The following is a 132,573-nucleotide window of genomic DNA, read 5'->3' on the forward strand; positions in this document are numbered from 1 at the left end:
AAACAACAGTCGGCAACATTAAAGAATGGCGTGTTTATTGCTAAGGCCATATGGACAAAATTAAATGATTTAATAATAATAATGTAATAACTATAACAATAACTTATTTCGCTAGTAAATTGCTGTTGAATTAGAAAAACAACCACCAGATGGGAAAAGGGCCTTTAACAATAACTTTGAATGCACCACAAGGGTGTAAATTACCAGTTTAATTGAACGCACCGTCTGTGTTTTTCCGACAAATGGCAGCTGCAGATTGTTACATCCCGGTGTTGAATCCTCTACAGTGAAATACAGACAAACTTTACACTGTTTAGCTTTAGCTGTCAGCATTGTAACCGTGTTTAATCCAGCTACTAGCTAGCGGTAGGAGAACGTTAGCTGCCGTCGAGTGTAGTGTTAACTAGCTAGCATCACATGCAGCGATGTTTCTGTTGCCTGTAACGTCTGTTTCAGAGCACCAGAGAGCAAAGCAGACATATCAGTAGCACCGAAATGAGGCGCCGAAATCCGCGTTGCTATTCGGTCCGGTAGATACAGGTCGTGAAGGCACCTGTGCCATATTAGCACCGGGTACCCAACCCTGTTCAGGAAGAAGATTTTTATAAGTAAATGTGTTACGTGGAGGCAGGAAATAAAGGACCCAATTGCAGAGAGCAGGCAGGTAGGCAGGAGAAGGTTTGAGGAAGGGGATTTATTAACAAAAACATGGCAGCACTAAGGCTGGTAAAAACCCAGGGAAAAATACAAAAAAGGACAGGATAGGAGCTAACTCAATAGACAGGCCCAGGACACAAACTAGCAGGGCGAGGAACGCAAACTCACGCAGGTAGGACAACGGACACAAAAAAATCTGACAAGACACAAAGGGAAACACAGAGGCTAAATAAACTAGGTAACGCGCAAACACAGGACAGGTGACACCAGGGCAGGGGAACAGGTGGAGCACATTAGACAATCACACAGGCGGGAAAACACAGGAAGCAGAACTAGACATGACAAGACAGAAAACGGATCACAATAAAACAGGAAACAGAACATAATACAAAACAAGCCCGAAAATCACTCAATGATAAGGAGACAAAAGCCACAGTACAAAAACAATCCATAGGGACATACATTAAACGTACAAGTACACAAATAGGGAAACAGAACCTAATACAAAGAACAGGAAAACAGGATTAAACATAACAGGGAACAGAAATACAAAGCAAAACACCAAAACCATGACAAAATGTTCCAATTAATGATCCAGACAGCACATTCCCATCTCCCTCCTTCATTTGACAGTCGAATGGTGGCTAGAATGGCTCTTGGTCAAAGTTCAATATGGAATGGATTAATCTGCGTTATTTTCTTCTTTTTTTTAACGCGTTATTTTTTTCTCAAATGAATTGATCGAAATTAACGCGCTATTTTGACAGCCCTAATATAAAGACAAACTGTTACATGTAAAAATATAGTGCCCTTTTTGGTCTTGATTGCAATATATTTTTTTATATGTAGGCTATCAATATATAAACATATATGGTATATGCATATATGGCAATATATTGGAAAATATAAATATTAAATCACATATATGGGAATATATTGCCTAATATATCACATAATATACACAATATATTTTCCAATGTACTGCAATATATTTTGGTTTCGTAATGGACAACAACACACTTCAACAACCACTGCGTTGCCTAGCAACATTGTGTGCAGTCTCTTCTTTGCCATAGTCTAATAAGTGTGTTTGTGGCTGTAGCCGCTGTTAAGTTTATATTAAGACAGCGTCGTGTTGTCTGCCTTGGCGATTATTTTGTTCTGCTGTTGGTAATATACAAATTGCCAGGTAATTTAATATATGTTGCTTTGTCAAAGAGGGGGATTTCATTTTTGAGTTTGAGTGCTATCATATGGGCTTTGGTTTGAATGCATGAGCCAGAAAACATCCATTTATTTACACTCAAAATGATGGTGCAAATGATAAAGAGTACAACAAAACACGCATGGGCTGGTGAAGCTAAAAGAAAACAAAAACAAATTAGAACTTCAGAAAAGTATTCTCACAAGTTAATCTTCAAGAAACATGCATAAAATAAACATGGGCATGTGATTAAAGCGCTACCATATCTCCTCTTACAGCTGCCGCCCCATGCGAAGGCGAGAGAGTGACTGAGAGGGAGTGCAGTCCTTAAAATAAGGATGGACCAGGTGAAATCTATCAGGTAATTAGGGGTGACAAGGTGGAAGCAAGAACCAATCAGTGATGAAGAATGGAGGGGAACGGAAGTGAGGTAGGTGATGGAAGTGAATGCCAAAATAAGCGAAAATTGGGAATCTTTATTACAAGCTTAAAATTGCTTTTTGCACCCGCTGCGGTGTCATTATTATTAACATCTAGGCTATTTGTTTGCACTGTTTCACCAGCTGATTTGGTGTCATATTCTTCTTCTTGTCATATCGACACTGATTATCTGTTATACACTCAGGTCGCTTTCAAACCTTTAGTTTGTTAGAATTGATTTGGGGGTGAAGTTGCAACATTGTTGCATTTTTCATTTGGTTTGGTTAGCGTTCACTCTGCACTTTGTCAAGTGCAGCAAACATCGTAAACAAAAATGTCACACGGTGGAAACAGTCGAGTGAAACTCGCCGACTGTTCCTGGTTTCAGACATAATGGAGCAATGCCAAATGTATGGGTTTTCTGGTTTTGCTTTTGTGTTTCTAATATTTGAGAAGAAGGCAAATAATATGATCAGATGACAAGACAGCGAGTGAAGGAAAGGGTGGGACCTGAGATGACGTGTTGTCACACAGACGACGAGCCATGTATGTTCATAATAGGTTATATTAGATTTGAAAGTTATCATCCGTTAAGTCATATATGTTTGTCAATTGTGTGCAAGGTTGAATTCATTTAAATAGCAGGCTTGTAAATGCACAGTTTTTTAGTGCATTTCCTGTATTTGGGTCGGATTGTATTCTTACCTAAAGTGAACCGAACTATAGTGCACTTGTAAGTGAACCGAGACCCCAGTTTTCAAGCAGACCAGAATTCAAAGAGCTTTCACATCACCCAAACGAACTGGACTAGCCGACAAAGTGCTCCAGAGTTTGGTTAAAACTGATCAAACTGATCAGGTGGGAAAGCACCCTCAAATACCAGTTTTAGAGTCTACAGTGTGTCTTGTACAATGGTAGACTGGGTAAACCTGATCTGCCGGCAATTTGATTTCGCCCTGCAGCTCAGACTGGAAACCTGTACTTTCTCGATCCTGCTTCCGTTTGAAATTTGACACTTATTGGCAGTTTTAACACGATGACGATAGAGAAGCGACCAAGCAGCTTTTTGTTTACACTCAGCTGGCCACCGAAGCGGCACACTCCATGGCAGCAACCCGTACAGAGTCATTTGAACTATGCCCGTTGATCACGGCTCTTGTGCAGAGAAAATACAGAGCAGACTCCCCAGACTAATGTTCAATCTTAAAAGATTGAGCTTGGTCTGGTGATAGCCAGACTTATGGTGGCCGACAGGGGCAAACGCCCTGCAACTTAAGAAAACACACACAAATAGACAAAACACAAGCAAATTAAGAAAACAACTTCATTAATTTGACAACACGTGCAGCATTCAGCAAACGCGCTGCAAATACACACAACACAACCACATACATAAACGCACTGCAAATAAAAAATTATGCAAAAAGAAAAGCACGCAAACCCCGAAAAAAGAAGCGATGCAAAAAGAAAAACAACTTCATTAATTTGACAACACGCGCAGCATTCAGCAAACGCGCTGCAAATACACATACATAAACGCAGAGAGAGAGAGAGAGAGACTGAATAGACTGTAAATATTAAGTCTATGTTTGAGATATGAAGTCTATGTTTGAGATATGTTTTCTCTCGTTTGGTGGGTGTGTCTCGGCTCAGGTCACAGGTGATACTCAATCAGCAGAGACGTCTGTAATGTCGTGGTGATAAAACATTTAAAACTGCATCAGCGTTTAAAGGTGACGTTTGTTTAAGCCATATTACATGAGAGGGTTTAATTTCGAGGTCCGAAAGGCGCATCACTGAAGTATAGGCCTCCTCAAGTGTAATATTGTGATTATACAACAACGGTTACCAACAAAATAAGTGATCAATCTGTATTCATATTGTGAAGCAATTCGCTCTTGAAATATAAAAAACAGACAGGATTTATAGTCCCTCCCTGTTTAGTAAACCAGCCAATTTATCGTGGGATTTATCTAACTAAATAAATCCCGTTTGCACATATAAACACAAAACTGCTTTGCTAACTCCAACGTGTTGTAAGTAAAACATCTGCTGAAAAAGTTATTCAGTATTCATTAGCATGATTACCGTACTGTTTAGTTCACAAACATCCAACACACCAAAGTACAAACACACAGCGGACCAGACGCAAGCTTTTATTTTGAAAAGCCGAAGCTCTGGGACGGCACCAGCCGGGAGGGCATGAGACAGGAGCATAGACTGTATATTATTAATATATTATGTTAATAATAATAATAATAATAATAATAGCAATATTAATTTAATATACAGTCTATGGAGTTCTCCAGGCTGCAGCCATACCCGACTCTAATAAAAAGGCAGAGCCCTCTCTCCCCGTGGGGTTGAAAATCAAGCTTTTCCACTTAGCTGCTCCCTCTAGAGGTCTGGAGAACTTCCGTTGTGTAATCTGGATGCTGCGTTTTTTTGTTGCATTTGTTTTCTGGGTTTGTGTGCTTTTCTTTTTGCATCGTTTCATATTTGCAGCGCGTTTATGTATTTGGTTGTGTTGTGTGTATTTGCAGCGTGCTGAATGCTGTGCATGTGTTGTCAAATTAATGAAGTTGTTTTTCTTTTTGCTTGTGTTTTGTCTATTTGCGTGTGTTATCTTAAGTTGCAGGGCGTTTGCCCCTGTCGGCAACCGTACAGACTAGTATAATATAAACAATTAATTATGTTCTTGTTTCCTGTGATTTCAAGGCAAGCCATCTACTAGTTGTTGATATATTTTTGCCTGAGTTTTCTCTATTTTCTTGCAAATTCTAGTAAGGCTACACTGAGGAAGGCGGTTGTATAGGCTGCAAAGTGCCGTTAATAGAAATTGAATTTACTGTTGGTTTGGACATGAGGGGTCATGCTGCTGATGTTGTTCCACTAGTGTGTACTGTACGATGACATTTAATGCAATGTATTTTGTAGCCTAAAGATGTCCCCCCCCCCTTTTCCCTGTTATGAATGCAACGCAGTAACATTTATTAAGAGTACATTTTAACTGACCTACTTTTTAATTTTATTTAGGTACATTTCACACCCATGCTTTTACTTTTAGTTGAGCACAATATTCTAGTACTCTTTCCACCATATATATATATATATATATATATATTATATATTCAATACAGCTGATTAATACCATTCAGTAAAATGTAGCTACAATATATTTCTCTTAAATGCAGTGGAATATAAGAATAAGTAGCAGTAAATAAAAATACTCAAATGAAGTGCACTTTTTGTATTTGATTACATTTACCTAGTTAACTTCCACCACTGGTTATTAATTATAATAATAAATATTAAATAAAATCAGTTTGTCTTGCTCTCTGAAACAACTAAAACAACTGCGTGACATCAACAGCAAACACAAACGTTCATCAACAGTGGCAGTAAAAGCTTTTTTTTAAAGAGTAAATGTTGTTTTCCACCAGCAGATGTCACCAAAGAGCAAACATTAACCATGATTCTCTGTTGCCGTGTCAGTCTGGCTGAGTTGTATTTGTTGTGCTCTCATCATCACAGATGGCACTTAAAGACAGCCATCTTTGAAATAAAAGATTACAAAATACATAATAATCCATAAAAGCCAAGATCAGATTGTTATATATATATATATATATATATATATATATATATATATATATATATATTTATATATATATACATGGGGGAAACCAAGGAAGCCTTAATTTCTGCAATTTCTGTTGTGCCCCTTTTTAGTATGTGTCCAGTCACCTCCAAATTCCCATCTAGTTCAGAGCACACAGTAGACTTTCAATGGTGGCTTCATTATTTGCCCAGAGAGTACCAGTACTCCTATGCTGGAATACTAGGGTTTCTGTGTGTTAGGTTGTGGTAATTTGACTAAAAACAAATTTATCTATGAATGTGTCCACTGTGAGCACAAAAACTTGATTTTGAAAAAGGGCCCCGTTACAAGAATCTATTTGACATTGTACTGTAATTTGCATCAAATTATCAATAAGACTCTACAGTCAGCGGCTCTGTGAAACTACTTTGGTAAAACCAGCATGCTAACATGCTCACAATGACAATCCTAACAAGCTGATGTTTAGCAGGTATTATGTTTCCAGGGAGATCTGCGGCTCTAAAAGCACCCTTTGTCAACCTTTTTTTTTTTTTTTTTTACTTTTATGTGTTTGCGCTGTTCATCCATTTTCTGTTATACACTGAGTTTCCAGTTTTGTGCAATCCAATTAAACAGCCCTACAATAAATAATTCTTTGTGATGTTCATATTGTTCAGTTTTGGTTTTGTCATTTTTTAATCTGCAGTTATGTGCTCTGTAGTATTTCTGGCAATTTTGGGGGGTATAATGACCTAAAAAGGAGTTCCCTTTCTAGAATCAGGAAAATTGTGGTATTTAGGACTAATACCTTTTTTTAAATTGGCACAAAACCACATTAAAAGGGATGTAGTATTCTTCACACAACTTTGCTTTGGGCTAAATGCTAACATGAGCACGCTAACATTCTCACAACGGCAATGCTAACTTGCTGAGCTGGTATAGGCTGCTTCTCATGTCTCTTATTTGGTAGCTCCTCGGTCCTCGGCTGAACCGAATATTGTTCCGTCCCTCTTCGGCGAAGGCCGTCTCAAAGCGCTTATTTCTACCCTGAAGAGCAAGCATCGAGGAGGGATCACAGAAGAGCTATAAGCGAGGAAACACGAGAGCAGCCTTCCGAGAAGCCTTGCAGCTGAAAGGGTTGCTAACTCCGCCCATACAGCTGACGAATTCATGTGACAGAGAAAAAGGACGTCTCATCCCTCTAAAACACATTTGCTCGTTTCTCTCTCCTCGCATGATTTCCTCGCGTCTCTCCATTTCCTCCTCGGTGGGAGCGACTAAGACACGAGGAGGGGAGGCAAGTGGAGGAGTCGGGATGCAATTTAAGTGACATGAGAAGCAACCGTTATGTCTATTATGTTCACCATCTTAGTTTAGCATGTTAGCATGCTAACATTTGCTAAATGCCACTAAAAACAAAGTACAGGTTAGGCTGGTGTAAATGTCATTAGTTTTGTAGGTATTCAGCGTATCCCCAAAGTTATTACTTTTCCTCTGGGGTCCTTTTTAATGTGTACCAAACTTAATGGCGTATCCATCTAATAGTAGTTAAGGCGTTTAAATGATTCTCATGGTGGTGCTAGAGGAAGGGTACTCAAAGTCATTAGGATTCATCCTCTGGGAACCATGAATGCACCTTTCTTAATGTGTACGAAATGTGTTGAGATGTTACAGTCTGGGCCACAGTAGTGGACGTACTGACCGATACGGTAAACCTGGGACTCTTTCAGGCCCTAAGTGTCTTTGCCGGGTTGGTAATCCAGCCTTGGACGCAACAACAACACAAGTTTTCTGAATGTATTTCCATTTTTTAATATACCTAACGTTGCTATCATTATTTATTTTACATAAACAGTAGCTACAAACAAAGAACGAATGGGCTTTTTTTTTAATGGTATCTCTAGAATCCCCATAGGAGCAGAAGCGGATCTCAGTAGCAAGCTCATTTCACTGGTATCGTTACACTTCTAAGCGATTCAGCACTTTTGGAAACGCAAAGCTAAACAGCTTCCACACACAGGCCCCTGCTCACCCCCCAAACAAACCTCATACTGCAGATCTTCAAAAGCCTGGCCTAGCCTACAGAGACCACAAAGTCTCCCATCCTCCCCACTGTTGAAGTGCCTCACCCATATATGTAAATCAGAAAGTTGATTTCAGGGCTGGGGTTGAATCGACAATCTAGATTAAAGTTCAAGAGCCATTTGATTTCTTTTAATGAGGGGTTCTTAACCTAGAACCCAAACTGACTCAAAAATGTGGTTGATTTTTTTTTTTTAGGAGGCAGTGGTGTAGTCTGTGTGATACGTAGGTATACGCAGTATACCCACTAAGAAAGCTCCAGGATTTCCATATACCCACTTAAAAAAATGTGCAATGGCGCGTAACAACATACTTTGTGTCATCTGTGTTTTTTTTCTGTACTTCGAATAGGCTGAATAAAGGTATTTTCACCGTAAAATGGTGCATTAAAATGTGTATCAGAATGCAGGAAATGAAGTCTTTGACGCTCAAAATTTCTCTGGGCGAGGACACCCAGACCCCCCACTATGATATGCCCCCCCCCCATCCAAAAAGGCCCATTTTGGCTCATATATATAGGCCCATACATATACAGTACAGTATACCCACTACAATACATTAGACTACACCACTGGGAGGAGGGGAAGTGATTATTGAAGACAGACATTTTTCTCTCATGCTTATCATTTTATTTTTTAGCTTTTCAATCACACATCCTAGACTGCATTCAATTGTTTCTCAGTTATCAGATTTTCTCTTCTCATTGAACTTTTGTCTTCTTTCGCTGTGATCTGTATGCACATAATTGACAAGAGCAGACCAGAAAGAGCATAAATAATTTCACTAATGAATGAGCCTGTGTCAGTCATTAACACTCAACCGCAGGCAAAATAACTGTGAGGAGAGAAATAAAGTTGTATTTTAGTTGTCATATTCCATTTTGTTTGATTTCAATATCAAGTTAAACTGACTTCAAGCCACCAGAGGAGCCTCAATGATTCACCAGGGGACACATGCAGAAATGATTCATTAGGAGTTTAAAGGAACAAAACAGCCTTTCACATGTCTTAAGTAGTATATCTGCATGTTATTAAAGTCAATTGCAGTATAAAAGCAGATAATCTCCAGCCTTTTGTGGCAACTAAACATCACTTTGCCCTGTGCAAAAAAGTTGACCAATGTCTCCACCTGCTGTAAGGTTGGACAAAATGTAGCACATTGTGTGACTCAAGATCTAAAATCATTATGAAAATGTGAACTTTTGCTAAACTTTCATCTGCCATTTTTACAGTTTTAACTCTTTCAGAAAAGCTTCTAAATCTACACCTTATACTACCTTCCATGGTTTTCCCACTTGGTGGCTCTGAGGATGTTCATAGCAGTAGGTTAAGGTGCATTCTTTTTTAATGTAATTAAAGGTGAGATTTATCCAGCTATTACGTGTCCCATCTATTTCTGCCTGATGTATCCTGCCAAAAAAAGAACAGCGAGAACGTGCAAATCCCCATTAATGTTTTTTTAATGTATCACTGAATTCATCCTCCCTACACAAACAATACTTACTTAGGGCACACACTGGTTCATTTTTGTTACACTGATATCTAAAAACTGTACATTAACAAAAACATTACACATTATTGCTTAAATATTTACTCTAGCGGCCATTAATGGCTTCTGTTTTGGCTGGTAATAGAAAGCTCCACAGAAACAACAAAACAGAATCCTGGGCACAGTTCTTTTAAGGAGACCATACATAGAGAGCTTAATCAGGAAAGATGCCACAAGTGATTAAAGACGTTGTCCTTGCCCTTGTCAATTATATTAATTTACAGGGATGCAGCCCTATAAATAGCAGCCAGTCGGAGATTATCCCAAGGGAGCCTTAGCCACACTGGTGGTGAATGTGCTCGAGAGATGAAGGAAAATAGAACAAAACTGTTTTATTAATGCTTAATAGATCACTTCTAAGCTATTTATAAGAACAACATTTAGGTTGCCAAGATGAAGGGTGTGTGTGTGTGTGTGTGTGCGCGTGCGCGTGTCTCTCAATAACAAACTTTTATAGCATATGGAGCTATATTAATCAAGTGCAATCCAAGAGTTCCCCATAGTAGCATGCCATGCAAAGTAACCGACCATTAAGGCAATTAGAAGCTCATTTAAGTTATCATAGTTCCTGTATGAATATTATAGGTTAAGTAATGGTTTTAATATACTCTTTTTTGCAACTTGCTCTCTTCATGGCAACCAAACAACACTCAATGGAAACACACTAACAACCAGCATCTACTCACTGGATTTCCAGTCTTCAGCATCTTTATTGCTCCTGGAGGCCAGGGTGGTATATCATAAAGGGACAGTTTCTCTCGCTAAGGGTGGTTGTAGTAGTGATAAAACGGAGTCGAAACACAACAAAGACTGTAGTCATACGGAGTTGGATGTTATTTGTTCTTTCTCCATTCTCCAGTCTTTTCTTTATATAATAATAAAGAACTAAATATAAGTCGTATTATCTTTTTTTTCTCAAGTTTTATTTCTCAAGTTTCATTTGATTGTATCGCATTGACATAAAGAGGTGCATGTCTGAAAGGGGCGTATGCAGTCTGGCTGCATTGTATTTGTTGCAACAGATAGGACTTCAATCTAGCTATTTTCAGTTGGACAAATTATAGTTAAACATTGGCGTTTTCTTGTAAAAGATAAATAAAATAAACAAGTTATGTTTACATTCAGTGTTTCTGACCAAAATGCTAATTGTACCCTTGAGATCTAACAAAATGTGTTGAGTCCATTTCCATCCACATTTGAAATGTCAGTTTGTTGAATATCTTAAATCGTGCAGCGTTTACATCCATGTTTGCTAGCTTGTGGTTCGCTTCTACACTGGCTTTGTGAGTGAATTGCAACACTTCTTTGTGCAACACCGCCACCAACTGTCATTCAGCAGAACAGCATGTACTGTAACCTGAGGCAAGCCTGTTTATTGCGTTGGATCTGCTGCTCTGTAATGTCTTCTCCCAGTCGATACTCACTGTGTCGTGTTTGTATTGCAGAGTACACTGAACTTGACATTGATTCATGCTGACAAGCATATTTAGCACAATATCTTTAATGTATTTAGGACGTTGAAGGACAAAACGTCTCTCTCTAGTCATTCTAGTCCGTCAGATACCATCCAGTGAATTTGTTTTACACACACACACACACACACACACACACACACACACACACACACACACAGTTGTCCTGCTATCTTTATCTCACACACACACACACACACACACACACACACACACACACACACACACACACACACACACACACACAGTTGTCCTGCTATCTTTATCACGGCTGAACACTAAGCATCCCCCATATTTTCTACAATGTTCTCACACCTTTTTCATGGAGGAATACCAAAGTCTGATCATTGGTTTTCATGGGAGCACTGCCTTCCGACCATCTTGGTGTTGTTTTGAGCTGTAGACCACAAAGACAGAGCTATGTGTGATGCAAGGAGGCTTTAGAGAAGCTACTTTGCATTTGATCGACCTCTTACTCTTTCATCAGCAGCGATGAGAACTTCTCCTCAGCCACGATTAGAGGGGCATGTAGAGAGATGTAAATTTAGACAAGATCATAGAGAAAGCTGCAAGGCTTAGCCAGCCAGAAGTTAGACAGATAAATCGGGTCAAACAGAACAGGGGACAGAAGCCGCAGGAAGCATGTGTACAGAGTTTCAATTCAAAATAAAAATAACTACTCTCTTGAAAGAAGTGGTACACACCCCTTATTAACCTTTATTTGCATATTCAGGGTGAGCTTCACTGATCATGCACAATGTTTTGCAGTTGCATCCAGAAAACGGAAACGTATGAAAAGCAAAATCATCAAAATTGGCCAACAATGTTGCCTGATTAGTTATGTTCCTCACCTGTGTCCTGTGCTGATTTTCAAGATGAATCCATTTTGTAAGAGTTGCAAAATGTATGAGAAGAAACGTATACTAATATGATTGATATGATATCCCCAGACCTCACTATTACACTGGTTAAAAAGTAGTTCCAACAAAAACTGTAAGATACTGAATCAATACAAACCGGAAAGACATGAAGTTGTTGCTGTTGTTTTTTAAGGTAAATTATTATTATTTATATATATATATACACACAAAATCTAAATATTTTATAGATTCCTGACAATTTCCGAGGAAGTTTCTTGGAAAGAATCATGCAATTTGGCAGTATTAATAGGCAGAATAGAGATGGCGTTCAGATTAATCATGGCCAACTTAACATGCAAAAATTTGAAGTTTGTCTACAGGCAATCTTTCAAAAAGCTAATTATCAATTGTTAAATATTTACTTGGGTTGAAACAGAGCACTTTTTCTCAGGGAAATTCCTCTGGAAATGAGCAACTGCTTATAAACCCAACACAAGTAACTACTGTAAACACAAATATCTGTCTCAGACCTGTCTTTATTTTCCCATAATTAGTACCAATGTGCATATTTCTTTCCAGAAAACTTTCAAGACATTATTAAGATATTGTTAGAAAATAATGGACCTGTAAAATAAAGTACCATCATTTTTTTTTTTTATTGCATTGAGAAGCACAAACAAAAATTACATTTATCTCTCTTCTATTTTAGCGTGGAGGCACCCAATTCAGAAGCAGATATCTCTGAATAAAACTCTCTGCATGGCTAGATCCAACAAGGGGTAGAGAGACTTGTGATTAAGGTTAACTGACCCTTTTAACTAAAGTGCCTTTAAACGAACAGATCTTCAGTTATAGTGAGTATTGCTCGCAGCACCGTGATGGACAGCAGTTGGGATTTGCACAAGTTCAATTTAGTTTCTGTTATATTGCTGCTTTTACAAACATTCACACCTGGGAGTAGAACCCCTGCCTGCTACTGGGGACTGCTGAGCGGCTCCACTGGAGCATGTGTGTGCTAACAGCCTTTCTCGTTCATTTTTCCAGAGCACACTTTCCATGAGCCGACATGGGGAGCTGACTTGGATTTTTCAGTCTCAAGCTTTTAACTTTAAGCTGTCACAGCACTGAAAATATTTCTGGAATTGGTGACGTTCTGTGCTAAGTCAAATCAAGATCACAATTTCCTTTTGGATGGATGTAGAGATAAGATAAAGAGACAATTCATTATACAATTCATATCTGGATCTTTAACACGTTCATGTGTGAGGTACAGTAAAGTGGTCGCCCACTTTCCCTGGGAAATTGACAGATTTGGGTTTCAACTCCAGAGCTTGTTGTGAATGTAGCGAGTAAAAAAAATCTGACTTTACAAAACAACAACCAAACAAACCGGATTATCTGCAGCCACAGTTAAATCCATTTTATTATATACTTCTGTATGTGATCCGTGTGTGTATTATGTGAGCATTTGCACACGTGAGCTTTTTCTACATGTCGATGTGAATGCTGCTTGGGTGTGTTCATGCATCGTGTTGTGAGGTTTGAAGGCGTTGTGTTGATGGAGGGATTCAGCAGCTACCTTCTTTTTTTAGATTGAATAAATTATTGCGTTGGCAAACGTGTGTGTGTGTGTGTGTGTGTGTGTGTGTGTGTGTGTGTGTGTGTGTGTCACTCTGCACTGTAAATCAGCTCCCCAAGGTATTGCCACCTCTCAGCTCTCTTCACGTTGTGTAGCCTCATTTTTTAGCTGGCATGCACGGATGTTTGCATGTAAGTGAAGAGACACATCATAAGTGGGTGGGTGCATGCATGTTAGTACCACATGTAGGTGTATGCACACACCAGCAGCCAGTGTTTGGAATAACGCCGTTTAAAAGAACGGCGTTAGGTAACGACGTTATTTTTTCAGTAACGGGGTAATCTCACTAATTACTTTTCCCGTCGTTACAACGCCGTTAACGCTACTGGACGTTAAATGCGGTGCGTTACTATGCATTGATTGAATAAACTATGTAATCCGAACGCACCCCAGGCTCACAGCTAATGAGGAGGTGGGTTAATAACGAGGTAAGCGATTATGATTGGCTAAGGCATGTTTCATGGTGGCCAATCAGAGCCAGTGTTTTTACACACATGCCAGCACACGCGACACACACACACACACACACACACACACACACACACACACACACACACACACACACACACACACAACAGCTAAACAGAGATTCGATGAAGCAGCAGAGATGGCGAGTCAGGAGCAATCCGATGAAAAGTTGGCATTTTCAAGGTGGAGCTATAAGCACTACTTCAAATTCATTGTGGTCAAAGGCAAGAACGTACATGTAATGTGTACATTATGTCCAGGAGCGAAGACTTTGTCGACATCCGTTGTAAGCAACTCTAATTTAATGAAGTATCTCACAACGACACACGCATCTACAAAGCTAGTGGCCAAAAACACCGATACCTCCACCACAGATGATAGCTCGCCATCCACTAGCAAAGAAGGACTCGGAGCAAAGTCCTCCAAGCATCAAAAGCTAGATCTTTCTGCCTCACAACAAAAAAAATCAAAATTCTTTGACATATAGCAACTTTTTTAACCCACAGTGAGTTGAATGTGTTTGATGAGGGGAAATGTGTAAGTGAATGACTATATCGTTGCCTGTTATATTTGCTAATTGACTTAATGTTTCTGAGCCATTAGACTGTGTATTATTTCCATTGTCCATGGGGAAATTAGCTTATCAGGCAAAAGCACACACACACACACACACACACTCACAGAGATACTTGACAGTTTGATCAATGGATGTCTTACTGACCATAATGACTTGGTACGGCCCCCTTTCAATGCAGCACAGCTTGTGTCCGAATACAATAACCCTTTATCACACACACACACACACACACACACACACACACACACACACACACACACACACACACACACACACACACACACACACACACAAGTAAAAGTCACATCAATCATAATCATAGGCACCTTTTAAAGACAATGCAGCTGTGAAAAAAAGGGAAATGGCATATCCCTAATTACTGTCTCTCTGTTGTTTACGCCAATTATCACACACACATATGTTGTATAAGTGCATGCTCACATACACATGCAGACACACACACAGTGGGACCAAGGGAAGATGATGAAGTCTCTTTAAAAATAATGGGTCTCACAGACCCAGAAGAGCTCTTAGTGCCACAAATGTTTTTCTCTTTTTTTCTCTCACATCTACACACTCTACATACAATCTGTTTTTTTCCACACACACACACACACACACACACACACACACACACACACACACACACACACACACACACACAACTGAACAGATTCATGGTTTGCTCATGCTTCTCTCTTTCCCCTCTATGGGTAAGTGATCTATCGATCCGGTAGATCTCTCCGAGTAAACCCCCACTGAATTGGGAGAGCCAGCTGACCCCGGAGACTGGAGCAGCTAGACCGTCTCCCATTGATAAAAATGAGTCATCAATGCAATTTAAGATTGCATTTATTTGTCTGTGTAGCGTGTCAGTGTTGGCAGTGCGTATGTGTTTAGTCTGAGTAGTTTGAGCTATACGTGTGAGGGCCCAATTTAAATAACCCACTGTTCTTGTGAGGAAATCTTGGCTTTGAAAACGAACATTTTAGGATTGGTTTGACATTTGGGAATATAAGCCTATTTGCTTTTTTTTCCCCCCAGAGTTAGATGAGAAGATCAATGCCACTCTGTAGGTTAAGTTTATATGTGTACATGTCTTTGGCTTAGATGTTCCACTTTCTTCACCATCTAGTTGCTAACTTTGTCTATTTGTTGTTTTGTCCTGGGCAGGTAGTGCACAGTGCATATTTAGCTGAGCAGGCTGTTGGTGACAGTGGAATGCCAGCCATGAACAATATTGCCTCACAGGAAGAAGGTCCTGGTTTTGAACCCAACTTGGGACGTTTTGTGTGTAGTTTTTCCATGTTCTCCTTATGAGTTTCCTCCAGATGCTCCGGGTGCTTCCTTCCACATCAAAAGACATGCATGTAAGCTATTACGAATATCAGTGCCACTGCTCTTGACCAAGGAAATGGTATTGAAACTGGAGGTGGCCCTCAGACACAATGATGTGACTTTACACAGCTCCTACAGTAAATAGTTAAAATGGGTCAAATACAGGTCTGGGGTCTCATTTATAAACGTGGTGTATGCACAAAAGGGGCTGAAAATGTGCGTACGCCACTTCCCACGCAAAGGTTGTGATTTATAACAAACTAACTTGACGGGAGAATGTGCGGTCCTCCAGGCAAACTCTGACCCATGCTTAAGCACATTTTGGAGACAATGGGAATTGACTGAATTGGTGAGGTGGTGACCTGAAGTCAGACTGCAGAAAGTAAATGGGAATAACGATTACACTTAATATTTTCAAGTATTGATGCCTCACGCACATTTCTTCACTCCATATCATCCGCGTTACCATGAAGATTAAATCCAGCAGTGTTATTTGCACTTGTACTGAGTGATAATTGTTCCATAAACACCTCCAACTCAAATCTTAAATAAAAAATTGTTCTTAATGTTTAATCGGCGCTGTCTCGCCATCACATTGTCTGCTACAGAGCGCAGGAGGAGGAGATGGCCCGACTCCATGGATTACAGGATAGCATCAAATACCCTACCATTAGATAACTGTAGAACACAGTGTAAATAAGTAAATATGTCTTTAAAACTGTGCATATATCATCAAATTTCAAAGTCTGAAAATACAGCCATTAAGCTCTCATGCAATCGTTAATCTTAATGTCCTCGTTATCAGTCCGAAATGTAATACTGTTTGTGACAAAACCTGCATGAAGAAAAGTGTTTGCCTATTAGACTTTCTTTCGTCTTCAAATTGTATCTCCGGGAGTGATACCTCCCTGGGTTCTCGTTTATAAAACTGTGCGTAGGATCCTTACTAAAAGTGTGCGTACGTCCAAAAGCCAAAAATGGCGTACGCCAAAAAAAATTCTGATTTATAAAACCATGCGTATGCACATCTACAAGCAATGTTCCCTTTATAAATCACAGATTACCCACAAGTGTGCGTACATGAATCAGCCTCTTATCCCGCCCTCTACACGCCCATTTTAAACCATAAATAGTCAAAGCAAAGCACCTCATGAATACTGATCAGTATGTTATGTTGTATGTATGTTGCTATATGATAAGATTTAACAGAACTATATATTATAGGCTATCCAAACAAGCCTTAGTGATAAAGTTGAAGATTATATAAATTATAATATTTATATAAAACACTTAGCTGTCTGACATTTCCCTCTGGAAACAGCTGTTTGCCCCCAGAGTGGCGAGGACCTGTATTTGGACCGGGATGTCACGGTTCCGGCGCGATGCCCTCTCTACTGGACACAATTCAGTACATAGATCCAAGAGCACAGCTTTAGGGAATTTTAATCGGCATATTATTGCCCCTGAAGTCTCTTTCTCTCCTGATTCTTCTATTGCCGTAGTCTTCCTGCAGTACCAGCAGTGCCATCATGCAGCATTACGCACGGGGGTCACCGCAGTATTTATGTGTGTACAACATATTGTGATTGTTAACACCTTGCCAAAATCCCAGCATCAGCTAGTGGTATCCCCAACCCGGAGATACAATTTAAAGAAGAAAGTCTAATAGGCAAACACACTTTTCTTCATGCACGTTTTGTCACGACCAGTATTAAAGTTCGGACTGATAACGAGGACATTAAGTGTAACAATTGCGCGACAACTTAACGGCTGTATTTCCAGACTTTGACATTTGATGATATATGCGCAGTATTAAAGACAGATATTTAGTTATTTACACTGTATTCTGCAGTTATCTAATGGTAGGGTATTTTATGCTATCCTGTATTCCATGCAGTCAGGCCATCTCCTCCTCCTGCGCTCCGTAGCGGACAATGTGACGGTGAAAAAGCGCAGATTAAACATTAATAACAAATTTTTATTGAAGATTTGAGTTGGATTTTACAAGGTGTTTATGGAACAAGTATCACTCAGTACAAGTGCAAATAACACTGCTGGCTTTAATCTTCATGGTAACATGGATGATATGGAGTGAAAAAATGATGCGTGAGGCATCAATAATTGAAAGTATTACAAGTAATCGTTATTCCCACATTTACTTTCTGCAGTCTGACTTCAGTTCACCACCTCACCATCTGCGTCACCAATTCCCATTGTCAACCTTCGCGTGGGAAGTGGCGTACACACATTTTCAGCCCCTTTTTGTGCGTACGCCACGTTTATAAATGAGACCCAAGAGCAGTTTAGGAGGATGGTTCAGGTTAGGAAAACATCCTTTTTTACATTGCATTTTGGAGTTACTGCATGGTAAAAGAGAAATGTTTAAATCATAACCTAAATCCAGCAGACCTGATTGCTGGACTCATGCCCTAGACTCCTGATAAATGACACACCAGAAGTTTTTGGGACAGCCAGGTGTTGAGTATTTTCTTCCCATGTCGTACACAACATCAAGTAACAGTAGTCAGTTTTTAATATGATGGCAGAATCATCTGTTCCTGTTGGTTCATGTTCTAAAAGTGTGATTTTATACCCTCTTTCACTATGCAAGAGTGAATGGACAGAAACACACTTTTTTTTTATAAATTCCCATTCTAACACATCCTCATACCTAAACGACAGAATAGGTCGATTGTCAATGACTCCCAAAACAACATATATGACCATTCTATTTACTGCATGTGACCGTTTAACGTTACGGCCGCTGTTTGAAACATTCGTTTCAACAGTCGTTAACGTCGTAAAACAGAACCAGTTAAGTTTAGGCAACAAAAATACTTAGGGTAAAACATTAATGATTGGCTTAAAATGAGTCACGTAAAACGACTTAAATGAGGACGTGGTGTCATTGCGTTTTGTTTTCACACCAGGCACCAACCCCGGTCTCCTGAGTGAACGTCCTGTATTTGTTTGACCCATTTCACCACCTCAACCTTCCTTTTCCTTACGCATAATTTGGCACTTGGTTATGAGTTGCTTGCACAATGGACCTATACGGTCGTTCTTCTGGGTGAGGATAGTCTGTCACATTCACACAACACACAGCCAAGGAGCTACATAACATCCTGTAGGATTAGGTTGAAGTTAAATTCAGGTTATGTTAGGGTAAGACATGAGACATTTAGGTTTAATGGTTTGGTAGGCCTCCAGCAAATGAGTGGTGAGTCAATAGTGTCCTTATAGGTGTAGCAAAACCAACATATGTGATAAGTGTGAAAACGCTCATGCAGAGTGGATCTTTTTTCTTTGGCCTTTGGGGATTCTGGCTACAGTCGGCATCGATTTTCTGAGAGGAAGTCAGCTGCTGTAAGTGGAAGGTTTCTATTGGATTTATTTAGCTTTCTTTTCCTTCTTCCTTCACATCTCTTTGTTATTTTTTCTCATGTTTCTTCTCTCTTCCATTTAAAGCATCTTTCTCTTTTCCCCTGTTGTCCTTGTCCTTGTCTCTCTTTCCCTCTCTCCCTTTTATCGGCTCACTCATTTTCTTTCTTTCTGTCTAATTTCCATTCTCTCTCTCTCTCTCTCTCTCTCTCTCTCTCTCTCTCTCTCTCTCTCACACTGTCTCTCTCTCTCTCTCTCTCTCTCTATCTCTCTCACACTGTCTCTCTCTCTCTCTCTCTCTCTCTCTCTCTCTCTCTCTATCTCTCTCACACTGTCTCTCTCTCTCTCTCTCTCTCTCTATCTCTCTCTCTGCTTCCTGTGCTTTGTGTTTTGTCCTCTGCAGCCGGCGCCACTAGACAAACAGGACAGTAAATTTGCATACGGCACTGCAAGTAGATACAGCTGAAACAGGGGCGACCTGTTCCCTCTCTCACAGACATTTCCTTCACCTCCCCTTCTTCGCTTCTTCACCCCCCTCTTTATCTCGAGAGCTGCCGTCGACAGGCAGCAGTGGGATCATTGCGTTCTATAGATCGCACAGGGAACATTGATTCCCTCCAATGCTCCATTCTCTTCTTACTTTCAACTACGCCTCCCCCTCATATGTTTTTGCTTCTCTCTCTCTCTCTCTCTCTCTCTCTCTCTCTCTCCCTCCCTCCCTCCCTCCCTCCCTCCCTCCCTCCGCCTGTCACTCTCGTTCTGTCTCCCTGCCTCGTTCCTTCTGTGATCACAAGTTGTAACTGCTGTGATTCGCTGCATAGATAATTCAACCACCTCCTGGTCTGGTAATTTGTCTGTATCTCTCTGTCTGTCTGTCTGTCTGTCTGTCTGTCTGTCTGTATCTCTCTGTGTATCTCTATGTCTGTCTCTCTGTCTGTCTGTATCTCTTTCTCTGTCTGTATCTCTCTGTGTATCTCTGTCTGTCTGTCTTTGTATCTCTCTGTCTGTCTCCCTTTTGCACATAACAGCTGTCTTTAGGATTTAAAATCTTCTTTAAACTGCCCCCTTGCATTATTTTCATCAGCTTGTCAAAATGTGAAATTGGTGAGGGATTGTTGCTTTTTCCTGGATTCATCTGGTTAATTTAAAGAGCATGGCGCCCCATTCAAGTAATAATCTAATCCCCATCCAGCTATCCATCCAGTCACGATAACCTTTTGGTGCACATAAATGTCAGTTTTTCTCCCTTTTTGCAATTAGAACAGCACAATAGTAAATTTAAGCTGATGAAAGCCTTTTATATGTGTGGTTCTCAACACTCCGCAGCAGCAGTTTGATTGGAGTAAATAGAGGAACTGGGTAGATTGCACGAGCAACCAAAGCTAAAAAGACAACCAAGAGAGCTAAATTTACAGCAACATAAACTTGAAGACATAAACAATATACAGACTTTTCTCCTTGTTTCAATTTTGACTGCTCTCCACAGAATAAAGTGCATAAACACCAGAGCAAGGACGCACTACAGAGATACAGTCAGGTCCATAAATATTGGGACATTGACACAATTCTAATCTTTTTGGCTCTATACACCACCACAATGGAGTTGAAATGAAACGAACAAGATGTGCTTTAACTGCAGACTTTCAGCTTTAATTTGAGGGTATTTACATCCAAATCAGGTGAACGGTGTAGGAATTACAACAGTTTGTATATGTGCCTCCCACTTTTTAAGGGACCAAAAGTAATGGGACAGATTAACAATCATAAATCAAACTTTCACTTTTTAATACTTGGTTGCAAATCCTTTGCAATCAATTACAGCCTGAAGTCTGGAACGCATAGACATCACCAGACGCTGGGTTTTATCCCTGGTGATGCTCTGCCAGGCCTCTACTGCAACTGTCTTCAGTTCCTGCTTGTTCTTGGGGCATTTTCCCTTCAGTTTTGTCTTCAGCAAGTGAAATGCATGCTCAATCGATTCAGGTCAGGTGATTGACTTGGCCATTGCATAACATTCCACTTCTTTCCCTTTAAAAACTCTTTGGTTGCTTTCGCAGTATGCTTCGGGTCATTGTCCATCTGCACTGTGAAGCACCGTCCAATGAGTTCTGAAGCATTTGGCTGAATATGAGCAGATAATATTGCCCGAAACACTTCAGAATTCATCCTGCTGCTTTTGTCAGCAGTCACATCATCAATAAATACAAGAGAACCAGTTCCATTGGCAGCCATACATGCCCACGCCATTACACTACCACCACCATACTTCACTGATGAGGTGGTATGCTTTGGATCATGAGCAGTTCCTTTCCTTCTCCATACTCTTCTCTTCCCATCACTCTGGTACAAGTTGATCTTTGTGTTCTGTCCATAGGATGTTGTTCCAGAAATGTGAAGGCTTTTTTAGATGTTTGGCAAACTCTGGCCTTCCTGTTTTTGAGGCTCACCAATGGTTTACATCTTGTAGTGAACCCTCTGTATTCACTCTGGTGAAGTCTTCTCTTGATTGTTGACTTTGACACACATACACCTACCTCCTGGAGAGTGTTCTTGATCTGGCCAACTGTTGTGAAGGGTGTTTTCTTCACCAGGGAAAGTATTCTTCGGTCATCCACCACAGTTGTTTTCCGTGGTCTTCCGGGTCTTTTGGTGTTGCTGAGCTCACCGGTGCGTTCTTTCTTTTTAAGAATGTTCCAAACACTTGATTTGGCCACACCTAATGTTTTTGCTATCTCTCTGATGGGTTTGCTTAGATTTTTCAGCCTAATGATGGCTTGCTTCACTGATAGTGACAGCTCTTTGGATCTCATATTGAGAGTTGACAGCAACAGATTCCAAATGCAAATAGCACACTTGAAATGAACTCTGGACCTTTTATCTGCTCCTTGTAAATGGGATAATGAGGGAATAACACACACCTGGCCATGGAACAGCTGAGCAGCCAATTGTCCCATTATTTTTGGTCCCTTAAAAAGTGGGAGGCACATATACAAACTTTTGTAATTCCTACACCGTTCACCTGATTTGGATGTAAATACCTTCAAATTAAAGCTGAAAGTCTGCAGTTAAAGCACATCTTATTCGTTTCATTTCAACTCCATTGTGGTGGTGTATAGAGCCAAAAAGATTAGAATTGTGTCGATGTCCCAATATTTATGGACCTGACTGTACATTGTAACATGTTCTCACAGTTTACCACTTAAACATTTTAAGGGCCAAACTTATAAAAACTAAACATTTCAAAGAGAGAACACATATTTTTCAGCCCCTGACCACTGAGATAAGAGAGCAGAATTAAAAAACAAAACTCTTCTGTCCTCTTCTAGCCAGAGCAGACAATTGTTTTCTTCGCTGTTGCAAAGCTGAGTTGTTTGCCCATTGATCTGCCTTTCACAACTCTGCTTCTCTCCTGATATGGATTCTTTGGCTCGGCCTTGACTAGCTTGCTTACACTCAGTCACCTTGATCTGCTGCCGACGCCGAGCCGCAAACATAAACAGCCGATCCTTAGCTTGTTTCTCCCTCTATTTGGCTTCTGAACGTTGCACTTGCTCATTGTTTCACCTTCAAGCAATTACGCCGTTGAATTGTAAACACAGCCATCAATGGAGTTGTGTTATATGAATGTCCACTTCAGTTACAGTATGTGATATAAAATGTCGTCATATATTTCTTATGTGAAAAGCCCAATTTTGGTGACTTACGCTGTAGGTTATATATACTGTATTTTCCTGTCTCTTTGGCTCATAAGACCTTCTCAGAAACCCACTGGATGATGTCAAAAATGCATTGTCACCCAGCCAAAAGTAAAATAGTTTTTCTAAGTCTGTGAAAAGTTGACACTGTGGAGATAAAGGGTTTTCACCCAGACCTGGACAGGGGCCCTAGAACATGTCAAGGATTATAGATATTGTGTCAGAGCTGCTGTTGAGTTGTTGTCACGGGGCCCACAGTTTCGAGCCTATAACAGTGCCAACATGTCTCTCATTTGTACATCCAGTCTGTATAATTTGGAGCCCACAAAGTGTTCAATATTAAATAAATAAATAAATCAGACATACATTTTTAAAACTTCTCCCATTCCTATGAGATGTTATTTCATCATTTTTTATTTCGAAATACCCTTCTTCAAAACTCTAACTACTGTAATGTAACTTTTCATGACCGTGGAGTTGTCACCAGTTTCATGAAGCCCACCCTAATCACAACGGCCACAGCCTCTCCTAGCTGACTCAGCAACTGCCAGCCAGAACTGTGCTGCCAGCTAGCTAACTAGCTCCTTTTGTTAGGGAGGAGAGAAACACTCTTTTTACTCCTTTAAAAGAATTTAGTGTATTTCTCTAAGGAACATCTTTAGAATCACAAAACTGCTGAGGTAGCTCTGAATGAACCAGCTAGCTAGCTAGCTGCTGCTGTGAACACAGGCTCTTCAGTTGGATGCCACAACCCAGCCTAGCTACTTAGCCAAGTAGGCAGCATATGCAGCCTTGTTAAACCTGCAATAATGTTGTTGTTTTTTGGCCACTGGGGCAGTGGAAACAAGTTGTGAACACTGACAAATTATCACCTTTTCAATTGATATTGCAATTCATTTGGAGTTGTTTTTCTGACCACCTGGTGAATGTTAGTCCAATATTGGCTCTCTTTTAGCTCTGCTGTTGGTCTCTGCCAACTCCTGGGGGAAATAGCTGGCTCTTTAGCTGTTAAATGCTCCACTATGCTCACTCGTTGTCCTGTTTTCAGTTGTGGCCTAATGTGACTAACATGACATATCACCAACATTACAATGTGACTAACAACTAATAACAAATGGGTTGACCTTTAATAAATTCTCATTTTTTTTCTAAATGTACTGGCTAATGTTTATACATAAATCTTTTTATTATGTTTTTATGTTTTACATTTTTATTCAAGGATCCCCTCCAGACATGTTTAAAGACAAATCAAATACATTAAATAAACATTAGGCTACACAATATAAAAAATAAATAAAAATAATATAAAAAATAAAACTAATCAAAATTCCTCTTCTTGTCCCTCATTTAAAAAGAAAATTAACACAGAATCTATAAAAATGTAAATATTTTTCACTTCAAAAGTAGGACTGTCAGCATTAACGTGTTAATCGCGATGCGATTAAGGGCCGAGCATAATGCGTCATATTTTTTTTATCGCATTAATTGCATGCTGCCATTTATTAATTTATTTTCAATTCACTCAGCTTTGCGTCGTGCCTAACAGGCTACTATTTTGACCCTTTGCCGCACTTTGCCATACTTCCTCGTAACAACACATCCTGCTGCTGCAGGCTGCAGGCATGATGGAGAAAGACAGCAGCAACGAAATTCTGAATGGGGCTTTTTATTTTCCAAAACTCCCGGACGGGTCGAAAGCCATATGCACATTGTGTAAAGCCGAATTAAAATATCACTGAAGCACGTCAAACTTGAGCTACCACCTACGAGCTAAGCATAGTAGTACAGTTAACGTGACTCATGTTGATGCTAGCAGGTTCAGGCAAAGCACTATTTTGGAGAGTGCTACTTGCTGACCTGTTGATGAAACCAAATCCAAAAAAATGACTTCCGCTCTTGCAAAATGGATGGCAACTAACTGCAGACCTGTCAGCATCGTAGAAGCCTCGGGTCTTAAAGACTACGGTTGGCATGTTCTGACCTGTCTTATACATTGCCGTCGAGGGGGACAGTCGTTTCACGCATGCATACACAGCCTGTACGACAGGGAGAAAGCAGCCCAACTGGAACTGCTGCAAAGTGATGCAAGGTGATCACTGGACGTCAGTGAGTAATCAAAATTATTTAGGAGTTACTGCACACTATATTGACTCCAGATTCAAATGTGTGACTAGATTCACACATTTTTCTTTTGTTTACAGTAAATAAATAAATAATAAATAAATAGAAATCTTAAAATCAAGTTCATAAAGTCACTTTCTTTGTATTCATTTATTCCCAATCAAGATACACTGGTAAAAATTGATTTCCATTGTTAATATGTACTTAAAAACAGTTCTGAAATGCAAAATAATAGAATTTTAATCATGTGATAAAACATGCGATTAATCGTGATTAAAAAAAATAATCGTTTGACAGCCCTATTCAAAAGTTTAACTACTGGACAAAAAATGTCTCTATCACTTATCTAAGTTACATACTGGACCATGATGGCTAATAAATGAATTGTGATGTCACAAAATCCCACGCGTATGTGCATGTCTTAAAGTCAGATTTAAGGCCTTCAGCATATGAATGTGAAACAGCTCTCTAGTGTTAAAGTCTGCACATACTGTACATCATACTGCACGGTGAAGGCCAAACCTCTGAGTCAAGTAAGAAGCAAAACACGTATTTGAGTGGAGGGGGACTTAAATGTTACACACAGTAGTCCCATTGTAACAGCATTGCCAATTTGGTGTTTTTTTTTTTTTTTTTACAGTAGAGGGTATCCCATTTTTAAAGGAGCCTGGCATTCCTAAAATATATTCCTGACTTCTTTGTCTTTTCATGACAGCAGTAGGCACATTCCTTTAGTGTATTTTAAAATAATTTTCACTTATTTCCTTTCAAGGTGCTGTTTATCGTTTGCTCCACGCTGTTACAAGTCATTCGTACTTATCTTAGCTTTGTAGTCGTACAGTCTGACCTGTTGCAGGAGCACCACCGCGGTCTAACCATCAGTTTCAACTTGAAACGAGCTGCAGCTGAAGGAAGGGCTAGTTTAGCCCTTTTTCACTCTACAGTTGGAATAAAGAACAAAGTTTCTCTTTGAAATCGGTCAGAATTGTAACTCTCTCTGTCTTCACAGGGTATGTGCTGACAAAGGTAATTTACAGAATTGAACAATGGCTATTAACAAAAGGCAGTAAGGAAGTGGAGCATGCTGAGGAGGGAATGTCTAAGGAGAGATGAGAGACCCTTTACTCCCACAGTAAATCCTTGCTGATGGGCACGGAGGGTTCTCTCTCCCAAGTGCTTTTTTCTGTTTTAATGAGCACACACACACACACACACACACACACACACACACACACACACACACACACACACATATATATATATATCTATATATCTTGATCCTGTTCCCTGTGTTGGTGCCTTTATTCTCTACTGCCACACACACAACCTAAAGAGCAGAGATTGCCTCATTCTATCATCATTGGCCTTATTTTGAGCAGAGTGTGTACGAGCATACACTGCAGAAAAGCCTAAGTCAGGAGGAGAGTACCGTCTGTTTTCTATCAACAAAGCATTACATTACATTCAAAACCACCTCCTCTGTTTAGTGTTAATCTAATGGCCCATTACCCCACCTGTCATCATGAGAAAATATGGAGGGAAACAATTCTACCTGACGCCCGTCTCCCACGCCTGAATGGGGATTCCTGTCATTGATGTGCATTTGCACGGGCGTTTGTATGTTTATGCATGCATATGTGGAGGAGTGTGCATGCATGTGTGTGTGCCTGTATTTGTGTGTTGCTGTTTGTGCGTACAGAAGGGGATTGTTGAGTCCCTGGCAAGCAGAACTATCTAAACAGTCTAAACAATGGCACTTTAAAAATCCCCCAGATACACACACACACACACACACACACACACACACACACACACACAGGGAGACACTCGCACTCGCACGCACCCTGTTTGTGATCTGGCATGTGATCTGTGAGAACAAACCCCAGAGTGGACACTGTGACAGGGGTGATAGCTCTTGTTTATCTGCTACTAGAGCTGCATGTTTACCACAGTAACACACAGGTGTGTGTGTGTGTGTGCATGCCGTGTGTGTGTGTGTGTGTGTGTGTGTGTGTGTGTGTGTGTGTGTGTGTGTGTGTGCGCATCTGGATGCACGCACATGCCTTTTGTGGATTAACTCAAGGCTTTTGGTTGCCTAGGCAACCAGATAGAGAAACTTGTACCTACAGTAAAAGGAATTCACTTTCTCGTTGGCAACACCCAAAATAACCAAACCTGAGCAAACACCCACCTCCATGCAACACACACACACACACACACACACACACACACACACACACACACACACACACACACACACACACACACACACACACACTTAGCACTGCTATGAAAACCAGGATTAAATACATTGTGACCTTTTGTTTTGATCATCTGTATAATGTGCGTGTTAGCATCCTCAGCGAGATCCAAAATAACCAAAGCTGTGCAAACACACACACACACACACACACACACACACACACACACACACACACACCACACAAATGTAAATAAAGACACCTTGGTTAAGTATGCAAAGTGTGAGTTATGTTTTCTTTCATGGATTCTGTGGTTGTGCAAAGGAGAAGTGTTTCTTTTTTGTGCATCTGAATCCTTGTAAGTGAGTTAGTGTTTTCAGTGCCTTACACCCCCTGGTATGCTGCTTAGCTGCTTTGAGACCCATTAAAAAAAACATCAACAAAATATGAAGGCTCATTTCTGCAGCCCTCCTTGCAATCTCCTCTCGCTCCGTCTGTCGCTTCGCCCCGCCACCTCTTGATCCCCCGACTTCCATCGAGAAAATAAATGCAATCCATTATCATTATAGACAAGAAGAGATACAAGGACAAAGATGCCTTGCATCGCTTCTTCTGACACATTCATCACAGTTGTGATGAGCAGGATAGGCAGGCAGTGCGCCTCACTTCAGCGGCTGAAACAAGACCGGGTAAGACTTCGAGAACAGAAAGGCTTGAAGTGACTCCCACGCTAATGTTCTAATCTTATTCCCGGGCCTATATTTGGATCCCGCCCATGTAAATTTAGCTTCACGGATGCCTCGACACACCCAAGGCGCTCTGGTTTCTATCTCACATTTGAATAAGTCTGTTTTTCATGAGCAAATCTATTCCGCGATTACACAGCGAATAATTACCTACAGCTGAATATGGAGGATGAAATCATTATTCACCGTCAGATTATTAATCACTACTTCAGACCTGATCTGGCTCTTCAGCTGTGAAATTATAGTTCTACTTTAGCAAACAACAATAATGGACTGAACTGAGTTGAACAAGGTGAAAAAGATGGAGCAAAAAAGGGAGGGACTGAAAGAGAAGCTGAGACAAACTGAAGAGGGGAGGACGAGGAGGCTGACAGAAATACCAACCTGAGAGGAAGAGAAACAGGTGAAAAATGACACAGAGTGAGATGAAGATAGAGAAAGAGGAAGAACACAGGGAAAATGAGTTTGCTGAGCAGTGCGCTAGAATCCAGAGTAATAATTACAGCACTAGGTCCTTCCATTGTGTGTCTTGGGAAGCCGAATCCAGCCACAGCCTATTTCAATTCATCTTTATTGAAGCTATTGTCAGCATCCTGGTTGGCAGAAAGCAAAGGGAGAGAGACAGAGGTGGGAAATGGGACAGAGGGAAGTACTCAGGGAGAGGAGACAGAAAAGAACAGAAAGACATGATGCATCAAAGGATGAGAAAGGACCAGTGCTGCTTGTGGTTTCTTGCCACCAAATGACTGTTTGCTTAACTGACCGCGTCTCACTGTTGCTAAGATAGAATTGGACAATAAGTGCGTTTTCATCTACCCGTTAATCCGCATTTTTAATTTGTGCTTAAAAAAACCTGAGTGGGAATGCCGGAAATTCGTAAAAAGGTCAAAATAATGCAAAAAAAGTTACTCTTGACAAAATAATGCAAAGAAAGAGACTCTTGACTGAGGTGGAAAGGTCGATAAAAGTGCAATGTGACCAAATGTAATGAAAACAAAAAAAGTTAATAAATCATGAAAATCATGTGATTTAAACGTTGGTTGTCGACACAAAAAAAAGAAAAAACAGATCTATGTAAAGCGATGACAAGACTGTGACATTCCTCCAATTACAGCCCTGTCTCCTAAAAATGACGCTCCCATACAACTAAACTGAATTCTCACTTAAGTTTCGAGGGAAACGTATTTCTCTCAAATTTGTTTTCGATCTATCACAAATAATGAAAGTCTGCATATAGGGAAGAGGTCGGCTTGGATGGATCAAGGGTCAAACATCTACTGGACCAGGAGACTGCTGTTTGTGTCCCATTTGAATCCAAAAGTCAACATTCACTTATTGTAACTTGCCTACTTAAGGTTAACTTACGTAACATACAGAATTAAGTATGTAACAGGCGAAATTTAGGAGAAAATATGTTCCCCACGAAACATACTTGAGAATGCAGTTTAGTTATACAGGAACGTAATTTTTAGGAGACAGGGTTGCCAATTAATAATTACATGAAACAAACTGCCACATCACATTTTCCATATCATTTGACTGGCATTATTATAAATATGTCATCTTGTTGTGCCCTCTTCTTCTGCAATTGTTTAATAGAACCTGACTGGAGAATTAACAGCTGTTTATCTCGATGAACCAACTCCTAATATTTGCATAATGGACGTTATGGAACACACATTAATTTGCATTTCCTATTGTAGTTTTTCTGGTTGAAGACATTTTTGGAAGGATAGCCCCTTGACATGAACCATCTCGTTTTCAAGGGGGTTAAACTTTGCGCTACGTTTGGATGGAAACCTAATTGCTAGTCAGGGCGGGAGTTAGCCAGCAGTCAATTGGTGCATGGCAGTTTATGAGTCATTCATAAACTGCCATGTGTATGTGTATGTGAGTGTGCATGCTTCTTGTCTTCATGTTTATTTGGTCTTGCATGTTTCTGCCCATGTGTATTATACATGTATCCATCTGCATCTGTGTCCCTGTGTGTGTTTGAATTGTTGTTCCTTCTGCTGCAGGGAGACAAGCCTTTAATTCCGGGAGGCTTTCTGGGAGCTATGACGAGTGATGCGTCCCATAGCAATAATATTCAGGGGGTAGTATTTTACAACATCCCCTTGCTGTTGGTAATGAAGCTCTTGGAACATTGCTCTGCTCATTTTCATACATATTGCCTCTTCTGTCTTCTTTGGATGCACCTCTACCAAGATCCATCACAGAAAGAAAGTGTTTTCTTTAAGACCTATCTTACTGTAGTCTGAAATGCCCCTTTTGAAGTGATTTTTCACAGCGGCAGAATGTTTTCAGTGCTTTTTTAAACACACACACCTCCAGAGGAACTCAGGAGCAGTCAACCTACAACACTGGCAGCCTTGGGAATCGGCTGTAACCACCAGCGTTCAAGCTTTTTTTTTTTCTCTTCCCTGCACTCAATATAGATTGAGTGCAGGGAACAAACACAGGAATAAAAACATGGCTCTTTGTTAGAAATTACCCTAAAGAATACAATGCTATAACTTGAGACTTAATGTCTGTTTTTTTTTAATATATATTATAGGTATGAATAACATTACTTCAATGTACAAGCAAATGAGCGGTGCTAATACCGTTAGTAGGACGTTCATGACCTCCTGTAGAAATGAATGTGCTAAAATGTGCAAATGGAAACAATTGGCCTCTACTCACACTAAAATAATTGCTGCCAGCGGAGCAAATTCTATTATCAGAATTAAAAGTCACACTTGAGACCTTAAATAAAATAAATAAATGTTAAGAGGATGGGGTTCTGGCGTTAACTAAAAAACATTACAGGTCACAAAGAGCTTTTCTAAATGGATGTGCAGCGTTTTGGAAAAAAGCTCATCCTCCAAAAGCAAAAATGTCCCTTTTAAAGCTCATACTGTAAAGATTAAGAGCTGAAAGGTTACCAACTCTATTTCTTAGTGTAATCCACTGTAAAGCCTCAAAGTTAGGCATTGTATAAGACACCATATAGGGGCACTTGTGTGAAGGATTATGAAGTGTCATCAGATAACAAACCCACACAAACCATGAGCTAAACCACAGGAGAAGACAACATCCCAGGCGTCAACTCTCAACCCCTCAGGACAAATCTGCAGCTGCAGATAACAGCGTTGCCTCCTCAGTCTGCAGAGGGTAAAGGGGGACTTTCCTTATGTGAATTTGACCACTAAAGGTGACCAGAGAGAGAGAGAGAGAGAGAGAGAGAGAGAGAGAGAGATCCTTATCCTTGAATGCTCACTTCACTGTTAATTGACATTCATCTGCTGGCACAGAGCCCGGCGCTTCAGTCGTTGGCGTGTGGAGTGGACATCACCAGCCTGACCTGTCATGACACTGCAATAATACTGTTTCAACGGGAAATAACATAAGGTGGGTGGAAGTCCTTGTCCAGCTAAACACCACCTTGCAGTCTGCTTGACACGTTGGCAGTTTCAAGTGCATTTTATTTAGACGCAGCAGTTTGTGCGGTACAGCTAAAACGGAGGAAAAAATATCACACTGTAGGGAGTGCACTAAAATTAGACTGAAACAAAAAGCAGAAAAGTAGGGACTTCTATAAGAAGTAGAGACAGGAGGAAATGAACAACAACTATTTTGTTACTGGAAGTTAGTACACCACAAAAAACGTTTTGTCTTCAGAATAGGTTGTTATATCAATAAAGAAAGGTTGGATGTTTAGGTCCTCTATTCATGGCATAAATAATACTGACAGTGCTGCTGTTGTCAATTTTGTCCACAATGAATCTCTTTAACACACCTCTCTTTAAAACAGACACAGTTAGTGACTATACATAGTGGACCTATAGCAGGTAAAGAGCCAACACAAATCTAGCAAAGCCATCTTCGCTGCACATGTTGTGCCCACCGTGATCACTGCTGCTGTATCAAAGCAGGAAAGAAAGAATGTAACCATGGTTCCCATTCAGTTTGAAAAATAAAAGTTACCTGGATGTACATTTCAGTGTGCTTGCGTAGCTCGCTGTACCGCAGACCGGTACCGGTCCGTGGGTCAATCGGTACCGGGCCGCACAGAAAAAAATAAATAAAATATTTCCGTTTAATTGATTACCAAAGTCTGAAAAATGTTTTATTTTGAAAAATGACCGGATTCTTTCCCGTCTCTCGCGCGTCTCTTCCTCTTGACACGCGTCACGTGATATTTACCGCTCAATGAAGCCCACAAACTTGCTAAAAAATGAGTAAACAAACGTCTTTGCAGAGCTTTTTTGCTCTGGGGAAAAGGCCTGCGGAGGAGGAGACAGAAGAGGAGCCTACAATTTCAGAGAAAAATAAATGTAACAGACAATACCAGGAGTCTTACTTAAAATACATATTTATCGCAACAGGTGATTCTCATGTGCCAAGCCCACTCTGTATAATATGTGATGACAAATGAGGCAGTGAAGCCTTCAAAACTAATTCGGCAAAGGGAGACCAAGCGAGAGAACGATGTTCTGCCGTGACAGCAATCAAAACAAAATCACAGAATAAACTGGACATAATGAACGCCCTTCGGGTGTCACTCAGTCGCGGTTCGTGGCAAATTTTACAGAGGAAGCCAGTGAGAAAGTCAAATGTAATTTGAAGAATATCACATAACAATAGATACTAATCAAATGCTGAAATTACTATTCAAATGTGTATTTTTCATAAATGTGTTAGCCAGCATTAGCAAATCTTGCCCTTCTCACACCTAACCTCATGTCAAAAACGAAATGCTTTTGTCACGTCACTTCTGATGAACAATAAAGTTAGCGGGAGTGAGTAACACCAGATTCAAGATTCCTTTATTTGTCATTTTTATGCACCAGCACTACATAAAAACGAAACTGTGTTTCACACATCCACTAGTCAATTAAGAAGTCAACACTAGGCATTGTCATATCTTGGAGCACGGAGCTAACTTTACGGTAGAAAGATTAACGTGAGTAGTACTGCTTTAACATGAATTTAAAATTGACATCCACCAAGTCAAAATGCTTCTGTTGTCATTAATTAGCTCGTTCTTGTTTCCTAACTGCGTCGTGGCTTAACGTTAACGTTATAGGACCTCAGCTGGGAGCTTCATGAAGAAAATGATAATGGAATGTTTTAATAAGGGAAATGGTCAAATTAGTAAAACACACAACCATGGGAATTGTAAATTTAGTTTTTATATTTTAAATTATGTTTTATATTTTTATGGGGAGGCCAGGCTTCCTGGTGTCACTGTCTCCCGTTGGTTGCACAGAAACAAGCGCAGTGCTCCCACTCATTTCTTCATTCTTCAAATGATGAGCAGCTTTTGATAAGTTCAATGGATTTTTCTGCATTTTAGTCAAATGATTTTACTAGCGGTTACTGCTTGCTTTAGATTGTTGCTGCTGGCGTTAAGCCTGTTGATTCCTAATTGTGTTATTTGAGGGTTTTTTGTGTGTTTGTGGTTGTCGTATGAGTAATTGTGACTGGTCGTTGTGGGTTTGTTTTTGTTTCTTTGGTAATTAGATTAATTTGGACTATATGTGATGCAGCACCCTGCCATACTGTGTAAAAGTGATGGCTTCAGTCACCGTATATTCATGTCTCTGCAATAGTGTCTAGGTGTTGAGCCTTGTGTTAAATCACTTCATTCCACATGATATACAATGACATACAATTGCATCATTCACTTATACTGTAGCTTTAAAGCCCAAGACAAGACATAATTTTAGCTACATTACTTATATAACCAAAATCACACACAGGTCTCAGGGATTTTGCTGTCAATATTATATTGATACAGTATATCTTCCAGCTCCCGTATGAAGAAGAAAAGGAAGAAGAATTACAAACTGTGCGGCTGAGATAAAAATGGGACTTCTAAAAACAGTTTACGCTCTGTTAGTTTTGACTCCTGACTCCCTGCTTCCTACACTCTCCAAAATACATCTTCCTTCCAATCACATCACTTAAAATTGACATATGGACAAAAGTATATTTTTGGGAACCTGAGACATTGAAAATAGTAGAGACCGGAAAGAAGAAGAAGCCTTGACAAATCGTTCTAGACGAAAACATAAAACTCTTTATAATCATAGGTGTGTAATTCTAACTAGTGCGAGTTAAGGCTGAAATAAAGGCGGAAATATAATATATATATATATATATATATATATATATATATATATATATATATATATATATATATATATATATATATATATATATATATAATATGGCCTTTCTGTATCATAACATGTGGTGTGCAGGCAGTATAAGGGTAGAGGTAGAGAGAGGATAACGTGCAGCAACGTTCAGGAAATAGATTCAAACCCACAACATTATAGGGGCACTAGATGTGCTCCTGTTGAGCCCTTTTGATACACCAAATTGACCTTCCATCAGTTTTGTACTACAGGGAGCTATTTGTAAATTGGCAGCCATCGAGGTTGAAAAATGTCCTGCCGTTCTCCGACAATCAGCCCCGCAGAGCTCTGACCAGAAGCTGGGCAGCATGATGGGCTCGTCCGGCTGTGCTGCCACCACCAGGGCTGTCAGGCTGTTGGTAGTCAGTGAACTGTTGCAAACATTAGGATGCTTTGTCAACTGGCTTGTGAACACGGGGAATGAAGATGCTTTATAACACATGAGAAAAGCGCTGTCACTAATCCTGCGAAATCAGGAAACACAATGACGACTGTTAGCAGAACACTAAAAGTACAGAATGAGATCCTAATCGTACTGAAAAGACTCATTAAAACACACAAAAAAAAAACATTCAGCCTAATAAAAGAGAGACTTATTAGAACCTTTTTAACTTCTGGTCCTTAATCTTGAGGAAAATGAACGGGAACATTTAAATAGCTTTTATGAACATGTCTGAAATGTAGTCTAAGTACCTGTAGTTGTAGACTGTGAAGCATGTAGAATTTCTTCAGCCCCTTGGAAGTAATTTAAACATGCAAAAATAAAACAAAAGCCAATTAATCACCAACTGATCAGAAAGGTTATAAAAAAACAGAGAATTGAAACAAAATATGAATCTTACCAAGCAGCCTAATTCTCCAGCCGCATTCCTTTTATGTGTTGTCAAAACTGTGATTATATATTTTTTTGTAAACCTGACAGCAAATTAAAATGATTTTATTCTCAAGGTGTCAAAATGCTCCATTATGCTGTCTTTATGTTGACAAATTTGGTTGACGAGTGAATACTTACAAAAAAGAAAAAAATATTTTACAATAGAAAAAAAAATAACAATTACTTTTGTGGTATGGAAAGTGAAATTGGAATGATGCATTCTTTACCAGCCTTTGACTTCTATTGTATTTTGTTACTCTCAGACATTCATAGGTAGCTCTGAAAACATCAAGCTCAATCTGTGTTTTGTCATGTGAGAGACGGAGACCAGCTTTTTCCTAAGACAGGAGCATCCTGTCTGGAAGAGAGGACATTAAAGATAGAAATTAATATCTATATCCTCTAGCCAGTCAGGCAAAGGAACATAAATCTTTATCTACTGTACTAAAATGTGATATCTTCATGTTTTTTTACTTTAAGTTATCCAAAATGATCCCCATCATTAGTTTCAGGGGCTGCATATTCTCCATTTATTAGCTGTTTGCAGACGAAGCAATCGGCTTAAAGTCAACTCTATTTCTAATGATGTCCACGTTACTTTGATAGAAAGGAAAACATGAATTTTAAACAGGCACGACAGGAGGCATCCTCAGCTATATATTCAGCCACATGACATTACATTTACATATTATAAAGAAAAAGATACACACAGACAGAAACACTGGAGGACAGACATGTTTTGCTGCAGTGCAGAGCAAGACTCGAGGTAATTTAATGTGATGGGGGCCATGGACCCAAACCCACCACATTATACTAAAACGTCCCTACAGTATGTAATATGATAAAAAAACAAGGAAAGATTCCACAGCCATACAAGCAGCTCTGAGAGGCTGCACTTACAGTACGTGTACAGTACTGGAAACCATCATTTCCACGCTTCCCATTCATTTTCTATGTAAGCAGCTGGGCAATGCATTCTGGTAATGTCGTGGCAACTTCTGAGAAGCAGGACATCGAGTTGCCCGCTCCTCATTTGCATAAAGTTGAGGTCCAGGCTACTTTATGCAAATCAGCTGTGTCCAGCTCTCCTCGCCACCTCTCCAAAACTCACAAAAATCTTTTAAACTTACCGTTGATCTAAAATGAAGACAGATCCAGCAATTATTTAGCCTATTTCTCACATAAAATGCTTTCCGAATCACATTTTGGTGAACAATTTTTCGTAAAATAAGAGAGAGTTTCCAAACGAGCCGCCATGTTGGTCTGTTTTGAAATCGGTAGCAGACTGCCCACGGGTGAAGCATTTGTCCAATCAGGTGCAGCCATCGCGGTTGTAGGAGGGTGCAGCCAGTTTTCTTTGCTTTTCATTGGTCATTGAAGAGAAATTGATAACTGCTAGTGGCAAGCCCACCGAGTGTCCAATGCTGGGCAGCGGGGCGATCCCTGCTGCCAAAAAACGTCTATGTAGACCACATGTGTCAAACTCAAGGCCTGTGGGCCAAATCCGGCCCCTTGCGCATTTTGATCCGGCCCACATATCAATTTAGGTTCACAATACATTTTGGCCCACCTAGTTGCGCGCCAAATCAAAAACATGGGAAACTGTTTTTCAACTTGCAATTACGCGACACTCGCAGAAATTCCCCATCATTGTTTTGCTCGATTTGCTAAATTCTAGGATGGCTTTGGAACTTTTTTGCTCACTTTTTCAGGGTTTTATGTGGACCAAACTGTAGTGAGAAGACTATATGAGACATGCAATAATTGAGTCAAAGATAGTTTACTTTTTCGATGAAATAAAAGCATGTCAGTAAACTATACTTGTCTGGCCCTTGATGTGATTCTCTTTTTCCAGTGTGGCCCTTAGTGATATTGAGTTTGACACCCCTGATGTAGACCATAGACTGGAAATATGAATAATAATATTTACAGTCTATGATGTGGACACGTACCGTTAGGCAGGTGCTTTGAGCTAAACGCTAACATGCTGATGTTGAGCAGGTGTAATGTTTACTGTGTTCACTGTCTTAGTTTAGTGTATTAAATCAAAGTATTTTGACCTGAGAGTGGGGCAAGAGGTAAAATCTGGGGATCGCCTGGGGACCATAAACATCTGTACAAAAAGGTGATCATGGTTCATTGTGATCCATCCAACAGTTTTTGAGATATTTTAGTACAAATTGATGGACTGACTGTCTGACAGAGCAACATTCCCATCCCTAGAGTCACCCCGCTAGCTTAAATAAAAACTTTACTCTACGTGTTCCTATTGTGGAAAGTGCCTCCATTACATGCAATGCCAGTTTTACTAAATTAAAATTGAGTGCAGCTAACACAGTTAATCAATACGCTGCCTAAATGAAGAGGCTCAATACTACAAGCTGATACAATACATCCACAACTGACTGAAAGTCACACAGTCGGTTCACTCGGCTCAGCAGAGGAAACCGACTGCTGATACTGGGAAGGTTTTGCAACATTTATTGTTGTTCACTCCACATGAAGTCTCAGTGTTTGTCAAGTGAATTATCAGCATGCTTAGGCCTCTCTGTTTGCCTAAATTGATCTAAAACCTAGGCGTAAAGAGTGAATTACTTATATGGTTAAAGTCATTATGAATGACTAGTGATTAATTAGTCAATATCAATTTATATCACAATATGGTAAATGTATTCAGAAGCCACGCTAGCGGTGTGGCTCTGGCGATAGCAATGCCGGTTGGTCCACCAATTTGATCCACACGTAAATACCTTGTCTATCAGATAGATTACAATGAAATTGTGTACAGGCATTCATGATCCCCAGAGGATGAACCTTTCCAATTTTGGTGATTCTCTGACTTTGCCTCTCGCGCCACCATGAGGTTGAAATATGCGGTTTTGAGTGAAATGTCTCAAGACCTATTGGATGGATTGCCATGCAACTTGGTTTAGGCAGTCATGTTCCCCACTGAGTGAATTGTAATAACTTTTCATCTACCTTTTAATCAGGTCCAATTTTTCACATGTCAAATACTTTGTTACCAAATATAGGCCAATTAGCAAATGTCAGCATGCTGACATGCTAAAACTAAGACTAAGCCTCAGCGTACATGCTCATGTCTTAATTATTACTGACAAAGAGACTTCCTGGATAAGTAAACGTTAAATGAAATTGAGTCCACAATGGAATATGTGCTTGATTTTCTTGTGTCATGACATTTTTGGAGTTGTGTGTAATTTAATGTCCTCCTCAAAATGTCAGCTAAACTTCCATAAAAACGTTTGTTCCACTATTAGGCATTACATTTAATCAAAAGTCAATAACTAATTTTGTTTTTAAGTACAGCTTGCTCAGAATTATTATTTGTAGAATGATAACTTGATGCCATCATGTCATCACAATACAATAATCATTAATCATTAGGTGAAATGGCAGACTACAAATCATGAAAAACTGAAGAGCTATATGCTATATTTATTGCTATTAATATTTGGGAATGTAAAAATTGCAAACCGTGTCAAATCTGCCCTCAGGCTCAGAAGAGAAAAATGATTTTAACGAAAAGATGTTATTTACACAGTTTCCCTTTGCCTTGAGTTATCAAACTCATTGGAAACACAGTGGAGAACGCTCCCTGTCTAAAAATAAGTGGAGAGATATGTCTCTGTTATCTAGCCTCTGTTATCTTCTAGCAGGTGAAATCACTGCCCAGCTTCGGGCTCCACTTTTAGCAGCCCTGAGCAAGTAGTAAAGCAACTACCAACTTCTCTTCACTGTTTTGCTCCAGCGACAGTCCACCAAGACGCCTCCTGGCACTCCAGCTGGCTACACAGCTATTGTGCAGGAGTAATGGCGACAAGGTTTCTGACTCCCTGCGCCGCCACTGAGCTGTTTTAAATCATAGCCTGTGATACCGGAGAGATATCAGGGAATATAGTAACAGATTGACGCTGAGGCAGGCAGACAGGGAGAGGCAGATGGACACACAGAAACATACATGCAGACACACACACACACACACACACACACACACACACACACTCAGTGCTATGAGTGAAAGCGTGACTGTGACAGTTCAGCTGTGGGGTTATCGGTGGCCAACAGAGCATGCCTAAATACACACACACACACACACACACACACACACACACACACACACACACACACACACACACACACACACACTCCTGAGGGCTCTCTAGTCACTGTTATATACAGTCAGTCTGATGGGAGCAGACTTTGCCTTTTCCTTGCCTGCCATCATCCCTCCTCAGCCTCTTTTATTCACTGTCTTGTACCTCTTTGCCCCCTCCTTTCTCCCCTCATCCACATATCTACGTCTTATCTCACACCTTCCACTCCACCCACCCTCCCTTCACCTCCCCCTCCCCCTCTACCTCTTCTTCCTTCCCCCTCTGATCCATATTATCCTCTTAAGTAAAACACCCCAATCATTTTTCCCCCGTCATCGGCAAACCCATTGCTGAGGTCACACAGACAGACTGACGAGCCCCGTGAGTGCATGCATGAGCGTAGGTGCCCCCATGGATTTTGGCGAGGCAAATATGGGTGTCATCATCTGAGAGATCATACCACGTGAGCAGGAGTGTCTGTCTGGCTGCCTCCCTTAGATTTTTCTCTCACTCTCTCTCTGCAATAACAGTTTCACACTCACTTCCCCTCTCCACTGGGAGACAAACATTAAAGAGCTTTCTCATAATGAGGGAAAACTACAGAGAAAAGACCTAAACTACACACACATACACACACACACACATGCACGTACAATCGTGTACACATGTCCCATAGTTACGTAAAGGTTACGTAAAAGGCATGAATATTAAAAGGAATGCAAGCGCTTGGCTGTCATTAAGTGTGTGTGTGTGTGTGTGTGTGTGTGTGTGTGTGTGTGTGTGTGTACACGTGTGCATACAGTTATGTGTCTGACCATCATTAAAATGCCTAATATTTTATGAAGGAGCTGGATGGAGGAGATCCTAGTGCTGTTAAATTACAGCTGGTAAAGCAGGGGTGGTAACTCCTTTGAGGATGTTAAGTTACAGACAAGCTCATTCTGAACCATCCTGCAGTCAGTGATGCACTTAAACTGAGTATGCAATAGTAATAATAACTATACATTTTATTTAGATGGCATTGAAATGCCATGAAGGCACGAGGACAAGATATATTTTTAATTATTTAACCGTTAATGTGGGGAAATGACTATGCCATCTGTCACTAGATTGTCACTGTGTCATATTTGGCGATCACAGGCCCCATTTACACCTATAGCTCTTGGATACTATACTAGATACTTTATCCAGATAATTGCATTAACACCTGATATTAATAAACATTTAGATTATCTCAGTTCTTTCCCGCATTGTGATCGGATCTTAATATGCAAATTACTTGGCCGGGCGTGCACATCCTCATACATAAACGACTCGCAACGATTACGACTACCAAAACAACACATACGACCGTTCTATTTACTGTCGCACAGTGGCGGTTTAATCATGTGACCGTAATCATGTGACGGGTCTATTTATGAGGCGTATGAGGCGCAGTTTTAAACACTTAGGATCTAAGTAAAACTAATAAAATAAGAACGTAACGTGATGTCATTGAGTCGCAGACTAAGGTCCGTAAAACTTGGTTAATTTCAAAAAGTGACAGTTGACTTTTGATTTCGCATGAGACATAAACCCTGGTCTCCTGAGTGAAAGTCCTGTTTTTGTTCGGTGCTCTTATACTTTGTCCCCTTCCTTTTCTCGTTTCCTCTACACCCGTGAGAGGTTGTGTTCTGGGTGAGGATGGGCTGCATAGAATGTCCTATAGATGTTGGTTGGTTTTCACTATGACATGCTGCAAGAGATTAAACGAGCAACTATCCCGCCTGGCGCTCATTTTTGTCCCAGATGACCCCTCGCTTGCCTTGTAAAATAAATTATTCTTTTAGTTTTATTAAAGGTGCCGTAGGTAGGATTGCGAAAATCCAGGACTTAGCCAAAAAAATTGAACATCGACAACTTTTCAGTCCCTCCCCCCTTTCCGTTATACTGCCCTACAAAGGCAAATGACCTTAACTCGCCAGAGTGTGAAACTGAGAAAAATGACTTTAAAGTTATTCTAATGTCCTGACAATTGAGTTATAGGTATAATATTGTAATTTTCACATTTTGTAGTGTATACCTGTATTAATCTATCGACAAAAACATTTTGAACTCAAATTTGATCTTTGACCCTTTTTAGGAAGTTACTGTATTCTGCCTTAGCATTGCCCACAAAATGACAATCGGTCATACCAAGGCAAAAGATCTTAACTTCTATTTTATAGCACAATGTTATGATAACAATGATAACTTTTACTTACAATGTAAGCAATATTAATCCTATTGGACTCACTATGATAAAAATGGCTTCACATTTATCAACATCATATGAAAATGATATATCAATAAATTTTTTCTGTATTTCATACTCACATACCACACAGGCAGTCCCATGATTGATTCACGCACTCTCTGACAGACGTCAGAATTAAGCAAGAGTGTTTTGACGTTTTAATGTATATAAAGCATGTTCTTCTGTTTGGATATGAGGCACTAATTTAGACTCATTGCAAGAATGAAGACGTGAACATAAAGATGCCGTCATTCACGTGCATATTAAGTAGCCACGTTGGTTTGTTTTGGTCTTATAATACATCCATAGATGCTCTGCAGAGAGGATGGTTAGTGTAGCCAGCAGTTAAGTTCACAACAATTTGTCCAAATTTCAAGATTTGTGGCAAACTAAGATAAACAGTTAGACTACAAACCGACAGCTTTTGCTTTAGCTTGTTTGTCAAAATTCGCTATTTAGAGAAGAGAAGATCTGTGTTTGTGTAAACAGCGCGGTGGACGAGAGTGGACTGCGCCCAGACAGAGATTGAAATATATCGCTTCCTACATGTGTACGCCTGCAGACAGGTGAGTGGGTATTAATACGTATTTATTTTTAGGTTTTATTGTAGCCTAATTACAGCAACGAGTGTAGCGGTATCTTTCCCAGTCAGGTACATGTGCTGCGTGTGTGTGTGTGTGTGTGTGCAGTGCGGGCATCGCATTTACAGAGTACCTTAACTCAATTTGAGCATTCTGAAGCGCCATGAAACAAAGACAAAGAACTGTAACTGATGTTACGGTATTCTGCCTTGGCTTCTCTACGTCTTTTCGCTTTGCACGGCAGTAAAGCCCAAAACGGTCTCCTAAGCCCCTCCCCCCACAAGGGAGAATGAATGCGTGTGCATGAGCAGTGATTGACACATATACTCTATGTTCATTTTCTGTATGCTCTGTGTCTTCTGTGTCTTTGTGTTGCTGCATACTGTAGTCTCCTTTAGTTGGGGGGCCCATTACTTAGTGCTTTCTGTGACAGGACAGTGCATTCCACCACAAGTGACACCATATAGCCTATATGCATACGGCGGGAAGAAACTGTTTTGTCATAGGATAAAGTGGAGGTCAGTTTATCTCCATAACGGTCTGGTGTGGCCAATATCGAACCAATGTTGTGTACTCTGTGTTTGGCATTAACAAGCAGCTGCCTGCTGCTGAGATATACCTACAATGTGCTGTGTAGCCAAATATTGCTCAAACCCTCCATGGAATTTTATTTTGAAATCTGGAGGGGGATCCCAAAGTTTCGAAAGAAACCAAACATGTCGGTCTGCAGTCTGGGGTAAAGTGTATAACATGATTGACTAAATAACTAAAAAACAAAAAAAACAACTCTACTACAGAATACGGATAATATGTGATATTGTGAGTGAAATAAGATATGAACAAAATTGAAACTAATGAAGGAGAAAAAATGAGGGGAAAACTTGATGTTTAAGGGATAAAACATCCTCTTAGAAGGGAATATAAAAAAACAAACATTTTCATGGTATAAATTCATGCTACACCGTCGTAAAAAGTTTTTATAATGAGGTAAGTTACATAAAAATGAAATGATATTCTCTAAATTTCCTTTATTTGGTTTCAAATTTGAATTTTAACCACACACTGTAATGAGGATGAGCCGAATGTAAGCTGCAAGCAACTCACGCCTTCAATAAAACATGAACTCATAGTATTCTGAAAGGTATGATAACATAATATTTACAGTTATTACAATGGTGCTTGTTCTCTTTAGCAATGCAGAGTGCAGTCAAGGGACAGACTTCTCTTTGCCTTTTGGGAGCCACGCCGACTTGTAAGATATAATACAAACAGACACTTTGGCTGTAATATAAAGAGACACTTTTTTTTCTCCAGTAGATGTTGTTCCCACAGCTCATAATGTTTGCTCTTACCAGACTCCTCTAACTGCTGACACTGACCGAGGGAATATATAAAAAACAGAGGGTTAATGAGGTCCAGGTGCCGCTCCTCATCTCTTTCCACCTCCCAGCCACAGCTCCAACCCGCCCCAGCCTGCTGCATCCACCTCGACGCCAACTAGAGTTCAAAATGCCCTGTGACCCCCGAGAGCAGGGAGTGTGTGCAGCGAAACAAAAAAACAGACAATATTTATCACCTGCCTCAAACCAAAGTATCGCTGCTACACAGAAGAAGTTAGTGTCACATTTGAAAGAAATGTGGCCTCTAAAATTACTGCGTTTAGCCTTTAAGCCTTTGGCCATGTTTTTGTCGAATTTATTTCAGTGCAGTCACAGTTTGGCACGAGATGATTTCATGCCGAAGATGCAGCAGAAGGGCTGCACGACATGAGGAAAATATCTAATTTTGACTGATGTTGCGATTGCGATATAATTCACGATATTGGAGGGAACGATCATTTTTGTATCATTATTCTTATTTTCATTAAAAAATATCTAAATGAAAATGATTATAGTGTAATTTTTGCGAGAATCTGTACCAAAGAAAGATTTTTTTCTCCGCAGCACCACAATACTTCATTTAGAACGGTTTGACACATGTTTTGTCCTAAACTAATATTGCACCCCCCCTGCGATTTGGAAATTGCACTAGTCCGTATTGCGATTTCGATAAGATTGTGATTTAATTGTGCAGCCCTACTCTAGTGGCTCGGTTAGGCTGTACTTTTGCACTAAATGCTAGCATTAGCTTATCGTGCCATAGGTCAGTAGCCTTCCTGCTCTGGGGACCATGAATACCAAAGTGGTGGACAGATAATAAAAAATATAAGATCATTTTTTGGGCATTTTAGCCTTTAATAGACAGGACAGCTGTAGACAGGAAAGGGGGGAGAGAGGGGGAAGACATGCAGCAAATGGCTACAGGTCGGACTTGAACCCTGAGCCGCTGCTTTGAGGACTGAGCCTCTGCATATGGGCCCCTGTGTAGCTCACCTGGTAGAGCAGGCGCCCACATGCAGAGGCTCAGTCCTCGACTGCAGTACACAGCTAATTTTGAGTATTAGAAAACTCGTTAGGCACAGTGTATATGTTCAATTAACCCTCTTGTTGTCTTTGATTCAAATTTGACCCATTTTCAAAAAGTTTCCATATCAGAAATTTGTGTTTCTTTCAACCAAAACTGTGAAAAAAGTAACGTGAATGGTTCCATACCATGCTCTTCACAAGTAAAATAAATGACCAGTCCACTACTTTCATTGAATTTGGGTGTTTTATTCAATTTTATAGCATTTGAAAAAAATAAATTGATAAAAGAACGTTGAAAAAAAGTGACAAAAATGTCAAAAGGTTTAAAAAAAAAAGTCAACAAAAAAAAAGCTCGACAAAAAAGGTTGGGAAAAACGACCAAAATGTTGAAAACATTTTTATTATAAATTTTGACCCAGAATAACATCAAGGTGCATGGTCGACAGGAAGACAACACAACAAAAATGGGGGCAAACACAGCAGACTCCAAAAAGCATTCTCAAACAGAGCTTTCAAGTGTTAAATTGTCTAATTATCATACAACCCTCACCTTAGCATTGAAGTCTCATCTCCAATGGTCTTAGTTTAAAAAAATAAAATAAATAAATAATCATTTTATTGTGGAAATACTACATTTCATCCAATCAGTTTCTTTACCCAAGGCTGTCCTCAAAACTTAATTTAAAACCGTTTCATGTTTTTAAAAGATATTCAGCCTTGGTGCAGGCAACAATTAGATTATTCTATAAAAAAAACTAGCAAAGGTCTTCAGATGATCCATAACTTCATAGTAGCCTAACTCATGATTCATTTTACTACAATGATAATTTTCCTTTGGATTCAGGGACTTCAAAGACTTAAAGATGCAGTAGGTAAGACTTATAAAACTAACTTTCTGTCATATTTGCTGAAACTGACCTTCTGTTTGAGTAGAACTACATTAGGCAGGTATTTTTTTTTAAATAACTCCCTGTTCAGATGCACCAATCAGAGCCAGGGGGGGTGTCTAACTGCGTGTCAATCACTGCTCATACACACGCATTCATTCGTCAACGTTTTGGCGTGGACGATAGGGGTTTGAAGGTAGGGGGCATGAGAGCATGATTTAGGCTACATTTAAAATGCATACTGAAGAGTTAGCGGCCCTCTGCCTGAACCTGCCGCAACAGCACCCTGGCTCGGCACACTCACGGCCAGAGTTCAACCTAGTCAAACTTTTGCACTGCACACTGTGACGAATGCCCCGAGCGGCCAATAGGAATGAGGTAGGCAGCCAGGCACGGAAATAAAAACGGAGGAAGAGTTCATTTTGGTAGTTTCAGGATTCCCCGTATTATATGATATTGCATATAAAGTGACATTAGGAGGAAAGGCCTTGGAAAATGGTACCGCTAGCGTTAGCTGGTAACTTAGGGGAAAGTACTTCCAGCAGTACCTGGAGGTCTGCGCTTACCCGCCGGTAGTCTCGCATTGCCAGATCTTCCTCCACCGCGGCGTTGTGAAGGAGAGTCTGGCGAGTCCACACAGCATTCTGGGATGAGAGAAAAACATGCTCTGGTTTATTGGCATTTCTTTAAACCAATCACAATCGTCATGGGCGGTGCCACGGCAAAATAGCCGCGGGAAGGAACTTGTTTTGGTGGAACGTGTATACGTTCAAAAGTTGTTTTAGTAGAAAACTCTGATTGGACAGATAGTCTAGCTAGCTGTCTGGATTTACCCTGCAGAGATCTGAGGAGCAGTTAACCGTAGTCCTCATAAATCCACCAGAGTTTAAAATTCCAACACAAAGAAAGCCCAAGGCAACGGACATCCGGCCTAAATGAGTAAAATCTGGCAGAATTTCCGTCGGCAACGGAGCAATCCCGGAAGTGGAACGTCGACGTTCCCTCTTTAGTGTTTAGCTTAGCACAGCACTATTACAGCCATACACAACACTGGCTTGGCTGCGTAATCCTCCCCACCTCCACCCTCTCATCAAGTCTGGTTTCAAAAAACCAAGATGACCCTGAAAAAGGAGTGGCATGGAGGAAAAGTCAGAAGATTTTCATCGAAAAAACACATCAGAATGCAAAAAAACTCAAAATAATATAAAATAACTACAACTTTTTCCAATACAAGTGTTCCCTGTTTTAGTTCAAGTTTTGTTTTCACTGCCTATTTATTTCTTTTCAATGCCAAAATGCACTGCCCTGTTCTAGCTCCATGCTAGAGTCTTGCCAAAAACAGGGTACACTGTAAGAGGAAATTGTCGCTGAAAGTGATGAAATGAAATGTCACATCATTCTTATTCCTATTCAGGGCTTCAAAAGTGCATATTGGCTGCACTTCTGTGCATTAGATATACAGACAGTGAAGAGAGAGATATTTAATGCTAAGATGCTTTCTGGAAACGCAGCCAAGGACACTGAAGGAAACCAGAAGTTGTGTTGCTAAGTGGATTATCACGGTCAGATAAAGAAAATGAAAGTCTAGTCCGGTGCAGGTGGACAGGGGCTCGCCCTACAAAATCAAGTGTAAACAGGTGCTCTGTGTCCAATTCGTCTTTTTTCTGATACACTGTTTGATCTTGAGCGAAAGAGAATGACTTCAAGTGCGTGCCTTTAATAGAGAGTGAGGCAGATGGAAGGATGGAGAAAGAGAGTGCACGGTTCAGTGTTTCCATGAGGCTGGAATGAAAGATGGAGAAAGAGAGCTGGAAGGCAGTCAGGTGTAATGCAGCAATAATCGACTGAAGAGAAATAGAGGTTGAACGGGGGAAACTGGGAGATCTTGGAAGCAAGAGCAAAAGAAGCTCCTGAAAGTAGCAACTCTCACATGACAGCTGTGTGTATGCGTGTGTTGTTTTATAACCAGCCCATTATTTGAATAAATGCAGTCAAAGACTCGGCAGAGCTGTGACTGTGCGAATGCTGCATTTACATTGCAACATTTAAAAAGCCCTTCTGGGTTGGAATGAGTTGAACAGGGCAGCACATTGTGCTCTGCTGAGTCGGCTCAGCTGTGCCGTTTTTGGGTAGTTTGCTGCGTATTTATTAGATTCAACAGTTGGGTGTTTGCAGCTGTCTAACCTCTTGCGAAGTTGCAGGGTAATCCTACTTATAATTGGAAATTCACTGTCATAAGAAGTTTTGTCGAGCTTGAAAAATGCAAAATAAATACCTGTGCAGCATTTGGTTTAGATGTGGGTGGCTTAATATATTTTGAAATGATTTACTGCAGCATCTTCAAGTGCTGCAGTCAACATCGACAGTGCCCCGATCTCCCATCGTCTCTCATCATCGTAGGAATGAGTGAAATTCATTTTGCCATCAACTGTCCACATGTGGCTGAAGTATATGAGAGCAGTTTCTATAGAGGCAGAAACAGTGGGGGAGAGGCAGAAGAAGAATGTCCTGTGGAGTGACGGAATGAAAGAAGAAAATAAAAATGGGGGCAAACACAGCAGACTCCAAAAAGCATTCTCAAACAGAGCTTTCAAACCTTCCAAAAAACACCTATGGTGTCAATCTAATTCCTCTTTTCTTATCAAAACACTGTAATCAAGTCTTATATCATTTTACATATATAATTACATTTTTAAGTGCTTGGTAGTGCGGAAATAAGTTGATTAAATAATTAGTTAATCAACAGAACATTCATAGCTAACAAATTTGACAATCAATTAATCATTTAAGTCATTTATTATGCAAAAAGGGGCCAAATGTTAGTTGGTTCCAGCCTCTCAGATGTGAGTATTTTCTTATTTTCTCTGTTATGTATGTGATCGAATGAAATATCTTTTATTTTGAATCTGTTCTGTCATGTCAATAAACAAACCCGAGTGCATTTTGCAGTATTCAGGGTAGTAAGTGTCATTCAGACAAAACAAAAGTGTAATGTAAAGTACATGATGGACCGATTTTTAACTGGGAGGAGAAGAAAAACAGGTGAGGCTCTTCATGTAGAGACGTCGGACGATTGTAATCAGTCAAGCCGGAAGTCAAGAAAATAGCACAAAGAAGCCAATGTGGCTGAAACAGGAGAGACCTTTGAGGCAGCACACATTATGAAACAACAGATCTTTTTAGCTTCCAAAGAGGGGCATGACAGACAGGCCCACTGGACAAAATAAGAAGGTAGAAGGTCTCTACATAAGAGTGACACATGACACATGAACCCTAACTCTAACACTAACCCTAACCCTAACTTGTCCTGACAAAAACCGAATGACACTTTATGTTGTTGACACTTTTACGTTACGTCATAAACGTTTATGACTTGTTTATAATGTTTATGACACGTTCATGACACTCTTATGTAGATACCTTCAAGTAAAATGTAACCGAATGATTAACAGATTAATCAGTATGGAACATTTAGTCAGAAAATAGTTTGTTGCAGCACTACGCTTGATCATTAAAGACAACATTCAATATCAAGTTTTCAATATTCAGATTCAGGATCCAATCAAGTCATCAAATCCATCAATCGCATAAAGTATTTGCAAGTGAAATGGCAGGAAAGAGTTGCCTGAGGAAGAAATCTGCCCAAGCAGCAGCGGCGCAGTGATAGCAGCAGTGGGTCTCGTAACACTCAGCTCATGAACTGCGAACACTTCCAGACTCTGGGTTGTGTTTGCTATTGTGGCCCCCGATCCCTTTGTCCCACCATTGTTAATGATAATGTCAGCGGTGACGGGTGTTGTGAGGTGTGTGTGTATGTGTGCACTTTACAGTGTGCTTGCAGAGTGTAAAAGCCTTTTGTGTACACTGTGTGTGTGTGTGTGTGTGTGTGTGTGTGTGTGTGTGTGTGTGTGTGTGTGTGTGTGTGTGTGTGTGTGTGTGTGTGTGTGAAAGACCAGAGGTGACCCAGTGGTGTCCCTGCTGGTCCAGAGCAGGGATAACACCCTCTGGAGGCGACGCTCATTAATCATCCCATTCAAACACCGAGAACGCAATCCTGCATCCCATCCTCTCCTCCTCCTGCTCCTCCTTCCCTCTCCTCCTCTTCTTCCTCCGCTCCTCCGCACCAACGCTCCGTAATGGGGTCACTGCTCCCATTTAACAGAGACAGACAGAGGAGAGAGAAAGAAAAAGGGGAAGGAATGGAGGGATGAGGGGGACATAGTAAAAACAAAGTGAGATTAAATTAGAAGTAACGAAGGGGGAAGGATGGCGAGGGAGGCAGAAATAATAAAAAAGGGGGGAGGGAGATGGGGGCGATAGGAAGGAAATAATTACACAGGGAGGTGTTTGAAAGTAGGAGCGATTAAGAGGAGAGTGAGGGGTAATAGAGTTACGGAGAATAAGTAAAGTGGGAGGAAGGGGGTTAAAATAAATGTGCTGAAAAACAGTAAAAGTCTTTCCCCTTGATTAATGTTGCGACAGAGAGAAGCATAACATTGTGTTCTTTGGAAATGTGGAAAAAAATCTTTGGAATATGCCGCTGTGGGGACCCAGCACTAATTATGTGACTGTGCGTGTGTGTGTAATTCATTCTTGTGCACACACAGAGATGCACAAAAGCTGGGACAGGCACCATAGACAAACACACACACACACACACACACACACACACACACACACACACACACACACACACACACACTCTCACTCTCTCTAGCTAGCTAGCTAGCGAGCAATGCCAGGGGACCTCGGTAGAACTAGGTTCCTCCTCCTGCTGCATTATTCTCTTTGGAATGTTGTTTTTATTTCCTGGTTCAAAACTGTGGTGCATCGCCCCTGGTTATCTGGCAACGCACACAGACACACACACACACACACACACACACACACACACACACACACACACACACACACACACACACACTGCAACGCTTCACTCATCCTTGTCCTAGAACCACTTTCGAGAGAACACCCTCTGACAGATGCCCCAAACAAAAAAGAAACTGGAGGCCAAAAAAACATCTAAGCCTGACAAAACGAAACAAACAAAAAAACGTTGTTTCTCTCCCTCACTGGGCGTCCCCTTAAAATAACAAGTTCATTTTGTTTCCTGGTGGGCTGTGAGATGTCGTCGTCCCTGTGCTGTTAAAGCAATAAGTTAGACATTTTGGGAAAGTTGCTTTCTGGCAGAGAGTTAGATGACAAGATTGATACCACTTTTAATACTTGTGCAGTAAATGTGAAGCTATAGCCAGAAGGCACTTAGCTTAGCTTAGCGCAAAGACTGGAAACAATGGCAAACAACTAGCCCGGCTCTGTCCTACAGCTAAATAATGAACTTGTAATATTTTGGTTTGTTTCCCAAACCTCTCCTAGAGTTCCCCTTGTCCTACATGTTTTACATCTCTCCGTGCTCCAACACAGCTGAATTCATAACGAGTTTATCATTTGAATTAGCTGTGTTGGATACATGCGATATATCTAAAACATGCAGACAAGCGGTACTCCAAGAGAGGTTTGGAAAATCCAAAGGTTTTCAAACTGTGAGGAATGCCTCCACAGGGGGTCGTGGGAGAGTGCATAGGGAGCGGTGGAAATCTCTAATCGTGAACGTGAGGCAAAGACAGATGCATGCTGGTATTCTAAGAACAACGGACGTTGTTGTAGTTTGGCCTGCATCAAAGCTCATGGAGGCAATTAAGATACTTTAAACCCCTAGCACCTGATTGCTGCAATTTGTTTCAAAAATAGCACCCACAACTCAATAAAATATGACCACAGACATGACGCACATTTTTTTCAGATTCAGTGTGACTTACACTTTCAGAGGATATCCTTATCTCAGATGTGCGAATGAATGTCCATAAATCCGCTTAAAGATAATAGAAAAATGTTTCTTATAACTCCAGAACTTGCCTGAGAATCATCACACTTTGAAGTTTCTCTTCAGTATCAAAGTAACCCAGTGCTAGTTTTCTGTACATCTAATGGTAGATTGTAAACAATAACTGCTCATAGCTAATTCGGCATACTTTTAATGGTGCCAGTTTGCCAAAATGTAATCTTTAGAGATATTGGTGCAAAGCCATGCTAGCTGTTTCCCCGTTTACAGTCAATGTAAGCTGAGTTAAGATCACCTTATATTTAATGAGTGGTATCAATCTTCTCATCTAACCCTCCACCAGAAAGCGAGTAAGCCAATTTCCCAAAATGTCGAACCATTCCTTTAAAGTGCTGCGGCCGAAGACAAGATCCTTGTAGTCGCAGTGATTTTACCCAACTCAGAGCAGAGAGGTCTGGGCATTTGGTGTCGACTCAGAAAGCTCTGTCTGCCAGAGACGAGGAAGCTAATTTATATAAGAATGGGATGGAGATTAAGACCTCTGAGGGTATTATGGATTTGGGGAATTAAGCATAATGGATTTCATGTAGGGCTTTCTTTTACGAGTCCCCAGTTGGAGAGAGGTATGCAGTCGTGAGAGCAGATCTGATTCATTCCACGGCTGGAAAACTGGCATGTGCACGTACAGTACCAACCATCTCTCATTCAGCAAACACACACATGCACATCTTTTCTTATACCCACATTCATTTAAACAGCAGCTCACCGGGATGAGCCATGGCTTCTAAACCGTCTGAACTAAAATGCCTTTTGTCATTCCCAAGTGTATATTTATGAAGATTTTACACTTCTATTTCACACTGCTCTGGGTTTTTGAAACATGAATTGGTGGAAATCATCAAAATGACAAACATATAAAACACACAATATGCCAAAAGACTGCACAACAGTTTGTAATACTCACAGACAGGATTTTAAAACTCTGGAAAGTTGTCAGGGCCGTAACTATTTAATCTTTTGCCACGCTGATCACGAGGCTAACCGTAGATACTTTATGGCATTCGTGTGACAAAGTGAGCCAACAGGAATACAAATATAAATTAGAATACATTGGAATAAAATCAGGAAAGAATAGTCTCCCCTAGACAGATTTTGAAGACTAATCGTTAAAAGTGCAAGGGGTGAACACAAAGCTATGAATACCTGCAGGCTACAATTTAATGCAATTCAGTGCACCAACATCCCAACCCATGGCTTCAGAAAATAATTAACTACAGGTTTAGGTCAAGTAAGGGCATAATATATAAATATACTGCTATTAAACGTTAAATGTCACTATTAAATTTTACTTCAAATTGTAATAAAGTTGCAATGTTACAGTGCGTACCATGCATACTGATGATTTAGTTTCGGTCTTGCTTCATCAGACACACACACACACACACACACACACACACACACACACACACACACACACACACACACACTACACTACTACACTAGAGTAACATAGATATGCCTTTAACCTTATATTACAGGCACATCTACTTTCCCATTACATGAAGTAATTTGACCAGTTGTTAGTAAACATATTGCTTGGTGCAGCTGTAAAGATTTTGTTTGTTAGTGTGATGTTTTGCTAACTAGTGTCTCTTGAGCACTACTGTACATAACTCCAGTTGATCAATATTTTCAGTCGATTCACTTGTTACTATATGATGATGGATAGGTTGACAAAACAGCAGCAGACGAGGCAATGTTTTGTGTGTCACGATTGTGTGTGTGTGTGTGTGTGTGTGTGTGTGTGTGTGTGTGTGTGTGTGTGTGTGTGAGAGAAAGAGAGCGAGACAGTTATTAAAAATACTGACTCTGGGGCATCACAGTGGCTTGGATGTTGCTATGAATCTGTCTGCATTGGGACCCTTGCTGCATGATATCTGCCTGTCTCTCTCCCTACATTTCCTTTCTGCCTCTCTACTGTGCGCCATAAAAATAAAGGCAAAATTCCCCCCAAAGAAAAAATTGACTTTAGGGCTTAGGGCAAAAATGTTACATTATAAGCTTCACAAGGTGTATATTACTCCTCATTGCAGGGTTATACTGATGTTATTGTCTTCCTGCCGTTCCTGTATAGTCTTGACAGATAAGTGTCATCAGGGTAGCACCTAAAAACCTAAGGTCTTTTGAGAACTGATCAGTAAATCAAAATGTGTGAACTTTGTGTTACGGCTGGGTGGATTTAGATGTTTGATTCCATCGCTCTGGTGATGAAAAAGTAAAAAGAGGTCCCAGAGTTCCCCTCTATGCACAGGGCCCATAAATCACTGTTACAGTACGCTCCTGCACCCAGACACATAAACACAATCGCACTGCCAGTTTCAGAGCGGCAGATATTCTGGGTTATCTCTGTGAACGGGTGCCCTCCCCCGGCTCCCACTCCAGTCGCCGTTCCGCGCCAGATGAACATGTTCCAAACACTGGTTCAACACACAGTAACAGGCAGAGATTAAGACCGACTTAAGTTTATCATAACTGAAGTGCAAAGTCGACAGTTGTGTGGCCCACTGCCTCTCAATCCCAAAATCACCAGCTGGGGTATTTAGGAGGTGATGGGAGCTGTGCTATAGCAGCCACCAGGCACTCCAGTGCTGAGGTAGGCTCGCTGGCTCGCTCCTGACAGGGGAGGAAACGGGAAACATGTCGAAACGGTGGGGAAACACATGCGCAAATCAGAATGTATGGTGCGATCAACACTCTTGTAGTTGTTTCAGAGAGACACTGATCCTTGTAGTTTTTGTTGTAGCTCTCAATCCAGCGAATGATTCGTATATAGTGAATATTTTAAAAGCGGAAAATTGGATTAAAAAAAAAGAATCAATAATAGCAATAGCCGAGTGAAAATCTGATTTTGAAAATACATTTGTAGCAAAAATACATCTGTAGTTTAACCTTTCTCATTATTACTTTCTGGGATGCATGATCAGCAGGTCATCTACATTCCCCCTATTTTTCTTTTCGTCTCAGTGTTTCTTATTGTAGCAGGAAACTCAACACTTTTTTGGATGTGTGGGGACTTAAAATCCGAGTGAAAATCTTTTCAAATCAATATACTTCTTTCAAAGAGTATATTTCTGAAAAAACAATAACTCCCTGGTTCTTCCATCCTCTCTTCCATATTCTCCTTATTCTGTTCCTGATCTTTCACACACAAACCTTAAAACTCATATAAATGTGCACCAAGATATAAAACCACACGCACACATGCACACACGCGCACACACACACACACACACACACACACACACACACACACACACACACACACACACACACACACACACACACACACACACACACACACACACACACACACACTGCAGCACAACGCCTGTAAAGCTCATGCGATGCTTTCAACGTCAACCGGGCCCGGTCCCTGCCATCTTAGTGTCTCCGCACCAGCTTACTGCAACTGCAGAATGACACAGTAACAGACACATATCAGCTTACTATAATAACACCTAGCCAACACGCCGAATAATCCGCCATTTTGCTTCACAACATAACATAACTGTAAATAAGTATTGTCATGTTACACTGAGAGGCCTGGAAATCTTCCTCTTCTGACCATAACTGTTTGGCAGACACGTAATTGAGCTCAGAGTCTTTACAGAGATCATGTGGGTGGCGTCGCGTGCCGGAGAGCAGACACAAAGCAAAGGCGGCCAGAAAATGTGTGGCTTCACAAAGGCAAACACAGTATCTGTGTCTGCTTTACACATATACTGTAGGTACTTTCTTCTTCTCTGCGTCTCACTACCTACTGTAACCCTCCTCTCGCACACAAATTAACAAGTCCTCCAGCAGCCTTAAGCCTGGAAACACCCGCTCGCTGATCTTTCTCCCCTTCTTTTCATCTCCTCCCATCCTCCCTCAAATCTCCCTCTGTCCTTTTTAGTCCCTCTTTCCCTCCCTACCTTCTCATCATCCTCTCCCTTCCAGCATCCTCCTTACCCTCCCCTCTCCGTCTCACTCTCTCTCACTCTCTCTCTCTCTCTCTCTCTCTATGGCTCTCACTCTCTTTGTAGGTATTTCCCTTGCTGATGTTGTCCATTGAGAGCCAGTGATTGTCTGTGGGTGAGAGCAGAGGAGAAGAGTGGAGCCGATTACTGCAATGCAGAGCAACCAAACAACATCCCGGCGCTGCAGCAGACGCAGATGTGTGTCTGCATGTGTGCTTGTATGTGCAGTTTGTGTACATATTCAAATGGACTTTGTTCACTTGGGCATCTGTATTTGTATGGAGAAAGTGTGTGCACACTGATACAAGTGTGTGTGTGTGTGTGTGTGTGTGTGTGTGTGTGTGTGTGTGTGTGTGTGTGTGTGTGTGTGATGACCAGCTCTACCACAACTATTTGTCATGCCCAAACACCAAAGCTTCTGCAGCTATGCACTATGACTTTTAAATAGATCGCTTTTCACTGACATCAAACTATGCCCAACTGTGCATTTTTTTATACCCCACATGTTTATGCAGAGAAGAATATGATTTCATGCCTTCACGCTCACACACACGCTAACAAACATGCACACACAAGCTCACTCAGAAAGGATCCGCCTATCACAGCTCAGGCTAAATCTATTATGCGAAATGACAGTGTTTTAATCAGGCTAATTGTCCACCTCCTTGCCATGTCTCTGCCATCTCTACTTAACCGATGTCACAGTCGCACTGTTTTTTTTTTGTTTTTTTTTTAAAGGAATAAATGACACAGCATGGAAGGAAGAGCGAGAGGCAATCTAAGCCACAGAGGCCCACAGGCGTTTGAAGTCTAAAGACGCTTTCATCCTCGACTCTTGAAATGAATGATTTTTTTCACACAGTGACAGGACAGCTCTGACAGGACCCAAACACATGAACCATAGCAAAGCTGTCAGAAAGTCAAACACACATACACATACACATACACGGAACGAGTCCAGAACAGAAAGTGTTGCAGAAATCAGGCGTTCACGGGCTGAGGATGTGAGAATGAAGCGTTAAAAAGTGAGGAAAAGAGAGAGAATAGAACGGAGAGAATGATGCTATAATTAGTCGTTTGTTGCTTTAACTGGCATTTAGTTTTAACTGGGCTTCTTTGTCTGTAGACACAATGGGGCTGATGTGGCATGAGTGAACTACACAGTTTAGAGGATTAAGGCTGGACTGAGGCTGTGGTGCCGCACTCCCTCTCTCCGTCACGCACACACAGACTCTCAACTAGCTCCACAAACACCCTGCTTCACACACTTTCTTAAACACACACCTACAAACAAAGGCACACCCTACACACACACACACACACACACACACACACACACACACACACACACACACACACACACACACACACACCAACGCGCCCACAGGGGGATTATCTGTGCAACAGAGTTCTGAACACTGAGAGTGAGGAGGCGTCTGAAGAACTGCACTCATCACCGAAGGATGGAAAGAGCCCAGCAGAAACAAAAAGAACACACACACACACACACACACACACACACACACACACACACTTCAGTGCGAGCTACCTGTGTGTTGAGCAGCATATAGAACAGCATCTCTCTGTGTGTGTCATGTGAGGCTGCGCTGAAAGCCAGAGCACAAAGAGAAAAAGAGAGGGAAGGGGAAGTAGTGGAGAGAGGAAAGAACAAAATGGAAAGGTGAGAAGGAGAAGAAAAAAGGAAGTAAAAAAAGAAGAGAGCAAATCAAACGGAGAGATGAAAGTAGAAGAAAGGAAGGAAGATGAAGAAAATCATTAAGAAAGAAACAGGGCTGGCGAAAGATTGAGCAATTCCCAACCTTGGCCCCGGGGCCACCAGCCTTAAATGGCCTTATTTCACATAGATAATAGATTGTATTGATTTTATACAATTAATGTGGTAGATTTCACACTATTAACTTCTATTTCCATCCTTTAGTGTGTTAGGAACCCTGCAGGCTCAACTCTCATCTGATCTCTAACACGCTGCGTGGACAAGCTCACAGGCTTAGCATACCTCGAGCTGTTTCTTTCATGCACTATTAAAGCAATAGAGTAAGTGAGTGTGCATTTATGGGGGTCAGGGTGTGTGTGTGTGTGTGTGTGTGTGTGTGTGTGTGTGTGTGTGTGTGTATCACACAGTAGCTACCATTGCAAGGTTGTTACGTAGCACCCTTTATTGTATTTCGTGGGTCGGCGGTAAGAAGGCTGAACCAGATGCAGAATCATCCTATACATTAATATAACATGATCCTTTACAGGAGAGCTTCAACACGCAAAAACTAAGAATAAATATATTCACAACTGCCTCTACTATTGGTAGGAGATGAAAGCATAAAAAGGTACCTCCGTAAAAGATAATAATCGATAGTTGATAGAAGTGTCTGTCCCATTTTTTGACAGAAAAAAAATGCCGTCACGTCCTGTGTTTTTTTTTGTTCATTGTCTTTTTTTGCCATTCAATTTTCCGTTGAGAAATACTTAAAAATCAATACAATAACCTCTGTGCCTTTGTCCCATGAAAGAAAACGGAGAGCAGAGGTCCTCGTGGCCTCATTAAGTCTGGCTGATTAAGAAATCCAAAATGCATCCATTGCCACAATGTCCTTCCACATGTCGGCCTTTCTTTGTTTTGTCTTGCATTAAAAAAAATAATTTCTGTATCCTTTCATCCATAAAACCAGAATTGTTTCATCATTTCACACAGCAACCAACTATTCCTGGATATGTCCCTCATCTAGCCCTGTAAAAATTCAACTGGATAAGCAAATTAAGTCAACTGGATGAGATGAAAATGAACTGAACTGCATACAAAGACTCCAATATTGACTGGGTATATTATTATTTTTGGCTCATCCAGGGAATGCAATTATTCGGCGGCTTTGATTGGTTTCAGTCTCAGTCGTCCATCAGCGTCCCATCCATTGGTAGTCAAACCTTTGTTTAGATAAATAGATCTGTATTCATAGAAAAATAAGCATTGACCACACTGCTGGCTGTTCATTGCTAAGGCACTTGGCTGTTTTCAGTCATTTCTCTCCCTCTCGCTTTGTCTCTGTCGTTTCTTCATCTTACACGTCCACCCAGTTTGCTCCACACCTTCTGGCTCTCACAGTTTATGACTCGGTGGTTGATGTTGCAAAGAGCCAGTGGTCTTTTCAGATTGATAATATAAACACTGACGCCCACCACCACCCCCACACTGTCTCCTGCTCATTGTGGTGCTGAGTAGAAAAACGGAGCCTCAGTACTTTACGATTGTGAGGCGAAATAGAGGAGAAAATTATGTAGTAGCTGCAGCTGAAGTTTCGCCTCCAGGCAGAGATCTGGGATCAGCTAATCTTTGCCAAATACCAACCTATACGCCAGTTGTGGGGGAAAATACAAAAACTGACCTCAGCTCGTTATCCAGGAATAAACGTGTGTGTAGTGTAGTCCCGCTCCCCTACAGGCTCCTCTCAAAGCCACACCAGCCTCTGTACAGCAGTCATTGCTACTGGATGATTCAACACCAGAGAGGGAGATGATGAGGAGACAAGAGCAGAGGGGTAGCAGGAAGAGGAAGAGGAGGAGGAGGAGAATAAGGGGGAGCGTTAAAACTGATAAGACCGGTCCAGCACCTCCATGTAGTCTGGTGTGGTCCTCAGTCTGGCTCTCTGCTCTCCTGCTCCCTGCTCACTCTGGCTGCTGTTACCACCGCCAGATGTGGAGCTGGCGGTGGTGACCACGAGCGTTTGGTCAGGTCTGGCGTCCTGTTTGGAGTCTTGGGGGTGAGGGTAGCGGGGCGGCGGCCTCGCGTACCTGTCTGGCAGGTCTCTGAACTCAGGGGCAGGGAGTCTGAAGAGGCAGTCCACCAGTTCGACCTTAGGGGTGGGGCCCTGGCTGTCGATCACTGTGGGGCAGAGGATGCCGTTCCCGTGGAGGCCGGGCAGCGGTCCCATTGCTCCTGTGACGGTGTTGATGGGTGAGGAGGACACTTCCAGAGTCCAGTCCCTCTCCTTCTCTGCTGCAGAGCAGTATCCTGCCTCGCTCTCTTCGGAAGCTGCAAATGTCTGCTGCTGCTGCTGTGGCGGTCGCTGTTTCACCGATGCATCCTGCTCCTCTTTGTAGATGGGGTTGCTACACATGTGTGGGGCTGAAGCAGGGTTGGGACCTTTCGACGCAGCCTCCGGGGGCAAGATGGTGTCGTAGACGTGGTTGTGTTCGGCCGGAGGTAGGGGCGGCGTCTCGGGGAGGTCGTGGTGGTGATGGTGGTGGTGGTGGTGGTGCGTCTGCTCGGTGAAGATTCCACACTCCATCTGGATGCCCGCCAAGTCTACCTCTCCTTGGCGACGGAACGGCAGCTTGTCCCTCCTCCTCAGGGCGTAGGCGATTAGTGCCGCTGCCGCAAAGAATGCAGACACAAACAACACCAGCAGGCTGAGCACTAACACCGACAGAGGAATTGAATCCTTCCCCGGAGGGATCATGGGGCCCAACCCTGAGCTGGGGTAGCCAAGCGAAACGCCGCTGTCTACGGCTGTGGAGGTGGCTGTCTGCTGCTCGTGCTCCTGGTCCTGGTCCTCCTGGGGCTCCAGCTCAGGGCAGAGCAACTCCATGGAGAGGGAGCGAAGGTCTACTCCTTTGGTCTTTTCTGGGGAATGACAGACCACCTCTCCCACCACCACCACCGCGCTGAGCCCCTCCAGCCAACGCTTGAGTGGAGCTGCTTCACAATTGCACTCCCAGGGGTTCTGCTGCAGGTCCACCTGGAGAAACACATAACACCACAGTGTTTTGTCATTGTGTAATAGTACACTAATTACTGGTCTGCCGTGCAATGCAAATTCATGAATCACTTTGTGGAATGTAAACAATAAAATGGATAATTCTGCTGACATCCTTGTGATATATATTCGTAGCTTCGTAACCGTCTCTTGTGTTGAAGAATAAGGCAGTAGCTGGCACTCTAATAAGATGACAACAAGAAAAATGATGTTTTCTCTGCTACCTTTGCCTTTCACCAGCTAGAATATATGGAAAATGAGTTTTTCTGCATTTGCATAATAGAATACAGCTCTCCACGATGGCCAGCGTTTTTAAATGATTTTTTTAAATATGCAGGTGACGCAGAGTACTGATTAATGTAAATAATGTCATTAAAGGGTCATCAACACTGAAGTGCTTACATTTCCTAAATGGCTGTGCACAGGCACGTAATACTCTCAATAAAGGAGAACAACTGAGCAGTGACCAATTCAACTTGTACCGCCCACAAGTGCTCTCTTTACAACTTGTTCACACACGTACTGTACTACAGCAGGTTATAGGAATATTTCAGTTTACAATAAAGAGATTACATAAGTGGTAATTGACAAAACTCACTGGCAGGTTTTGTGTGACGAGCATGTGAGAGTATCACAGCACTTTGTTTTTTAACAATAGACAGGATGTGATGCAATTCTCCCCTGTGCTATAATCCAATAGGTATGTGCGTAAATCCATTTTCTCACTGCCAGCTATTGATTGTGTGTCCTAAAAACAAACTCAAATATTCACTTTGCCACATTTTGAAAAGGGTAAAGCAGATTATGCACAATGGGAATCACTCACATCGCGTTGTATTGTCTGCAGAACTGATCTGTTCCATATCTTTAGCAATGACATTGGCAATGCAAGCTGATATTCTCTCTGTCACACTTCCAAGCAGCTTGCACAAATGTTGTCATGCTAATTTGGTTAGGCCAACTCCCTGGCTTGCAGAAATAGATGGATGCCTTTTGAGATGATTCAGCATTGCTGTTGTGGGAGCCATGGTACAACTATACTTCCCCATGCCTCACACTGAACAACAGGATGCTCCTTCACTTTATTGGAGTTAGCCCACTGTGGGCTTTTGTGTGGCTTTGATAATGACATAATTGCAAATAGAGTGTGAGTGGAAAAAGCACTCTGCCGCAGTTTTACCTCAGTTTAAACACTTCCACTATATTAAAGGTCCACTAGAAAGTGCAGTTTTCCGTGTTTCAGCATCATTGTGACACAGCTAGGTTGTAATTCAGCATGAATGCACATAAGAAAAACAAGGTGACATTTTAAATAAACACAGTATGATCAAAATGTCAGCTTGTTTATGCAGTTTTATAACTTTCATAACTACAATCCTCCATCTGGTTGAAATTCTTGAAGCATTTCATTTCAGGTAGCTGTTTGCTTTCACATAGATCCCAGGGGCTCTATCCCCTTCTCTTTTGCAAGCATCTGTCTAACATGTCCAACACCGTTTACAATTTATACGCCTGGTCACCTAGTGTGTGATTTTCTGTCAACTTGTCAATCAAAGCTCTGTTTTGGAGGGAAATTAGACCCTTGGTTAGCCCGACAGGTTCTAGTGGAAGAGAAAATGCGAGTGCATAAAACCATTTTTTTGTGTGAACACGAAGCCTTTTAGTAAATTAATTTTGAATTATTCTTTAATAATTTTTAAAATTGTATCATTATCATACCGTGTACTCAGTATACAAACTTAGCTGCCAGAGTCTTGTTTCAATGTTACAGTTTTGAGTGCAAAATTCTCTGTTTTGATGCGTATAGTTATCATATTCAGGAAGAAATTCATGAAAAACACAAATAACCTCTTTTGTCAGAAAATATATTCAGTCTGACTTAAATAATGCCATCACTTTTAACTGCCACGCTTTAGCCGCAGAGGTGTACATTTTGCTCTTGTGGGTTTTTATCATTATTACGTAGATCAAAGATCAAGCAATATTGTTCAAAATTTACTTGAGAGCCATATAAAAAATCACATCAGGGGAGGAATTCACGATGTTCTCAGTGATCCGTGTCTTATTATTGATCACTTTGCCCAAACAGCGATATCCTGTCAGTCATCAGAATTGCTCCAGCTAGTTCACAGAAATACAGTCAATATACAGTAAGCAGGTTTTGGAAGTTCTGGTGCAGGGATTTTTGCTCTAGTTTCTGGCAACAGGCACCCTGAGCTTCAGCTTGCCAAGCCTTCTCCACACTGATGAGATGAATGTGTTTCATTGTCTTTTAAATACACAGAGCGAAATGAAAAGAGTGCATTAGAAGAAGAATCTGCAGTATTGCAAAAATGTGTGTGTATATTGGAAACCTGTCTTCATGGCTACAGTACAGTATATGTGAGATGTTATACATACAAAGCCAGAGAAATGTATCAAAGCAATTCACTCATGGACACTGTAACGCCGTTAGATCAGTCAGTGATGTTGAGTGCATTCCAGAAGTATTTCTTTTTTTAAGTGTTGTAATTTTCTTTCATAGTGTACTCACGCTTTCTTTGCCTGCCTTGTCGACTTCTACCTCAGACAGTGATTTCCCATATTTCCCAGAGCGACTTCAACAACCCCTTGAGTAGGGGCATGAACTTGTTCTATCCAGCAGTTCATGTAGGTGGAGAGAGAGCGGTAGTAATAGCAAAGAGCAAAGAGCGTTTCTGGTCCATTGAGGCTACTGTCAGTAGAGAAATTGGCATATCTGCTTTTGTGTGATTGCAGAACATCAGTTGGTGAGTCTAGAAAGAGGCCCTTGATCTTTTATTCTGAGGGAAAACAAACTAACTTTTAATGCTGCTGTATTAAATATCTGGATTTTCTGTGTTTGAGGTGTGCTGAAAAGTGCTATGGAAGTATGTAGACAGTTTGTTACCTGCAGAAAAATACAATACTAAACGACAAAATGAGCCCAGGAATGCAGGTTTTTGTATCGTCTTTTTTTGTAATCCACACACAAAGGAAAGAGTTTTTAAAAATAATAATGTTTCACGACTGTGAGATACAGTACATAGGGCTGACCTATAATCCAATATTATAGTTCATTACCTCGCCATATATAGAATAGAATAGAATACATATTTATTGTCGTTGTTTTCAACAACGAAACAGTTTAGCAGCTCTCAGTTGACAGTGAAAAAGAAACAAACAATAAACAAAATCTGAAATAACAAAATTTAAATAGCAAAAATATAAAATCAAGATAAGTAACAGTGAAGTGACTCTATATACTGTACATATGGAGTTATTGCACTATATATGATATGTGACCGTATAATGATTATATTCTAATATTCTCAATTTTGTGGTTTTACAATTAATTGATCAAAAGTGGATATTAATAATGAATTACTAAGAAAGTCCTGCCTTTTATCTTAGTGCAGTGAAACAATTCGTTGTACAGTAAACTGGCTTTATTGGCATAGGATGTTCCATCCTGAAATAGAAAATACATTAGTATACCTTGCCAGATAATATCCCACAACTGCTAAAAGCTTGGTATTTTCAGGGGCTTTTATTGAGCTAATGTACTGTATTTATGTCTAAAGCACCAGTGTTGTTGCTGTGCTGTGCAGTTTCAAGTGAAATATTGGCTATTACAAAAAATATGTATAACTTGTTTTCAGTGCATAAACATATCCACTGGTTTGTTCTGCATTTAGGAGGATGTAAACCAACCAACTGAAAATAATGGCCAGACTAAGAGAAGCAAGAGTTTTACAGACAGGTAACCTTTTAATAGATTTACTACATATGATCTGGTAAGCAAATGTCTGATTATAGTTAACTCTATAACCTGACTATCAGTGGAGTTTCAGACTCAAATCAACTATTAAGACCATGCTCAACCCAAAGTCATTTCACTGTCCTAGCTAGTGGCTAGCTGCTAACCACTTTACCAGCATTGCTAACCCTAAATGTTAGCTTCAACAGTAAAACTCCTCTGCAAATCTGATAATATAAAGTTGAATTATAATAGTCAGTAATAAGTATTAGAGGTGGAAATTATGAATCAGTTTTTCTAAGTGACCACACTACTGTTGATGGTAAGTTCAGTTGTTTGCTGATCTGAAAAACTAGCACTTCAAGCACTTTTAATAAGGTCAATAGCTCAGCAGTCACCTATTTTCAACCAACATATAATGGTATTATTGTTTCTGTAGCTTTCACTGTCTTTTAATAGGATTTTAACCAGGAAATAACCTACTTAGCAACTTTGCTGCTAAGCGCTAATGACTCGTCAGTGATAATTCAGTATAGTTAATTCAGTATACTGTAGCTCAAAGAATAGGGAGCAGTGCAGTGCCGGCACATAACCCCCGTTTAACACTGCCATGTGTTGTTTTTACATTTAATACAAATGTGATATAATGCAAAGACATATTGTGTTACCTTTGGACAGAGCGGTTAGCTGTTTCCAGTCTTTATGCTACAGTAATAAGCTAACCGACTGCTGGCTGCAGCCTCATATTGAACAGACAGATAAGAGCGTGGTATCAATCTTCTCATCTAACTCAACAAGAAAGCAAATAAGTGTGTATTTCCCAAAATGTCAAGCTGTTCCCCTTGAAGATTAATTTGTGCAAGTATCAACACAGACTCAATTAAAACTGCTAATCCGGTGAATATTAGTTGGGCATTAAATGGTTTCCTGTCAAACCTGTCCCTGGTGAATACTGTGTTGTTTTCATCAATCGTTCAGGAGTGTGCTTTGTTTTTCTATCTGACATCATACAAGGTGAGATGTGGCTGTGGGCAAATTTCTTCAATGCAGCGGGCAATGATGAGAGTGAGCTGCTCTACTACACAATGTTCTTTGCATTGACTGAGAGGGACATATGTTTTCCTGTACTGTACATATTTCTGGCATAGTCTCAGATTCCGATTCACCTAATTTGATTTTACAATATTCTTTTCAGTGGTTGTCAAAGGGAAAACTCATTTGCTCTTGTGTTACTATTAATTCACTTGTTTAAAGAAAACCATAGATACCATAGCAATTACATTTTTCTCTGTAAGTCTCACTAATATTTTTTTTAATAACAGCGACATCAGGGAGGTATTTAAAAAATATCAGTGCATGTAAGTGGGTGTAACTGTTTAATCCTGTTCTTGATGGCAACAATGACTCTAAGCTATACATGCTGCTGCTTTATGATTATCAAAATGGACTGTTTATTTTTTTTACAGCAGCTGCGAGCTTCACCCTGCTTCCATCTGTGTTACCCTTTGATTTAACTGTGCAAACTCTGGCTCCAAAAATGCACGTCAGCGCCCAGAAATCCCGCTTCCCGAGCTTCAAACAGGCCAGCAGTAAGTCAACAGGTGATATCATTGTCACATTATTTTCTGCAGTCCATGGGCAGCGCTAATGTGGCTTTGTTGGAGTAATAACAACCCTGGTAAATGAATGAATTCAATTACCGTGCTACAGATTTTGAACACCACAATGGATACTGCTGGGCTTCATGAATATAGCATACAGTGTACTTCCATTTGGTGAATACTTTAATGCTCCTGGACATCAGCAGTATATACCAGCACACATACATAATACACTTCCACATGGTTGCTCCAGCTCCATAAACCACCGGCGTCCTTCCCCTGAGCAAACATTTAGAAACAGCCTCTGAACTGCCAGCCTCACCCACACTACCTTTTTTTTTTACCGAGCAAAGTAAAACGAAATTCACAATGACATTCAGGCTAATCCACACCCACTTCACCTCATTCTACTCTGGCTGTTTAAGAAAAGCCTGGTACACTAAATTTGCTGAAGTGAGAATAGGCAGGATAAAAAAATTTAATACCTCGGGTTCGGTCCTTATCGGTGCATTGTGTACAGCAACCAGTCACATAATGCTGCAGTTGATTGTGTGAGGTAAGGTCTAACAAAACAGTGAATTTAACACATACTGTAGCATATACAGTCTATTTACAAAGGGGTGCGTTAATTACTGTACAACCATGCTCAAAAACTTGAGGGGTTCAGCTTTCTCCAGTTTAGCTGCTGATTTATTAAGACCACTTATGCAAATCGAGTCAATTGCAATTTTCCAATTAGAATACCTGAGGCGCAACCATAGTCCCACACGCCACAGCAGAGCTCTCAAAACAACAGACGATGCAGATGACAAAAAGAACTGCAGCTGTGCCAGAGGCCAGGACATCAGGGGCTGCCACAAGTTTTAGAAGCGGGTATGGCTCGATCCAAGATTTGAGCTTGTTTAGTTTAGTTCATCAAGCTGTGATAATGTAATGTGTGTCTTGGCAATCTATTAGTTCTTTTAATTTCATCATCTGACATTTGAAATAAACATACTCTGTGTAATTATGCACATTCTCGTTTAGTAAATCAACAGCGGTGATGCAATTCAATAATCTCCATTTTTCAGCCTGCAACTATCACTCATCAAAATGCATGTTATTTGGCCTAAATCTGCTAAAAGCTTCGTGCCAGCTATCTGACTCATTTACAAACCAGCAGGTCAGCAGATCAGAATAATTTTTTCAAGCACCTGCACGGAAACCCCCTCAATCATTCATTCAGTGAATACAGTCATAGGTTTGCACCAACCTGTACCAGTCCGGTGAGGTGCTCCAGCACGCCCTCCATCGGAAGCTGCAGAAGGTGGTTGTTTCGTAGATTGAGTCGAGCCAGATTAACTCCAGAAAAAACACCAAGAGGGAGGCTCCGCAACAGGTTGGCGTTGAGGAACAACAGCTGGAGAGACGGCATGGAGTTGAAGGTCCCGGGATCTACCTCATGGATCTCGTTGTACTCAAAATAAAGGTACCTAAAGAGAGGAGAGGACAGCTTTGCAGTATCTCTGTTAACATTAAATATTCTTTGCCTTAACTTTGTATAAATAAGTAGTTCTTGATTAGAGCACAGTATGAATTTTCACGTTTAAATTGATTTATTTTGAAGTAAAATGTACCGCTCCTGCACCCCAGCATGATAAAAACATGAAAGAATATTTTTATTAAAGAAGTCATAACAGAAATATGATTTCATCTGCACTTTATTACAGCTGATTAATTGGTCAGTGTGGAATGATATTGTCTAATTTTGCACTGATGATTTTTTTACACTTGCCTTGGCATGCCCAATCATCATGTCAAATTTAAGAAACAGAATTTTTAAGGTTTCTAAATGAACTTAGGGACGAATTAAGTGTGACTGGAGACTTTTCCTTGCATGCCATTGATCCAATATACTTCCATTGCTGTAATAAGTAATAGATCTGGTTTAAATTACTTACTGCTCACTTGCCCTAGAGTCACTAACAAAGGCTAACGAGAGGTTAAGAGGAAGAATTTTTTAACATCCCTAGAGAATCTTTATCATTGATTAATAGTCAAATGAGTGGGTCTGTAGATTTTCTCAAACGTATCTTGAAATATAGTGACAGTAGAGCTGAAAGGCTAAACAACCTTCTGAATACAAGGTATTATGGCACAACCAGTCTCATTCTTTTAATAGCAGAGGACAAAAGTTGTCTTAATCAAACACTGCAAAGTGTAACTCGCTGAATTTAAATACAATGACTGAGTGTAGATATTTGCTGTATACATTATTCGCAGAGGAATTATCTTTGTAAGCTGTAATCTGACAATGATACATATGCATCATTCTGACAACTTGTTTTTGTAATAGGCCTTTTTCCAAAAAGTTAATTCCTGGCACCATTGAGACTGCCTTATTAACACCTCTGTATGTGAATACAAAAAAAACCATTCATTTTCACGCTGTCACTCATACCAGGCTCACTGAAGACTGAAGACTCAACTGAAGCATGCCATCCGGCAGCGTGACTAACAAATGACACTCCTGGAAGAGAATGGGCACCTTTTCATTTCAATCAAATTCCGACATAATGGCAATCAAAATGTTCTGCTATTTGCTATGCCAGTATTACAGTGAAATCAATTTCCACATACTTATAAACAAACGTCTAAATACTTAAGCTGACATGTGGTTTCAGTTTAGGAATTTGTTTAAAGTGCAGTGACGGCAAGAGGCTTAAAATGCTGCAATTGATCCAAAGAAACAAAAACTCCTACCGCAGGTTCTGCAGCCCCAGGAACATGTGGGGACTGAGCATCTCTAGGTTGTTCCCATTCAGGTAGAGGCTCCTCAGGCTTGTGAGGCTGGAGAAAGCCCCGTCCTGAAGGTACGAGATCCGGTTGTTCCCCAAGTGAAGCAGGTCAAGGCTGGAGAAATTCCAGAAGTCTGTGCGGTAGATCCTCTGGATTAAGTTTCCACTCAGGTACAGCTTGCGGCCGTTGAGAGGCCGAGGTGTGAGCTGGGACACATTGAGGAAGCCGTTCTCCTTGCAGTTGACGGTCAGGCCGAGGTCTATGATGTGCAGGTTGCAAGTGCAACCCAGGGGACAAATGATGGGAATCGGGGGTCGTGTTTGGTAGCCAGCCACGGGGGGATTCTGGTTGGGCATCAGACTGCGAGGTGTGGGGGATGTTCTGGACGGTCGAGGCCTTTTAGTCGGCTTTGGTTGCCTCTCCCTGTCTTTCCGCTCCGCTGAGGAAGAGGACGACGAAGTGGAGGAGGGATGAGTGTTCTGGCGGGAGCCGTGAACCATGGAGGAGGGTTTAGTCGGCCTGACACGCCCAGGATGGGAGTTGGGTTTAGAGTTTGGGGGCAAATGTTGGGGCTGTGATCCTGCTGATGGACCACCCCCCTCTGCTTGTAGCTCTTTGTCCGGGAGGTCAGCACACAGCTCCTTGCGTGGAATTTCCCTCAGGTCCTTGCCGTGAAGATGGAAGGGATATTCGCAGGTAACGTCTCCGACTACAGCCGTGTAGGGGATCTGACCCAGCCACTGCTGTAGCTGCACTGCCTCACAGCCACAGTTCCAGGGATTCTCCTCCAGCTGTAGCTCCATTAGGGAACGACCAACATACTCCAGGGTCCCAGCATATGCCAGGCTCTTCAGACGGTTTCCCCGCAGGTCCAGATGAGTCAGAGACACAGATCTAGAGCAGCAGGAGGAGGAGGGGGAAAGTTGAAAGGACAATGTGATAGCAAGTAAAAAAAAAAAAGAAAAAAAGGTTTACACATTCCATTGCTGAGAAATATGCTTTTTATCTGATGATTAATCCGTCTTTTATGATATGAAATAGTGTGCCACAGAAACATGAATTCGACAACAGTACAGACTGGCTAATTGTGTCTGACACTGATATTTCTGCAGATCCATCCAGACATAATTTATAAGCTTTGCAGTAAAATAATCAGAATCCAACCTGAACAGATTAGCAGGCAGGACAGGGATCAGGTTGTCGTTGAGGATAAGAACCCGGAGCTTGTAGAGGAACCTCAGAGCACCGCTGTCGATTCGTTTGATCACGTTGTAGTCGGCCTGCAGGTAAAAAGACAAAATGTGATAAATATATAATTACTGCAATTGGAGAAATATAATGAAGGCAGCAGGAAAGCTGAGGCACTCTCCTTTTGAGATTCTTTCACTGAGTCCCATCAGCTAGCCATTGACTGTTTCAGTCACATCTATCTATTGTAATCTTTGGCAAATTTGTCAATACTCCTGTCAATCATGGATACTCAACATGGGTTATCTTCTCAAGCCTACCTGGAGGTATTCCAGAGCCTCTAAGCCAGCGAAGGTATCATTTCTGAAGACCTCCAGCTTGTTCTCGTGGAGGTACAGGCGTCTTAGTTTGGCCAACCCGTGGAAAGCTCCCACTTTGATGTCCTGGAGTGCATTGTTGCCAAGGTTTATCGACACTGCATTGCCAAGGTGCTGAAACCCGTTGCTATAGAGACGCCTCAGAGAGTTCCTCTGGAGGTTGAGTTTGAAAGGGCGGACCCACGACTGTGACACCTGAATGATTAATTAGAGGTCTGATTAGTTATCCAATTAATTACATGAATTTAACACTTAGAAACACCCATAAGCCACATTAGAGCCCGGATAGACTTGGAGATCTGGTATGTTAATGAGATAAATGGCAATATAGTGCAGTGCAGTGCAGTGCAGTTCCATGTGCATGGCCAGATAAAGGAACAGGGATGATACCTGGCTGACATTAGTGAAGCTCCGCCCATCGCAGTGCACGTGCAGCACGCCTTCTTTGACCTCGCACGTGCACGGCTCGAAGCACGGCTCATCCACTTCCTCCTCAGAGTTGTCCACTAGAGGGGTGTGTGTGGAGGTGGGGGTAGGGGTGGGGGTGTGTGACGCCCTGGACAGACACACACACCCCAGGGCCACTGTCAGAGTGACCCACTGCATCCTCCTGCTTCTCCCTCTCAGCTCAGCAGCCTGGGGCTACAGCCCGGCATTGGCCCTTCACCGCACTGCATGGAGAGGAACGGCACATAGAGTACACGCATACATTTACACGCACACACGCACACACACACACACACACACACACACACACACACACACACACACACACGATTAAAAGAGGGCAAACAGCCATGGAAGCAACAGCAAAAAAAAGTCAGTTCAGGATGAATCAGATTGATGATGCATCACAAGCATACTAAAGCAGTCAAAAAATAAAAGTTAAATCACACAGACTGGAGCGCTATGGGGAAAGAATTACATTACATTGGAATAATGATGAACAGGCCAACTGGAGGCCATAGTAGGCCATGATATGAGCAGAACCATGGTAAACATATGTAAGATGCATTTAGCACAGGAAAACAAGGCTTTGGATTTGCAGGGTTCACAAAAGCAGGAAATATTGATTTAAAAACTACCTGCTGAACAATCTCTCAGCTTCTACAACATTGCTTTTGAATTAAAAATTCAAACACTGTCATTGAACATGCAAAACAAAGGCAAACATGTGGGCTAGTTCACCTGTGAATCACATTTTATCATTTTCAGAGTGGCTTTTTGGACAAGTAGGGGGGGGGAGAAAAAAGTGCTTGTGATGAATATATTCATCTGTGCTCTCAAATGCCCGGTGAAGCTGAAATGTCACCCATGTGTTGTTTTAATGTATGCAATATGAATATGGGCAAATGCAAATCAGATTCATAATGCTTCTGTCTAATGAACTGCTCCATTTAATAAGATGAATGGCAATCAGAGAACAGAAGGATGAGGACCAAAAAACCCCATATTATCAATCAGCAGAATATGTTAGGTTATCAACAGCCATCGAGTCCTGTCATAATCATTATTGTGGCAATGACAGTGGAGTGAAAGCATCGCTGCGAATCCAAACTCTTCAAAATCTTCAAAAAGGGCTGATTCGCCTTCATCAGCCCTTTTTGAAGATTTTGAAGAGTTTGGATGACGGACAGCAACGTGAACGGATGGTGATAGTGATGGTGGAGGTGATGATGATGCCACTGCTATAGCAACTGAAGAAGAACAGAGTTGCATTAGCCCTTGAAACAAAAACAAAAAAACAGCTGAGATACAGTATGAGTGGGGATATTTCCTCTCAAGTCTTAATGAGATCTAAATTGGATAAAGCATCTCAATCTGTTCATACAGTGTTGAACACTGCCATGCAAAATGCAATAATGATCATCATGGTATGGTGGCTGTAATCATACAGCAATAATCTAGCATCAGCGAGTTAGACAAGGAGGCAGCAGTTAAAACATCACCGCCCGGGAGAGGAAGAGCAATCACAGAGATGATTATGACAGGGAAAAGATGAAGGGAGAGGTGGAAATGAGAAGAGTAGGGGGACGAAAATGGGAAAAAGGTGAAGGAATGGAGTAAAGCGGAGACATACAGATAAAGGAAGAGTAATGGGCAGAGAATAGGTGCAATGGAAGAGGAAACGGGTGAGGTGGGAGAGAGGAGTGGGATTGCATAAGCAGTAAGAAGTCAGTCAAGGCTGCCACTCAGGATGAGAGCTCACAGTGAAACAGCTGAAATCTGATATTGATTACATCAAAGTCCTCCTCTCGCCCTGCACACAATGTACGCCTGCCTCACAGAGAAACAGCGCTGGAGCCAAGTTACGTGTGTGTGTGTTGAAAACAATGTGAGAAAGGTCAAACCATACCCAAAAAAAAAGTGTGCTTTCTTGGCCTGCCAAGTACAGAAACAGGTAGCTAGACACGTGTACATGAGTGTGTGCTTTCATAACAATCCAGTGTAATGCTGCAATACTTGTTGGCTGATCTAACAACAAAACACATATTCCCTTGCAAGATGAGGACAATCCACCCATTTCTCAAAGTGTTTGGAGCATGTAGGCTTCACACAAGAAACACAGGACAATCTAGGCCAGCGTGCTCGATAGTGTTTGACAAATTGAAATACGATACAAAATACAACCCATTCACAGTCCCAGTAGGTCTTTGTATTCGTCGAAGATTTTTTTTATTGCTGGGCCTGAAGCCCCCTTTATCGAGGAGATCAATATTGAGTCCTGATAGACCACTGGGATCCTGCTTTGGTGGATGGCCATCTCTACTTTATAAGAAGAATCACAGTCAACACTCAAGCCTCTTTCTTCAATCAGCCGAATGGACTAGTCAGCAGTCGGCATTGCTCTGCATCATTATGGTAACAAGAGAGGAAAGGACTTAAGGATGATTTAAAACTGTCTATCTATCTGTCTGTCTATCATGTCCATCTGAAAACAGGCCTGACACAGGTGTGGCTTCCCTCTCTGTCTTTCTTGAGTCTCTCTGACTCTGAGTTTTTTTTCTCTTTCTCCTCTAGACCTGCACACTGACGCAAGCGAACTAGAGATGACGGTCACTGCTTATTCCTCACCATATTATTCATGTCACATAATTCCAGTGTCTACCTCTCTGTCCTCTCTGTCCGTCAGAATACACAGAGCCTCACCAAGCATCACACACTGGCTTTTACATGGGCCCCTGCTCCCAGCACAGAGATGCACTATCAGGCAAGCAGCAGCATCACATATCAAATGTATGGGGCTATCAGCCTGGATAGCCCTCAGCCCTCCAAGAAAATCAATTAGCCCCCAACATTACAGCACACAAATTGTAATAGTTAGTAGAATTAAAGCATGACCAATTAAACAGCCTAGTCATTAACAGGACCTATTAAGACATTTACCAGGCTATGTATGAAAATCCTTGGCAGAGTAACGCAATCCAATTGCATTCCCCATTGTCTGTCTCTCCCCACCAGCCTCTCTGATCCACACAGCGACGCTTAGCAGAGCAGGGATGCGGGTAATACTCACTCAGTCCGCCGCCAAAGAATTAGGGAACGACCGAGAAAACACTTTAGAGGCTGACTGTCGACATGTCGTTCACATTCAGCCGCACTCTTCTCCCTCTCTCTCTTCTCTCCTGTAGCGGCTCAGGCGGATGGGGAGGGAGGGTGGCAGAGCAAGGGGGGGGACGTGATAAGACTGCAATGAGGTGGAGGATAAAAACCGGGAGAGAGAGAGAGAGAGAGAGAGAGAGAGAGAGAGAGAGAGGAAAAAAAACCGATTGGCTTTAGGATGCAGGTCCGCTTCTCCACTGTGCAGCCCGTGGGAGCTGCGGCACTGGTCCGCTGGACAGGCGTGCAGTGCGCGGAGTTGTAGCCTGCGTAGTGATGGAGAATCCTCTCTTCATCTTAAACACAAGTGGGTAATTCATAGAGGAAAAAGGGGGGTACGGAGGTGCCGGAATTAATCATGCAATAAGGCGGTGCGAAACTGTTAGTTTGTATAAGGTATAAAGCGCGCTGGGTAGGTTCCTCCTCACCAGAGGAGCCAGTTCAGTTCCTCATAATAAACAGATTACAGAAGACACAACAGTCACAGACAATGGGCCCAATAAACTTTCTCCTCACGTTGCCCGCGTGTGCAGTCTGGTAAAAATACCCCGACTGTTCAGCTATACCGACAATAATTTATAATCTCATTAGTTTATTCATCTCTCCTCTTGCCCTTAAGCACCGACGGATTTCGTGAAACCTGTGTGTGTTACCATGGCGACTCGTGCCAGCTGGCTTCGTCGCGCACATATACACGCGTGCGCGCGCGCGAGCACGCCCTCAGCATCAGTCGGGAAAACTGTGGTGACTTTTATGAGCGCCACAGCGGAGATTACAGGGAGGCCCGGGCGTCTGCGCGGGCTACATCAAAACACCTGTCTGGCCAAATGGAGGCGGTGGGCGCAACAGATGGCGGAGATTGAGAGCAATGAAGCCCCCCCACCAACACTGAATTTAGCTTCCTACACCGGCTAACCATAGCCTAGGTGACTGCTGCTCAATCAATACAGCCTCTAAGTGGCAGGTATAGGCCCTTTGTGACGCCTGAGGACCCCAAGTGGACCAATGGCAGGGTCTCCATCAAGGACACCTGGTGCCACAGAGTTGAAAACAAGCATTCAAAAGCGTTCAAATATCAGTCAGACGGTTTCATGGCTATAGGAAAAGATTTAATAACAACATGTCTTCCACATTACTGAGCTGAAAGTTCAATTTTCAGTTCAATTTCACATTGATTTCAGCGTGCATTAAGGTGAATCACCCTGAGGAAATGGAGAGGTGCATCTCTGCCTCACACACATGCTCTCCTTCCTCTCTTTCTCCCCATACCTCTCCCTGCAGCAGTGGAGGGGAAAGCTCTCCCTGGAGATTCCTATCTGAAACAGTAACAGAGACGGTTCCAGTAATATCAGGAAGATGTAGATGATGGTTATAGATTTTGGGCCTCTCAGGTGCATTAGGCTGTATTACAGCTTCCCCACAACGCTGCTTAATGCTCACTTGCAATGGAAACAAGCTGGAAGATGCTGGGCATGTATGCACAGTCACAATAAACACATGCATTTGTGGAGATTGCTTACAGATACTTGCACATATTTAAGTCCCTGTTAACATGCATGGTTGCAGCTGATGTATATAAATAAGGTTTTTGTACTGAGATATTATTTCCAGCTCTGTGATTGGTGATGCCAGATCTGTGGCAGGGGTAATATGATCTCAGACCTGAGGCTATATTGTCTACCTCAGAGTGTAACCATGCCCACTCACTTTCGTCACCTTAGTGTTGTCGTTGAACCGTGGAGGCTCCCTAAATTAAGAAAACAAACAGAGAGGAACTGAGAGAAGATGGTTATCAGGCACCATCAGATACCTGTGTGTCTGTTCTCCAGGGGCAGGAGCCGCTCTAAGCACATAAAGCACTTTTTTGGAGCGTTGACGGCGCCTCCAAAGTAGGAGATCTATTTATACTGGCCTAGTGCTGCTGCGGAGCTGTCCAGTGCTGAAATGGATGGGGATTCATGCTGTTTCACTTCAGCCACTTCTCCTTTCTTCCTCCTCCGCTTTCTCCTTCTCCAAAGCCTTTTTCTTTCTCTCATCTGAATTATTTCTGTCAGGTCATACTTAGATTCCTTCTATTTAACTCCCTTTTCTTCCTTTCCCCACTCCCTTCTCTCTCTCTCTCTCTCTCTCTCTCTCTCTCTCTCTCTCTCTCTCTCTCTCTCATCTCTCTTTACTTTCTTACTTTGATTCTCCTGTGGGCTCTTGTCAATTCAGACTGGTTTACACACCATTCTCTCTTTGATTTCTTCCCTTTTGTTCCCCCTGCTCACTCCTTCTTCTCTTCCACTGTGGGCATATTACAGGAAGTGGTCATGCCATTTTTGCAGCTCTCTGCAATTATGCTTTTGTTTCCAAGACATCCATCAGGACTGACTTGCATGCACGATTGCACACACACTCAAGACCCGAGGACAAGCAGACACACTGACAAGAGTAAGAACGTGGTTTATTCCTCTACTCTGCCAATCCATGGGTCAGAAAATCTCCTTAAAGCTACACGTTGTTCTCATACTGTTGCGCTGCCCCTTAACACGTGTTTTGGTTTCTTTGTGGCCCACAGTGCCCCAGTCTATAGTTACTCAGTTGGATGAGGCAATCAGAGAGGCAGGCAAGGGCATCCTGCACTCTGTGGGAAAGAGTAGAAAGCAAGTGGAAGAGAGCCCGGAAGAGAGGGAGGGAAGGATGAGAAGAAAAATAAGAGGCCAGTTGTGGGAGAGAGTGAAAGGAAGACAATGAGCAGTGGGAATTTGGGGGTTTGTGAGGGCTGGCTAAGATGTGTGGTGAAGGGAAAGGGGGAGAGAGGCCAACAGATAGAGGGGCTACATATGGGGGAGGAGAGAGGGATAGCCAGGAGGGCAGGTGGTTCTGTCATTAGCTCTAGATGAAAGCAGAGGGCAACTCTAGAGGACTCACCTCTGATTCACACAGTAGTACTGCAGGCAAGGACTAGCCTCTTGGGAGACATGAAACACACACACGCACACATACTAGAAACACAGTAGTGATTCACAGGATTACCCACAGGCTCATGAGTACACACATAAACACACACACTAGGCACATAACACCCCCTCCCCATTTAGCATAACTACACACAAGATACACCATGACTCACAAGAACATGCCGACTCCTACACACACATGCCACATACAGAGAGCACACACACACACATTGTTGAACTAATTAATCAAATCTCCTGTTTTAATTAGTATTCAAATCAGTTGCTGTGGGAACTTTGCCCCCTTGGAATCTTAAGGTAACGGCTTGCTGCTGCGACTCCTATGCTTCTCCAGGAAGCTGACGGAGGGGGACAAATTCAAAAACCTACAATGATTCAGCTGGCTGCATTCAACATTGCGTTTTCACAAAGACACATTTTTCTGGGGAGGCCCGAGGTGCCCAATCTGGACTTCCATTTGGGTTCCGTCATAGCGAGGGGCACAAAAGTGGAAAAAATGTGGAATTGTGACGGCTCACATCCCAGCCACGCTAATGCAATGCACCTTACCATGAAAAGGCCATGTGTGTTGGCATTAAAGGGGAGGTTCAAAGTTTGCAGGGGCCTGTCCAATCGATCAGTAACACAGGCCTGCCATTCTGCTCTGAAAGTTTTCACGTGGTGAAGCATGTAAAGGCACTTTCACACAGATCTAATAGGCTGCTTATCTTTGCTATTACCGTAGCCTTGCCATTTCATCCAAGCAATGGCTCTGTACTTACACCAGGGCTGCTACAGTACGCCTGGTGCAAGAACTTTCCTTTGGAAACACCATTCATACGCTGCATCTCATGTTGCTTAAATTGCCTCCTCGAGTCCTCCACTTGCCTGCTTTCCTCACGTCTTAGTCCCTCCCATCGAGGAGGAACGGGAGAGACGCGAGGAAATCATGCGAGGAGTGAGGCAACGAGCAAATGTGTTTTAGAGGGAGGAGACGACCTTTCCTCTGAAGCATCACATGAATTTGTCAGCTGTATGGGCGGAGTTAGCAACTCCTTCAGCTGCACAGCTTCCAGGAAGGCTGCTCTCGTGTATCCTCGCCTATAGCTCTTTGATGATCCCTCCTCCATGCTCGCTCCTTGGTCCTCGGGGCAGAAAAAAGAGCTTTGAGACGGCCTTCTCCGGGGAGGGACAGAACAACTTCTGGTTAATTTTTTTATGCTGCACTTTCATATGGCTCTTTGTAGTATTACCTATTTAAAGCTAATGTACTTGCACTTGTTGTCTGGAGTTTGCACCTTCAAGGTTGAACGCACTTAATTGTAAGTCGCTTTGGATAAACAGCTAAATGACATGTAATGTAATGTCTGACTGCTTTAGAGTAAGCCAGAGGAATGAATAAGCTAACATTTCTGTTAATTTTAATCAGACTGAGGAAAAATGTATATGACTAATAAAGTTCTATTTAAAGCAATGTGGAGGTTTTAGTGTTTTAGTGTTAGCAGTGTTTCCTCTCACATGTTGATAGATCTACCATCAGCTTATGTTGAAAGATGAGGATGAGAAAGCTCAGACTGTAGTGGAAGCACGCTGCCTTCATCTGTCTTGAGTGTCTTATCATTGGCTCAGGTGAAGACTGGACTTGATGAATTAAAGGAGGAGAGGATGCCAAGTAAAGCCATTAGGATACAGGAACTCAGGCGTGTGTCTGGCTCGCCGGTTGTCATGGTTGCGGTGTTTATCACCTCTTTCTGCCAACAGAAGCCCAGGGGCAAATCAGATTGGCCTCAGACAGAGAGACACAGAGAGAGAGCAAGTTGGTGAGTGAGGGGGAGGACATATTGGCACAGTGGAGGGGTGAAATGCCAACATGCTGCAGAGGGGAGGCTGAAGAAGAGCTTTGGACAAATGTCCATGCTTATTCATGATAAGATTTTGTTTCACCATTTGACTGTGATCATGTTTGAGGTACAGTAGCCTACTAAGAGATGGTCTAATTCAGCAAATCCTTACTATAAATCCTTTTTTTGTTTACTCACCCCAGGTTTATCCACTGTTTGCGCTGCTTTTACTCAATTGTTTTCTGTTTTAAAAGAAATTACATCCTTGTTTTACACCTATCTTATTTTGATGTCTCAGTGGACCACTTATACATAACCTATAATAACGACATTAATTAAATGGAAAGCCCTTGAAATCCTGTGGAAAAAAAACAGATGGGTAGCCCTTTAATAGGACCCTGTGAAACATCTAAATCTCAGACCATTTAAAAAATCAGGTGTTAAATGTGCCCAACATCCCTCGTGGCCTATGCCTGCCACCTAGCGGCCCCTAAACCAATCATCCCTGCTTGGAGCCTTGTACAGGTGCATTAGGAGATGTGGGGGGTAGAACTTTCATGGAGTACTGTGGCCGTCATGTGGCTAGCTGACAAGACAATTCACATCCAATTCACTTCTGACCGGCTGCCTTGGCTAAGGAAATGACAAAATGATATTTACAGGCTATGACAAATGATCGGTTAAACATTCTCAATCTAACAGTCATAATCATAAACAGATGGCTAACAGCTGCTGCTTCCATCCAGGTGGCTACTGTCACTGCCGCTGTCCCTTTTCCTGCAGCTATTACAAATTGTAACCACTGCACGGTGCACACGTGTTAGCGCTCAAACCACGCCTCTTTGGTCTTAGAACCAACCAGAGGGCGGCATAGTGAAGCCCGAATCTTCTCAGCAAATCAGAGCGCTTCTTGTTGGAGGGACACTCGTATTCACGTATGCAGAGGCCCTTCTGCTGTCAACAGGGAGGAAGGTATGGATACAAATTGTTGTCGCACTGGCTACATTAAGTATTTGTTAAAGTTCCGGTTCGGCTTTTCTTTGAAACAAACTATAAGCTGTATAACCGTTAAAGCTTATTCTAAAGAAAATTTGTAATTTGTTGAAATTAAGTTATTTGGTTAGCCGGTAGTAGGCTACAAATGTATGTTTATCTTTCTCTGTATGTAAAGGATAGGCAACTTCTTGGCAGTTTTCATTGTGGTTGTTGGTTGTCTGTGTTCAGTCTTGCTGTGTAGGCCTAGGCTATATATGAGGTTAAGGTTGGGGTGGTCTGGCTGGCTCGTATTTTAGCTGACACCCAGCTGAATAGGGCGAAACCACTAGACAGACTGTGTGAATAGCTGTATTGTGTGTGTGTGTGTGTGTGTGTGTGTGTGTGTGTGTGTGTGCGCGCGTGCGCGCGTCAGTCAGTTCAGGTTCAAACCTATAGGCCTATTCCACAGAGCCGGGCATTGGTTAATGTGTGTTGTTTCGGTCCCATTGGTTTGTGAGCTTTCATTTTGCGATACTCATCCGCCAGGGAGGGTATTCATCATAGCTCTGTTCAGGCTGACACGGTGTGTTGCCGTGCTGAGGAGTAAATTGCCGGTGACAGCGACCTGTCCTGTAGTTTATGGTCGCGCCTTGCTGTCAGCCCGCAGTGCCAAAGTCTCATCATCTCTACCGAAGATGCCGCAGACAAACAAATCCAGAAACGCCCCAGCGTCTGACTCTTCAGGCTCGGTCCAAGGTGGAGGCTCAGCAGAAGGTGAAGAACCAGTGTCCCGGGAGGAGTGCCATGCTGCAGGGGACGCAGGAGGAGGAGAAGGAGGGGGGGACAATGTTGGAGACAGCGAGATCATCAAGTCCCCCAGTGACCCCAAACAGTACAGGTAAATTAAGTGAAATCCACATTACAGCTTTCATATGTGGCCATTCTCCTGAGTATTTCAATAATGCATTGTGGCCCTGTTACATGACTTATCTCTTCTGTTTTGCAATTTGTTCTCAGTCCCTGTTATTAATTTGATTTTGATGCACATGTGAGGATACTATTTTCTCGTATTCATAACTGTGAAATTGATGAGAAAATGACCCAGATCCACTAACCCAGATCCAAAAATGATATGGCGCCTCTCTTCCAGCTGGATCAGTACAGTATTATTGTAGTTTGATGGGACGATTTCATGCTATGAGCACACGCCAGTGCCTCAGGCCTCTGTGGGGCATACACAGCGAAATTTGCTGTGAAAAAGCATAAAAGAAGAGAGTCTCAAAAGGGTATGAGATGCAGTCTGCAAAGAGACATTTGATTTTACAGCCTGTTCAAAATAGCAAAGAAAATAATGGATGGTGTAAAATTAACTGAAACGGCACTTTTTCCTCAAAGCTCTCTGTGCGGTTTCACCTTTGACCTTACTCCCTCCAGATATATTGTGCTGGACAACGGGCTGCGAGCTCTGCTCATCTCAGACTACAGCGGTCCAGCAGCTTCCAAAGACGAGGACTCAGATGGAGAAGATGAAGGCGAGGAGGAGGAGGAGGAGGAGGAGGATGACGATGAATCTGAAGATGAAATGGAGGACGAGTCCGAGGAGGAGGAAGATGATTACGATGAGATGGGCAGTGATGATGAAGATGATGACAAGGGGAAAAAGAAGAAAGGAAATGCAGAGAAACAGGTACCACTGCTTTAAACTATGTAGAGTACTGTTGAATACTGTTACCACAGCTGTGCCTAAAGCTTCCATGCATACAGGGCTTGAGCTACTGTACTTAATACTGAGCATACTGTAATTAATAAATTTTCTCATTGTCAACAAAGACCACGAAAAGAACAAAACAATTCATTTGTTAGTTTTTCTCTAAATACTTTCTCACCTCCCTGCCCTGTCTGCAGCCCTCAGCTCTATTCCCAATTGTCCCTACAGAAGACGTAAATCGTTAAAAACCAGTCATACATGTATAGTTTCATTGTTGAATACAATAAGGTTAACAATTCTCTAAAAATGATGGGCACTTTAGAGTAGTTTTTAACGAATGTATCTTAAACTGGAGTAAAAAGTGCATTTTTTTATGGATTATTTTCAGCTGCAGATTTGGTGTATTTACATAATGTATATAATATAATAATTTACAGCAGCAGGACAGTGTATGTAGGAATGACTCAAAATTGATTGATTTTATTTGACCACTTAAATGTAAAAATATGAAACAGTACTCTGTGTCATACATTAAAATACATAATTAATCAGGGATGACACAATAAAGCCCAAAGACTTATTTCCATTGTGGTCCCTATAAGGGCAGGGGAAGAGGACAAGTGGCTGCAGATCACACATCAATCATTCATCATACATTAAACAAATTCTTCCATATTATACAGAACAATTAACAGTAAAAATAGGTATTGACTATGATTGTCACCTAAGCCATACTTTCAAACCCTGTTTTAAAACTGCCTATACTTCTTACTGTCTTGAGTGTACCAGGTAAAATAAACTACAGTCCCCCTGTTCATGGTTAAGAAGGAACATATCACCGTGTGTGTGTGTGTGTGTGTGTGTGTGTGTGTGTGTGTGTGTGTGTGTGTGTGTGTGTGTGTGTGTGTGTGTGTGTGTGTGTGTGTCAGTCTGCAGCAGCACTGTGTGTTGGAGTGGGCAGCTTCAGCGACCCCAGTGACCTCCCCGGCCTCGCTCACTTTCTGGAACACAGTGAGTAATCAACCAGAGAGGTTCAAGTCATTTCTTTGAAAAGGACATTCTCATCTTTGCTTGGTCAAGGGTTGTGTTATTAAAAGAGTCCGACACCATGGGCCAGGTTGATTGCTCGGATCTTCCAAGACAACTTTTCCTCTATCAAACGCTTTTCGCTGTATCTTATTGAAGTTTTCATAAAGTCCCAACAAGTCTTAGGAAAAAACCACAACAGCCGGGCAGAGTCAGATGTAAAAAGAGTTTAATGTGCTCAAAAAAGATTTGACGCAGTTTAAAGCCGAGCAAGCTCCGGAGACTTACTAAAGAAATGAGCCTCTTGTCTCCCTGTTTATATCTCCTTGGCTCTTCACCTATTTTTAATATTCTTCCAATCAATGATTTTTTTTTCTTCTTCTTTTTACCTGTTGCTGCGGTGTCCAATTTATTTCATTGGATGTCAGTTATTTCTTAGTACTGCTCATTTTACCTTTTTTTGGAAACCAATCTATGCTGACACTGCACCCTTTGATATTTTTCTGCAACATCTGCAGTTTTTTCATACTCCGATCTGATCCTATGAAGATGCTCTCATGGCTGCAGTTTGACCCTAACTCACATACACACGCATGCAAACACTGTCGGCTTCCTCTCGTGGCCTCCGGCAGGCCTCCTCAAGCATTCACATACATAGACATACATGCAAAACGAATTCAGTCTCTTCAGCTGGCCTCTCGTGCTCCACACACACACACACACACACACACACACACACACACACACACACACACACACACCTGCGGCCATGGCTTCAGTGCTCCTCTGCTACTCGGCTTTTCGCCTCTGTATGAGTGACCTTGATATTCTAATATCAGTGCTGAGGGGGGAGAGAAACCTCAGGAAGAGCGACCATATTGAATGCAGTCCAGGAGTTGTTGAATTATTCAGTGTACGCTGTTTTCCTTAACCTGTTTTGGCTACTTTTACTTCCGTCAATCATTTCTGACTTTTCCCACAATACTCTCCACCAAGCAACAAAGAATGGTTAAGGAAGTTGTTGCATTACGTTTTTATACTGGTTCACGAAAAGCAAGAGTTGCTCTCTTTTCTTGAAATGCAACATATCTTCTGAATTGTATTCCAGTCTACTGATGCTACTGCCAGTGGAAAGATTTTCTCCTCTACCGATGTGATTATGTTTATAATGGTCTGTTAGAAAAGCATTGTTCATTCATTTTGACTGTCATCAAAAAACGCTATCCAATGCTATTGTGGCCTAGGCAGAAAAATATAATGCCACACATCTGTTTGGCCAGCTTTCCACATACAGTAAATAAGAACAACACAAATGCAAGGCACATCACCAAGTAGCTGTGGTTGTGGTCCTTTTTTTCTTCTTTGATTTACAACTCTTCTGTTTTTTCGTTGTGCGCCCAGTGGTGTTCATGGGCAGCGAGAAGTACCCCTCAGAAAATGGCTTTGATGCTTTCCTCAAGAAGCATGGCGGGAGCGACAACGCCTCCACCGATTGCGAGAGGACCATCTTCCAGTTTGACGTCCAGAGAAAAAGCTTCAAAGAGGCTCTTGACAGGTGAGGGAGGATCAGAGTTTTTTTGTTTTGTTTTTGGAGACGTCTTAAGAAGTGGTCTTCTTGAGAACCGTCCGATGATTCTCAGAGAAACGCAGTTATAAGAAAAGGAGAAAGTAAACAAACAAAAAAACATACACACATACCAACTAGAAGTTGATAGCTCTTTCGAAGCCTGATATTGTTGTACATGCAAAAACCTAACCCTTTTCCATATCAGCTCTTTCACTCTTCAAGCTAAACGGGTATTAGCTTTGTCAGTTGGTTCAGTTAGCTACAGTATGCAACAGTTACACCTGGCAGTTATGGGGTGTAAATAGACAAACATGTTAAGAATGTAATGATGTAAGAATTTGTTTCAAACTCATGTCTCAGAATCTGATGAGTCACAGACTATGGTGTAACATGAACTAACAAGAGTGGGACAAACGTTACAGGCTCAATCAGCCGCCTGCAATCGTGTTGTTGTCCGTGGTGTGTATCAGTCTACATCCGATTGTCTCTGTCTGACCTTTTGTTCTTTATCTCTGGCCGGAATGTGGCCCCTGATTGTAGCCTCTCTGTCCCGTCACCCTCTTAGGTGGGCTCAGTTTTTCATCTGCCCCCTGATGATCCGAGATGCCATTGATAGGGAGGTGGAGGCCGTTGACAGCGGTGAGTCTTGGTCCCTCTGTGCATTGCTCCTCCTTGCTGAGAAGTTACATTTCAACTGTCTTACTACTTAGAGTATAACTTTTCATCAGCCGCATTGCTGAGTTCTCTTCACACAGCTCTTGTGCACACCATTAATCACCATCGTTCTCTGTCGTCTCAAGTTTTTCTGTCTCTCCTTCTGTCTGTCAGAGTACCAGCTGGCTAAGCCGTCGGACTCCCACAGGAAGGAGATGCTATTTGGCAGTTTGGCCAAACCTGGACACCCTATGGGCAAGTTCTGCTGGGGTGAGTTGGTAAACACAACCGCTAGGACACATATTACACACAGGGCCTCCTTGGGGTATGTTCAGCAATAACAAACAGGAGTTCTGAGACCGATGCCAAGTTTCCTTTCTTGCTGAATACCTGCGTTTGTAAACCATTTTTTGACAGTGTTTTTATAGTTCTGCTGACTTGATTGCTTACCTGTGACAACACCAGGGAATGCCCAGACGCTGAAGCACGAGCCAAAGAAGAAGAAGATCAATGTCTATAAGCGGCTGCGTGCCTTCTGGAAAAAACACTACTCTGCCCACTACATGACACTGGCTGTGCAGTCAAAAGGTTAGGAAAATCCATTCCTGTTATTATACAACAAATTAATTAATTGAAAAAGTACATCAATGGACAATTTAAACATCCATTAGTTGCAGCTCTAGTAAGATTTGATCTGCGTCCAGTCAACTGGTTAATCATTCCTGAATCAACTCAAATTGTAATATTTCTCAAAACAAAGTCAGATCTAGAATATCTAACATGTGTTTTCAGCGTTTCACAGAAAGTATCACACGGCTAATTAACTACTGCATGCAAGCCAAATAATGACTAGTGTCGACATTTGTGCTGAGAAAAATCATTCTCATTAAACAGCTGAACTGTTTGGCTTCTGTATTCCTGTTGAATCGTCCATTAATATTTAAAAACTGTCTTCACCTAGAAAACTACTGTAAAATGTCATGATGATTTCTGGATCTATTGAAAAGACTTGAAAAGAAGATATAGCATTTAACTACTAATAAGGAAATATTGAAAACTGATGAATGTGAAATTTGTCTCCTAACATGAGATTTAACCACTAAAGTTTTAAAGGAAACATCACTTTTAAAATGGCATTAATTAATTCATTTTGGTTACCTTCGGGCAGTACATCAAGCTGTAAACACACACACATATTATCACTGTATAAAGTTAATATAAGGCAGTTGCTTATTTAGACCAGTGGTTCTCAACCGTTCGCGGCCCCCTTACCCCCCTCGACAACGCGAGCAGAGGGCTGCAAACCGGTGTAAACAGCTGTTTCTACGCGCCTCCCCCTGCTGATTTTGAGTGTTTTTTTTAAATGCTCTGATTAATACATGTAAACAAATAATGTTTTGCTTTAATGACAGTTTAGTTTTAGCAGCCAGCACATACTGTAGATGTTTTCCAATATGCTCCAGGCTCTGTGGATTTTTGATGTGTTTGTGACTTTTTCTCTTCCCCTGACCACCTTTAGACTCCTTTCTGTGTGAAATTATCTCAGTACCCCCTTGGGGGTCCCGACCCCCAGGTTAAGAACCACTGATTTACACTACTATTGGATATGGACCATTTGTTGTTGTTTTTTTTGTGTACACCTAATGAATGTACTGTAAGTCCAATACTCACTCTATTTTGAACTTTATTTTGGTCTACACCAACTACTGAGGCAAATATCTGGCTCTTTAGCTGCTTAATGCTCCACTATATTCCCCAACTAGGCGCTAACTTTGTCTGTCTGCCGTTTGGTGCTGGGCAGGTAGTGCACAGTGGGTTCATGAGAGCTTTTTCTCTGACACAGCCACGGCTGGAAACAATCCTGAGGAGAACAGTGAGAGTGAACCAAAACCGTGAAGTTGCGGTCACTCGAAATAGTACTTATAGCAGCTTTTTGAGTTTATTATTTTTAAGGTTTCAGTCCTGGTTGTTCCATCCCAATGACACAAGTATCTATTTCTGTAGGCAGACAAACTCCTCGAGCAGCTTCTGTGTCAAAAATGCTGAAGAAGAGCAACTTCTGTGTCCATTTACAGCACAGCCAAACTGGGCTGAAAAGATTCATTGCGTCACATTGTTTTATTAAAGAATAAAGCCAATAATTGGCCTTTTTCCATCATGCTGTGAGCATTCCATCACGATCTGATCTCATGCTGGTGCGGGGCGGGAGTGTTTTTACTCAAGCGAAGAATGCTTGCGCAGAGAGATGTTGATATGATGTTACATGAGACAGATCCTAACTATTTATACTGTATGCATCCATACCCCTACTTTAGAAGAGTGCTCAGTAAACAGGGAGGCTTTTATCAATGAGAAAAGCATGCATGTGTCTTTTTGAATCCCTTGTGTGTGCAGTTTTAATCCCACACAGGATTAAAGGGATTCTGCCAGTTACAGTGAAACTTCTATATAGAATTATAGAATGTGGAGTAAAAGTACAATATTTCTGTCTGAAATGTAGCAGAGTAGAAGTAGAAAGTGGAATGAAAAGAATAGACTCAAGGAAAGTACAAGTACCTAAAAGTTGTACTTAAGTACAGTACTTGAGTAAATGTACTTAGTTACATTCCACCACTGACCTCAAGAATACATGTGATTATAGCTGTAATATATAATAATGAAACAAATTAAACAAAAGCCTTTTGAGGATTGGGCCTTTATGGCCAAAATGTAGTCAACACTCCTTGTATTGAATGCTCCAAAACCCAGAATTATGAGTTTTCTGCCAGAAGTACTGAAAGACACTAATTTCTCCTCCTTCACTCGGTCTGCCTTTTAGAGAAGCTGGACACTCTGGAGAAGTGGGTGAGAGAGATCTTCAGCAAGGTGCCTAACAAGTGAGTGTTGGAGAAGAGGCTCTCAGTCGCTGTGATGAGGGGCTGGTGTGATATAGATTGAGTCTGAATATCCTTTGAGACTTTGCTCAAATGTAAATGTCAAGTCTTCCCCCGCTTCTTTCCTGACTCTTTACCTTACATCACCTCAGGTTTTTTCATACACCTGAAAGGGATCATTTCTCCCTAAAGTCGCATTGAATAAGTGTTTTCTTACACATCTCCACTTCTGTTTGCTTTATGAGTCACTACGACAGTTTTTTTAGAGAATGGACATGCATATCACTGTGAAGTGAAACCGCATAACCTCCAGTTTTTAATGCTTTCATTTCAATTAAATGATTGCATGCTCCTGTATGGGTTGATGAAATTTCTCTCATCTATGAACTTATAAAGTATTCTCAAGCCTTTACTCCTTTAAATAAACTAAATTCATATTTCATCACGCTGAACATTTTTGGAGTTATGCCTGGCAGAAACAAGGTGCTACTTTTGTGACATGTACAGCGGGGAAAATAAGTATTGAACGCGTCAACATTTTTCTCTGTAAAGATATTTCTGATGGGGCTATTGGCATGAAATTTTCACCAGATGTCGGTAACATCCCAAGTAATCCACACATACAAATATATCAAAATAAATAAGTCCATAAATTAAGTTTTGTGTAATAAAGTGAAATGACACAGGGAAAAGGTATTGAACACACGCTGAAATTTATTTTATACTTGTGAAACTAGTCACACACATTGCTCAGCTGTGATTTTTGCCCATTCATCCACACAAACCGTCTTCAAATCTTGAAGGTTCCGGGGGCATCTTCTATGAACTCTGATATTCAGTTCTTTCCAGACGTTTTCAATTGGATACAAGTCGGGTGATTGACTGGGCCATTGATTTTCAGCTTGATTTTCTTTCTCTGAAACCAATTGAGTTTCCTTGGCCGTGTGTTTGGAATCATTGTATTGCTGAAATGTCCACCCTCGTTTCATCTTCAGCATCCTGGTGGATGGCAGCAGATTCTTATCAAGAATGGCATAGTACATTTCTCCATCTCCATATGTTTTTCTACGATAAGCTTGCTAAGGTCTTGGGACAGCTCTATGCTTTTACCCATCATGAAATGCTTGTTGAGTGACACCTTGGTAATGAGAAACCTCTTTACAGGCCATCAATTAGGACTAATCCATCTGATATTAATTTTCACTAATAGGGGGCAGGATTGCTTCCTAAATATTGCCAGATTTCAGCTGGTTTATTGGCTTCCCATCCCTTTTTACACCCCTTTTTCTCCATGTGTTCAATATTTATTCCCGTTATCATTCCACTTTATTACACATAACTTTTGTCATGGACATACATGTTTTGATTTCTTTGTATCTGTGGATTACTTGGGTTGTTACTGACATCTGGGGAAAATTTCATTCAAATTGCCCCATCGGAAATAAATTTACTGGGAAAAATGTTGACGTGTTCAATACTTATTTTCCCCGCTGTAAGTGATAATTAAACATTGGTATTTTAAACGTCTTCACTTATCTCTTATTTAAAAAATAAAAACGTCAGTGCAATTACACTAGAACACATATTTTCTCTGTTGGTTTCTTAAAAAATATAAGAAATTACAGCATAAGGCATATTTAGTGACGTTTAGTGAGTGTTGTTTAATTGATGGTAAATGATACAGAATGATCACTTGTTGCTTCCCATAATGCTGTTTTTGTGTCTACAGTGCTCTGTCCAAACCTGATTTCTCTGACATGCTGGATCCCTTTGACACACCAGCCTTTAACAAGCTCTACAGAGGTACTCAACAATATCTAAATACTGATCACATCTGGTGTACTCTGGTTCTGTAGAGCAGTGGTTCCCAACCTCTAAATAAATCTGAGGCTTCGGGAGATGGTTTAAAGGATAGTAAAGCAGCAAAAAATATTTGTGTAATTTGTTTCAGACTCTTAAATTTTTTTCTTTTTCTCTAATACATTACTTCAGAATTTTACCTCTTCAGGCCTGTGAAAAGCTTTCAAATACCACAATCAGAGATGTGTAATGTTGCTAATGCAATATGCATACGCAAGCTAATGAGATGTTGCATGGTCTCATAGCAGCTTTGTTTTAATGGATCATGAGCCAAAAAGGTTGAGGAAATACAAGTCAGCCTTAATAAGCAGATGTTGAGTTATCTTCCTATCATAGAGTTTCTCTAATTGTGTGTCTGTGTTTGCAGTCGTCCCTGTTAGGAAAGTTCATGCTTTGAATATCACCTGGGCCCTCCCCCCTCAGGAGAAATACTACAGGTGAGCTACATACAGTATATATGCAGTACAGGGCACACAAATGCAGAATTAGACAACCCACAACAGATCATGCTTTTCCCTGACTTGAATAAATTGCATTGAAAGTGTTTGTCCCTGTCTCCTTTCTCCAGAGTGGTGCTCATACATAGAATTAGACCAGCCCAAATATACCATGCTTTGCCCTGATTGTAGAGGGATTGCATCAATGTTTTTTGTTTCTCCTTTTCATGTTCTTCCCTCCTCTTTTCAGAGTGAAGCCTCTCCACTACATCTCTTGGCTGATTGGCCATGAAGGCACAGGAAGCATCCTCTCAGTGCTTAGGAAGAAGTGAGTGTTATTGCGTCTGTGTGTTTTTCTTCCCTGATTCGAAGGCACTCCAAAATCCAATTAAAAGGTCTTCAATTTGCTGACTATACGTGAGCTTTTTTAAGCTCTGAGCGAGGCCTGAGTGTTCGAGCCCAATCTTAAAGCTATGCACTTTACCAACCCACTTGACGATGTGATTCACACATTCTCATCCCTGTATGTGGTTGTACAAGAGCATTTCAGCCTCTTGTTGCTAAGTGGCAAAGTGATGTGACAAACCCTCTGTAGTCCCACAACACCAATAGCCCATCCAATAGTCCCTTTACCATCAGCACCACTTGGAGCATTTGATAGAATATTCCTATTTACTCTTTGTGCTGTGTTCAATTGTTGATAAATGACAACAGTGAAATTTGAGTGTATTCGGTCTCTATTCCCAGTCGAGCCAAACTGCTGAGGCAGTAGAGTGGTTCTTTTTATTAAGTTCCGACAATCATAACGTCGAGGACCGAGAGTCTGGTTGGAAATTGGGCCATTGTTGTCCCCTGCAGAGAAATTGGGGAATGGTCTGTCTATATGTGTGTCCATCATCACACACACTGTTTGGAACACTACTGATCAGATGCCTTAAAGTTTAAGGAACCATACCAGAGTTTTTGCAGGTTGTAGAATAAAAAGCTACTACTCTTCACCACTGCAGGCCATTTAAAATACTGAACCATACACATTGTTTTACATGTATTTTTCCCACCACTAGTTTTGGTTCATTTCAGTGCAGTATGACAAATTTCTGAGATATAAAACCTCATAAAACTGATCCATCACAGTCAAAATCATTTCTACTTGTTTGATAATGCACTGCAGACTTTTCAAACCAACCTTTGCTGTTAAGTGGTTTATCATACTACTAGAACATGTCTTCATGTAGATAAAAGCAGGCATGATATGACAAATTACACCCAGCTCTTAAAGTTGTTTTTCCTTTTTTTAATTAACCAAAAGCTGCCGGGCGAGTACGTAACAGAATGATAATGTTATTTCTTCATGCTGGGATTTGTAAAGCGGGGCTGACTGCCTCAAAGGCACCACAAAAAAGCGTTTGTTAAATTGTGTGCCATCAAGAAGCATGAAGTGACATATTTTCTACTTACTGCCCTGCACATATTTCAACACTTAATGTGCATTTGCTTTCCAGTTTATGGCAGGGAGTGAATCTTTAGCAGCAGCCCTCGTTTAAAATCAGTGTTAAGTAGGGATAGGGCGATTATCGGCCCTGGCCGATTGTTGGGCCATTTTTTGGCAGTTTGTAGATTATCTGTTTCAGCGTTTTATTTGCCTAATAACCAATAAAGTCAATTAATTAAAGAGTGCGCTACTTTGGCTCTGTTACAGCTCTGTGTCTGACCCTCTGCTTCGGTTTCAATCTCACTTAATGTCCCGCCCTGAATCTGAATGTCTGTGTATTATGTTGAGTTTCTTATTCATCAAATTGCTTAAAGCATTTTAACAAAGTTTTGTGTTGGAGTTTGTAACGTTCCAAAATCTTAATTTTGACTTAAAGATTTTCATTTACACTCAAATATCGGTTATTGGTTTCATTAACTACTAATAATGGGTATCGGCCTTGAAAAACCAGTATCGTTCGGTCCCTAGTGTTAATAAATTGTTGTGCGTCTGTAGGTGCTGGGCCCTGGCTTTGTTCGGAGGGAACAGTGAAACTGGTTTTGACCAAAACACCACCTACTCTATCTTCTCCATCTCCATCACTCTCACTGATGAAGGTTTCCACAACTTCTACGAGGTAAAGAAAATCTCACTCTTCTTCTCTTTATTATCCTTTTGTCCTCTGGATACATGGAAACACTGCGACGACTCGAACCTGAAAGGAGGAGATTGGGCAAAAACAACTTGCATTGATAACTGCTGTATAAGTAACAGCCTTGAGGATGCTGTGTACTGTGATCAAGCGCTCTTCATTGCCCACTCTTTCATTCAGAGAGGATGAACTCAGAGTTGTCTGGGTCAGAGTGCGCTAGTTTTCTGAATATTTTTTCTGAAGCACCTTAAAGGAGTAGTTTTGATTCTCTTTCTTCCTAATAGTTGGATTAGAAGATTGATACCACACACGTGTCTGTACAATTACAGTTGTATTTAGTCTGTGACATGCACCCATTGCATCCATAACAATTATGAGATGCTTTTGTAACTGTATTCTCTCCTCAGACAAACCGATTATTGACTGTTGTTCAAAGTTAAGAATTAGTACTCTATTTTCATTTACATTTTTGAATCTCCAAACAGGGAATAAAGGTGGAAAAAAGTTACTTTTTATTTAGTTTTCAAATGAAGACATGTTTTTCAAATAGCTTTTTCTAATGACTGATGTAATTATCATGTCAAAATTGGCATCCTTGTTCTGGTTTTTAAAACTTAACTGCATGGTTCACTTAACCTCAGTCATCAATGGCAAAAAAGAGGAATTCTACCGTAATTGTATCAACAAAATGAACGTGGTGATGATTCGTTAAAGCTGAAGGACTTCTGACATCTAATTTCTGTGTCTGTGGTCTTTCACAGGTGACTCACCTGGTGTTCCAGTACCTGAAGATGCTGCAGACACTCGGACCACAGCAAAGGCACTGTGACTCACACACCCAGTCTCTCACAGTCTCACCCAGTCTCTCACAGTCTCTCACAGTCTCACCCAGTCTCTCACAGTCTCTCACAGTCTCACCCAGTCTCACCCAGTCTCTCTCACAGTCTCACCCAGTCTCTCACAGTCTCTCACAGTCTCACCCAGTCTCTCACAGTCTCTCACAGTCTCACCCAGTCTCACCCAGTCTCTCTCACAGTCTCACCCAGTCTCTCTCACAGTCTCTCACGGTGTTGCACGGTCTCGCACGGTCTCTCACGGTGTTGCATGGTCTCTCACGGTGTTGCACGGTGTCTCACGGTCTCGCATGGTCTCTCACAGTCTCTCACAGTCTCACCCAGTCTCTCAGTCTCTCTCACAGTCTCTCACGGTGTTGCACGGTGTTGCACGGTCTCACACAGTCTCACACAGTCTCTCACAGTCTCTCACAGTCTCGCACGGTGTCTCACGGTCTCGCGCGGTCTCACACAACACAACAGATACATGCTTGTACAGAACAGAACTTTGATATTCTGGCTTGTTAGTACATTGTAGTGTAGTTAATATCACATTATATCGGACAGGTTTATGTGCTGGGTGTGTTTGGTTGTTTGCTTGCTCATTTTTACATTTATAGCTTTATTACTTTTGTTTTTGTTATGTTGCTCACTTAGTCTGTGTTAAGGAAGATTGATGTTGTGACATGTCAGCTTCTGTCTGGGATGCATAAAAGTAATATGTCTGTTTGTTTGTTCATGCATTCAGAATATATGAAGAGATTCAGAAGATTGAAGCCAACGAGTTTCACTATCAGGAGCAGGTAAGAATCTAAATATTCATATGCTGCTGTATTTGCTGCTTTTTTGGACAAACAGAAATTTAATATTGTTTTTTTTTTTTGTTACCAATAAGAATGATTTCCTCTTTGTCAGATTGACCCTATAGAGTACGCCGAGGACATTTGTGAAAACATGCAGCTGTTCCCTAAAGAAGACTTCCTGACAGGAGATCAGTTGATGTTTGAATTTGACCCAGAAGTAAGTAGTTCAGTAGTTCGGGGAGGATACCAGTTCAGGGTTTTATTCTAAAATGCTATATTTCCTTTGTTTAGATGAATATGTTAATGAAGCAGGTCACGCAAACGTGGAAAACTATAGAGATTTGAATGTCTGTTATGTTAATGATTTTATAGCTAATACATTTATAGGCCAGAAATAAATAGTTGTTGGTGCTGTTTTCATTTGGCGGGTATTATTTTGCCTGATATGTTAGTCTAATTGTGGCTTTGCATGTTTTTCTGTAATAACAGTATCATTCAGTTCTCTGCCTCATATTGTGATTGACAGCTACAATAGTTTTCACATAAACAAGTCATTTAAAACACGTGTGTGTGTGTGTGTGTGTGTGTGTGTGTGTGTGCGTGTGCGTGCGCGTGCGTAGGTGATCAATGGAGCTTTGTCCCTCCTCACCCCTGAGAAAGCCAACCTGATGCTGTTGTCACCAGAACATGAGGGCCAGTGTCCCCTCAGGGAGAAGTGGTTTGGCACACAATACAGCGTGGAGGGTGTGTTTCTGTGTTTGTTTCTGTAACAGCTCCCTCCCACAATGTAGGCATTCAGTGGATACATTGTCTTTTCCCCCTTGTGTGGTGATATTCAGGCTGATAAAATGCAGCCAGCCAGCAGCAGAAATGCCAGCATTTATCTCTGTCTTTTAGATGGTGAACAATAGTGTTGGAACAGCATTTAAATATTTGTTTCTTTTACAAAAACAAATATTACATTTTTGTTGGAATCCCATCTTTAGGTTACTCAATTTCAAACATGAATCTAAACTGCCAATGTCTTTCTTGTGTGCTAATAGATGTTTTCCCTTCACACAGACACCCAGCAGGAATGGATGGAGCGGTGGACAGGAAACCTGGAGCTCAACAGTGAGCTCACCCTTCCTGCTGAAAACAAGTTCATTGGTGGGTAATCTTTATAAACAGATATCTGCATATGAATGCAGAATCTGTAAGAAACGGGACAGGATGTTGGTATCGGAAGCGTTCTTGTTTCTGTTGGTAGTCTGAGTGGTATTGTCCAATCACGTTTGAGCAGGCTTTGGTTGCATGCAGGTAAACAGTCTGTGTCGAGAGCAAAAGAGGCGTAGCGTATTGGCCAAAATGCAATCTCGGAACCCATTGTCTGACAGTGATTTAGATTTGTATTAGCTTTTTTATTTATTCATCCGCTTTCATGCAGATATGTTTATAGAGACGGCGTCTCTCAACTCCAACTCCATTCTTGTGTCGAAGTTGTTAGCCTTGGCCCGGAGATCGGCTGCCTACACTGGAAATCCCGAAATATTTGCCTTTGCCCTCAGAGGCAAAATCGTCAGCAGACCGATAGCCGGTGGGTTCCGAGATAAACATATGGCAATATGGTGGGTTGTTGTGGCCCAAAACAGCTGCAAGTATCTGGAAAACGTCCAATAAGAATCAGAATCAGAAAAGCTTTATTCAGCTGATGTTCAGCTCCCACTTGAGGTCCTGGGAGATGGTAGTTCCCAGGAAGCGGAAAGACCTCACAATGTTAATTGTGGAGTCACACAGGGTGATGGGGGCAGGTGGGGCTGAATTATTAGAAAGTCCACAACCATCTCCACTGTCTGAACATTGAGCTCTAGATTGTTTTGCTTGCACCACTTCACCAAGTGGTCAGCCTCCCACCTGTAGGCAGAGTCGTCACCATCAGAGATGAGTCCGATGAGGGAGGTGTCGTCCGCGAACTTCAGAAGCTTGACAGACTGGTGACTGGAGGTGCCGCTGTTGGTGTACAGGGAGAAGAGCAGGGGGGAAAGAACACAGCCCTGAGGGGATCCGGTGCTGATGGTCTGTGAGTCGGAGATGTCTTTCCCCAGCTTCACATGCTGCTTCCTGTCAGACAGGAAGTCAGTCATCCACCTGCAGGTGGAGTCAGGCACACCAAGCTGGGAGAGTTTCTCCTGAAGCAGAGCCGGGATGATGGTGTTAAAGGCAGAGCTGAAGTCCACAAACAGGATCCTGGCGTAGGTTCCTACAGAGTCCAGGTGCCGGAGGATGTAGTGTAGGGCCAGGTTGACTGCGTTGTCTACAGACCTATTGGCTATGTAGGCAAACTGCAGGGGGTCCAGGACGGGGTCTGTGATGGCTTTGAGGTGAGAAAGCACAAGGCGTTCAAAGGACTTCATAACCACAGAGGTCAGGGCGACGGGTCTGAAGTCATTAAGTCCTGTGGTCCTTGGCTTCTTGGGAACAGGGATGATGTTTGAGGACTTGAAGCAGGCTGGCACGTGGCATGTCTCCAGTGAGGTGTTGAAAATGTCTGTGAACACTGGAGACAGCTGGTCAGCGCAGTGCTTCAAGCTGGATGGGGAGACAGCATCCGGTCCAGCAGCTTTCCTGGGGTTCTGTCTCCTGAACAGTCTGTTGACGTCTTCCTCAAGATGATCATGAACCAGACTTGTTCTTTCAGTTTGTACTTTTGCTCTCCATTCATCAATCCAACAAATACAGTAATCACAGATATTGACCAAACTTGGAGGACCTGTGCATTTTGGTCAATGTATTCTGTCACTGTGAACTCGCTGGTCCTCCTGTAATTTAAGTCCAGTCTGGAGAAACACTTTGCATTTTAATGGTCGAGATTTTAACTTAAACAAGGCACCTCTGGTCTAATTCTGACCAAGCTTTTGAGGGATCATGCATTTTGGCATTGTGCTCTGTTTATACATTTTGGAAGGCCACAGCAACATATTGGCAATTCTGATAAAATGTGGAGAAATAATACGTCTTAACTTATTGGCCCAAGGGTAACTGAATCATTTATTGGGGGGATGGGGAATGGACATGTTTTACAGTTTTGACAATCGCTGCATGTTTATCTCCAACTGGACATATTGATTTGTTGAAAGGCGCACATTATTTATGAGATTGCACCAAGTAGAATTATGTTTTATTGTTTATGTGCATTTGTTCAGCCACTGACTTCACCCTGAAGCCGTCTGACTGCCCAGACACTGAGTTTCCTGTCCGAATAGCCGAAAGCGACAGGGGCTGCCTGTGGTACAAGAAGGACAACAAATTCAAAATCCCTAAAGGTGAAATGCGTGTGTGTGCCTGTACTGTGTGCCTCATTTAGCATGCAAGATGTTTCCACCGAGACTCTTGCTATCATTAAAAAGGTGTTGACACTCGTTTGTCCTTTTTCCTGCTGCAGCCTACATCAGATTCCACCTAATCTCTCCTGTAATCCAGCAATCTGCTAAAAAGTAAGTTCAGGCTCAAATATGGCCTCATGAAAATAGTGTTTGGTTTGTTGCTGTCACACTAATTAACATCTCTTTCTTTTCTGCCATCCCCTGTTCCCTCTCTCTCTCTCTGCTCCTACAATTACATTCTCTTGTCCTTTTCATCACTTCAATCCTCCTTTTTTTATTTTTTTATTTTTTTTACTTCCGTTTCCTCTCGGTCCTTCCCTACTTCTTTTTCTTCTATTACCTTGCTTTTATCCTTTCACTTTCCTTCCTCCATCCCTACTCCTCACTCTTTTGTTGCCTCAAATCTTTCTCTTCATCCCCCTCTTTCCCCTGCATCTCATCCTTCTCACATACTTTACCTTTCCCTCCCGTGCTATTTCACTTTCGTCCTTTCTTGACTTTTCATCCTTCTCCTTCCTCCTTATTCTCTCTCTCTCTCTCTCTCCCCCCCTCCCTCTCCATTCTTACCCCTGTCCTCCAGTGTGGTCTTGTTTGACCTGCTGGTCAACATCCTATGCCACAACCTTGCCGAGCCGGCCTACGAGGCTGAGGTGGCCCAGCTGGAGTATAAACTGGTGGCTGGTGAACACGGCCTGGTCATTAAGGTTAAAGGATTCAACCACAAGCTGCCTGTGAGTCAGTGCATCTGGAGAAAGCACACACACAAACCGATATAGATACGATTAAATGCATAAAACCCGGGAATAGTGTACGGCTCGGTTGTACATTATGCAATAAACATACTATTTCACAGTAGTACATATCTTTATTGTGCACTAGATAACTCCATATACTTTAAGATGAATCATTATTTTGTCATATGATCCATAGCCCATAAAGTCTAGACTTTTCTGTGTAATTATTGGCTACATGTATATAACTTATGTTAGACTATAATATTTGATAGCACTTTCTAATACAGCATAATTTACCTTAGTCTATAAGTGGTAAATAACATCTTTATCAATGGTAATGAATCATTAATTTAAGCTTTATAGGTCAGCATAATAGACATAGAAAATCCTAATTTGCCCTTAATAAGAAAAGACTAGGCATTATGGGTGGAGGATATTCTCCCTCTGATATTTGTCACACCTTGCCACCAAATACTTGTTCTTATTATTGGCTTTATAGTGATCAATAAACCATTAAAGAAATGGTTCCACATTTTTAGAAATACACTTATTGGCTTTCTTGCTGAGAGTTATATTAGAAGATTGATACCACTCTCATTTCTGATCAATCTTCTCTTTTAAATCTTGGCAAGAAAGCAAATAAGTATATTTCCAAAAATGTCAAACTATTCCTTTTAAGAAATGATTTATACACAACTGCTCCTGCTACTTAATTTTGAAACCGCTTTTAAACACGGTCAGCATGCCCACACAGATGTGCTTGTGTTGTTTTCATGCATGTTAATCATGATGGTGATTCTTCATCTTGCCCGTCTGTCTGTCTGTCTTTCTGTCCATATCTCTCTTCAGCTACTGTTCCACCTGATCATTGACCACCTGGCTGATTTCTCTGCCTCCCCTGATGTCTTCGGCATGTTTGCAGAGCAGCTCAAGAAAACCTACTTCAACATCCTCATTAAACCTGAGAAACTCGGCAAGTGAGTTGTTTACCTTCTGTCTCCAGACATTTCCAGCTTACTTTCTGGCTTATCTTCAAGTCTATGATGCCTTCTAGTGGTGGAAATGTGTGACGGCCGTCTCTCTCTCTCTGTGTCTCTGTGTCTCTGTGTCTCTGTGTCTCTCTCTCTCTCTCTCTCTCTCTCTCTCTCTCAGAGATGTGCGTTTGCTGATCTTGGAGCACTCTCGCTGGTCCATGGTGGAGAAGTATCAGGCTCTGACAGCCGGTCTGACCAGCAATGAGCTGATGGACTTCAGCCGCAATTTAAAGGCCGAGCTGTACGCAGAGGGACTGGTGCAGGGCAACTTCAACAGCGCTGTGAGTAGATGGCAGGCAGGACACAGACAAGTACATTGATTAACAATAAAATTAGCTGATTAGCTAATGAATCAGGTAATGTTCATGCCTCCACTTACATCAATTGATTCTGAGGGTACTTGAAATTTATCTCATGTTTTGCTGATTTCCTCTCCTCACTCTCTTATCTCTACCCGTTCATTATCCTTCATTGTCTGTTCTCCGCAGGAGTCAGAGCAGTTCCTGCAGTATGTCACAGAGTAAGTCAGCTATTACACTGAATGCACTCCCTAATGAGAACACCAATACTATACAATCGAATGGATTTGTTTTCCGCCATACGCAGTAATTTGCATTAGCTCCAGTTGTTCACTCCATGATTCCCCTTTCACCTTCTGTTCTCACTTGTGCTTTTTCCATTCTTCTATTTTTATTTATTCCTCTTCTTCTCACCTCCTTACCTATTTTGTCCTCTCTGTCACCTTTCCTTCATCCTCCCTTCCTCCCTTTTTATCTGGCAGAAAGTTGCAGTTTTCCAAGCTGCCAGCAGAGGTGCCAGTGATTTTCAGAGTGGTGGAGCTACCTCTAAAGCACCACATCTGTAAGGTCAAATCACTCAATAAGGGAGACGCCAACTCTGAGGTCACTGTTTACTACCAGGTACAAGTACATCTGCAGTGTCAAAGCGTTCATATCTTTCACATTTTGACTTAAACATATTCCAAGATAGTGTAGCTAATTGTATGCACTTTTTCCTTTCTCTCTTTTTTTTATCTAGTCTGGCCTCAAGCTCTTGAGGGAACACACACTGATGGAACTGATGGTGGTGCGTTTCTTTATTTTACATCCATTTGCCCATTCATTGTGTCATTCCTCCGTGCTTGACTGATTTGTAGTTGTTGTCTTTCAGATGCACATGGAGGAACCCTGCTTTGATTTCCTCCGGACCAAAGAGACTCTTGGGTGATTGTAGTTGTGTTTTCAATAAAGTGTTTGCTTTAAAAAAAGAAAAGGAAATGTATGACATTTAGGCAAAATAAAAAATAAATTGGTGTTTGAGCCTGTATTTAACTGCTTCAGTTACATTGGGACAATGCTTTTTACATTTATCTGCAGTTACAATTTTCTCTTCTGTTAGTTACTACATTTAAATTCCAATGTCCTGCTTTCCAGACGTGTTGTTGTTGTTGTTATTAATATTATTATTATAGTGTGAAAAGTAGAGAAAGTCAGGACAAGTGGGACACGTAACGCACCCTCTCATCAAGTTATTTTGATCCGTCTCTGTTTATGTGCTTGTCAACATCTCTCATCCTAGCTGTGTTTTTTCATGTCCCCCTCTGCAGGTACCATGTCTACCCCACCTGCAGAAACACCTCAGGCGTTCTGGGTTTCTCTGTCACCGTGGAAACACAGGCTACAAAGTTCAAGTGAGTCTGCAACACAACCGTAACTTTCCATTCGCTCAAAAACGAGAGATACGATTTATCTTAACCGCTTTCCCCAAAACCAAGGTATAGTTTATCTTACGGTTCACCCAAACCCAAGCTACAATTTATCTATTCGGCCCTGGAAAGAGAGAAGCGAGTGGAACTGATAAATGACTAAAGGAATCAAATACACCCTATAGCCTGAAATATGTCTTACCTCTCATGACCTTTTTTCTCACAGTACCGAGCTGGTGGAGTTAAAGATTGAAGAGTTTTTGGCTTCATTCGGGGAGACGCTCAATTCGCTGACTAAAGAGGCCTTTAATACTCAGGTCTGTCTGTGTATTATTTTGTGTATCTGTGAGTTTCCTGCATTGTTATACAGAAGCAGAAACGTTACAGCAAATGAAACAAAAAGTTTTACAAATGTCAAAAGTTTCTTTTCAAGTTACTTTGGTGGATTACTAACACATTTCCTAACAATGTAAGACCCAGCCGCACATTCAGATCTGCTGTTGCACTTCAACTTCCGTGTGTGTGTGTGTGTGTGTGTGTGTGTGTGTGTGTGTGTGTTTTATACAGGTGACTGCTTTAGTGAAGCTGAAGGAGTGTGAGGACACACACCTCGGGGAGGAGGTGGATAGGAACTGGGCCGAGGTGCTTACACAGCAGTTTGTATTTGACAGGCTCAACAGAGAGGTGAGGACAACGCACGCACATCTTCAGACAAATAAGTGCAAATGCTTTTGGGGATCATGTATTAACTCTTTAAATCATTTCCTTAATTCCGATCCTAACCTTAATCTTTACCACTGACCCCTACCACATTTAAGTGAACAAAAACTCCATTCTCTGGCAACTTAATCCATTATTAGTTGGTCATATCTGCCTTGCTCTTTACAACTTGCCCCAACCTTTGTCATATCATTTAGTACTCTGGTGTCTTTTACGCGCCGGATGTCCCTCCCCATACCGCTATGTCCTCCATCTGTTCTGTAAGGTCACAGTCGCTGCATTCTGGGCTTAGCACTGCCCAGGATGGTTGTGATTGATTTAAAGAAATACTAACAAGCCAGGATGTTTTTTCCTCTATCCCAGAATAGATAAACGGTGTAGCCAGACCACACTCCAGTGCTGTCACAGCACTGTGGAGATAGGTTTGGCAACGTGAGACTATATCATATCAAAACAACACAAAACAAACCTGAATCAGCAAAATGAGCAATTAAACCAAACCAATAATCTAAAAGAGGCAAAACTTTGACTCAAGGGCACGTGTCAGTCAGCCCTCCCAGTATTCTTACCATCGGTGCTTTTGTGTGTTTAGATCCAGGCTCTGAAGCAGATGACCAGGGCTGAGCTGGTCTCCTGGTTCAAAGAACATCGAGGACAGAACAGCCGCAAACTCAGCGTGCATGTAAGCAAGCCCTTTATGTTTGTATGAGTGCTCTGTTTGACAGAGAAAGAGAAGGTTTGTTTTCTTTTACCTTTACTGTTGTGTGCATGCAGCAACACATTAAATGTATCCCTGTCTCTTAAAGGTGGTGGGATTTGGTGCTGAAGAGAGTGATGAGGTGGGTGGTGGTAAGAAACGAGAAGGAGAAGAGGGCAAAGCGGAGGATGTAAGTGGCTCTACTTATGGCGAGGTGTCTAAGCTCACCTTCCTTTCTGCCTCACCCAAGATGGCGGGTGCCGTAGCCATAATGGACATCCCTGCTTTCATTGAAGGCCTGCCCCTCTTCCCTTACCACAAGATACTGGAATAAACTCAGACTGTGAGACAGACAGATGGCAGTGCTTTGCCTCTCACTGAGCCACATTCAGAGACTCTGCCTCATTAGTGATGCAAGCACTTAATATGTGGAGGTGAAGGAAGGTTGAAACGCTTTGGCTCCTCTCTGGACCTGGATTCTGCCTTTTGGGCCCAGCTGTAGTTTTTACCCACACTGCATGCAAAGGCAAAAAGTCTGGAAGTGATGATAGAGTTCTTTTAACTAAGTGATAATCTATTCTGCCTTTCTCATACTCAATTATTTTATATCCTTAGACATCGGGAGTGTGGCAGCGCTCTATTTCTCGATCCCACACTGACTGAAAATCTACTGAATCCAATTTAATGTCTTTGCTTATCTGAGCTCTGCTGGTATTACAGCCCCAAACTAAGTTTAATACCATTTAAAAAAAATTAAAAAAAATAAATAAATAAATAAATTTCAACTGTGAAATGCTGAGTCATTTGAACTCCAGATGTGTGTATTTGAGTGATTGTGTGCTGGATTTCAACCTCTGTGCACTACTCTTATTAGCTGACCTGGATCATGCCATGGTATGAGACTGCAAAGAGAATAAATCAATGATTGACGAGTGTGCTGACTACAGAAAACACACTTGAAATCTATTCAGGAGAAAAAGTACACTCAAACGTGTGAAATGTTAACCATTTTTCTCATACTAAAGGTGGTAGAAATTTGCATTTACACTATTTTGACATTTTGTACATTTTCTTCTCGAATCTTCTGCTCACAAGACACGTGGAATTTTCATACAAATACAATTCACATTAATCAACACAAAAACCACAGACTAGACAAGTCTGACAGACAGCAAGCCATGCAGCAAGCACATCATTTTAAAGTCAGAAGTGTTTGGGTGATGGTGACTCAGTATGGCATCAGCTGTTTAATTTACACAGGTTTAATCTACGTGTAAACCGTACACTACTCACATACTCTTGACCTTATCCCTGAGGAAAAGGTTGTTGCAAGCGATATTGTGTTGGGCTTGTGGCTGGTGACACTGCTCTGTTGAATGTGATTTAAAAACTAATCCAGAACTCAGCACAGCAGAGCGTGTTAACAGAATTGACTAATATATACCCACAGGGAGCCTCATACTGTAACAAAGTCTTCACCTCACATATAATGATAACTGTGCTACCTGTACGACGGGTAGAAACCATTCATGTATTAGGCCTGTACAAATATCCTCACAAGTTTGTGCACAGTGGGATTAAATCATGGATGTATTTTAAGAATTAGGATTAAATGAGGAAAAAAGAGGGCAACATTTTAATCACATTCGGCTAAAATATTGTCAGCAGCATCAATATTTCCTTTAAAACTGCAACATTTGTTGGCCACTTTGGGGTAGTAGACACAAGTTGTAAACCACATACAGCAAAGAGGGATTTAAGATAATAATATTTGTAACTTATTAGCTTTTTATTATGTTTAACTTGTTAGCAACCAGTTGCCTAATATGCCCAGAAGACACTGAGCAACATAAGCAGTTTATCAGAATACAGCATTGAAAATCTGATTAGTTTTTTGCACAACTACCTTTTCTAAGCCCTGCACCTGACTGAAAGTAGCATAGGTTAGTAATGCACAGTAAAGTAAATGAAAAGAACTTGACTTTTAATGTGCTATTTGGCATTAAACAATACAAAATGAAGAGAAACATTTAAGGGAGCCTAGATAAAAAGAAGTAAAAATCTACCTGTGGGATAGATGGTGTTACAGTCCTTAATGATTCCAAGTTCTGGGTATATGGTAGCAATGTGCAGTACTGTACAGTCGCACAGAGCTTTCTTGGTGATGACAAACCGATTTAATGAGCTTTCAGTTTATGTGATGTGAGCTCTGCCTTCCTGGTCGATTAGCTGCCTTAATCTCCTCTGTGGAGAATAGTTGATAGTAGGGCTGTCAGCATTAACACGTTAATCGTGGTGCGATTAAGGGCCGAACATAATGCCTTAATTTTTTTTAATCGTATTAATCGCATGCCGCCATTTATTAATTTATTTTCACTTCACTCGGCTTTGCGTCGTGCCTAACAGGCTACTATTTTGCCGTACTTCCTCGTAACACATCCTGCTGCGGCAGGAATAGCAACGCGGATTTCGGTGCCTCATTCTGGTGCCACTGATATGCCTGCACTTCTCTCTGATGCTCTGAAATGTTACAGACGTTACAGGCAACAGAAACATTGCTGCACGTGACGCTAGTTAACACTACACTCGACAGCAGCTAACGTTAGCCTACCGCTAGCTAGTAGCTGGATTAAACACGGTTACAATGCTGACAGCTAACGCTAAACGGTGTAAAGTTTGTCTGTATTTCACTGTAGAGGATTCCGACACCGGGATGTAACAATCTGCAGCTGCTGTTGTCGGAAAAACACTGACGGTGCGTTCAATGAAACTGGTAATTTACAGCATCGTGGTGCATTCAAAGTTGTTGTTAAATGCCCATTTCCCATCTGGTGGTTGTTTTTGTCATTCAACAGCTATTTACTAGTGAAATAAGTTATTGTTATAGTGATTACATTATTATTAAACATTACATTTTTAACGATATGGCCTTAGCAATAAACAAGCCGTTCTTTAATGTTGCCAACTGTTTAGTACCCTTCTTTTTTTAAACTTTCTTAAAAAGTATCGGTTCAGGCACCGTTAAGGCACTGGTACCGTTTTAAAAGTACCGCTTTAGCACCGGTATCCAAACCAAACAATACCCAACCCTGATATTGACTCTAGATTTAAATGTGTGACTAGATTAAATATATAATAAACAAATACAAATTTTAAAATCAAGTTCATAAAGTCATTTTCTTTGCATTCATTTGATTCCCAATCAAGATACACTGGTAAGAATGGCTTTCCATTGTTAATATGTACTTAAAAACAGTTCTGAAATGCAAAATAATATAATTTTAGTCATGTGATAAAACATGCGATTAATCGCGATTAACTATAGAAATTCAACGATTAATCACGATTAAGAAAATGTAATCGTTTGACAGCCCTAGTTGATAGTAAGGATAGGACTCTTGGCCTATAGTACACCGAACCGTGGTTAGGTAAAGATACTGGTAGCTTTGATAGACAAAATGGATTCTGCGAATATGAAGGAATAAAGATCCGTTTTAGCTTTAGGGAAAGCTTGAGTCCTCCTTGCAGTGCCTGTACACTGATATGTGTGTAATATGATCCTAAAAACATCCTTAAGGAGGGAAAGTTCTTGCTGTTCTGCGGTTCTTTGAAAGCTGAAGAAGTTATTGTCACACTCTGCTCTCCAGGATTTACCATAAAGGTTTAGTGATGTTTCAATCTGGTGAGCTCAGAGGCCATAGAAGGCACTCAGCTGTTTTGGTTTTGAAGTATTTTGGAAGACTATTTGGCCTTTTGAAAGAGTTGTGACTGTTAGACACTTTTAAACCTGGCACTACTTGGCACTCACATCTTCAATTTAGTTACATGTACTTCAGAGTACAAGCCTTTTTTATGGGATGATTCTATTAGTTTAATCCTTCTGGACAGATGCTGTATATAAGAAAGGGTTTATTGAGAAATAAATCAGCTTGTGTTTTTACTAGTATTTACTAAGATTTACTGTAGCTATATTCTCTTTGTCGCCGTACCTCACTGGATTGCAGCAGACAATTGGCGATAAAAGATTTCATAGTTCAGAGTAGCTTGCAGTGAGACATTTTGCCCACCTTCTCTTTTCCAAAATACTTCACATTCAGCTTTTTAGTAAATGGATTACCTTTATAAAACTGGAGCCACAAATAATGTATTATTTGTATATTACATTTGATTGCAATTTCTGCATTTACAAAGTAACAAGTGGGCCATGCTAGCGGCTCTGTGAGGCTGTACTCAGGTACTGCAGTGATTTAAACAAAAGGCTCCAGTCAGTATGCTAACATGCTCACAATCACAATAATAACATGCTGATGTTTACTGTTGGTAGCTAGTCTTATTACTACTAAATAGTTGATCATTAGTTTTGCAAGTATTTGGTCAAAAACTTAAAAGTATTGGACAAATTGAAATTTTAAACTGATGACGGGCAAAAAGTTATGGGATAACTGAGCCATTTCACTTAAACCACACACCTCAATTTATGGTGCCTTTAGAGGAAGTCAGGCGATCATCAACATCAGTGGGATTCATCCTCTTGGGATCATGAATATCTGTACAAAATTCCATGGCAATCCATCCATTACTTGATGAGATATTTCAGTCTGTATGATCAAAATATCCCTTCATCTCTGTATATTATATGAAATGAGATTAAAAGTTTAAAAACAAAAGAATTCTCTCCCCCCCCCCACGCAAAAAAAGAGTAAAAACAATGCACAGTTGAAAGAAAGCACAGACAGCTAATCCATACATCCCCTGCTGTTATCTGTGCTTTTGAGGAAAATGAGAATTTGCCTCCCCATATTGTCTGCCTGTGCAACAAAGAGCAGCTGTGTCTCTGCACTTGTTTGGATCAGGAAGTCATAATTCAGCCTTTGGAGTATGTAACTGTGTCACAAGTAGTATTGCCAGTAAATGAGCTCAGCCTGTGCTGTCAACACTAACTGCTGGTCCGGCTAAGAAAGGCTTTGTGACTTTGTCCCAGAGAGTTGTGCTCATGCTGTGTTCTACTGTCAGAAGCCATTCTTTCTCATTCGCTCTGTCTCCTCCTCTTAGACTGAGTACATACGCAAAGAGAAAGTGTATCCCGAATGCATGCAGACAGGCTTGCCCATGAATCAGAGAAGATTAGATTTGTTCGGCACACACACACACACACACACACACACACACACACACACAACCACACACCACACACAAGCTCTCAACTTCACCCTGTGTAAACTTTCCACTGCTACTTTGCTATTCCTGTTATCATTCTAATTTCATCTGAGGAACCCTGCCAAGGCAATAATGAACTCAAGTCGTGTGTGTGTGTGTGTGTGTGTGTGTGTGTGTGTGTGTGTGTGTGTGTGTGTGTGTGTGTGTGTGTGTGTGTGTGTGTGTGAATGCGAGGAAAGGTAAATGGAGGAAAAGATGGGTGTTAAAGAGAGGAGCTGGCCAGGTTTATCCATGTTGTTTGTGTGCTTTCTGTGTGTGCATATGTGCTGTGTATAACATTATGCTGGTTTTAAATTAACCAGTGCAGTGGGGTGTATCCTCTAAGCCGCTGTAATGTGTCAACTCCTTTATTCAATTTGAGCAGTAATCTTGGAACTCCCCACTGGCCTGTCATCATCAGCCCCCTGCTACAAAGCTAGCTTAACTTAGCCAGAGACACACGGAGGGCACAGAATTGCTAAACAGATGAGCCATTTCCATGAGCTCAAGATTATACTTAAACAAATGGACCCAGGCGAAATCTCCTCATTATATGGGTATTATTGTTAAGATGGATCTTGTTTGCAGGAGAAGTTTGAGATGGTTGGCTCCAGCTGCTTTAGGGAATTAAAAAGAGGAAGGTTTATAAAGATAATCCTTTTAGTTCCATGTATCTGAGGTCAAGAGATGATGGCCCTTGTGTTTGCCCTTTTGTCATAGCACCATGGACAGCTGCTTGCACTTACTCAAACTGTTTTCCTTTTGAGACTTTAGTGAGACCTGAAGACCTTACACCTAAATCAATCGTTTTTTGTCATAATACCACTTTCTCTTAAGACACCCATAAAAAGTAATCAAAATGTAATTAAATTATTAATAACTAATTTACTGACGCTTTATAGATCCATTATCCACCTTTAATGATATACATTTTTTGGTTTTTCGGCCAGGTGTCCGTCATTAATAAACCATTAATACATGCTCATAAGTTTCTTGCTTTCTAAGCATAAATGGCTATATAAAAATAATAAACGGGTCATAACTTTTATCTGCAAAAGTCAGCTATGATTTTAAATCTTAAAAAATGTCATTGAGAGAAAGGGCTTTTACATTAATTCAAGTCTTCAGTTGTAAATGTTAATGCAAATATCCCCCAGCTCTTTTTCCGGAAGGTCAGAAGTCAAACGGTGCATTGGAGCAGTCTTCCTGATTACTGCGGCAAAAGAAGTAAAAAGAGTGCAAGAGAGATTTTGCAAAGGTTTCTTTAAAACATGGCTGAAAATGGTTCTCTAATGCATCAGCAAACACTTTATTAACCATTAATAAAGCTATACATTAACTTATAAACCATTATAGCGGGTATTATATATTAATGCTTCTACTTAAGTACGTTGTATATGTGCATTTCTCCTCAAGGATAAACGTAACTAAGTACACCTTGTTACTGCAGCAGTTTTGTGTAGCCTATGCCACTTGGTGTATTTTGTGGTCAGTAACTGGACCCCAACCTGACCAGCAGATCAGAGCGTGGCTGGTTGTACTGGGCAGCTTCAGGTGTAAAGAATCTGTAGAAGTGTATGAGCGAGAGGAGGGCATTCCTGCAAAATAGAGCCTGGTTCTCATAGCTTTAACTTTGCTTTGCGTTTTTAATTTCTTAGCTGAACTTTTAACTAGTAGCCTATGTAATATCACATACACATTTCTTATCTAAAAATTAACTTCTTTGAAAAAAGCAAGTTTAACTTTTACTGAGTTTTTAAAGTAGCCTCTATTCCCCACTACTATCTTTACTTGAGAATAGTTCCCTTTACCGAGGAGTTATTTTTTTGTCAAAATATCTCAAAAACGCATGAAATTATTTGCATGAAATTTGGAGGGCAGCTTGTGAGATTTGTCACAATTCTTTCAGCCTTATGAAACTTGCTGACACAGGTGCCTTGTTGCAAGTTCCACGTAAGGATTGCAGAAATGTTTTACTTTGTAGCGAGATCAAGGCCTTGGATGTACATTTGGAAACTGACATCCAACAAAGGCAGCGTGAACCTCCACCAGTGATTGAGCGTTATTCCACCAGCTTTACGCTTTCATCTCAGGATGGTGACGACCCCCTGTCCACATCACCAGCACCCCCCTCCCATACTCCCGGTAAAGTGATATCACACGGTGTAAAGCTGACACTGTTGCTCCCACCGCTGCTCTTCCTACCCCGCCCCACCGGGACCGGCGGCAGCGGGTGCCAAACCGCCCCCCGGGAGCCGCGCTGAAGACGCAGCCATGACCCGCGATGACACTCAGCAGCCGGACTGCCGCCTCGTCTCATCCCTCTCCAGCGCTGCACAGAGGACGAGGATGCCATGAGATTTCCCACAGGCCCTCACTGGCACCTGGCTGTAAGTGAACCGGTGGGAAGGAGGGGATAACGGACGGCGGATAATGACGTGATGGTTCCGGTTGTAGAACGAGCGCAAGGGGGCTCCGAGCGTCTTTATTGACCGGTACCGGAGAGGATATCACCCGACTTTATTGTGTGTGGAACCGTTTACGATACTGGACCGACCGCACTTGTAGAAAAAAAAATAAGAAACAGTCTCTCAAACAGGTTGCTGAGATTTCCTTCAATCTGAAAGGTAAGGCTTTACAATCATCTGCGCGCCACTTAACGGCTCTGCGTATCAATTTATCCGCTTAATTAGGTAGAAATGAGGCTTATCGGTGATGTAACAACTGATACATTTACCTCTAGTCGCTTTTTCAGTTAAAACAGTATCTATGTTTATATCAGTAAAGTATGCATTCACGTTATCTTGATAAGAGGCCACACATAGCTAGTTTAACATTACTTACAATGATGTGTATCCTGAAGTAGTAACATAATCTGGACAGGTGAGTAGGCTAAATCGATTCAAAGTTCATTTATCTTCCATCTTTTTCCTGTTTATGACAACTCAATACACAGTAGGCTGTTTGCATGATACTAAAAGAGAAACAGAAAGAAAAGGTATCATATGCAACATTAATTTCTAGAGTTTTCTGGGCATTAATTACCATAAAATATGTACTTTATCTTGCACGATTGTGGCCACTTATACCAGTATATACAGATTTGATGTAACATGATACATATTGAATACATGCTACAAAATATATGGTGTACTTAACTACAATATGTAATAACCTATGAGCACTGACTTACTGAGGCGGTGGATAAATGCAGGAGTGATAAATGATATGAGAGAGATTTAATGAATGAATTTATTACGTGAATGAAGACAGAGCCATCCGACCCCCGTGGAAACAAACAAAGGCTCAGTTACTACCTGCAGTGCTGACCACATCACTGCTGGGGCCCCAGGCGTCTCCTGGCATCACTTATAACTGATGTCATGTCTTTTTATTGCTTTCCCAGGGTCTTTGCAGCACAGTCAAGGATGCTATCCCCCAGATGGTGACTTCCACAGGTAAGGGGTGTGTTTGCTTATTTGCATTGTCTCTCTATATACACACACACTGTTTGCCAGACAGGGTGTTTGTGTGGTGTCTCTGATCTGTGCTCTGTACCTCAGGGATCTTGATCTGGGCGAACTGTGTAGCTGAAAGTGTTCACTTGTGTTTCAGCTCTTCATATCTTCAACTGGGATCTCTACAGCTCATTTAGATTGCAGTGGTTTCTCTTTTGGCTTTATCTGCACTGAATTTAACCCTCCACAAATCCAGTTTCTAATGTTTTCGACCATAAATGATCCAAAATAAAGCAGCCACACACCAAAACACAAACGGATGTGTGTTGTCAGTCATATGGAGGAAAAAAAAAAGATGACTGAATTCCGTTTAGACTATTTAACAAATGAAATAATGCACTTTACCTCCACCCTTTTTTCTCCCACTCCTTGCTGTCTTTGTTCCCTCCTGCTCTAGCAGTGGGTGTCTCTGTCCTAGATGTGGATGTGTTCCTCTCCTCACACGCTGAGATGAGTGCTTTCAGAGTCGGACAAGGCAGAAAAGTCTCGATTTTACTACCTGGCTAAATTGCCCTGTGATGGAAAAATATTGTTAAAGGAATGATAGTTTAATAATTTAAGCCCCAGGGCTTTAAAATTGCAGGGACTCGCTGTGATTTCCAGCACAAAGTTAGAGGCCACCTCAACGAAATATTCATATCATTATTTAAGAATGGATATGTCAAGGAACCGCTCAGGTACTGCCACCCTCTCGCTCCATCTCGCTCTCCCTCACTCTGTGTAGGCTCTCTATTTCCCATCTGTAAACTCATCTCCCAGCTTCTGTTTCTTCCCTTTTGAAATGGATTAAAATGCATCCACATAATGACTCTCTGTCTCTAGCTAATGTCTTCTAGGAGCTTAAAATGAGTTTCAGTTTTCAAAATGACTTTTTAAATACCTATAATATACTGCCGTTATTTATTTTCTATTTATCTGCAATGACATGATTATGGCACTAAGCCAGAGTGATTTCCAGGAGATGTTCAAAGGATATTATAAAATAAAAAAGAATGGAATAAAAACGGGCTGCAAGGATTACTTGTTTAACTGATTGACAGAAAATGAATCGATTAATTGTCTTTATTAATCAAATATGCCAAACATTTGTTGGTTCCAGGTCCTCGAAATATGAGGATTTGTTGATCTTCTTTGTTTTATATCGTTGTTAATGCTTTGTTCATGACAAACTGTTGGTTGGACAAAACAAAACATTTAAGACGGCACTTTGGGCTCCGCTAACTCGTGATTGGCATTTTTCACTATTTTCTGACATTTTTTATCTGGCATGAGGAGACAGTTAGCTTAGCAGAAAAACTGAAAACTGGACTCTTAAATTAAGAACATCTGGGGTTAAAGTGTCGGACTATTTGTTTTTCCAGGCCTAGTGAGCCACTTCCTGCAGTCTCCACTGATTGCTAATGCTGCGTTCCAGGCAACCCGTAACCCGTGTTTTCACAACCTTCTACACGTGAAAAGTGCCCTGGAACGGCAGTCAAACCCATAACTTACTACCGGTGAACTCGTACCAGATCGTTGTACTCCCAGATACAGTTTTTGACGTCACACACATAAATAACAATGGCGACCCCCTGTTGATGCTGTACAGACACCGGTGATTAACGGTGAGAAATAGAAATAAATAGGCAACTTAAAGTAATTCCGCACATTGTAATCAAAACAATACACATACGATTGTGTACTACTACAGGTTATCTTTATTAAACAGTCCTTCCAGAAAAATGCAGAGTTTTTTTGTGATTGTTGCGGGCAAAAATCCTTGATTTGCGGCACGTTTTCTTAAAAAATGCAATTGAATATGTGGGATATTTATGCAATTTTATGTAATGAAATTACGGGAACTTGCAAAAATTGCGGTTTCATCATGGCTTCATCGCGGGGTTTGCAGCTTTTCGATGATGTTCACGTTGCGTAATTACGTCACTTCATAACGTTCTCATGGCAACAGGGGAAAATGGCTGCTCTTGTGTGAAGTAAACGCAACATTTTTCAACTTTCTGCTAAGATATATGTGACTTTTTTGCAACGAAAATGCGGGGATTATGAAGTCATGCAAGCCCCGCATATTTTGCGCGGAAATCGGCAATTTATGCGGCGAAAGTGCGGCATATTTGAAAAAATGCGGCCCCCGCATAAATATGCGGACTTTGGCTGATTATGCATTGAATTATGCGATCGCATAATCGCGTTTTTCTGGAGGGACTGATTAAATGAAGCCCAAAATATGTCGCCGACTAGAAATCGCTAGTATCAGCTAGCGCTAGCTAACGTCAACTTTAGGTAGCCGCTAGCTAACGCTAGCTAGAAGGGTTTGTCGTGACTTTGCCTGGAACGCTACCAAGTCGTGAGTCGTGACTTGAAGACGTAAGTTACGGGCAAAAAATTGTGTCTGGAACGCAGCATAAGACTACCTCAGCGTGATGACAAGACTCCAGGAAAGTAGTTGGCAACCTTTTTAATATGAAGTGCCATTTTAAAACGTTCTTGTTAATCAGTGTTCCGTATCAGCATTAAGCCTGCCATCATTTAAGAGCCCGCTCAGGCAGTGTAATTTCTTTTCCCTTTGCGTCCATTCTGTAAAGAAGGCAACAAGTACTAGCCAATCAGAGGCAGAGAAGGGCAGGTCTGTGGATGTGAATGTGGATGGGGAAACATCAATCAAACTACCGTAAAAATAACAGGCTGTGCTGCTGCCAATGGCTGTGAAAGAGGTCATTTGGCATGCAGATGAGACACTTATTACACAGTGTGCCATTGGTGAGGCTACCCTAAGGTTGCTGACCCCTGCTCCAGGAAGTCAATGCTCCTGGCTAAGAAATAGTTAACCTAACCCCACATGAAACCACAATGTGTCCTTTTTACTTTTCTCTTCACATTTTGTACGGATCAAAAGAATGACATATAACATCTGAATTAGTGAGCTTTAGAGGTGCAGTTAGTGGTGATTTACCGTTCGACAGAGCCAGGCTAGCTCTTTCCCCTTGCTTCCAGTCTTTATGCTAAGCTAAGCTAACCAAGTGCTTGCTCCAGCTATATATATTGAATGGATAGATGTAAGAGGGATATAAATCTTCTCATCAAACTCGCAAGAAGAAAGCAAATAAGAATTTCCCAGAAATGCCGAACTATTCCTTTAACTTGTAGATAAAAGTTTTTTTTTGTAATTACATTTTTCTTTCAAAGCTTCTCTATTTTTCCTGGTTCACTCACATCACATGGGAGAAAAAAGCTCTTAATTTCAAAACATCATCACCACATCATCCCACGTGAATCTTCAGAGGGAAGCTTTTTCCCTCTCCAACTTTCGATTAGGGATATGTTTGGTGATGGATGAGTGTGTGCTGAATGTGAATGTGAGTGTGTGTGTGTGTGTGTGTGTGTGTGTGTGTGTGTGTGTGTATGAGCTGGTTGTTCACCCACGCACGTGTTTCTGTGCTTTTTGCATTTAGCTGACTGTTAGGATCGTTTCAGTTCCCACAGAGAAAACAAATTAAAATATGACACCTCTCTCAGCTGCCTCTCATCTCATCGCTTTTCACTGTCGAGAGACGACAGAACTGCTAAGTATAGTTCTGCAAGTGGAGTGTGAAACCTCTCCACCTCTCTCAACATCAATTCCAACATTATGAAGGTCGAAACTAGATGATGTTGTGGTAGCTTGAACAAAGGTATAATCATCCCCAATCAACTGATTCTGAACATGTTCTGTGTATGAAAGAGAGAGGGGAAGGCGAGAAAAAAAGCACTCTTCTTGATCTGTATGGTATGTTTGGGTGACATAGGTGACACAATATTGTGAATCAAAATCACAATATTAATAAGAATACTTTCTATTCGTGATCAAAAAATCACAAGAAGCTGTCTAAAATGAATGAATGTTCAAACTGTGTTTCAATGCTGTTATCACACGTGAAACAAAACCTTCAGTCACTCTTGGTTAAATGAGTTGTGAAGCAGCAGGAGCCACTGGTTTTAGAAGTCCTTTTTTTTAATCACTTTGCAGTATATTCTCATTTCAAAGTTTTTTTCCAGTGATATCCATAATGTTCCTCAAGATGGATACACAAGAGTCTCCTGCATAATACTGCAGGTTTATGTTATGGCCACGAATTTTAAATTATTTCCAAGAAGACCAATTTCGTCCGTCAGTTTGGCATGGCAAATAGCTCTAAATACTATGATTAAGGGATGCTACTATTGATTTATTTGTTAATTATTCAGACACATTCAGATTGCTTCTTCCAAACAGTACAAATCTTTAAGGTATTCAATTTACAACTATCATTCGCGACAAAGAACAGCATCAAAGACTCACATTTGAGAAGCTGGAACCAGAGAATATTCAGCATTTCGAACAAAAACACAATGATTAAAATAAATAGATGAATTGAGTTATGAAAATATTTTCCAATGAATTTTCTGTTGAATAATCGACTAATCATTTCAGCTCTACTGTGATGCCCATTAGCTTCAGCTAACATTGCTATGGAGAAGACTGATGACATCTCATGTGCATATATTCCTTGGAAGTACTCCAACTGCAGATCACCTAACACTGACAGGACTTTTACTTCTGGAACAGTGGATGCCAACTAACCACCCACTGAGCCTCTCTTACACACATATACACACACACACACACACACACACACACACACACACACACACACACACACACACACACAGACACAGACATATACACACACACTGAGCATGTTGTGCTTCAGTAAAAATCCCTGCAAATCTCAGGGATACACATTTCCTTTAGCCTTTCTCTTGTACGGTGAAGAACTGGATCCTTTACTCACTGTCACTAAAGCTCCTTTGACAGACGCACACTGTCTAACCGGAGTCTACTGGTCACCTGGGAGTCATACTGTACACACAAATCAGATGCCTGTTGGCTCCTCTGAGACTTGTCTCATCCTCCTTCATCCCTGTCACTTTTTCAATTCAGCAACTGACGGGGATTAATGGCAGATCCTCTAACTCCTTTCAGGCCACAGGGTTGTTTTGTGATCTAAGGGGTTGTGTTAATGTGTGGGTTTGCTTGGATTTGTGTTTGCATGCGTTTCCCAGTTGAATCTGACAGCTGTGAACCCTCTGAGAGTTGTATATGAACTGCGCTGGTTAAGATACTCTGACACTGTTAGAGTTGAGTCTCCCAACCTCTGTCACTTGGTGTCATTGTCTCTCCAGTCTGTTGGAAACTCTCCAATCTGAGGCTTTACCTCAACGCTCCCTTTCTAGCATAATTTGGTTGCATGTTAGTCAAAATAATTTATTTTTTGTCCTAGAAAGATTCCTTTGCTTTGTCTGTGTTGAAATACGTCATTGTTTTCTGCATAAATGTGCTATAGTAGCATAAGCAGTCTCGTCATGCCATGAAAAGCCAAGGGAATTGAAAGGATAGACCAGGAGGCAAATGATGTACAGGGGGGGTGAAAGATGAGGATATGGCTAAAAGAGTGAATAGAAGATTGAAGATAGGGGAGTAAAGGAGAGATGAGATGCAAAAGGAGGACTGAAGAGACATAAGGTAGTGAGCAAGAGGGGAGGGATAGAGAAACGGAGAAATGGGGAGCAAGAGAGACTTCACATCGCTTTTAACGACATTATCGTGGCCCGTGGTGTATATAATTTAGTACGATGACGCAATGGAAGATACTGCACAGAGTGAGCTGTCTGGGAGCGAGGCTCATATGCTCATTTCAACACACACACACACACGCACGCACACACGCATACGCACATGCACACACACACACACACACACACATTACCCCCTGTGATTGTGTTATATTTGTCAGAGATTCATGTGCGTTCAGTGTTAAATGTTAAGATTTATGATCCTAACCCTATCTAATTACAATTTTAAGGGGCACACCCCACTAACCTTGCATTTTCAGACAGTTGAAAAGCAAAAGCGGCACACAGAGAAGAAACCTCTGGCTAGATTTTACTTTAATCAACGTGGGGAACATGTGGCTCCACAGTCAGGCAGCAGACCAAACCACTCAAGCTTAAACTAGCATTTGTTTGAACCTTCTGGCTGACATTTTCCAGTTACGTCAATACAGCAAGTGCCAGAATGTTTAAACGATTTGATTAGGCAATAAGACTAAAATTCACTGCAAATTACAGCCTTGGGAGCCTCATGGCTTTTAGAAAATTACATTGATACACCAGTAATGAGAAAGAAGCTCCTCGGTTGTTTTTTTAATCCATTTAATTGGGATAATTAAATGTTGTTCTTCTGTTGAGAAATATGTGGATGTTTTAATTAATCAACTTGAACAGTAGATAAAGTCGTCTGGTGTTGTAATTACTATAATGGCAGTTCTTAAAATGAACAATTCTGCCTGAACTCAACCATATAAATTGGTCTAACTGAATGTCAAACATGTATTTTATATACTGATATAAAAAGTAATCCTATCTTAGTGCATTCATATTTGTATTGTGTGTTTATTTGGTGGTATTCTAATCTGAATGCCAGTAAAAACAAATCAAGGCATCCACACATATATTCAATCACACAGCTGATTTATTGCTTTCTGTCAGATAGACCTGTTTATAAGGCCAGACTGTTCTTTGCTATTTGCTGTGTGCAGTGGAGATAATTATGTGTGCAGTCTCTTGATTTCTTTTCATTCACACAATTGCGGCTCCTGTGTGACTTTGCCAATCAGAGCTATTTGTTTAAGAGTATCTACCTGCAATGCAGAGCAAACGCTGAAAGAATTTTGAAATCCCAGTCACTTTGCTGTAATTGGGCAGTGTGTTCTTGTGCATGCATCTTTATCTTTTCTTGACGTTTGAGTATCTAACCTATGTCTGTCAGATATCTGATGTCTTATGTTCTAACTAGTTCTCATCAAAACATTAAGTTGCATGTATGTTTTGAGTGTTACATCATGTGTTTCATACATCTTTGCTGTGTTGTTTAATTGCTATATATCAGTATTTAAATTAAGGAGATTGCATGATGATAATTATCCATGCAATCAGTAATCGGTCATAGTCGACCACTAATGACGGGAGATGCACATATGAATCAGATTTAGTATGCTGAAACAGTGCTGCATATATGCATAAAACGTACTGGCCATATGGCAAGTGTGCACGTAGGTGCTGCTGCATTCAGCATGCTAATCCATCTAGTGTCTGTTTGCCATCCAAAGTAGTCCGTTGGAATTCATCCACACTTTGCAATTGTTGCTTTTAAGACTTTTGTCTAACTATGTATAATTGATGTCTATATTCATGGATCTTATTGCAAGCCCAGATTCCATGCATTATGAAGCAGTGGATGTGCTAGATACTCTAGATCTGAAACAACTAGTTCATTAATCTGACATGTTTGATACTAAATTAAAGGCAAGGTTGAAGAGCTAGCAAGATTTGAAAGTAGCATCTCCTCGGGGCTCCGTCTAACCCCTCCCCCCTGCCCTCTGCGCTTTTTCAGAGCACGTCAATTATTTATTGCGGTCGGGGATTAAAGACCATTTCAAACAATATATAAAAAAGTGTATATTGGAAATAGCTACCAACCCTGCCTTTTAATAGGCTAATTCCAGCTTCTTCAATGTGAGGATTTGCTGCTTTTCTCCATCTCATATCATTGTAAATTGAATACTACTTGAATACTTTTTGGACCATTGATCAAACTACAAAAGCAGTTTGAAATACATCACTTATCCAGTAACTTGTAACAGTATCCAGTTGGCATCTTATAGGTTAAACAATTTAGCTATTTTTATTCGACGAAATAAAAAGAAAAGCAAGACCAAACAAAATAAAATACAGTATCTGTATATGCCTCTTTCTCTTCTCGCAGGAGTTCCAGTGAGAGGAGGTTTTGAGAGTAACACTCCATAGGCCGGTCATGATTTCCTACCTTCACACACTCCTCCATCTCTGCATCTCTCGCTGTCTTCTAATGTAAGTGTCCATCTCTTCTATTAAAGCTCAGATGCGAATAACAACGGAACAATCATAATGTTAGCCACAGGAGGGTGACAAACAGTTCAATATTTTAGGAAATGTACCCGGTTGTTGATCAGTAAAAATGGTCGATTAACAGCCCATTTAAACAGTTGTGTATAAATGATACATGAAAAGTAGTGAGCTTTAGAGGTGTTGGTAGACTTATTTTTGAACTAGGCTGGCTGTTTCCCCCTCCGTTTAGTCTGTCTGCAAAGCTATGCCTATTGGCTCTTGGCTCAAGCTCCACAGTCATGCTGCATTCATTCTTCTTTGGGAGATTTTTGAGCAATGTGTAAAACAGTTCTGTCCGCTATTTAACATCTTGGGATAACATGGTCAATGTTATCCCGCGGGTTTTACTATGTCCATTATCCATTAAAGGTCCAGTGTGTAACGTTTTTAGTTGTTCATTATCAAAATCTGTGTTGCCCGTTCACAAACTTCTTTTTCATGAATATTTACCACCACCATCAATTCCAAGTATTCCTTTTGGCTTGAAATTTTACATTTGCATTTGCATGAACTGGGGTAGACGCTCCATATTCATGCGCCATCTTGAAATATGTAAGCCGGTAAGGGACATACAGGACATACTGCTCCGCCTTTTGCGTTTTCGCTGTCACATGATAAACTCACAGGTGCTGCTAATGCTGCTAACGGGTATCGTAGCTTCCCGGCCCCGGCAAGTTTGAAGAAGGAAACATGGAGGACCACACATATTCAAAATCCATATTTCAGGAACAGGAGTTTTCTTCTTCGCCCACAAAAAGAAAACGGATATTGAAAAGAGCAAGAGACCGGCTTTTTGAAGCGTGAAGGCTACCGTAGCTGTAATACGTACTTTGAACTGCGTGGTGCGAGAGAGTTGATTGAGATACATGATCTCAACGCTAGATGGGAGAAATTCCAACACCTTTAATAAATCATATCTTATACTACCATCATAAAAACTCCAAATTAGAGATGAGTGGTGTAGAGTTTTACAGACTTGAAGAATCTATGTCAATGAGTACTAAAGCTGTTCCGCATGTTCGTGGTGTTTTTTTTTCTCTTTTCATTTATCGTCCATCTGTGTCTGTGAGGGCTGAACCATCCCCAGCTGTCTGATTACAGCTGCATGATAACCAACTACTTACAACATGTTTCATCAGTTACATCATGGTGTCACGTGAATATACTAATTCAGCCTACATTGGTTATCTTTGCAGGCATTATAGAAACCTTTGTTGCATATGTTGCAGTTAATTTGAGTTTAATCTCTACCGGCGCTAGCGGAATCCAGATGTCTAATAAGCTCATTCACTTTCTCTTTTTTTTTATCCCTTCACGCTTCTTCTCTGTCTTCAAACTTCCTTCTCTTTCTCTTGTTTTCATCTCCCACTCTCTCCCTCTGAAGGGTTTGATGGAGAGCTGGTCGAATGTCAGCAGGAACTATTGTTATATCCGGAGGAATTCTTGCCGGAGTGATACTGCTGTGCATTGTAGCAGTGCTCTGTTACTGTAGACTCCAGGTATCACTGTGTCCGTGTGTGTGCATGAATGGGAATGTGCTTCAGTCATTTGAAAGAAAAGGGGAAAAAAAAAAAACGTTTTCAATATAAACTTTTATGTAGATCAGTCGTTCTCAACCTTGGTGGTCGGGACCGCCCTCCCAAGGGGGTCGCGAGATAATTTCTGGAGGTTGCCAGATGGTTGGGGAGAAAAAAATGAAATAACATATTCTAGACTGGGGAATGGTTTTTACATTTACTGTGTGAGTTTGGTACATTTCATGTGTTGTATTCAGAGCTTCAGTTGTAAATCAGAAGGTCCTAGAACACGGAAAGGGGTCTGAAGGCAGGTCACAGAGAGAGAAAAAGTCACAAACGCATCATTAATACAGCGCCTGGAACACTTTGGACAAGGCTGGGTACTAGCTGCTAAAAGTAAAACTAAACTAAACTGTCATTAAAGCAAAGCATTGTTTGTTTACATGTATTAATCAGAGCATTCACAAAAATCACTCAAAGCAGTAGGGGGAGTCGTGTAGAAACAGCTGTTTACACCGGTTTGCAGCTCTCGTTGTCGAGGGGGAGGGTGGGGGGTCACGAACACACACCTCATTATTCTGGGGGGGTCGCGACTCACAAAGGTTGAGAACCACTGATCTAAAGGACCTATAAAAGAAAATTGAGCTAAGCGATATGTGAATGTCCTATGAAATTTGTTAAGTTTGGAAGCAGAGTTGGAATTTCTGGCACAACTTCAACTACTTCCTTGTTTACCCTCTGCAGTATTACTGCTGTAAGAAGAATGATTCTGAGGTGGACATGGGCTCCGTGGTGGGAGCAGATCCTCTCTCTCACTTTCCCTGCAATGCATGCAACGCCCTCGCCATGGACGGCGCGGCTATCACACCCGTCTCTCTGGATCAGCTGGACACGGGTTCTCACCACAACCACTGCCCCACCTGTTCACCGTACTCCCTCCGCTCTGGACTCACAGACGACATGCGCAACGGAGGGGCGCGGCTGGGCTTCCACACCTACTACGAGAACCCGTCTGTCTCTCTCCCGCTGTCTGCCCACCCGCAGGGCTCCTCCCCTCTGAGTTACTGCAGTCACACGGACATGTTTCCTCCCCCACCACGCCCCTACAGCACCCAGGTCTGAACTCTGCTACACCATAAAGACACACACTCACACATATAGAAAACCTTTCAGACATACTAACACACACCTAACAACTAACACATGCCCTGTTGTTTGGGACTACATTCAGGCGATGGATTTCGATACTGCACAATTACACACATGCCCACATTACTGTACAAGCTCACTTCTGCCACACATTCCAGACTCATTCATCATGGGGGTGACCCATAAACTGAGCCCACTGACAGAGCCTCTGTGTGGGCAACACGTCCTCGGACCAAACCATGGAAGGCTCCAGGCGGCAGCAGCATAAACCAGTGTTAGATCTGCAGGGAAGTGGTAAATATTATAACTCTAGTATAACCTCGTTTTGTTTAACATGAGGCCAAGTCACATGCATGAAATGTGACTAAATTTAGGTGTGAACGCACCTCGATTAATGCATCATTCAAGCCACTTTTGCAGGTTGTCAGGTACACGTGGCCATGCTTGTAATATAGCGTGAACGGGTCCCCAGGCACACTGAAAGACAGTCAATTGTGTTGTGTAAGTAAAAGGGATGCAAATTTGAAGCAATTCCAATAAGCCACATTAATGACTTATGATTATCCATGAACCATTAAAAGCGTATGAAATACACATTGCATCATGGTTGGAGCCATGAATTAAATAAATAACTTCCTAAATAATTTCCTCGGATGTTTTCTGGATGTAACTATGTAATTGTGTACTAATCACAGGAAACATAGTCATTTCATTGAATGAAAAACCAGGCCAGGTAATAATTAATTGACTATTCATTTATTATTGGCAACTTTATTTTCCATACACATGTTGAATTTTATGTTGCCTACTTACATTTTTTGCATGTTCAGCTGATCTGCTAAAAAAACACTCTAGGTTACGCTAGTAAGTAATTAGAGTAAAGAACTAGTGTAAAAAGTTTAATTAAATACAGTCACTGTTTTCCCTAATACTAGTACCAAATTACATGGATCTTTAAGAAAGGATAGTGGGGAAGTATTAGGAAATTATTATTATGGACACTTATTATTATTGCTCCTGCTCCAATTGCTGTTATTCACTAATGACACTACCAAAATTATAAAGTTACAGAACCTCAATTAGATTAGTTGTTGTAGTACCAGTGTGTAGGATTTAGTGGCATCTAGCGGTGAGGTTGCAGATTGCAACCAACTGAATATCCCTCACCCCTCTGTTTCCAAGCGTGTAGTAGAATATCTACGGTGGCCTTCAGGTAATGTAAACCTGGAGAGGCCCTCTCTAGAGACAGTGTTTGGTTTGTCCGTTCTGGGCTACTGTAGAAACAACGGTGAAACATGGCAGGCTCCGTGGAATAGGACCCACTCTCTACAGTATGTAGATATGAAAGGATCATTCTAACAAAAACACAATGATTCTTAATTTCAGGTAATTATACTCTCATAAAAACATAATTAGGAATATTATATTCCATTTCTGCCAATAGATCGCCCTAAATCCTACACACTGGTCCTTTAAAAACAAAGTTCAGCCCATTCTCTGTCAAAAGGCCGAAGCCTACAAATATCTATGAAGTAAAAACAGAATAATCTACCCTGTTCTCCTGACCACAAACTGACGTTTCAATCATTGATTGATTATTGACAAACTTCCTAAACACTGATGGATAATTTGTCTTTGTAAAACACCTTAGATAAAAAAAAACAATTAAGTCCATAGCCAAGGTGGCTTAGTTGGAATAACCACGGAAATCCTCTTCTCTGCCTGTATGGCGGGGAACATTTCTGTTTTTTTGTTTAGCTCCAGCCATAGTTTTAAAGTGCTCATATTATGCTTTTTGGCTTTTTCCCTTTCCTTTATTGTGTTGTATATCTTTTTTGTGCACGTTATAGATTTACAAACTGAAAAAGCCCAAAGTCCACCCCAAAGGGTCTTACCATCTCCAACAGAAAACACTGTTCACAAACTGCTCCAAACAGCTCTATTGTAGTCCAGCCTTTACTTCCGTGATGAACGTGCGTCACTTTGTAACACACGTTATAATGCTCGCCTAGCTGCTAGCGTGGCACGCCCTCATACTCTGCTTCTGACTGGCTAGTAGTCCTTACCTAGTTACTGCGCATGTGCGACTCCCAACAAAGATGGAACAGAAGTGAGATGCCTCACTCTGTAGCTAAAACAGAGAGCTCAACACACAGGGTGAAAAGAGGAGCTGCAGCGATGTGCAGTACAACAAAAATATGGTGTTTTTTTATTTTTTATTTAAACATGTAAACCTATTCTGATATAACCTCTAAATACAATTATGAACCTGAAAATGAGCATAATATGAGCACTTTAAAATAAATGAGAACTGGGAGGTGATGTGGAGAATTATTGTGATGGCAGGTGTTCGCTGCAGTGTGTTGTAGCTTCTATCCAGTCTGACTATATGTGGTTACATGATCTCTGAGTCTGAGTCTGAAAAGGACCACCTCCTCATTACGCCGTTTTGCACTGCAGTTTCTGGTTTCTGTTATTCTCTCCTGCATTGTTCCCCCTCTCTTCCTGTGCTGGTGTTAAATGAAAAGGGTCAATGCTAGCCTGAGAAACCCCCTCCCCCCAGCCCCACCCCCCCCAGCTTACTACACATGAGGGCTAACAGTTTTTCTATTAGGTGTTGTTGTTTGCCATCTACAGAAACTCCTAATGGAGCTTGAGTGTTTTTCTCCAGAGGACAATAACATGAAGAGTGAAAGAGAAGCTACAAGTTTTAAGTGTTTTTTTGTGCGTCTTGCAATTAATTGAAGAAGTCTAGTTTTAGTCTGCAAGAAACAAAAGTATGCTAGAAAAGTATGAATTTAGTTTGCTTGTGTTTGCTTCTGGTTAATTGTAACGAAACTAGACCATGGAGGTTGATTCTGCAGTGTCTTCCATATAAGTCGATGTATTTAACTTTTTCATGTATGGATGAAAAGAAAGAAATCGTGGCAAGATTTTAGAGGTGTTGTAGGCGGAAAGGAGATCCTAGGATCATGTACCATACTTGAAGTTGACCTTGAAGCTTAAGTTTTGTATCTTTTAAGCCATTATATCTGCTATACAGTACAGTAACAATATGCAGTGCTATTCCACAGTATATGCCTGAATCTATATATTTTTAAGGAGTGTATTAGTTTTTGTGTGGGATGTCAGGGTTTAAGCGTGTTTTGGTGAGTTTGTACCAAATGTGAGTTGTTCATACTTTTGAGTAATTCTTCCATCTTGATTTTTCGCTGTATTTCTGCCAGTTATAATACAGCAGAGGAATACAACGAGAAGAGAATGGAAATGTACATTTGGAACAGAAAATTCATTTTGAAATTGTCCTTAAATCTAGCTAAAATAAAAGAAAGTAAAAGATACAGTGATATTTAGCATAACAGATTTAATATTAATTAAAAGACATAGTATAGATGTATTTTCTCACACCACATTGTTTCCACTGACCTTTTTACATCACTTTCCTCAACTCACATCCCCTTGTTATTCAGAAGTATGTGCTAAATAATATACGTAAAATGACTTTTTTTTTGTCCATTTAGATGTCCAATCAGCATTGGTGTTCACTGCCACATAGTCAATATACTCACTAAACAAATGTGGTCCCCATAGTTTGATGAAAGGGGTTTAGTTTTTGTGATTAGTTTGTTGCACCACAAAGAGCACCATTGTGGTATCAGAACTGAACTGTTCTTTTTAGGTTCCGTTTTTTTTTCTCTGACTGTTGAAAATTGTATTTTTCAGATTTTTCTGTATGAAGCTAGAATAAGTTTTGGTATACCCTGATACAATGCGAAAATCCACCACGTTTCACAAAATGTTCCTTTTTTTAGGTGAAATAAATGTTTATATCTGCCTGGACTTTTTTTTTGTTGGTCTGCCACAGTGACTCAGACAGTAGATGCATAGGATGTTGAAATCACAGTTTTACACAATAAAAAGTGGAAGGGACACAAATGAAAAATTAAAAGACAGAAGTGAAAAATAGCTATGTGTTGAAGCTCAAAGAAGGGGAAGTGAAACTGGGAAATCAGGGAAATTAAGATAAAAAAAAAAAAAATGAAGGGAGAAATGAAGAGAAACTGCACGTTATTAGGGAGCAAAACTGAGAATATGGGGGGGGGGGTCAGTTACAGGCGGGGGTTCTGAATCCTCTTGTTATTCTGCACTCATGCTTCCATCACTTTACCTGCTGGACCCGTTTGCTCTCCTGTCAGGTTGCTCAGCCCATAATAATAACAGGCTGTCGGGCTTGTGTCACGCCAACAGCCCGGGGTGAAATATCACAAATACCACATCATTTACTTCATCCTGATACATCAGCAGTGTTTTGCTGGCAGTCTGGCAGCTTCACACAGCACATGTGACAACTAGTATTAGTGTAAACAACAGGAACAGAGGAAAAATGGATTTTAATTAAAGTGTATGACAAAAAAGGTAATGTGAGAGCTCATTGTCACCAAATAAATCAGAATCATGCAGGTGACATGATTTATTTGAGAGGTGGGCATCATAAGCTGGTGCTGTTTGTGTGTGAGAGAGAGAAGACAGGTGAGCACTGTTAGTGGGTGTGTCTAAGGCTGTTCTTTCGCACACACACACACACACACACACACACACACACACACACACACACACACACACACACACACTCTCAGGTCTTATATAAACCCTGCTAAACCTGTTACTGCACATAACCTGTAACACACACTCCTTCACCTGACACTGTAAGTGGCTCTGGCTGCTACATATTAGTTGTTAGTGTGTTTAAAGTGTAGCTACACTTTACCTGCGGGAGTATCTCTATCTCTGTTATTCACCTTTGGACCGTAAAAGTTTATTTGTGTCATGACGACTTGGACTTTATCCTGATTATTTCCTGTTCATGCTCGTACGCTGGATTGACTTCTCGCCTGCATCATTTCAAGGAAAAACAAGACTGCTTCATCTTTTTGAAGTACTTTACATCTCTGATTCATTCATAAGATACTATCATTCCGACCTGACAAAGTGTCCAACGCTCCTGGTGGATTTTCTCTAAATTGGAGTTGGAAGCGTTACCTACAAAGTTTGTATTTGTTTGTGTGAGTGTTAGCTGCTCCTGGGGCGGCTGCATATTAGGGGCAAGATGATGGAAGATGTATCCATGATGATGGCGTATGATGCCCATGTTATGGACCAGATGAGCGAAGAGGAGATCCTGGCCTGTCTGGTGGAAGAAATAGGACCTACATTTACAGTAAGACTCACTTTTAGATCACCACGACTAATATCAACAGCTGAACCACAATGATAGATTAACTATTAATAAAACCATTACATGGCTCTAGTAATACTGTAGTAACGTTACTGTATTCTAAAATTCAATCGTGGATTTGCTTGAATATAGTAAAAAGGACTAATTTAGTCTTTCACATTAATGCAATCCACCTACAAACTTGCAGATACAAAGCTGTTTTTGCATGTTAACTTATAAAGTATCGCTAAAGTCACTATGAAAAAATGCAACTTTAGTGTCCTCTGTGTATAATTCTTCCTACAGATACAACCCAGACCACACACTGTAACACAAAACACATTCCTCTGCATGACAGATATGGGATTCCAGATAGAAGGAAATTAATTCTGATCCTTTTAGATATTTGAGATATGGAAATTGTCAATTCAGGCTTCAAATAAATCCTCCCTTTCACTATTATTCCTTTGTTTCCTAAATGATCTGTTAAATGATCCCCCATGTGCTCAGCTCTGTCTTATCTACTTATCCCTATCTTGATCTCTTTTCGGGGGCCTGTTCTTGATTTGTTGCGCTCATAAAGCATCCGGCACCAGATCTGTTTGGAAGAGATAGCTTTCTTCAGCTCAGTCAAATATGACGTTACTGTATCACATTATCCTTGACTCTCTTTCCCCTCAGGTCCCAACAAACAAATCTCAACTGAGGGAAAGCCGGCTTCAAATAATGGATGAAGAAGTATACATGGTCAGAAATCTTTCACCTTTTTACAGAAACCGATACATTTAAGTCACTCTACTGATCAGCAAGTCTTTCAACCTTTAACTTGATCCCTGATAGACATGTCTGTGTTTTTGCAGAATGAGAACCATCGGCTGCAGCAGGCCAGCCTCCGTCTGGAGCAGGAGAACGACAGCCTTGCCCACAGACTGATCACCAGCAAGGTGGCCCTGAGGAACGCTCTGGACAAGGTACGGTTAGCTACAGGACTGACCTTCAGAAAAGGGGTAAAAGGGTTTATTTCAAAAATGCATAATCACCTCCCAAAGGATATCACTTAGCCTCTTGGGAGACGGCCAAACTCTAACCTTAATAAAAACTTTATTTTAGCATTAGAGTAGCAACTCAGTCTGCAGTTGTACATGAGCTCAACATGTCAACTAGTCTCCAATAAACAGGCCAGCTGTCATTTTATCTAAACAAATGTAAACCATACACTATGATTTAAGTTGTTTTTTTTTTTTTTTTTTCATGAAATGGCACGACAAAACCCTGAAATATTTGGGTGTAAAGATGATCAGATGGTGGAGTGGTTGTTTCATTTTCATGTGTTTAAGTTTTTTTAACTTTGTCACAAAAGCCTAGAGAAAAAAAAAAAGGCAAGATGGACTAAAATATGTATTCATATTACACAATGATGTTAATTTCAACTGAGAGTATTTGCTGCTGACCAGAATAATGTGCGTTTGCAGGTGGAGGACAGAGTGGATGAACTCACCAAAGAGCTTTTTCAGACCAGACATCGACTGCAGGCTACAGAAGAGGAGAAGAGAGGGAAAGAGGAGGAAGCTGCAGTGGTACGATTCTTTACCTCACGGTCATTTTGGTTTGGATGTAATGGTTGACATGCATGAGTAAAGAATTTCTTCTCTTCTTACAGTCGAAGGAAGTGTTTCGGAGAGAGCTGGAGAAGGCCGAGCAGGAAGTCAGAAGATCGTCGGGTATCATTGTGGACTACAAACAGGTAGAGAGAATGATGATGATGAATGGAATCATTAAAATGAGACTGTTTGGAATTAGGAAATACTGTCTACTACATTAGAGGATATATTAATAAAGAATGCAGTGTGCTGCCTAATGATATTGATGCTCTTTCTTCTGGTCAGATCTGCTCTCAGCTGACAAACCGTCTGGAGAGGCAGCAGGCTGCCCACAGAGAACAGTTAGATTCACTCAAGGTGAGAATAGCTCTTATCTTGTGGAGCTCTATTGTCATCCTGCCTACTTTTATCTCTCTTTAAATCGTTTTACAACCCTTTCTAAACATCTAATGCTTTATTTTCTCATTTGGGTTAATTTTACAGCAGATGTCAGTGGTATTTCAAAGCTGGATGTCATATTTTCTCTTCACAATCTGCCTTTTATTTTCATTCTCCACCTTTGCAGAGTGCAGTGAAGGCTTGCTCACGCTGTCGACACGTCGTAGAATCAGATGAACCATCCGCCACAGCTGAGAAATCTCCAACAGCCGCAGAGATAGAAAGCCACGGGGAAGGAGAACCAGGCTGGGAAGAGGACAATGAAGGTCCAAAAAAGGCAGAGCAGAAGAGAGACAACCAGGAGAAGGCGTCCCTCAAGGACCAGATCAGGGAGCTGGAACAGGAGTTGGCCAAGACCAAACTCCAGATGGTGGAGGCCAAGTGCAAGATCCAGGTCAGAGCAGACCATCAAACCATCACACAGCGCATTTGATTATATAAAAACTAATTGTGTCAATATAAGCATGCCACATCCAGGTCACATAGTCGCAGCTAATCATGCCTCATCCCTATAATATGTAAATGAAACTTCAAAATGCATACACAGAGAACAAAATGTTTGTATTTTCTGGGAATATATTCATTGTCTAACCCCTAAACAAAAAAACAAATTTTAGAAAATGTTGGCATTAGCATTGTTGTCAGAAAAGATAGTATTTCAACTGCGCACGTTTCCTTAATATCTGATGACGCATTGGGGTCATTTTTTGATTTATTACAGTAAATATATTACATATTGGACCTTTAATACTGTTAGTAGGTACAGTATACTATTATTTTTCTTTAAGGAATTCTTTTTTTTGAAAAATACAAGAACATAAACAGTATCATTGCACAGATAACATATTGAAAGTAACTTGTGACAAAGTAAAGTTCACTTCTTCCTGCTGCCTTTCTCACATACGCCTGTTTCATACTCGTACAGGAGCTGCAGCACCAGAAGGGAATCCTGGCCAATGATCTCCAGAAAGCAAAGAACAGCTGGATCAGCAAGGCCTTCACCTCCCTGCGGACCTCCAGCGGAGAGGGACTTCACAGTATTAGCATACCCAGAGATGGATCTCCCACAGTGGGCTGGAACCTCCACAGCGGCTCCCTCTCTGGATGGAGCGCAAAGAAGCTGTTGCGGCCTATCGGAGACAATCGATAAAATGTCTGGTAGCTCGGACTGTGAGTGTGCAGATCACTTAAAAGTGTACACATCGGAAGGATCAGACCTTAGAGTATTAAATGACAATGTTATTATGTAGTCCATACTGTAGCTGCTATTTCTTGTTTCGGGCACTAGAGGACTGTCTAGAGTGCAAAACGATCAGAGAAGAGTACCTGAGAGCATACAGGTGCTGTCAGACAGGTACTCTCTTTTCTGTTCACCACTTTCCAACTAGTGTATCCATTGATAGGGGGATTTTTATATTTGTAAACCAAATCCATGCGTCATGTGAGTTTTTTCTATTATATATTATTATACTATTTGTACTTGTGCTGTAGATATTGTGTCATTGGTAAACAATTTGAATACAATATTAAAGAAAGTATGACACAAGTTTTTGTGTATGACATAACGAAACCTGACTCATCAACAGAAACAAAGCAGTCATTTTTGAAAGTTTAAAAAAAATACATCACATTTGCTGTTCCTCTTTCATTTTGACAACGGCAGCTTTTAAAGTGCTGAAAAGCTGCTGCTCAAACACACAGACAAGAGTCAGCAACAGGCTGTAACACAGACCGTTGTCTCTGAACTTTGGCGTGCAGACCAAAACGAAACCGAGTAAAGGAACAGTACAATAGATAGTCAAATAGATAGAATAGTCGATATCATGCGCAAGTGAGGGTTCACTACAGTATTTACAAAGCTATTTAGACAAACTAAACTCAGGTAATAATTTCTCCTGCCTGAAGCGCTGATGGCTGCGATAGTTGGCAGTGTGTGGGTCACTGCGACTCTCCTCATGTTTGTTCTTGGAGGCCAAGCATTGGACGTGCTGAAATTGACTGCAACATCAAGGAGTAAGTACCAATCTGAGTGAAAATATGCAATCATGCTGTTGTTTTAAAATTATATTTAATTGATTTGATTTCATATTTAATTGATTTTGCCATTAAAGTGACAAACAAGGTTATGAAATTAAAACACAACCTTAAAGGTAGATAAGACTTTCTGTCATATTTGCTGAAACTGACCCTATGTTCCAGTAGAACTACATGAAGCAGGTCATTTCCCTGTTCAGATGCACCAGATGTTGCACACGGAATGTGACTAAGTGTAATTTCTTCCCTCAGATCCTCCCTCCACTCCCACAGTGCATTGCTGGTGTGCAAGCTACCCAAACTTGACTGTTTGCTCCTGGCCTGAACCCTCTCTATCCCCACCAACACACTACGTTGCCACCTACAGGTACATCTGACAAAGAAGACAGCTGTCCTCCTACTGTGCTGACCCAAACCACTGACACCTTTTAGCAAAACAGACTCCAGTCGTCAAGTGTCAACAAGGAGCTTATTTATCTGTGTCTTAATGTGTTTTTCAGTGAGAGACACAGACAGAAGGTCACCCAGCTGTGCCATCTCATCCAACCCGGCTCTTCATTCTCTGATCTGATCTCAGCATCGTCACCGTCATCTGAACGGGTACCAGCCTGATTTATCTTTGCAGCAGATAGACTGTATCTTTAGCAGAAGAGTGTGGAGGACGGAAGCTGCCAAAATGAAAAAAAAGAACAACTAAATGACTCGATAAATAAATGAATATGCTATTAAATGTACCAAAACTAATATTACAAATAAATGTAGGCATGAATTAATAAAATAAAATGAAACATTTAAAAGTGAATTAAAATGATATACAAAATAATTAAATACATTTAATAAATGCGTACATTATAAAATCAATATTAATTAATTAATTAATGGAAAGGAAAAATAAATATGAAAATAAAAAAATGGGGGCATTAATACAAATGTGAATAATTCAAGAAGCAAATTAAAAGAGAATATCAATATCACATTTCATCAATTAATTAATTCCTACATTTATTTGTTATATTGTTGTCGGTACAATTAATGGCATATTCATTTATTTATGGAATCAGTTATTTAGTTTGATTTTGGCATCTTCCGTCCCATATTAGAGGGGGGTTTCAAAAGACACTAAGTCTGATTTTCCCCTAAATGAAACCAAGCACACATCAATGAGTATAGTGAAGGTTATGATGTTGATGGTTTTTTATAATTCCCCCGTGGGGATTAATAAAATTCTTCAAAAGATGTTACTGGAATGTTGTTTCACACACTCTATTCACCATTTCCATACTGGTCACAGTGTGGTACGTTTTGGAAAACCCCTTTTCATGTCTTGCTATACAGTAGCTGTAACAGAAACACACTCACAAGACACTTTCAAGTTTGTCTTGTGAGTCTGAGGTGAAAATTGTATCAGTAAGATGAGAGAACTTAACAGTGGTGTGCTTGGTTGCTAGCAATTATGCATTTATTGTGGTTGGAATTCTCCTCAGCATCCATCCTCTTTATCTAAGATCTACATTTAAATCTATCTACATTTATCTATTCATTATTATTATAGTTATTCATCTATATTTCATTGTATCTTTTAAATAATATATATATTAGCTAGGATCCCATATAATCCAGCATCTCTCTCTCTTTAGCTCTGGCACTGCCACCTGCCCAACCTGAAGCTTCTCACTAGTTACATCATCAATGTCACAGCAGTTTATTCTGATGGAAGCAGCTCCCATCTATCAAGTTTCATGTTGGAGGATATAGGTGAAAATTGAAATGATAAATAACACAATCTACTGTGATTGATAGTAATATGTTGTGTATATTGTGAAGACATTTTTGTTTTTATTTAAAATCTCTGTCTTTGTCTCCTTCTCTCTGAAGTGAAACCAGATCCTCCCATAGACCTCCGGGTTTCCCCTCATGGTATCAGAAGCTTGTTGGTGGAATGGTCTCCTCCCCCTAGTTGGGCTAACCTGAACATCTTCCCCCTAAAGTACCAGATACTGTACCAGTGTAAAAGCAGGGGCACCCCAAAGTCTGTCAATGTAAGAATAACCTTCATCATCAGCCCTAACAACAGCAATGTTTTTTTAAAAGCTCTACATTATTACACATACACAGATACACAAGAGGAAGTTCAAAATTACCTAAACTTTAGAAAGTCCCTTCATCAAGGGAAATCCTTCTTATTTCAACTACACTAAAATGTAATGTTTTTTTTCTTTGTATTTCTTTTTTTATCATCCAATGGTCTTTGTAAGATTTATTTTTTTAACTTTAAAGGTCCAGTGTGTAATGTGTTTAGTTGTTCATTATCAAAATCTGTGTCGCCCGTTCAAAAACTTCTCCTTTTTCATATATATTTACCACCACCATCAATTCCAAGTATTCCTTTTGGTTTGAAATTTGACATTTGCATTTGCATGAACAGGGGTAGACGCTCCATATTCATGCGCCATCTTGAAATACGTAAGCCGGTAAGGGACATACAGGACATACTGCTCCGCCTTTTGCGTTTTCGCTGTCACATGATAAACTCACAGGTGCTGCTAATGCTGCTAACGGGTATCGTAGCTTCCCGGCCCCGGCAAGTTTGAAGAAGGAAACATGGAGGATCACACATATTCAAAATCCATATTTCAGGAACAGGAGTTTTCTTCTTCGCCCAGAAAAAGAAAAAGGATATTGAAAAGAGCAAGAGACTGGCTTTTTGAAGCGTGAAGGCTACCGTAGCTTTAATACGTACTTTGAACTGC

The 132,573-nt window shown here is 41.1% G+C and overlaps 5 protein-coding genes across 7 annotated transcripts in view; 4 read left to right on the forward strand and 1 right to left on the reverse strand.

The window, feature by feature from the left end:
- Nucleotides 1-58,789: 58,789 nt before the first annotated feature.
- Nucleotides 58,790-70,269, reverse strand: LOC144535299 (SLIT and NTRK-like protein 3). The gene is made up of 6 exons (XM_078277691.1): nt 70,054-70,269; nt 69,607-69,858; nt 69,263-69,378; nt 68,063-68,992; nt 66,573-66,792; nt 58,790-59,944 (listed from the first exon to the last, which is right to left on the reverse strand). Exons 1-6 carry the CDS (start codon nt 70,267-70,269, stop codon nt 58,790-58,792), a joined length of 2,889 nt encoding a protein of 962 aa, XP_078133817.1.
- Nucleotides 70,270-78,961: 8,692 nt separating this feature from the next.
- Nucleotides 78,962-101,920, forward strand: LOC144534996 (nardilysin-like). Of its 2 annotated transcripts, XM_078277187.1 has the most exons (32): nt 78,962-79,015; nt 79,679-79,916; nt 80,453-80,705; nt 81,656-81,737; nt 83,154-83,307; nt 83,885-83,958; nt 84,148-84,243; nt 84,439-84,561; nt 86,792-86,849; nt 88,576-88,649; nt 89,074-89,143; nt 89,394-89,471; nt 91,131-91,251; nt 92,028-92,086; nt 92,848-92,902; nt 93,015-93,119; nt 93,523-93,646; nt 93,965-94,051; nt 96,085-96,204; nt 96,324-96,375; nt 96,845-96,995; nt 97,848-97,975; nt 98,151-98,313; nt 98,521-98,552; nt 98,814-98,952; nt 99,071-99,118; nt 99,203-99,255; nt 99,639-99,722; nt 99,964-100,054; nt 100,305-100,421; nt 101,050-101,139; nt 101,264-101,920. In XM_078277187.1, the coding sequence occupies exons 2-32, from the start codon at nt 79,714-79,716 to the stop codon at nt 101,486-101,488; spliced, it is 3,309 nt and encodes a 1,102-aa protein (XP_078133313.1). In that variant the 5' UTR covers nt 78,962-79,015; nt 79,679-79,713; the 3' UTR covers nt 101,489-101,920. The 2 variants fall into 2 exon arrangements, with proteins under 2 accessions (XP_078133313.1, XP_078133312.1); XM_078277186.1 differs by lacking the exon at nt 78,962-79,015 and having other exon boundaries at nt 79,022-79,916.
- A 6,247-nt stretch (nt 101,921-108,167) lies between these two features.
- Nucleotides 108,168-120,991, forward strand: LOC144535651 (protein FAM163A-like). 2 transcript variants are annotated; one of them, XM_078278198.1, is made up of 5 exons: nt 108,168-108,977; nt 109,757-109,808; nt 117,709-117,812; nt 119,254-119,368; nt 120,131-120,991. In XM_078278198.1, exons 4-5 carry the CDS (start codon nt 119,276-119,278, stop codon nt 120,506-120,508), a joined length of 471 nt encoding a protein of 156 aa, XP_078134324.1. In that variant the 5' UTR covers nt 108,168-108,977; nt 109,757-109,808; nt 117,709-117,812; nt 119,254-119,275; the 3' UTR covers nt 120,509-120,991. The 2 variants fall into 2 exon arrangements, with proteins under 2 accessions (XP_078134324.1, XP_078134323.1); XM_078278197.1 differs by having other exon boundaries at nt 108,168-109,808.
- Nucleotides 120,992-125,202: 4,211 nt separating this feature from the next.
- LOC144535425 (rab GTPase-activating protein 1-like) lies at nt 125,203-129,335 on the forward strand. The gene is made up of 8 exons (XM_078277881.1): nt 125,203-125,753; nt 126,432-126,497; nt 126,611-126,721; nt 127,223-127,327; nt 127,411-127,494; nt 127,637-127,708; nt 127,917-128,183; nt 128,715-129,335. Exons 1-8 carry the CDS (start codon nt 125,643-125,645, stop codon nt 128,937-128,939), a joined length of 1,041 nt encoding a protein of 346 aa, XP_078134007.1. The 5' UTR covers nt 125,203-125,642; the 3' UTR covers nt 128,940-129,335.
- Nucleotides 129,336-129,424: 89 nt separating this feature from the next.
- Nucleotides 129,425-132,573, forward strand: part of ebi3 (Epstein-Barr virus induced 3) — a 4,455-nt gene continuing 1,306 nt past the window's right edge. The window contains exons 1-5 of the mRNA XM_078277882.1: nt 129,425-129,802; nt 130,076-130,190; nt 130,324-130,423; nt 131,461-131,578; nt 131,699-131,862. Of these exons, the coding sequence (XP_078134008.1) occupies nt 129,700-129,802; nt 130,076-130,190; nt 130,324-130,423; nt 131,461-131,578; nt 131,699-131,862 (600 nt within the window). The 5' untranslated portion in view covers nt 129,425-129,699. The remainder of the gene's footprint in view (nt 129,803-130,075; nt 130,191-130,323; nt 130,424-131,460; nt 131,579-131,698; nt 131,863-132,573) is intronic.

This window comes from Sander vitreus, chromosome 20 (genome assembly GCF_031162955.1).
Source record: "Sander vitreus isolate 19-12246 chromosome 20, sanVit1, whole genome shotgun sequence".
Classification (NCBI taxonomy): Eukaryota; Metazoa; Chordata; class Actinopteri; order Perciformes; family Percidae; genus Sander; species Sander vitreus.

Coding starts and splice junctions, on each gene's coding strand:
- LOC144535299 (XM_078277691.1), bottom strand. CDS start 70,269: ATGCAGTGGGTCACTCTGACAGTGGCCCTGGGGTGTGTGTGTCTGTCC. Junction 68,993..69,262: donor CTGCCTGCTAATCTGTTCAG/GTTGGATTCTGA, acceptor CTGCTGCTCTAG/ATCTGTGTCTCTGACTCATC. Junction 66,793..68,062: donor CTGGGGCTGCAGAACCTGCG/GTAGGAGTTTTT, acceptor TCCTCTCTTTAG/GTACCTTTATTTTGAGTACA.
- LOC144534996 (XM_078277186.1), top strand. CDS start 79,504: ATGTGTGTTGTTTCGGTCCCATTGGTTTGTGAGCTTTCATTTTGCGAT. Junction 84,244..84,438: donor TATGGGCAAGTTCTGCTGGG/GTGAGTTGGTAA, acceptor TGACAACACCAG/GGAATGCCCAGACGCTGAAG. Junction 99,119..99,202: donor CACTGATGGAACTGATGGTG/GTGCGTTTCTTT, acceptor GTTGTCTTTCAG/ATGCACATGGAGGAACCCTG.
- LOC144535651 (XM_078278197.1), top strand. CDS start 119,276: ATGTCAGCAGGAACTATTGTTATATCCGGAGGAATTCTTGCCGGAGTG. Junction 119,369..120,130: donor TCTGTTACTGTAGACTCCAG/GTATCACTGTGT, acceptor TACCCTCTGCAG/TATTACTGCTGTAAGAAGAA.
- LOC144535425 (XM_078277881.1), top strand. CDS start 125,643: ATGATGGAAGATGTATCCATGATGATGGCGTATGATGCCCATGTTATG. Junction 126,722..127,222: donor TGAGGAACGCTCTGGACAAG/GTACGGTTAGCT, acceptor GTGCGTTTGCAG/GTGGAGGACAGAGTGGATGA. Junction 127,495..127,636: donor TCATTGTGGACTACAAACAG/GTAGAGAGAATG, acceptor TCTTCTGGTCAG/ATCTGCTCTCAGCTGACAAA.